The following is a 121,896-nucleotide window of genomic DNA, read 5'->3' on the forward strand; positions in this document are numbered from 1 at the left end:
ATCCCATCCTACTGTGTCAGGGTTGACAGTAAGTAAGCCCAAGCTCGAGCTTGAAATAAAGAGATCCTAGTGAGATTGCATCAGAGTTGGCTCCTGGGTGGTCTTTTCAGTCACAAGAATGAGGCATAACACTACATGCTTATTTTCCTAGCATTTGGAAGGCAGATGAAGAAAGATACCATTACTGGCTAAATGATGTAGGGGTAGGTAGAAGGAAAGGAAAAAATAAGACTTACATCTGACTTAGGGAACTCAAATATCCAATCAGAGAAAAGCATGGAGTGTACCTAAATGCAGGACTGCCAAGACTGCTTGGCCATGTATAAAGGGCAGCATGACACGGTTCCTTCCCCTGGAACAGAGGCAGCAGGGCATGTGCCTTCATGACTGTTGATTGTTGCTGTGAGCATAAGGCTTGTTTGTATGATAATGTACGTATTTTTATGTTTCTCCTTTGAGGAATGTCCTCTCCAAGACAAGGCTAATGACTCCACAATAATCAGAGATAACCCGAGAGTTTGGGAAGCAAGGGTGTGATTAATGTCTCAACAAAATGGTAAAATTGCTCCAGGACAGCAATTACGGCTGTCAGAAAGAACTCTGAAAACATGAGTTCAAAAACATATAATTTCTCAACTATGCAAAAGTATAAGGGTGCAATATGAATTATATGAGGGGCTTTACAGATCTTGAAAAAGACATAGGCAACTGCCCTATAAACTAGCTTGTCACATACTAAGGAATGAGATAAAGAGATTTAGGGAATAGTGATCATAGAGCAAGATCCCACCCAGCTAAGTCTTTTGTTTATACTTACAAAAGTCACTCAGATTCCTGAGCTCAAGGTCAGTCTGGGACAGATGGAGTTTAGGTCCAAGCCCAGGTATGATAGGAGTGGTAATTTTAGGGTTGGATTATCTTATTGTCTGTGCTAAAAAAAAGCAGGCAGATCTCTGAATTCTTTTGCAATGTTAATATATATATATATATATATATATATATATATGTGTGTGTGTGTGTGTGTGTGTGTGTGTGTGTGTGTGATTGCTGTCATTTTCCTAAGAGTCAAGGGGCTAAGGCCCTGGCATGGTGATCCATGGGATAGCTAAAAGAGAACCTGGGATAATGATTGAATTGATATGCAAGTAAAAGACTGGGTTTTTGATCTTCAAGAGATGAGCTATTCACAGAGTTTTTAGAATAGCAAGAAAAAAAAAAAGTTGTATCCAGGAGAATACAGAGAGAGAAATCTGGAAAGCTGTCTTGAACAGAACATAGGCCCTCAGCTTGAACCAACCATTTAACTTGGAGTTTGTTTCACTGCTTCTAAACACCCTTACGGAAGAACTCCTCTCTAAGCTGAGGCTAGTCCTTGGCATAGGACAGCTTCCTGTCATCTTTGCAATGACAAGGCAAGTCTAGGAGAAAGGGATTTATCTTAGCTTATGCTTTCAGGTAACAATGCTCACTGAAAAGGACAGGAGCTGAAGGCAAGAACTGAAGCAAAGACTATCGGTAACACTGCTTACTACCTGCCTAGCTTTTAATAGTTTGCAAAGCTTGTTTTTTCACATCATCCAGGATCACCTGCCCAAGGTATCACTGAGCAAAATAGTTTGAGTCCTACAACATCAGTGATTAATCAAGAAAATGCCCGACAAACCTTCTACATTTGACACTTCTTCTTTCTAAGAGACTCTAGTTTATGTCAAGTTGAGGAAAACTAACCAGTACATTTGACCTTTCCTCAATTTGACATACAAGTACTTAGATATTAAACTATGATGATTCCTTCACTGAGTCTCCTCAGGATTTTATGTTAATAATACAATATAAACATATTCAAAATTTAAAATTTCACAGTCTTTAAAAAATTCAAGCCTCTTTAAAATATTCAACATCTCCTTATAAGTCCAAAGTCCCTCAACTTTGTGAAATAAAGTAACTTTAAAATGAAGCTCCTCTAAGACGAAAGGATGAACCATCCAGAGACTACCCCACCTGGGGATCCATCCCATAATCAGCCTCCAAACCCAGACACTATTGCATATGCCAGAAAGATTTTGCTGAAGGGACCCTGTTATAGCTGTCTCATATGAGGCTATGCCAGTGCCTGGCAAATACAGAAGTGGATGCTCATAGTCATCTATAAGATGAAACACAGGGCCCCCAATGGAGAAGCTAGAGGAAGTACCCAAGGAGCTGAAGGGGTCTGCAATCCTATAGGTGGAACAACAATATAAACTAACCAGTACCCCCAGAGCTTGTATCTCTAGCTGCATATGTACCAGAAGATGGCCTAGTCAGCCATAGTTGGGAAGAAAGGCCCCTTGGTCTAGCAAACTTTATATGCTCCAGTACAGGGGAATGCCAGGGCCAAGAAGCAAGAGTGGGTGGGTAGGGGAGCAGGGTGGAGGGAGGATATAGGGAACTTTCGGGAAAGCATTTGAAATGTATATAAAGAAAATATCAAATAAAAAGTTAATTTAAAAACACACACACAAAAAAGGAATATGCCTGGGCCATGGGACTGTCACATTATTTCTAGTAATAAAGATATTTTAACATGAAAAAAATGAAGCTCCTGTAAAATAAAAAATAACTTAAATATTTTCATTCTCTAAGAGGAAAGAACCAGGGCATACTTATAATCAAATCAAATCAAAGGAAAACCAGTATACACCAATGGAAATTATATCCTGTAGCTCAATGTCTGGCATCTAGGACACACAGACAATCCTATGATATCCAAAGGATTTGAAAAACTTTGCTTCCCCAGATTTATCATATGTAGCACATACAGCTTGTCTCGTTGACTCAAGACAGCTCAGCTCTGTATTTGTCACAGCCCTTGTTAGTCCCATGATCCTGGCATCTCCAATATGCTGGAGACTCCACTGCAACTGAGGCTGCACCTTCACCAATGACCTCTCCTAACATCTTCAATTCTGCCAACAGTGCTAAGTCTCATCTGCTCTCTGTGACCCCTTCATGCCTCCAAAATCAATGCTGTGTGGGACTCTCTTACACATTGCCAAGCATGGTTTCCTGGTTGCTTTAGTTCCTGCTTGGACCATAGCTCCTGTGTGCTGACCCTGATGAAAAACACTTTAGCCAGTTGTTAGCACAATGATGCTGGTCTCTTATTAATCAGAGCTAATTTTCCAGCTCCAGCTAACCAGTATCCATTGTTCCAATAAAGCAAAAACACCTCAAGATTTTTTTTAATGCAAAATTTCATATGTGCAGCCCTGATAGGGCCTTTGCTCAGAAATGTCACAAACCAGGCCTCCATCATCTGCATTTCTTTCTCCATATTCTTTTTTGTTGTTGTTTGGTTTTTTGAGACAGGGTTTCTCTGTGTAGCCCTGGCTGTCCTGGAACTCACTCTGCAGAACAGGCTGGCCTCAAACTCAGAAATCCACCTGCTTTTGCCTCCCAAGTGCTAGGATTAAAGGTGTGTGCCACCACTGCCCAGCCTTTCTCCGTATTCTTATCTTCCAAGTTTCTATAAAAGCTCATTAAGTGTACAATACTCAACAGCCTTTTCTAGCTCAAAGCTTCAAAACCTTTGCACAGTTCTCTCCCAAAACCACAACACAGTCAGGTTCATCATGGTCCTGGTACTAATTCTGTCATCATCCTCTTCTGTTACTATGATGAAACACTAAGCAAAACCAATTTGGAAAAGAAAGTACTTGCTGAGTTTACAGATTACAGTCTATCTCTGAGGGAAGCCAGGGCAAGAACTGAAGTGAGACCAGAGAAGAATGCAGCTTCCTGGCTTGCTCTGCCTGCTTTCTATCTGCACCTAATACTACCATATGCCCAAGACAGCACAGCCCACAGCAAGATGGGTCTTTGCATATCAAGCATTAATCAAGAAAATGCTCCCACAGGTACTCCCACAGACCATTTTAGTACAGGCAATTCTTCAAGTGAGGTCCCCTCTTTCAAGATGACTTTAATTTATGTGGCAAACTGGCCAACACACATTATTGCACATGCCCACCATAGAATTGGTAACCTTGTCCTATCTGTGGCATGGCGGTAGGAGACCTGTGTTACTCTTACATTGATCTTCTGGTTTGGTTTGGTTTGGTTTTAAGCTGGCAATAAAGATAATAATGTGAAACCCCCAGCTTTCTGTGCTGGCCAGTTATATAGACAACTGAAGGTCAAGGGACAGTAGTAGCTCAATGAGTTGAACAACCTCTGCAACTCTGGCCCAGGGCTTCAAAACAGTCTTTGTGAACAGAATTCCTTCTTCCCCTTCTCACCCAACCCTTTGCATTTTAAATGACTCTTGTTTTTCTGCAATCAGAATATCTTTACCCTTAGTAAAATTGATATTAGATACAGTGCATTTGCTTTGCATAATTCCTTAATTTTGAAGAGGAAGTTTAGCATATTTGTTTCCCTCTCGGACCCCTCATGATTTCACTCTGTCAACAGTAATTGGCCCCAGCCTCTGGCAGGCTGCAAAGAACTGCTTGAAGACATTGGCCTTGATTAATTAAACTGTTTGCTGAGAGCAAATGGCAGAGTCCTCAATCACAATTTGTGCCTTTCAGCCACCTCTAGGGGAATCTCTGCTCTGAGTTTGCAAAACCTTACTCTGGAAAGCCATTCCTCCCTGGTAACATTTTACTTTATTGCAGGGTTTATTGTAGAAACATATCCATATTTTCCATTTGAACTGTTCTGAATCTACAGTTCACTGGCATTAAACACAATCATTGTACAGTGCAACCAGGCTGCTATTTATTTCCAGAATTTCTCCTCATTCCAGACAGAAACCATTGTACAATAACTCCATTTCCTGGCTTCCTTTCTTCTTGGCTCCTGGAAAGTGGGCTCTTGAATTTTAACCCTGTTTATTTGTTTGGAGATAGGTCTTATTATGTATCAAAGGCTGGTGACGTAGTGAGACAACCATCCTGCCTCGATTCCACAGCTCTGGGATTTTAGTCATGAGTCGCAATGCCAGCATATCAAATTGAATGGTAGTTTTCACAGTCTGACTAGTGAGGCAGATAAGGGGAGATCATATCATATCATATCATATCATTTTGTATCATATCATAACAATAGTGAACCAGGGAACGGTTCAAAATCTTCCTGACTTAGCTGAATTTAGAACTAGAATGGATTAGGGATGTAGCTCAGTTAGTGAAGCACTTGCCTAGCATGAACAAAGGCCTGGTTTTTGAGTTGCAGCTCCTTTTATTCTTCATGAATTTGCTACTTACAGATATATCATGTGAGCAAAATTACAGTAGTTCTTGTCCTTTCTTGTCTAGCCTCTTTCACTCAGCATGATGTCTTCAAGGTCATCCATATTATAATACATAATCATCTTACCTTGTTATTGTTCTCTTACTTGTGTGCTCTGTCTGCCCTTTCTCTATTGTGACTGAATATATATAGAAAGCAGTAATATTTTTAGCACAAAAACTTCCTAATTATACATTATTCAAAGCTTCAATTCTCTTTTAAAAGGCCTTGATTTATCCAAACATATGATTTCCCGATGATTTGCACTTGAAACTAGCATCAGCATGAACAATCCGCTTGGTCCTGAGAAAGTGATTTCCCCTTTCTTGGCAAAGATAATGATAATTCTTAGGAGTCCTAATATCCAGTGTTTTATATGACATGCATAGATGTCCCAGTCATATCCATTTATTCAGAAAGGTTGAAGTCATTTTATTTCCCTTCAGGGACCGTTTATGTGATGAAAGACTGTCCAGTTAGTTACAAGTATATTTAAATGATCTAAATGATTTAAGTCCTTGTTGAGAAACGCGTACTATTTACTCACCAGGAGCTGACAGGTGGGAAAAGGTAAGAGATGAGCTGCCATGCCCCAGGGACATTTCTCTGTATGGTATTCAGCTGCCTCGTCTTCTAGCTGAAGTTTCACATCTCGACAGCACCTGCTACACAACAAAATCTCAGCCACAATTCTCAGTGGGGAAACTCATAGAAACTGTTGGAAGGAAGAAGTAAAGATAAGAGAAAAGAGGAAGAAAGGGAAACCACAGAGAGGACACTGGGGAGTTATTTAATTCAAGCACAGATGTCCCAACTCACCTCCTGGTGGCCCTGGGAGCACATAGTTTTGTTATAACTGAGCCTTGTACCAGGAGGTACAGTTACTAGGAGGTACAGGTGGAAGAAAGACATGTAAGTAAAGCATTCCCCTTTCATCGGGTAGATCAGAGTCCAGTGGGGGACAGAGTCAGGATAGGTGATAAACAAAAGGACAGGTGTCCTTAAAATGCCGAGGTACCACAGAGGAGAGACAGCGAGCATTTTCTTAGAGCCAGGGAAACTTTCTGGTGAATGTGATAACAGCATTGACTGTTGAAAATTAAATAGAAGCTTTGCAGTTAGAGTAGACAAGCAGGATGGACCACAGTAGTTGGACAAATGCACTCAGGTACAGTTCAAATCTTTTGACATCATTTAAGCTTACAAATAGACTGGGCTGGGGATGTAACTCAGTTGTTGGAGTGCTTACTTAGCATGCACAAAGTCCTGAGTCTGACCTTCAGCACTACATAAACTGGACTTGTTGATGCATGCCTATAATTTCAGCACTTGGAGATGAAAGTAGATGGTCAGAAGTTCAAGATCACCCCAACTACATTGTGAGTTCAAGGGCAGCCTGGACTACAAGAGACCTGATCTCAACTAATAAAGAAAAAGTAGCCTGGAGATACTGTAAGTATGGTGGATAATTTCCATATCGTGTAAGAGGACCTGGATTCTATCCCTTAGGCCTAGGAGGAAGACTGGAGAGTTTGGTAGGGAGTTTCTATGAGGAGTGTTTTACCAGCTTCATTGTTCTGTCTACTCTTGAGAGTAGCTGTATGACAAGGGTAGGTTTTTCTCGTTTCCTGTGTAAGGTGTAAAGAGAGTAAAAGGGAAGAGAACTCACTTTCTCCAAGGTTATACAGAGGGAGGCCTGCATTAGACCCTATGGTGGTCTGAATGTAGGTAGCCTCATAGGCCATATGTTTGAATACTTGGCCCCCAGGTGGAGGAATTCTCTAGGAAGGATTAGGAGGTGTGGCCTTGTTGGAGGAGGTATGTCACTGGAAACAGGCTTTGGAGTTTCAAAACTCCATGCCATTCCCAGTTAGCTTCCTCTGCCTCATGCTTGTGGATGAAGATATGAACTCTCAGCTACTGTGCCTATGTCATGTGTGTCTTCCTGGTGCCATGCTTCCCACCATGATGGTTCTGAACTTAGCTCCCTGGAACCATTAGCTCCATAGTAAATTATTAGTTCCTACAATTTGCCTTGGTCATGGTGTTTTATCACAGTATCCTGTCTTAGAGTTTTATTGTTATGAAGAGACACCATGACCACAGCAACTGTTATAAAAGAAAACATTTCATTGGGGCTGGCTTACCGTTTCAAAGGTTCAGGGGAAACATGGCAGAGTGCACATAGGCATGGTGCTGGAGAAAGAGCTGAGAGTTCTACATCTTGATCTGAAGGCAGCAGAAGGAGACTGTGTTCTACACTGGGTGTAACTTGAACATATATGAGACCTCAAAGCCTGCCTCCACAGTGACACACTTCCTCCAACAAGACCATACCCCTTAACAGGGCCATTCCCTATGAGCCAAGCATTCAAACACATGAGTCTATAGGGCCATTACTATTTAAACCACCATAAAAAGTAACTAAGACAGACCCCAATCTTCTTACTCAGTCCAGATGTCCCTCCCACCCCCATGTTACAGCATCAGGAGCTCAAAATAATCTCTCTGCTGCTGTATCCCCAGGGAAAGCAACCCAGCTTCTCAGTAGACCACTAGTGCTAGGGGCAAAGGTTTTACAGAGGACTGCTACTAGAAGAGTACTCTACCAACTGAGCCACAGCCCCCATAGACTCATGGGTTTGAGATCAACTTTCAGCAGATTTGCAGATGTGTCCAAGTTGCTGGTTGGGGAACAATAGTTTGGTTAGAGGAAGGAACAGGTCTGTGTCCATTCTGTTATTAAATATAGTGTATCCACTTGTGCACACATACAAAATGGCACATGGGGTAAACAGAATTATGTGGCACCTGACAGAATGTTTTGAATCTTCTATCTGTTATCTGAATAAAATCTCTACATCGGATAAAAAGGCTGGTCACTCCGTAATGATCATCTACATCACTTAAAAATAAAACCAAAAACCACTCGATGACCTAGTTCAGCCTAAATTACTTTAGGGCTTCTCTACTGGCTGTGGGAGCCAAGGGCTGAGCTGCCTTTCTGCCAGCTGATGTGCACTGACATTGTTTGGTACCTCGGCTGTCCTCCACGCCAAGCGTGAGGACGTTCTGAACTGCCAAGGCCAGCTCTTCCTTATTGTGCTAATACATCATTTATTTGTAGCCACAGAACTACTTGTCTTGTCCTCAAATCTATTTTCCATTCAAACCTCAAGCCAGTTGATGCCACCAATGTATGCACATGATGGGCTGTGTCTTACTGCAGTAAAGAGATTAGTCCTGCTCTAACAATACTTTCCATTTGCAGAGCACTTAGGGATATGAAGCTATATTGTTTTGATGCAGGCTTTTTGGCTGCTTTATCTCATTGAACTCTGTAAGGACAAAGCACAGCCTCTAGTTCTGCATGGTAGAGGGAATCACCGCAGAGAAGGTTTGCTGGCAATTTCTTGTGAACTGTTTGCAGAGAGACTTACTAAAACACCCATCCAGTTCATGTGCAATTATACTGCTGGAAGCAAAGCTCTTCTAAAGAAATACTGTACCCCCACCTTTGGCTACCTGACTACCAAGTCAATGGTCCCCAAGAAACTGGAATTCCCCAGGAGTCTCAAACTGGGAGAAAGAAAGCTGAAGCTTGGAGTACCCAGAGGAAGAACTTGTCCCCAGGAAGAGATTCCACACCATTCTGACAACCCGTCAGGCCTCACAGCAGTCAGGCCTCACAGCAGGAGAAACTAGAGCTGATGGGCAAGGTCACGCCTTGATAGGGCTGCTATCTACGCACACCTTTTTCCCTTTAAACCTAAACCTCATGTCTGGACTCCAAAGATGGACTCGGGAGATCATTGAGTCATTTTGTCCCTCCTCCTACTATCAGTCATCTCCTTTCTCTGCGGCTTATTACTGTTTATCTCTTTACTAACTGGCTATTGAGGTTCAGTGGTTGCACCTAGCTTGTTAGGACTACAAGGGTGCAGGCTCTGACTCAATTCCATTAGCAGCAGAACTTAAAAGAAGGAACATTCGGATTCATTTGATTCTGTGTGTATCTGTGCTTTTATCCTGAGTGAGAATCCTTGGAAGACCCTCAGCTCTAACTGCTTAACTCCCTCCCAAAGCTCCCCCATATTGGAGACTCAGCAGCTTCTCATCTTAAGGTAGAGAGTCAGTTTGTAACTGCTAGATTCCTGTCAAGGAGAACCCATCATACCCCCAGAGCTGTCCAAGTGCTTACCACACTCACACACATAAAGCCCTGTTAGGAGTAGGACCATCCGTGGTAGACTGGTTTCTCTCACATCATCATTAATCAAGAAAATGCACCCCAGACATTTCCATAGGTTAATCTGATGGAAATGATGCCTCAGTTCAGGTTCCCTCTTTTCAGACAACCCCAGTTTGAGGTAAGTCTTACAAGTGAGTTGCATGCCGCCCAGGCTTGGCTAGAACTCACTATGTAGCCAAGGATTCCCTTAAAGTTTTAATCTTCCTACCTCTACCTTCCATATGCTGGGAATATAAGTGTGTGTCACCATAACCATCCATGATGGTGGAAATTAAATTAGGAAAAAACTAAAGGCCTTTGCCAACCACTGAGCCAGCTGTCCCTCAGCTTCCTTTGCCCTGCCATTTCGGATTCCCTGAAGCATTGCTCCACACTGCTTCCCTTGTTAAATCTATCAATAAGAAGATGAGCAAAGTGAAGCCAAACTGCACACAACGGCACTAGCAATCTACTTAGCCAGGCTTTTCTAGAAGGAGAAAGTCCATTTGACTAATGTTCTCAGACCTTGCTTATTCCCCATCTGTAACTGCCTCCTTTTTGCCAATCCCAAACATATCATTTATACATGCCCAGCATCCCTGGGTAATGGGTATGCTGTAAAAATAAATGGAGTAAATAAATTAGTTCCTAAGTGTCACAAATAAATACAGTGGAAATAGACATTTCTAAAGTCCCTTGATCTTGAGGGGGCGATGAAGATGAAAACGAATTGAGAAACGCACTTTTCACTTGAGGAAGAGTGAGGGCAGGGCAAACGTCACTACACATGAACACTTCAAGAAAGAGATCCCTGTCTGCATGGAGAACCAACGGGCTTTGTTATTTCTGAGGCTTTTTCTCCTTTCTGCATTTTTCTAGAGTATTCGTTCAGTCTGTATCTCTGGACCCTCTGTTGAGGTGTGAGTATGGGCCTTATCAACTGGAGTCGACAACAAATTAATGCTATATAAACAGTATAAACCCAAGCAGAGTGTGGGGGCATTATTTCTTAAGATATTATTGGGCTTACATCTGCATAAAAAAAGATGGGCCCCCTCACCTCCCCCCACACACACAAAAGGAGGTAATAGCTTTAATTCATAGCAATGCTATTTTTCCAGCCATGAGTTCATATACATTTTTTTAGTGTTGGGAGGGTCTTATCTATATCAGCTTGGATTTGAACTATCTGCACAGTTCTTTGAACTTCTAATCCTCCTGCCTTCACCTGGTAAGAGTTGAGACTACAGGCTGCGACACTTACCAGGATTATGTAGCACTGAGAATCAAACTCAGGGCTACAAGCATTCTACCAACTGACCTACATCTCCAGCCCAAGATCCACACCAACACCAATGAGGCTATAAATCTGGTGCTGTTATGGTGTAAAGAAGTTATAATTTTATACGGGTCATCTATGTGGATAAATTTTTGTCAACTTAACCCAAAATTTGGACATCTGGACACAAAGGGAACAACAACTGTAGAATAGTCTGTTAGATTTGGTCTGTAGGTAAGTTTATGTGGTTTTTATTTTCTTCATTAGTGATTGATGTGGAGGCCAAACCCACTGTGGGTGGTGCCAACCCTGGGTAGGTGGTCGTGATGTGCACAGAAAGGCAGGCTGAGGAAGCTGTGGAAAGCAAACCTGTAAGCAGCAATCCTCTGTGGCTCCCGACATGACTTCCATAATGGCGGATTATGAGGGGCACTTGTAAGTCAAACACTTTCTTCATCCAAGTTGGTTTGGTCAGAGCTGTATCACAGTAACAGAATGAGGACATCATCTGATAAAAGTGTGTATTTTTTAAAGTAAATACGAAAAAAATAACCCAGAGTTCAAAATGTGCTACACAGTTATTGCAAGCTATAGTTAAAGTACCTATATGAAGGTACTCTAGCCAGCCGAGAGCCTAGTATAGCTCTGGCAGGTCTTCCCCTTCTCCCCCATTCCCTCTTCCTTGCTAAAAAGCGTTAGATTACAGTCCTAAAGCTAGCCAAGGTCTATTCCCGTATTGGCCACTTCCTCCTGAGGCTGACAACCAAAATCCAGCAATCCAAAGCCTCCTTTGGCTCGTTAACATGCCCAATTAACATTCAACATTTCTTCCTAACATAGGGTTTCCCCTTCTACCTTTATAAGCTACCATTTGTCTGTGGACCACATCTGGCTTTCATTTCCCTCTCCTCTCTTGTTCCCATTCCTGTCATCCTCTTGTGCTGTCTCCTGTCTATGTTCCCTGTCCTCTGACTCTGGGACAAATTCATCTCCTTTGGGCTCAGAACTTGGTCTTAGGGCTCCTGAGCTGATACTTTTCCTTTCACTTTGTACCTAAATCATGTTTTGTTTTGTTTTGTTTTGTTTTGTTTTGTTTTGTTTTTCTTTTTAGGAGTCAAGAAGAATTTAAATACCACATTGTAATTTGTGTAAATTTTGTACATTTGGGTATATGAGGCATTTACTGAGTATTGACACTGTGTGGAAGACAGTGTTTAATCTGGCTTTTGATAAAGTTATAGAACTCAGTCTCACTCACTCCCTGAGCACCCCTGTAGTTTCCATCCCAGGCACCTGGTCACCCTAGTGTAGCTCCTTCTCTCATCCTTCTAAGCCTATCCTGAAACTGTGTATAATAGAGCAGACTGATAATGTATTCAGATTAGTGGACTATGGGGAAATACTTAACATCTGTAGGTGGTCAAAGCCAGGGGGCCCATGGGGGCTGTGGATCCTGGTATTCATTAATTCTTTCTAACAAGTAGAGTTGCCTAGCCAGTCAGCCTTGAACATGAATATTTTGAGCAAGAGGATATGACTTTATTGCAGGAAGACAGCTGTACAGGAACAGCTCATTAAAATGAGTTTGATGGGCAGGAAGGAGAACTCGAGCTATTCCCCACAGCAAAGCAAGAATCTAAGTGCAGAAAATGATGAGATATGCAGAGCTCAGGATCCTGACTACCCATGTACTCCAGAACTGTCAGCTTACGCAGAGCTTAAGGTGCCTGAATGATGTTAGTGACAAGACAGCTCCCAAACTCATTCACTCAGGAAGCATGCACAGGTGTGCAGGCTGGGCGTTTAGTACAAGCACACAGTGGGAATGATGCATCAGAAACAGAGCTCAGGAAGAAACAATACCACCTCTACCTCTCCCCTGGTACTGGCTCTGATTCGGGCTCCTGCAGGAAATTTTCCCTATCTGACCAGTGTTCATTGAGTCTACTGCTCAGAATTTATAAATCCAGTCTATCTTTTTATTTTAAACAAAACATCTTTCATTTATTTAACTAAAGTTTTTATTGCATTTATTTATTTATTTATTTATTTATTTATTATGTGTGCCATGATGCACATGTGAAGGGCAGAACTATGGGTATCCATTCTGCCTTTCTGCCATGTAGGTCTCAGGTCTTGAATGTTGGTCAACAGTCTTGGCAGCCAACATTTTACCTGCTGAGTGATCTTACCTGTCACCACCTTCTGTTGCATTTAATTATAAATCATTCTTAAAGTAGTAGCTGCTATAGTTTGATTATGAAATGTTTCTCATAGGCTCGTGTGTTGAAAACTTGGTCTGAGCTAGTAGCACTGGTTTAAACAGGACTTTAAGAGGTGGGGCCTATTGGAGGAAGGAGGCCAATGGGATTGTGCTTTTGAAGGTTAAACTCGTTCTCAGTCTCCACCTCACTTCCTGTCTACCATGAAGTATGCAGTCTTCTCCACACACCTCTATGCCATTGTATACGATAAGGGTTTTACCAACACAAGAACGTCTTGGCAGGCAGGAGCCAAGGAATACCACAAAGTCACACCGCCAAACAAACCTCACACAAACAAAAGTTTTACTTGGGAAAAACACAGAATGGTGGCTGTGTCTGACCAAGAACCTAGACAGCAGAGGGTTGGGTTGTGGAGTTTTATAGGATTTTTTTGGAGCATGCCCAGTGAGCTAGAATGAAACTAGAGCTGCCCAACATTGTTTCAATGTTAATGCTGAGTCATGGAAGGTGGGATGTCAGCAGCAGGGTGCTCTTCCCTTGGACCTTTCTATACTCTTTGGCCCCCTTTTTTATCACTGATAACTAATCAGGGGTTTGGAAAGAGGACAATGTTATTATTAAACCACTTCCTGCTGTATGAAGGCATTGAAGTCCACGGGCAAGCTTGACTGTCAACATCTGGGTACCATCAGGATTGGCAGGCCTCTGGTTCTATAGAAAGAAGCTGTAATAACAACTGATTAAATGTTTGGTTAGAATCTTTAAAATTTGTTGTTGAAAGAAATCTAGATAAGAAATTTATAAAGCAGGGTACTATTAGTAGGAAAAGAGGGGAAAGGGTTAAGAAAAGCAGTATCCAACTCCAGTGGCCAGGGACATGGAGCTGTTCCTTTCTTCTTTGGAGATCTGTCTGGAGTTGTTGGATCTTGTCTTTTACTGGACTAAATTAGTTGACAGAGAAGCAGCATTCCTCCCTGAAGAGCAGGCAAGGCTGTCCTTCTCTAATGTTAGCTCTTAGATAATTCTCACCAGTTTTCTCCAGTGGTTTACATAGAAACAAAACGTTTTCTTAAAGCCTCACAATTACTTCCCTCTCCTGCAAAGCAGGCTGAGTACCTTATCTTACTGTAGAACTATTTCAACTAATGACTCTATCTGTCAATAGATTTTCATCTATTTGGGTTTAACAAGTACCTTTCCCAGTATACCAATAGGTACTATAGGTTACCATTTTGTCCCCTAAGCCAGGGAGTTTCCTTTTGACCTAACACTCCAGCCTTTTGTTGATAAGGGGCAACATGCCTTTTCTGTAACTACTTTTTGATGAAATTAGGACACCTTCATCAGGGTCCAGGAAGGCTAGGAGAGGATTCAAGTAACAGGGCGTTGATCAAAAACTTCTGGTTCACTGATCCACCTGAAGAGACAAGGGGGCAGTCACATCAACTTTCAGCAAGTCCAGAGCTCTCAGCCATTTCAAGCAGTTTGTAGTCCACAGCTAATTCCTGGACGGCGTTTGTCACCCACATGGAAATCTGATGAAACAGATACAAACTAAGGACAGAAGTAATGTATAGAAACTTTAAAAAAAATCATACATTTGGAACTTTCAGATCCATAGTCCTAGAAGCTGGGGGAGGAGAGGAGGCCCCAGAGCAGTGGGGAGAGGTATCCTACCCCAGGAATAGGCAGCTGCGGAAACTTAGGCTGTGCTTATCTGGAGTCCATTTGGCCTGTGAGAGGTGGATCCAAGTCTTACAACTCCCTTGACTCCCTGAAGCTTGCATGAGATTTTGTTTACAAGAAGTTATAAACGTTTTATCTACATTGTAGAAAAAGTAGCTAACAAGTGTCACACCTTCAAGTCATAGCAAAAACTTTATGTTGAAAGCAGGAAGATTTTTTTTTTCTCTGTCCAGATAGCTGGACATATAGATTGGATAGAAGTATTAATAGCATGATGAGAAGTACCATTAAGTCTATATTTAAAAGACAACCAGAGGAAATTTACCATCTTGAGCTTCTGACTGATAAAAGTACTTAGTGTTTTATCAGGTTATTGGAATTCTAAGCACTTTCACCTATGCAGAAAACAATGGGGAAGACAAAACGAGAGCTTACAATTTTTTTTCATTTATTTAACAATTATCATTTAACTGACTGTTTTTGTCAGCAAGAGTTCTGTGTTTGTAACACAGCTTTCAGTTCAGTGCTTGAGAACTAATGTTTCCCATCATGCCAGTGTCATGTATTACTCCCATCATGCCAATGTCATGTATTATTCCCATCATGCCAATGTCATGTATTATTCCTAACCTCCGAAGAATGACAATCTTTTGATATTTTAAATGGCAATATTTCCAAGTTATAACCTGGTGCTTAACTGAAAGGCTGTTTTCACCCAATACACGTAGATTCAAGCTCTAATGAACAGGAATCGATCTCTCCATTCTCATTGTGTACAGAAGGACTTGGATCCTCCATATTCATCATGTACTAATTTAACTTCTGTATCTGATAAATAATACTTCAGGGAAAAAAAAAACTCTGAATCTTCAAAATAGATGGTAAAGAAATCGAAAACGTTTTTCATTCTCTTAGTCTGTTGTGCCTTTACAACATAATTTACATACCTTACAATACCAGCTTTCACATCCTCAGACACTTCCTTTAGATCCTCTGAACTTAAGTTTTCACATCCTCAGACCTTCATCACTGATCCTTAGTCCCTCAGAACATAGAGCTTTCACATTTTCCATCTAACCATTACGGGAGACATGACTGATTGTTACTGACAGCGGTCATTGCAAAGCATGGTCTTTAAATCCTGTTTTCTTAGTTTCCTCTCCTTTCTCTGTCATAGCCTGACTTGGGACAAAGATTTTGGAAGAAACCTTTAAATAAACATGACTGGATCTAGAGGAAAGGGAAATCATAACCCAATTCCAGAACCAGTTTTCCAATAAGGTGGAACAGCATAAAACAGCTTTAATATTATCTACACTCAAATGGCATTTGAATCCCTAATAAGCTGAATCCAGTGATCAGAAAACTCAGGTGTAAATTCTAAGCCCTAGCCATCAAAGCAGCCATGGCAAGAAGCATTAGCAGTTGTGCCTGGCACCTGACAACAGCTGGAAAAGCAAAAACAAAACCAATAAACACAGAACTCAGAAAGCCCACATGCTCAAGGGAAACCATTCAGAAACAAAACAGGGTGACCTCTATCATTCATTCATTCATTCATTCAACTGAGCCTGACCCATTTCTGGTTCCATTCCCATGTTTGGCACTAGACTTAGACACACCAGAAAACACAGAGCTATCTGCTCACACTAACAGACAGACAAACTTGCCAGACAACCAGAACTAAGCAGGTGAGCAACATCTTGCTTTTTCCCCAGAACAGGGTTCTGAAGTGAATGATGAGAGGGGGTGATGTCTGACAGCTAGAGGGAATCTGGGTATTCCATACTCAGGGATAAGTCTGGGAAGCCAGCAAGGGAAAGCTATTTCAGATGATGCAATTTGGAAGAGAAAGTGGAAGAGAATGGACAACATGCCTGAGATCAAGTGGATGGGGGAAGTGAAAACAATACTCACTCCTACTTTGGTTAGGAGATCTCTCCCCAACAAGGAGATGGAACAGGTTGGTACTACTAGAAAAGAGTGGTGTCTTAGTTCGGGTTTCCATTGATGTGAGGACACACCATGGCCAAGGAACTCTTATAAAGGACAACATTTAATTGGGATTGGCTTACAGGTTCGGTTCATTATAATCATGGCAGAAAACATGGCAGTGTCCAGACAGGCATGGCACAGGAGGAGCTGAGAGTTCTACATCATGTTCTGAAGGCAAGCAGGAAAAGACTGTCTTGCAAGCAACTAGGAGGAGGGTCTCAAAGTCCAGCCCCACAGTGACACACTTCCTCCACTAAGGCCACACCTGCAAATAGTATCACTCCCTATGGGCCAAGTGTATTCAGACCATCACAAGTAGGAAAAGGGATATCCCTAAAGATACAGCTAAATGGTGAGTTTGGTAAGATTAGAAAGGCTACATAAACTATCCTACACTAACAATAGGGAAATGAGGAGGGTGGGTCCCCAAAATTCCAGTTGTGACTCCAGTTGTCTACAGAGAAGGAGATGTGTTGCCCTGATACCATGATGACTAACTGGGGCTCCCTGTAGAAGTGGTCAGGCCAAGAGAGCCCAGGCCCCCATTAGTCACCCATGCCCAGACCTAAGAAGTCGGCTAGAGGGTGTTTTAAGACTTATGTCTCCATGCTGCAAGGGACATGAAGGCAGTCTCCAGTCCAATGTCCATTTTCATGGAACATGGGACATGGCACAAGATGACTTACAAGGGCTTGGGCAGGCCTAGGCCCAATGACCATCCTGACCACATTTGAAGCAGCAATCCAAAGTTTCTTGGGCTCTGAGAGGTAAAGCAGGCCACACAGTTACTCTGGACAGCTGATAGTCCTTAGCCAACATTAGTTTTTTTTTTTTTTTTTTTTTCAAGCTTTCTCATCTTTCCCGTTGTATACCTTGGAGGCCACAGCTAAAACTTCTGTCTGTGAATTCAGGCATTTAAGGTTAACCCTAACATCAGGAAAACTCAGGGAGAAGAGAGAAGTAGGCCATAAAAAGTTGTCTCCCATCTGAAGTCTTAGGATCCAGGCAGGTGTATTGTAGGAGGGCATTTATAAGGTGCTCCAGGACTAGGATACGTTTTTGCATTTGTCCTGGATTACCTCTTAGGTTTTTTTTCATAATTTACTGCTTTTTGGGAAGCCTAGGAGCCAAGTTATAAACTGATCTCTAGCTAAAATCTCCCCCTGGCATATTGTAGTTCCATTCAGGATCCCAGCTGGGGACTGCCTCAGCCCTGATCAGGTAGCAGCATTCATCTGGTGGATTTCATCTGCATGTACTCTAGTCTGGTTCCAAACTCACCAGCACTCCTCAGGGAGAAGGTTGTTGGTGAAAATCATATAAATGTCATGGAAGGTGAGGTTGTAAGATTGGGTGATATAATGGAATTCTTTAATAAAGGTGGAGGAATGAGCAGTATAAGTTCTTGTATGCTAGGGTCATCAGTGTGCACCACCAGGCCTAGTTGTTTCTTTATTTTGACACCTAAGCTGGATTTAAACTCTTGATCCTTCTGCCTCTGCCTCCAAAGTGCTGGAATTACTGCTATGATCACCATCCATACCTTGTAGAGAATATTTGAAAGTAAATACTGAAAGTATTGATTTCATCCCATGACATTTACATTTCTGTTTAAATGATCTTCTGTTTCTATTAAAAAGAAATTTTGAAAACTTGAAATTTGTGTGTTTTGACCAGGTTTGCAAGTCTCTTTATAAATTTGCCTGTCCTCTGAGCAGTAGTTCTTCAGGTCTGGCCCTCTGCTGAAAAGTGTCCTAAGGGTTGCCTATCAAACCCAAAACTTCTTCAATGCCTGGAAGAAATCAACTTATCAATAAATGCCTCCAGGCTCTGCCAACCCAAGTATTTTTAAACTGAAACCAATGGGTTTCATAGTTTACAGAAGTGAGAGATTGTGGCAATTCAGGATTTTAACAATTTGGTTCTTATGAACACTGAAATGTCTCTAATGCACAAGTCCAGATGCTAGTAGTTAAAATTTCTACAATGTGAGGCAAAGATGCTCATTATCAGTGCTGCTTGATTTGATCCTGTTATTTAATAGCTGTTCTTCTTTCATTAATAGGAATAGATTACTGTTGATTTTGCATCATCATTAACAACTTAGTTATTTTTTACCCCCATAGGTGTAGTAATAATTATTTTTAGGCAATAATTTTTCAAAACTAGACTTTGATATGTATGTAGTGCACTTGACTGAGTCCTCACACCCCTATTGCTGAAGCAGGTGTGTGCTTATTTCCCCCATAATTTTCTCCTGGGAGAACATTCCATTGCCAGTATGTGCAGTACATGGTTTTAATAGGCAAATTGCTTAAATATTATCAAGGTAAATCCAATGCAATCATCGTATTATTTCATGTCTACATTATATCTTAGTCTTAATTAAAAGAAAAAAAAAAGGCTGAAGAGATGGCTCAGTAGTTAAGAGCATTGGCTGCTCCACCAGAGGACCCAGTTTTCCAAAAACCATGTGATGTCTCTTTAGGTGTGTAGCCATCTTTAGGTCCAGTTCCAGGAGATCTATTGCTGTCCTCTGACCTCCAAGGGCAGCAGGCAGACATGTGCTATACATACATTCAGACAACGCTCTCATATAAGTCAATATGGGACTCAGGAGATGGGTTAAATTAAATGTTTGCCTGTCAAGTGTGAGGACCTGAATTTGGATCTTCCAAAACCCACTTAAAAAGCTTGGTATGGTGTTGCAGGATTTTCTGTTCAATCACATTAGATCAGTGGTAGGCCTGTGATTGGACAGGAAAAAGGAGGTGGAGCTAGGAGTTGGGGAGAGAAATAGAGAGGTAAGAGGAGAAGAAGGAGAAACCTATATGTAGGCAGCCGGACAGGAAGACGATCCTGATCCTGCGTGGTTTTAGACAGCCACGAGTAGCTAGGTTTTTCACAAGGTTAGAAAAATTGGGTTAAAGCTTTATCTTTATCAACTGGCTCAGAAATTATTGTATCTTGTAAATTGTGATCTTATTGTTATATAAATCTGATTGGATAATTAAGTTTTAAGAGTCATGTTTCTACCGGGTAATTAGGTGGGGTGTGTGGAACGTTGCGTAGTAGCTAGATAAACTCGAGGGTAGGGTTGGGGGGCACCAGAAAGATGGCTAGCAGGGGTGCCGAGTGAGTTGGCCCAGCCAAGGCCTTGGGGCCTCACAGGGCCTGAGAGTTGACAGGCCGGAGAGACCTCCAGAGAGAGATGGCCCTGTGGGAGCCCTGTGCTCCAGTTGGCAGGCGGCAGGAGCCTGGGAGCGTGGCCTGGCCCCGCTGAAGGTTGGCAGGTTCTTTTTTAACATTTCCTGCAACAGTGTGGTGGCACAAGCCTGTAATCAGAGATGGAGGATCCTTGGAGGCTATCAGGGCAAGAATTCTGTCCTATATGACAAAGTACCAGGTGAATGATGTAGACTAGAAGACGCCTAACGACAGGGTCCCAAGGTTGTCCTCTGACCTCCACACACATGCCATGCATATGTGCTCCTGGACCCAAATATGCATCCATGCCATATACAAACGTATGCACTCATACATAAAAATAATTAAGTTCCACACCCTTCTGGCTATGGCCCTCAGCCATTAGCACACAAGTAACTGGGCAGAGGCAAAACACTGCATCCTCCTTTGAGAGATTCACTGGGGCTTTAGCGTACTGCGGTGGTTGTCATGATGGGTATAATCATTAGTAATCAATTTATGGTGCTGGAAATCAAATCCAGGGTTTATATTCTACCACTGAGCCATATCTTTAGCATCTTAGGATGAGTCCTTTCTTAGGTCAACTTGTCTAAGAAATGATAGCCAAATGCTTGGCTAAATATTGGCTTGGAATGTTATCATAAAGGTTATTTGATGTGGTTCACATTTATATTAGGTAACTGAGTGAAAGAGATAGGCATTGTTGTGTGGATAGAACTTACCTAATCCACCTTAATTTTTTTTTTTTAAAGCTGACCTCCCAGGAGGAAAAGGCCATTCTGCCAGCACTGCCTTTGAACTGAGCTGCAACACCATGTCTGTCCCTGGGCTCTAGCCTGCTAAGGTCCCTGGAGATTTTGAGCTTCCCAACCTCCACTTTTTGAGCTGCAAACCCCTAAAATCTCTTTCTAGCTCTGTCTATCACTCTCCCTTTCCTGTCTCTGATTGTCTCTTATTCTCCACACACTTACATCCAATTGTTCCTTGAGAAAACCTTAACTAATACACAAACCAAAGGCTCTGAAAGGGTTTAGAATGAAAACATTAAAAACCTGTTTAACCCAGTGTTTTGCCAGTTTGCTCAACTCTAAACCTTTCTTCCACAGTGCATATATCATCATGGTACATGCATGATGTGCATGTCTGCTGACTGAACTTTCGATGGTTCTCTATAGTTTGTATCAGCAGTATTGAACTCTGCTTTATTTCAGAAACAATAGCACAAGTGTTGGAACAAAGGATTGCCCATATTCTTTTCTTTTACACAAGGCATACAAGAAAACAAGTACTTGTCTGAGTACAGTGGATGAAATGTGCACTGTGAGCCGCTGCATGCATGGATACCACGCAGGAGAAAACAGCAACTACCTGTGAAGTAGACCCATGGCTTACTTCTGTAAAATGTCCATTACGGGCGATTTGGCCTGTTTGCGTTGCTATAATAAACTACTACACACTTGGTGGCTTGTAAGCAGAATTTATTTCTCTCAGCTCTGGAAGTTGAGAAGCCCAAGACCAAGGGACCAGAAGATCTGGTGTGTGTAGGGAAACACATCTGGGTTCATTAATGGTGCCTTGTAGTTTCTTCCACATGGCAGAATAAAGCAAGGTAGCACTCTTCCCCCTCTCTCCCTTTCCTTACCCTCTCCCTTCCCTCCCTTCTGTTTCCTTCCCTCCCTCTCCCTTCCCTTCTCCCTTGGCTTTTGGTTTCAAAGATCCAATCCCTCATGGCAGGAGGGTGTGGTTGGGCAGAAAAGTGTGAGAGAAAGAAAGGAAAATACGGGAGCTTCTGGCTCTTTCCTCCCTCCTGTTTTACCCCATCCTGGCTCACAGTGTGGTCTGCTGTTGCCCTTATTCAGAGCTTGTCTTCACCTTTGGATAATCCTTTCTGGAAAGCAAAGTGGGTCTCTTTATAAGGGAATTAATCCCATGTACCATGGTCTGGGTCTTATGAACTAATCACCTCTCTCAAAGAATTTGAATAAATGAATTTAGGGCAGCCACAATGTTAATACCATGGTCATAGATAGCAAGGGACAGAGTAGGTATGTGGAATGTCACCTTTCATAGTATAATGAGCACAAGACAATGCACAAGAGGCAGGAGCCTAACATGGTGCATCCATATCTCCTTTCTCTTGTATTTTCTTTTCTCCAGAAGCTGTGACTCTAGAAATTCATTTGTGGCCATATTTTCTACCAAAACAGGCAAGCCTACTATCATTCTTGAAAAAATAATGCACCCAGATGCCCTGTGCTATGGTATCATTTATTGGAATCTATGCTTATATTTCCAACAATACTATAAGTTCTTTGTGTGCATCCAGGTTTAGGATACAATGTTTCAGAAGGTAGCCCTGCCTTACTGTGTGTTCCAAGGTAAAGAAAGCCAGAAAACTGAGGAAGAAAGGCAGGCAGATTTTCTGACACTCTCCTATCCAGCACAGAGCAGGATTCCCTAACCTTTCCATGCCTAAAGTAGGCAGTGAACCCTGAGGAGGTAAGCTTGGCCCTCTTCATTCTGCCCGGAAGACGGTCATGTGATAGGTGTCCTGCCTGTGCCCTATGAGGAAAAATATCCATGTAGGGAGACTCCAAGAGGATTTTGGACTAACAGAAATCGCTGTGTCCCTACAGTTTATTACCCCCAGGTCTTCACGTTCATGTGTCCTCAACCATTCCTCCACAGGAATTTTATACAACACATGTGAGTGCACATGTGTGTGTGGGGGGGTGTGTCTGTGTGTGTCTGTGTGTGTTTGCTTAACTGCTGGGGCACAAATCCAGAGACTGGCACATGTTGATTGCATATTCTACCACTGGGCCCCATGCTCAGCCCACAGTGGTCCTCTATGCAGCTTCCTGTGCCAGGTAACAGCAGTGTTCAAGCATATCTGCTATACTATCCCCATCAGTTTCTCTCTTGTTATAGGAGTCAAAGCTTTGACCTTTTCTCTGGGGATGAAATTAACAATTTCTCTCTCTCAGTAGAGAGAGATTATTTCTATCCTGAACAAAACAGATCCACACACCCCTGGACCCTAGTGGCAGTAAGAACTCTGAAGAAAAAGGATTGCTCTAACTGTGCTCATGATTTGGATAATCTTCTTAGACAAAAGTGTTTTCCTTTACTATGGTTATCACTAAAGAGCTCTACCCCATTAAACTTATAAAAATTAGTGCTAAGAGCCTATGAAATATTCACGAGTATGTATATACCTATATATGCACACACATACAATTATACGCACTACACTCATGGCACATATATGCACACATACACAGAATATGCATACCATAAACATACACACAGGCATATATCACATACACATCCATACACATGTACAGACAGTCACACACCACACACATACCCATCACCACCACACACATACACATACATGAACACAACATGGCATACATAGCACAAACATGCACACTTTCAGACAGGCACTCTTTCAACTACAAATGATAGAAGCGAGTAATCACTCACAATAGTGTGGAAAGAGAGGTGGTGGTGGTGGGGGAACAGTCAATTTGGGGAGAGAAGCTGAATCCAATTATAGCTGGACTGTTTTCTGGGTCAAGTAGAATTTGCACAAAAGTTTTCAAACCTATAAAAAGAAAGGCAGAGGCTCAGACTTAATCCTGGAGCTGGCTGCTTCCCTCACCTGGACATGCACAGCTTAGCACTGCTCTGCATGCACCAAAGAGGGGCTTCCCCTCACCTGACCCTATGTAACCTAGCACTGAACTACTTCCCCTTGTCTAACCATGCACAGCCTCACCACTCTACGATGTGCACCAAAGATGGGCTTCTCCTCCAGTGATCAACACTGAACCCAGGAGCATAAAAAACTGATGCCCTGCAGCTAGGCTTGCTTTCATTTTTGGAAACTCTTTTCCTAGGATTCAGTGTGTGTGCTGTGTGTTCTGTGTGTGCAATGGGTGTGTGTGTGCTGTGTGGGTTGGGTATATGTGCTGTGTCTGTGCTGCGTGTATGTGTTGTTTGTGTGCACTGTGTGTTGTGTGTATGCTGTTTACTGTGTGTGTGTGCATACAGTGTTCGCTATGTATGTGTACTGTGTGTGTATTGTGTGTGCTATGTGTGCTAAATGTGTTGTGTGCTTGTGCTGCGTGGGTCCTGTGTGCACTCTGTGTATGCGTGCATACTGTGTGTGTGTGTGTGTGTCCTGTGTATGCTTCCTCTCTCTCTCTCTCTCTCTCTCTCTCTGTGTGTGTGTGTGTGTGTGTGTGTGTGTGTGTGTGTGTACTGTGTGGCACTGAATGTGAACCTGGAGATACTCACTTCTCTAGACCTTGAATACACATACTTCTTCCTTTGTAGAGACAGACTAGAATGGTAAAGACCCTGGAACTGACAACCTCCTTCTTCTTCCAGCCATGTGTCATTTGCACTTTTGACGTCTCAGTGGCTGAGATTACTGGCATCAAATTCTCACAAGGTTGAGCACATTAACACGATGGAGAAGGATCATGAGACTTCTCCCCTCCCCAAAGATAAAACATTAGATTGAGTATTTTTTGATGGAGCTTCCCTTGCTCACAGGTAATCCTAATTAAACCACAAGCTCACCAAGTCAGACTAGTGAGGAATTGTTTCTTTGGTCTTTTGTTGCTCTCTTTGTCTGGAATTAATAGCAAAAGACTGCCGAATACACAACATAGAAAATGTAAACCAGCCAACAGTGTCACCTGAAAAGATGGTATATGGCTGTATCCCGAGGAAAAGGGTACCTAGAGGGCTTTGGATCAACCCCCCTGCTCCACCCAATCTCCATCACTCTACAAACAAGAATATCATCTTTATCCAGCACAGGCATGGGGAGCCAAACCCAGGAAGAGTCAAGGAATTCATTTACACAACCTTCTGCTCTTTTGTGGTTGAGTTTTCTGGCTGATGGCAAAGTCAAGTCTTAACCCATAATACGGGCAAGGGGATGGCTGCCCAACTCCCACACTGACCATTGAAAAGTCATGCCAGGGTTTGTAAGAGAAGCAAAATAAGAGTCACACTTTCAAAAATCTAGACTTCCTAATGCAGAGCTTAATGTTGGAAACAAAACACATTATCGAATTACTGTCACATATGAGGATGACTTTTAAAGCTGCCAGGCACAAAGCATGCTCATACTGGTATCCACGCAGATCAGATCATTGATAACAGCCTAATTAGGGGGAGACTGTGTACTAAACATGTGATCAGAGATGGGAATCCAGGACGCTGTCCAACAAGAAGTGTTCTGCAAGCACTGCTTGGGTCAACAAAAGCATTCATCTGAAGACAGGCTTTCAAAAATGGAGCCAAGAGGCAAAGTCAGGGTCTTCAGGATGACACCCTGTATATGGTCCAGTGTGGCTCCTACCGGAGGCCCAGCATATTGTCATTTCTGAGCAGTAAGGACTAAAGTCACCATAAGCTGTGAGAAATGCAAGCTGCAGAAGGAGCCCCGAGCTGTCTCACTACAAACCCATTCTCGGGCATCTCAAAAGTCATTTGAATGTCACCTTTATTTAAAATTCTTGATTTAGGAGCGCTTTATAGTTTTAATACCTGTCTACTAAAATTTTCCAAGATAATAAAAGTCCCAGTCAAGATTTTCTTTCGTAGGGAAAAAAAAAATGCATGAGTCTACTTGAAATCATTTTGAATTTTAATCATAGCAAATGTGTTTTAACAGTAGTCGTAAAATGAACATTACCACATATACAAAGGACAAGACACCAGTTTAGCATACAAAAATACCATGTATTAAAATCAGGTTCATTGGAAAAACTTGGGACTGGCTAAGACACCATCTATAACAGAGAGAGCAAGCAGGAAGGCTTTTAAGACATTCCGATTAATAAACAGCAGCTTGATATCCCCTATGAAGTCAGTATTTGGCAACATTTGGACAAGAATTTCTACACTGCCCGGCAGCTCATTTATCTGTAGGGCAATTTGGCCCTTTCAAAGAAAAGCTTCCCCAAAGAAACTGTCTCCATTATTATAAATGAAACAAGTCAGGAACTAGAATTAACAGCCTCAGAACAGCACTAATCTCACCATCTGATTGCAATGTGTTATACAAGACCAGAAAGCCCACACATGGGTCTTTAAGAATGGAAGGGAACATGGTGGTGGTTACATATGTCCTCTATTGGGAGTTTGTGGCCAACTTCCCCAGACTGCTGGCAATTTCCATACCTATAACCATCAAGTGAGGTCATACATACAAGTGGTGAGATATATAAATATAATAATGGCAGCAGCAAGAACATAAGCACAACATTATTGAACTATTTTTTTTGCAGTAGTCGTACCCAAGTCACAGCTCACTAATTGAACTAGAACTTTTTCATAGCAAAGAGAGGAGCAAGGTACACTTATATGTACTCCATGGCCAACTCCATAAGCAGGCTCTGGTATTTTCTACAGCCTTGATAACCCAAAAGCATCTGAAAGGATGACAGGAAAGATGAGAACTCCTTGGGAATCTCCTCATGAGCCAAGCACCTTCCATTTGTGTCTTCAACTTAAGCAGGTGATCCCTGGTAGAATGGTCGAGATCCCAGGTTATCTTCAGTTGGCTTCTACCATGGCTGACATACAGTGTAAAGTCTTTTTTTTTTTTTTTGAACCCATAATCCCATTTCACTTTCCTTTCTTTTAAAAATAGTTTCTCCTTCTCTGGGCATGTCTGTCTATCTATTCAGAGCCCAGGGTTTTGTCTGTACCATTCCCTCAGGTGAGGCTCCTTGGCAATGGGATGGCTAAGTCCACCTAGCCAACAGCCACTGCCTTCTCTTACTGTTCAAACAGAGATAACATAGGTATCAACTTGTTCCCTGAAGGACATCTGTCACATCTGTTTCTCTTTTCTTTCTACTTCACATTTCCTTGCCACCAATATATCCAACCACTGACTACTGTGTTCTCAAAAAGCAAATGCTGAGTTAAAGAGTGACCAGTCCCTTTGAAAAGCTCCTGTTAGAGTAACACAGTAACTCATTGGGCAGGAATATTACAGGAGACTGTCTTGTGGGCTACAGCTCTCCATCTAGGGAGGCATTGAGATCAGTGATCTGGGAAACAGGGAAAGATCCAGGATGTAACAAACATCCTGTAAGGAACGAAGAGAAAGGCCCACTGTTGGAGCTCTCAGGAGGACCCTCAGTGCTTTGTTCTAATAGCTGATTGTCCCTAATAACACAATGTGAATAGTATATTTTAAAAACCCTTTTTAGATTAAACTCCAGATAAATGAGATAAGCATTTTCAAGCACCACTACAGTGTGGGATGCACAAGTGGGGATACCCCAGGCAGTGAACAGAGAAAAATCAAAAGACATTGGCTGGAACAAGCAAGACAAGAGAAGTGCTCAGAGAAATTGATTCAGAATGGAGTATCTCAGAGATAGTAGTTTACAATCTTGAAACATAACAAGGACCAAAAGAGGAGAGAGAGAGAGAGAGAGAGAGAGAGAGAGAGAAAGAAAGGAGGGAGGGAGGGAGGAAAAGAGGGAGGGAGGGAGGGAGGGAGGGAGGGAGGGAGGGAGGGAGGGAGGGAGGGAGGGAAAGAGAAAGGTTATTTAGAATTCTGAAATCAAATGCCCTGCCTGCTCAGTGTATGGGTGATCAATGGTTTTTCAATGACATCACGTAGGAGTACCCACCTCTTTATAAATGGAGAAGTCTTAAGAGTTTAAGACATTCCCCAAAGTAGTTGGTTTGACATGGCATATGGAGCTCATAACAGCTGTTTAAAAATTAATATATAAATTCAGCATTTTGTGATCCATGGATGAGAAAATCATGCTGATGCTTTCTACTTTATGTTAACTCCGATTACAGGGAGAGAGAGAGAGAGAGAGAGAGAGAGAGAGTTAGTTGTAGCAAGTCATTTCTATCAGGAAAAATGGCTTGAATTTCCACTTAGTTTTCAAGAGTTTCAGGTTGAAAAAGATCCAGCAACTATCTCTTTCAAATAGATACCATGGGTAAATTCTCTTGGAGATCTCACTCTTGCCTGGAATTTCTGTCAGTATGAGAATGACTTTTCAGGTGAAGTCTTCCTGATTATGGTGAAAATGTCAAGAAGTAATTTCTCCATCTAGGTCCAGAGTATGAGTTGGCCAACTTCTGGTGTGGTTCCGGAATGTTACCTAGTCCATAACACCATTCTTCTAAGGAGAGAGGAGCTTTGTTGCTGTCTGGGCGTATCACCCATAGTATATGAATCACTGTCGGCCTCCTAACTTAGAAAAGTCTTCAGAAAACACCATTTGGCCAACAAGTTGAAGACCAGCCCCAAAGAGAGTGCTCCCTATTGAAGGGCTGCAGAATTGGAAACTCAGCCCAATTCTGTTCCATCAAAGCAAGCACAGTTGGCTTCCACTACACTGGGGCGGGGAGCAATGAAGAGGAAGGCTAGGAAATTCTGACATGGTACAGATTTTCAAAGGAAGGGACAGGAGATCTTTAAATCAAAATCTAAGCAGGGAAGGGTGCCAGACTATCGGCTACAGTCTGAGTTTTATACGGAATGTATCTTGAGCTGGACTCTCCACTCCCCTTTACTAACAGAAGAGTAACTCTACAGAACAGCCATAATAACCTTTCAGTTTCTAAAGCCCATTGAGGAACGCTTTCCTTTTTTTTTTTTTCCTTAACTATTAAAAATGTAAAAAGTGCCTTTGTGCAAAGTTTCAAACCTTTTAATGATAACTAAATTTAAAAAGAGACACTCAACAATGTCACATCTCACTCTAAAAGTGGTACCTTGTTCCAGCCTGGCACCCACATATGCCCACACCAAATACATGACAAACTGACTGACTTCAAGGGCAAATAGAAACACTGTAAACACCGCAATGCATGCTTGATTGTGGATTTCCCACTCACTGATGCAGTGATTCGGTTGGGAAAGAGCTCAAAAGTGAACTGGGATTTCATCAGACTCTTATTTATTAGATTTTCTGTAACATTGACTCTTTTTTTTTTTTTTGGCCACAAGACCCTACACACACTTTCACAGCACAGGTCATGCATGGCTTGCAAGTCAAAAATTTTACAGCTACTGTCTAGCTATGAGCTTTGGACAATAGATTTACATGCAGCTAATGGTCCCAGAAAAGGGGCTTAATAAAGTTCTCTTTAAGCTTCACTGCTCATTCCTTGGTTTAAAGTCTCTAAGCAATAACCCCAAAGGGCAATGGATGAGATTTTATTACTACCCCTCCCCTTTGGAGCCCATAAGCGTCTTTAAGTTAGAAAGGAATTTCTTTTGGCAAACTGTTACTAGTCAACTTCCTGATGTCATTATGGCCAATGTGATCACAAGCCATATGGGAATATTTAATTTTAAATTTCTTAAAATTAAATAACATTTAAAAGTCATTTCTTCAGCCATCCCCACCTAATTGCTTAACAGCCATGTGGCTAGTGGCCACTCTACTAAACAACACTGAACAAATACAGAACAATTTCCATCAATCCCAAAAGTTCTATCAAACAGGACTGACTTAGAAAATTCCAAGAGCTGAACTAGCATACAGCTGAAACTCCAATGGATCCACTCTGTGAGTAATGCAGAGGGTGAAATTTAATTCTGTTTCAAAAAAAAAAAAAGCCTCAGACCTTCCTGATAATAAGGTGTGACTGAAATTCAGAACTAATTTGCCTTTATCATTACAATTTATGTCCCAGGTCATTATACAAAATTTTTCTAAAGACGACATATGAAGTGCCATACTTGGCTCTACTTAACACGGTAAGCATTCTCTTGCTTATATCAAGATCATTAATAAAGAAGAAATTCATGCTTCTTATAGGTTACTATTTACACAACACTCATCGTCCTGGACATGTGGGGGGCAGGATCCTGGTTTATGTTTTACACTTCTAAATATTCGAATCACATGGTTTGAAAGTTTTCTTTTAATACCTTCATTCATTCCTAAATCAACCCCCCCCCTTTTCTTTCCCAAAAAGAAGCTATCTAAAAAGAAATTAATATCTGAAGCAACCCTCAAAGCAATAGCTGACACAGGGCCTTCCCAGACTCTGTAAACAATCATAGCCTGAGAGGGAAAGTGGTGTGCCTCGGGAGGAATAACACGGCACAGCAGGACACGGGTCTTGTCTTCTTGCTATAGAATTACAACCTGCACACTACTGCTCTCTACATACCCCAATGAGCTCATCTGCAAGATGAAGCCACTAGAGCCTCCTTTCAGCTGCAACTGCTGTCCCTGCCACTGGCATGTGATTCTAAGCCCTGGCTGCTTGCCCCACATGAGATAGATAAAGTTTTAGTGTTGTGGGTAAATTCCAGAATAAACTGAAACATCAAGTATATAGAAGTTGGCAGGCCTCCTTGCCCCCTCCTCTAACACACAACCACACACACACACACACACACACACACACACACACACACACACACACCCTAATAAGCACATATGCAAACCATAGGCAGAATCCATTTCAACCGTTTTAAATAATGTCTCTTAGACCAAGCACACATAAAAAAGCTTTGACTTGGGTTATTACTGTCAGGTTGTAAGGTCAAGAGTCTACCAGGGAGCAGATTGATTTTGCTTAATTACAGCTCTAACATGAACTTTTTAGGAGTTCTGTGGACAATTTTACTATACAGCTTTGCAAGAAAAACCACAGGACACCATATCAACACACATGTTAGTATCTATAAATAGCCTCCTAAACAACTAGAACATTTTCACACACTGTACTATAGGATCACTCATTTTCTACTGTACAGGAAGGTATGCTGATATCTCTCACAAATGAATTTAAATATGGCCTGGCTTAAAATTGCAAGAGTAACATCCATTGGAAACATAACATCCTTTACGCAACATTTTTGTCTATGTGTGTTTTCTCCTCCGAGAGAAATAGAAAGTGGGTCAGACATGCATTAGAGCAGCCTGAGAGTTTGAGAAATTGATGCTAACCCAACAGTATATTATGTTACATAATAGAGGATAGTATTCAGCTAATGATACCTAAATTATTAATACCAAATAAATCCTAGATTATTCGTTGTATAATGCCCAATAGCTTACACGATAAAATGGTATTTTAACCTAATTTCTAGTTTGAGCCCTCAGATACATTTTTTTCCTAAAGGTCTTATAAATTTGAAAGATTTTAAAAACCAGAGCTCATAATTTGATGTTGAATTTTCATGTCAATTGTTATCGTTGTACTCTAGATGTTATTCCTCTGTTTTATTTCACTGCAAAGTCATCACTTTAGCACACGTCTGTTGTGCAGCTTGAAGATGAAGGCCAGCAGGCCAATCATGCTTCCATGTTCCAGGGCTGCTTCTGACCTTGCTTAGATCCTGTGCCACTCTTTCCTTTCCTTTGCCTTTCCCACCCTTTCCACCATTTCAGGGATTCAACAGAACAGCAGGGAGGAACACAGCTGAGTGGAGTCCTTGACAAACATCACTCATTCCACAAACAGAGTTCAAAGAGGACTATAGCGCTGGCAACTCTTTCAGAATACACACAGCCAGACTAGGGACTGCTTCTTTTATGCTAACAGATCTTTCTTCATAAATTCACATTTAAAAATAGTTGAGCAATCATGAGAAACTGGTTCACTTACATGGTGAGCATTTTTGTTCACCGTACTACTTTTGGCAGTAGAAACATTTGAAATACAAAACATTTTCTTGAAAGTTCCAACAAGATGAAATTGAATTCTAAGCAGGTTAACTCTTACAGGAAAATCTTTCAAAGAAAAGATCATCAAGGACTGTCTATTACAATGCCCATCTAGGTATGCCATTGATTAGCAACATTTGTGACTTTGACACAAAGCCCTCCAAACTGAGGGAAAATGACGAGTTCTTCTGATGCTCTGTCTGAGCCTTTACTGACATGGGATCACTATACACAGCAAAGTGCAAGTGGATGTTGGAGGTGATGTGGGGGAAAGATCCAGGCACCGGCCAGGAGGCTGGTGTTGTAGACACTTGGCTTATGCACGCCCACAAAGTCTTACTCCCAGGATTCTTCAGGAAAAACTCAAAAACCTGAGATAAATTGAATTACACACACAAAATACACACAGAGATTCACAATATTTACACTTTAAATTCTTATCTTGTGAGATGGCTTGAGAAAGATTGGCATATAGGTTTCTTAGGGAATTAGACATTGCCTATATATTTCCCTGTCCATCACTTGCCTGTTGGGCTTCCAGCTTAACAAGCACAGAGCAAGCTTAAATCACAGATGAAGAGAAATGAAGGAACTTGGCAAAGCACAACACACTGAAGACATGTGTGCAAATATTTTCTTCAAACAGCCAAAAGGTCTGTTTTGATTATTTTGATTTGGGTGCCATTCAAAATGTATAAAAAGTTTATGAAGACCAGGGTTCAGTCACACACACATACACACACACACACACACACAGACACACACGCACGCACGCACACACACGTGAGCATACACACACAAACATGCACACACAGGAGCCAGCTCTGGGTCTTCACTGTTTTTGTTTTTTAAACATGGATTTGAGGTTTAATTCTACTTGTGTACACAGCATCTGTTTTAACCTACCGTCTACCGTATTTAGAGAGCTATTGCACCCACATGTACATTTTCATGTCTAAGTAGAAAAGTCTAACTTGAGACCATGATTTAGGAAAATCATAAATTACAGCCCATTGGATACACAATTATGAGGAAGCATGCAAACATCTTCATAGTTGTCACCATCTTGAAACTGTTCTCCTGGGATCTTGCTGAGACCTCACCCTCTGCACTTGTCTTTAGGTGAATCAAGTGACAATTGCAGGCCAGCGCTTGCACCAAATGTGCAGTGTCACCCCCATCTCATCACAGGGATCCCATCACCAACACCTGCTCACCCCCTAAGTTGGCACCCACAAGAGGCATCCCTGTGAAAGACTTCAACCACAGGATATCACAGTGAAGCGCTTAGAGATGCAGGACATGTTGTGTAGCACAATGCCCAGGAGGAAGACCAAAACACAGGCCACCAGGATGACAGTGCACACGCCAGACCATGTGGAGCTCTTCACCACGCCCCTTCTGTCAGGCTCCTCCTCCACAGCCTCCGGGGGAGCTCCACCCTGCAGGGGCTGCTGTTCTGCAGGGATGGTCACCACGGTGAGAGACTTCTGCTGGCTCCCTGGCAGCAGGCGGCAGCCCATGTCTCCCGGCAGGAGTGTACGCTCCTTAGAGATGGGCAGGGGCAGCATGTAGCACCCATTGCTTGGAAGTTTGATGAAGACTGGGGTATGCTCGGAAGTGTGTGGTATGGCAATGACTGCCAAGACCTCTGGGTCATCGGGCAGTTGTGATACAGAGAAGCCCGGGGGCAATTTGGTGATGCCACGGCACCAGGGGCACCTTACGTCCTTCTGGCTGGTCCTCATCTGCTGGAGGCACACCGAGCAGCAGGTGTGCTTGCAATCCAACAACTTGGGCCTTCGTCGGGGGCTGTAATAATTAAAACAGATCTGACATTCCAACAGGGAATCCTGGGAGAGTGTCTCCATCGCGGACCAAGAGTCAAAGGGCAGGACCAACAGGAAGCTGGAGAAGCCGGTTCTCAAATGTCACCACTCTGGATCCCTCTTCTCAAGCTCACAGGGCATCGAGCATTCACAAATGTGCTAATTTCTGGGGGAGAAAAAAATAATGCAGATGAAACTAATTAATCCATTTTAAAAGTTACAATATGGATTAGTTAAAACATATCATGACTCAAAAGTCTTGTTCCTGGGTCAAACACAAGAAAAAAAAATCCTACTGGTAAGACCATAGGTTTCCTGTAACGCCCAGCAGGAAACCACATACCATGTCTTGCCTTTACTTACCTCCCTGTAAGACTTCACAGCTAGATACAGGGAACTTGATAGAGCAGGTGCTTGTGTAAGAATTGCTTCCTTGTTTTATGACCACTCCTTTCTTTCATTGTGTCTTTAAGCTTTGTTATTTTGCAATGGCAGATAATACTACCGTGAATTTGCGAGGCACAATGTGATGTTTCAATACATGGTCACACTGTGTAACGAGTAAATCCCCATAATTAACACATCCCATCACCTCCACATTTATTGTTTCTTTTCTTTTTTTCCCCCAATGTTGGTGTATGCCTATGTATGTGCATGTGTGTATGTACATGTACGTGTACATGTACATGTAGGCCCAAGGCTACTGTCAGTTTTTCTCAGTTTCTCTCCAAACCATTTCATTGAGGCAGGGACTCTTCCATTGAAAACATGGCGTGCTCATCGGCCAGCCTAGCCAGCTTAGTTACCTGTCCCCTGTCTTTGCTCTCTGAGTGCTAGGTTTAAAGGAGGTAACCACAACTGGATGTTAGGGATGCAAACTCTGCTCCTCACGGCAGGAAGTTTATCTGTCAGTCTCATTTCTTTCTACATACGTGGATTTCCCAAAGGAAGGGGTTTCACTGTGACATTTCTAGGCAGGCAAACAGCGTGACTGAAATAACCCCACAGGCAGAAGCTCACAAGGTCCATCTTTTTATCTCTTCCTCCAAACACCTTTTGTAAGACAATTCTTATCAAATCATCTTAAAAGTGGCCAAAAGAACAAGAGACACCCACAACAAAAGCAGGGTAGGAGAGGGTCTGGAAGTACTGCAGGCCAACTCCACAGAAGAAACTCAGTCTGGTCTCTCATTTCATGATTACTTAGGCTTGCCTGCCTAAAGGTTAAACTTGGTGAGATTTTCAGTAGTAATGGGGAATGAACCCAGGGCTACACACATGCTAGAAAGGTGCTGTACAGCGAGTCCCAGATCCTAGCTCCTAAAAGCAAAAACCTCACTGATCACAATTATTAGTGAAGAACTAACAGGAAGACTGTATATTATATAGAGTATAAGTGTGCAGCCCTCCCTAGTATCAGGGGAGATACCTATTGAAATTGAAATGAGGTTCGAGGGCTGCCCTTTCTGCTCCCCAGGTTTTCAAGGAAGACTGCCCAGGTCTGCTTCCAGTCCGAAAGCAGCCATATTCTGCTTCTTTGCATGGAGTCATGACTCTGGAAAGAACTGTTTGCCGGAAAGTTTTATATTTCTAATATAATTTCCTTTGGGAAATAAAAAAGTCACCCTCTTAGATATATACGTTGTTAAAATAAAATTTTAGAATGCATGAAAAAGAACCTACTTTGCAGAAAGAGATGCCTGGGGTGCAAACGTGGTATGGAGGCCTGGCAACCTCAGTTCAGATGGCAGAACCCATGAAAAGTCCCCAAAGCTGCTGCTGGCACCCCACATCTGTAATACCAGCATTCTAAAGTATAGTGAGACCAGAGGCAGCGACATCACTGGCCAGAAACATGAGGCCAGCTAGCACACAGCACAGTAGTGAAAACAAGAGAGACCAAGACAGGAGAAGCCTCGTGAAGGTTATGCATAATAGACATACAGTACAAAAATTAATCACTGATAAAGTCAATTAGAAGAGAAACATACTTGTGCTTTAAAAGCACCTATTTTGACATGTTACTAAAATTAAAATTAACAATACAACATTCCAAAAGTCCATATCAGAACCAACAACATCTCTAGTCATAGGGATCTATCATGTATCAAGGTGAATCTGAGTCCAGCACTGTGCAAATATACATATATGTTTGAGCACATCCCTTCATGTGCGTTCACATGCATGTGGGAGTCACAGGAAACCCCCAGGGTCATTCTTCAGTCACCTCCCACTTTTTGTTTTGAGACTCCGTCTCTTATCGGCCTGGAATTTCACCAACAGTCTAGACATGGCTGGCTAGTGAACCCTCCTACCTTCACCGCCCATGGGCCAGTCACTAGGATTACAAGTGCATGTCACTGTGCCTGGGGTTTTAGATCTATCTTTGTAGCTAAGACATGGTGTCTGTCTACAGAGAGTCCCAAATTAGAGCTGGGAGCTGTAACTACATAAGCTTTGTTACACCGTGTCAGAAAAGCTGGAGGAGTCAAGGATGTCTAGGGAAAAATCTGACCTCTAGAGAGTTCAGATGCATGCAGAGTAAGAGACTAGGCAGGCTGTTGTCAGGTTAGGAAAACAGCATGAGCGAAGAAAATGACAGCATCCATGACCTAGTGATTCCTCCACCTCCCACATTAGAGAGCTTGATCTAGCACTGGGGTGACTACAGCTTTACCCTTCTCTTATGCTCGGTATTTGGCATAGTCACCTTCGAAGGAAAGAAACTCCAGTACAGCACTAGATGTTTCCCTAGCATGTGGTGAGTCCCCGATTCAATGCCTAGGATCATCAACAGATAAATTAAGGGCTGAGGAAATAGTGCAGTGAGAGAGTGAAGTCCCAGGTTATCTCCAGTATAGCAAAGACAAAATAAATAAAGTATTTCTCATAACACCTATGCTCTGAGCTCTCTTCCAGGTCCAGGAGAGCAGACTCCCCAGGGAAGGAAGACAGTATAGGCAATGGACTGAGGACTGTGGCCAGCAGCACGTGCCAGGCATGGGGCTTTACAGCAGCCAATAGAAAAACAACAATTTTAAGAGTAAGACTGATCCGTCTGGGTCAGATGAGGAAGACGTGTGAATAGACTGTTAGGTTAGACAGAGAGGAGCCATGGCTTCAGTAAACAAGGTATCTATGCAATGTGCTAAGAGGTTTTTAATGGACATTGACACAACAAAGCACACCCCTCCTCTGAAAAGGAATAAGGGGTAGTTTATTCTGGAATAAGTTTGAGTGACCATAGCCTGGGAACACAGATTTAGGTTACCCCAAATTCCATTATTTCAGTGTGGAAAGAGTTTTACAGTTTCATGGAACAAAGAAATGGAGGCAAGTTTAAAATATATTGAGGGACACATCAGAGAAGTGGGTACAGCAGACCGACCACTCCTTTGCTCTAACCCACAAGCTAAGAATGTCACAAATGGCATCTTAGACCCATAGAAAAGCTCCCCTTATCTTGCTGTAACTGCTTCTCTATCATTAGATAGTCACAGGATGTTAGTTCTGACACAGAGGTGGGAAAGGAATGGTTGTTTCAGGGCTGCAACTAACTTAAGGTGAGGTTATTAGTCTCTGGATGACCTGTAACGTTCCAACTCTCCACAACACTATAGTTCTAATTTGTTAATCAGATTTTGCAGCGCTTTCTTTCCATTCCTCCCCACCCCCCTCATCCTTGTGAATCACCCCTCTCCCCCCAAAAAATAAAACGCAAGTCCAATTTGTGTTACCCATATTCATGGAAGCCTAGTCAAAGTCTCAGTGGCCACCATCCCCTTAAAGAGAACTGAGTTCTTACTTGAATAGAGTAGGGTCAGGCAATAAATGGCAATGAAGAGATCACAGCATGAAGAAGTCAAAGCAAGGCCTTAAAAGGGAGCTGGGAGAAACAGAGGTGACATACAAGGAGTTTGCTTAGGATATAGTCCATAGCAAGTTCCAGGAAGGTATTTAAACCACAGTGAGCAAGTCAATTAATTCGTTACACAAGAGAATCAAGGATGGATATGGGAATGTGAGCCACGGATTCAAAAAAGAGGAAAGTGGGTGCATTGCTCCACAATGGAGAGATCAAGTCCTGGAGAGGTAGCCACTGCTTTGAGGATAGGCTTCCTTCTGCTCTCCCTATGCCTCGCCCTCTAAGAGAAGCCACACCTAAATTATTATGATGCCAACTGCTGAAGAATCTGTAAATTTATAAAAACCCATAACATGGTGAGCTTCAAATTACATCAGAGCAGGTCATTGTTCTTATTCTCTATCAACTGTTACAGAATGTGTCAATTGCTGTGAGGTTGAATTTGCAGAGAAGGGATGTTTGTTCAAGAAACTACAGGAACAAGCCCCAGGAGGCCAGATTTACAGAAGCACAAACAAAATGCCCCTAGAAGGAAGACCCTGGGGTCTTCTTGTCTTCTTGGTCCTTGTCTCCTTTTTTTTTTTCCTCTCTGTAAAAAGATGCTTTCAGTGTCTGAGCTACCCATGAAGCTTTGGAGACAGCACCCTTGCCATCTTCTCAATTGGTGCCTGCCACCGATTAAACTTGCAACTTTCCTTCCCAGAGTTTTGTGTGATGAGCACTGGCTTCTGACTGGTGAGCAGCTCTATGTGAATCCACTAACACTCCTTCTGTGTACCTGGCATAATTACTTAATTTGTCTAAAAGAAAGCAAAACCAAAACTCCTCATCATGTGTTTATGAATCACACTCTTGGCTACTTTTAGTGTCAAACTCACTGACATAGAGCAAAGCCATAGCATGACCCATGGATGTGAATGCACACATGGGGAAAAGAGATAGCATGACCCATAGATGTGAATGTATATAGAGAAGGAGAGTCTACTTTGAACTATGGTAGCAGGAAAAAAAATCACAGGAAACTATTAAAATGATAGATTGCTGAAATTTATGAAATTTCTTAACAACAATACCCAAGATAACATCATCACTGTAAACACAGTTGGAGACAAATGTTTCATGGTACCAAACCAAATATGTCAATGTACTGATAATCTTCCCTCCATATAATTTACCTTGTAAGTAATGGCTTGGAGTACAGTATAATGAGAGCAAAGCAAGATGGAATCACTCTGGTTTTCTTATCCCTGTCTTTGTCACCTCTGAGAACAACAGGAGGGCAAGTCACTTAACCTCTCTGAGCCTATGTGACCTCATCAGCCCAGTGGAGATGGTGGAGCCTGGGCGAAGGTCAAGTGAGTTTACCTCTCTGCTCAGTGCTTTGCAGTTGGGATTTGCCCAGGAAAAGTACCCACAGGCACTTCCTGGTTATCAGAGAGATACCATTTGCACAGCATGCCAGAATAGATGCAAATCTTCTTCCTGGCACTGCTCCAAGGCCTGCAGCACCATCATTTTTCAATAAAGCCAACATGCAACCTGATTCACGAAATCATGCTCGGAGAAATGTTCACTTAACTTTAATGTTAAGTTCCCTTAAAATTAGAGTCTGCTACACAATTTCCAACTCCACCCAAGTTCCACCGAAGCAGAGTGGAAACACGCTCTTATTTTTGATGGGACACATCTTAAAGCCTTTTTCTAACTTCCAGGCAGCTTTGTTCCATACTCAGCCCGGCTGTATGGTATTACAGTTTGTTTTCTGGAACATGATTAGTAATGATGGTGATTAGTTAGGTGGAAAGAAGAAAAACCATCTGAGGCTATGGCCTGAAGCTAATGATGAATCACTCTTCTCTTCTCTTTCATCAGGAAGTCAAGAGAAGCAAGGCACCGATAGAGAAGGGGGAATAAGAGCTCTGTCCACTGAGGCTGGAGAAGAAGTTCAAAGCTCTTGTCAAGTATGTTATACAAACACGCACACCAGCAATTGCCCTGGGAATTTGAGTTTGGCATTGCCTTCCTTGAGAGCAGGATGGGCTACTCAAATAAAATACTCATGAAATTTTAAAGGGACTGAGAACTTCAGTAAAATGCACAAGAACAAGTATAGGCTAGAATATATTGGACCAATTTGTTAAGTGTCACTGCAATTTATTTTTTCAAAGAACCTAAAGTAAAGATCGAAGAGAAAAACAGATCACACAATAAGGAAAAGTGGCCAAGGAAACAGCTTTCAAAACAAAACTTATTTTCAAGCATGTTTTCATAAAACAGAACTTGGTTATATGTACAATATCTTTTGTACACTATGCAGATTAACTAAGGTCTGTGAGGGGTATTATTACATCTCTAGAGACCTTTGGTATCAGGGATCTGGAACTATTTCATATTACTTTGAGATCTGTACATCTTTATAAACATGCAGGTGTGGTGATATACTTGAATAAATGTAGTGGGAGGTGAAATAACAAAAGTCTGTTTGACGTTTTACAGTTCTAATAGCTTTGTACAAGTCCAGGCACATGAACCTGTACATGAATATAAGTAGATGCTGATGAACTAGACAATCCAAGTTGGCTCACTCCCTTCACAGGTAGGCATCCTCAGCTTTGGTGCTAACCAGGAAGCCTCTGGAGAACCACAGCATGAAGTGGTTATATCCACTTGATCTTAACTGGCCACTTTGATGTTCTACAGAAAGACCTAAATTTAATGGTTGCATTAAAAGAAGTCTCAATGATTGAACTTTGCACTACATTGCTTCTCTCTTTTTTTTTCTGCTGAAATGGCTTGTCTTTCTGATGCTTGAGTGAGATATTTGAAATGAGATTAGGCAAAAAAAACCAAAAAATTCATTGTTTTATCTGATAATTCAGCTGGCCAGACTACTTACTTGTTGTAGTGTGTCATAACAAATGTACCCAATTAATGGCCAGAAAGGAAATGGCCTGGTAACAGGCAAGTCCATGGCTTCTAGCTTTCTTGCAGCAGGGAACAATCCTTCCAGGACATGGGGTTCTTCATGCATTAACAGTTTACTTGGGGGAACAACAGCCACAGCTTTGATGCAGTGAGGCAGTGGATACTGCATCTTGACATAGTTCAATTGAGGATCCACTGCATAAGTTCCAATCTTTGTACAAGGATTCTGAGTTCTTTTACTTCGAGAAGCCAAAGGTCTAGAGTAAAGCTACCTCTTTAGTTAGTAAAGTCTTAGATGATGGAGAAAAATGGGGAGGGAGATGCTGACAGTGCTGGTGGTTGACAGGGTGGCAGAAGTAGGAAGGGTGGGGCAGAATTTCAGTGGTTAAACAGGAAGAAAAGTAACAGAATACCTATGACGTTCACTGCCCCCAGCGACCTCTCACTAGGTGAGCCCCACCTCCTGAAGCTTACTCACCACATAGTCACTGTCCTAGCCACAGCCTAGTTGTCCTACATGCCTGCATATGCCATGGAGCCAAGGGCATGCTATGGCTTGGAGCCCTGTAGTAGTACATGACAATCCTTTCACTGAGAAACCTAACCTACCAAGCAGCCATGGCTGCCAGAGAGGATGTTTGTTCAAGATGTGATATACATGATATAAGGAACAGTATAAAAAATTTGCTTGAGAGATGGTTCAACTCTTTTTTTTTGGGGGGGGGGGTGTTTGAGACAGCCAGGACTACACAGAGAAACCCTGTCAAAAAAAAAAAAACAAAAACAAAAACAAAAAACAAAAAAACAAACAAACAAACAACAAAAAAACAAAAAAATTGCTAATTTTGTAAATTAGGAAAAGAAAAATACACCAGACCTAGCCACAGCTGTTACTACATGCTAACAAAGTGTACTATAACCAAGACACTTACCCATTAAAGCCACATTCAATATTACACAAATCATGACGATCACTGATTTTGTTTGAATATCCAACCAACAATCAATACCATTTGCAACAGGAGATAAGGGTCTTAGATATAATTCTACTCGTAAACAGCAAGTTACCTTGAGCAAAATGCATCTGGACTAAACGGTGCCTTAAAGGACTTTTTAGTAAAAGCACTGTATGGCATGCTGCTAGGTTTCCTACAGCTTGGCACTCCGCCAGAGTGCTTGATCAGTTGATGCCGTGTATACTCAACAATAAAACGGTAATTCAAGTAGATTGTGTTGGTGAACTTAATATATATTATATGAGATGATGAAGAGCATTTAAACTATTTATGGTAGCCTACACTTGAAGTCTCTACACTTTTGATCTGGGATGCCTCAGTAGCTCACGTTTTATAGTGTTCTTTCCCATTGGTACCACCAGTGTGCTGGACTGTGGAGCCTTTAGGAAGTGAGGCTTGGCTCTCAGAAGGTCATGGGGCAGGCTTCTGTCTGCTTTCTGGTCTGCTATGAGGATCCTATGCAAAATGCACAACACTGTAAACTTCGCCGTGCCATCCCTAGTAGACATGGGCTGAGAGCTCATTAAACTAGAGCCCTAGCAAACCTTCCCTCCCTTGAGTCATTTGTATCAGGTACTGTGGTCCCAGCCACAGCAGGGCAACTGATGCAGACATTAATTACTCTCTTTGTGCCCATTCAAGGAATGCATCCAGCTAGAGCTAACACTCTTGCAGAAACACCACCACGGTTCCCAGAAACGATAACCTTTTAATATTTGGTCAGTGCCCTTCCAGGATCAAGTAAGACAACCCTGTCATCCCAACTAACCCAAGAAACCCAAATCTACTTCGAAAAAAAAGAAGCTGCATGGCCACAGGGCTTCTGCAAGAGGCCAAGGTTACATGTGCCATCCCCCATCACTCTGCTTGGTCTTTATTCATCCATCACTCCCCACTGTCTTTATTTGCTCTATATCCCAGTAACAGCCAAGAAAAAGTTGCTGATGGTCATAAAGTAGAGAACAGCTATAAAAGACTGTCAGGGGAGCCCAGGATCCCCAGAGGGAAGAAATGATAAAAGATGCTGGTCCCAGAATGAGTGAAAAAGAATTTGCTCCATCAACTTGCCTGGCTGCCAGAATGTGAGCAGGAGGAGTATGGCAAATCAATAAAGTCAACGAGATGGTAAACAAAGAGGCTAAGTCTTACCACAGGTTTACACACCAATTAGACAAGGCAGTTCACACAATTATTCCAATGTTTATTGAGAACCATATGCCAAGCATCTTTCAGGGTACTAGGGACAGCATAGCAAATGGCAAACAAGTATCCCTGCCCTTTTGGAGCCTAGATTCTGAAGAGCTGTGTCAAGAGCACAGGACAGAGAGGAGCAGGCAGAAAGGAGATTTTTCCCACTATCATATGCATATAACTAACCATAAAGGGAGTCAGCAAGGACTACTGATGGATTCTTGCTTCCCACTGGAAACAGAGAGAAGACTGGACCTTAAGGCTCTACTGTGAAGAGCAGATTAGAAGGATGGACACTGGAGTTCTTTGTATTTAGTTAAGCATTATCCTGGGGAGCAGATGTAAGACTTTAGGGATGTATCAAGGCAGATAGTGAAGATACCCAAAGCCAAGCCTTGCTCATTGCTGGGGACCAAGGCTGTGATGATCTAATAGACACTTACCATGCATGAGTTGATGGGGCTCAGCTCCAAAGACGCCATTCAAGCTCCCAGAAACCAAATGCTTCCCTAGTTAGGGACCTCAATACCCCTTATTTTTCATGTGTAGGCCATCCAGAACCTTTGAAGATCCCCAAACTCCTATGCAAATATATACTTTCTGTGGTGCTAGGATAGAAATCTAGGAACCTTTGCATGCTAGACTACCACTGTGTATAACACTGTGAACACGCCCACCCCACAGTACTGATTTTTGCTGTATTGACATTGAGATGGGGTCTTACTCTATAGTCCAGGGATGGCCTTGAGTTCTCTCTTGTTCTGTCTCTTACGTTCTGGGATTGCAGGAAGTGCACAGTGAGGTCCTGCCATTCCTCATTGTTTTTATCCAACCTCAAATTCAAAGAGAGAGAGAACAAGATCTGAAAGCATAACTAAGGCTTTAGGTGCTGTCTCATTACCTCAAAGAAATAGTGGCTTTACAATGGCATCCTTGGTACTAAGTTCTGATTTTTCAGTAGGTTCTAGATATATGGAATGATTGTCAGTTTAACAGTATGTATTCAGGATGTAAAGGCCATCGTGATAAGGAGTAGACTGGCATACACCCTCAAGTTGAGTACAATGATCCTTCAAGTTGAGTGTGTATGGGGGTCAACAGATGAAAATTAAGCCTTCTTAGAGCACCCCTCATCTGGCTAAAAGTAAAAGCCTCTGAGAAATCCTGCCATGAATTCCCACTCTAGGGCAGGTCTATCCCAGGACAGATAAGAGTAGCTATGAATCCCTTATGTTGAGATCCAAGACCCCGACCACCACTGTCACACTCTAACCTCCCATCCATGCTCCTAGAAACCCATTTGTCTTTCCTAAGATTCCTCAGTTGTCTCTCCCACTGCTCCCTATTGTCTTTTTCCCTACTCAACTCAGCATCAGATCCATCATCCCAGCCAACCCTTCCAGTTACTCCTCCATCAATCAGCACAAGTCGCATGCTAAACAAATATTTGTCTCTTGTAATCTGCTTTCTATCAGTTTAATTCACAGGCCCCAGGCACTGCTCCTAAGATAGGATAGAAAAACTTTTCACCTCACCAACAGTTCCAATACAACTGTGCTTTCAAAACCCAGGCACTGTGGCACTGAGCGCTGAGTGTCATTGGTCCCTAGCGGTCTAGCCCCCTGTCATGATTTTCAGTATGTTTGGCCAAGGGAGTGGCACTATTAGAAGGTATGGCCTTGTTGGAGTAGATGTGTCACTGTAGGCATGGGTGACTCTCATCCTAGCTGCCTGGAAGCCAGCATTCTATTAGCAGCCTTCAGAAAAAGGTGTAAAACTCTCAACTCCTCCTGCACCATGCCTTCCTGAATGTTGCCATGTTCCCACCTTGATGATAATGGACTGAACCACTGAACCTGTAAATCAGCCCCAATTAAATGTTGTCTTTTCTAAGACTTGCATTGGTCATGGTGTCTGTTCACAACAGTAAAACCCTAACTAAGATACCCCTGGTTCTCTACATTCAGCTTATAACTGGAGACACCTATCCCCAACTAGCTTAACAGGTAATCTGTGAGGCAAGTTACAGAATGCAAAGAATTTAAATAGTAGTTTAATATTCCACTTTCGAACTAAGAAGGTTCAGGGATACAACATCACTGCTTTACAGGTGCAACAAATAAAGTGATTCAACAGAGCAGAAAATTCAGGCTAGAGCAAAGAGCATTCACAATGGCTGACCCACTGTTATCCTTAGGGATTGATACCTGTAGTTAGACAAGAGGGAGGTGAGGAGGGAACTGGATCACATGATAACTACTGCTGAGAAGTCTGATAGCAGACCACCTGTCTGGCTGAGGATTCTGGAATGCCTGCTTACCTCTCACTCCAAGTCCTAAGGTAGAAGGTGAGGAAACTCATGGTGAAATTCTTGTTCTACCTGAGGAAGGAGGACTACTGGAGTGAGCCCCAGAGTCTAGACGGCCAGAGAGCAAGCTTGTGCTTTTAATGTCAGGGCAGTGAACAAGTGTTCTAGGAGAATGGGGAAATGAATAGGACCAAGTCACATATCTGTTCTTTCTGGGCTGCTGAATGACTTCTGGATACACACTGGGAGATAGTCTTGCCTATCTAATCCATTCCACAGCTCTCCTCCATACTCTGACATCCAACATACTATTTTGGGGGAGTGGTGGAGAGGAGACAGGTCTTACTATGCAGTCTAAGCTGGACTTGAACTTACAATCATTAGCCTGCCTCAGCCTCCTGATGACTGGTACATCAAGTGTAAGCTATGAACCACCCCTGGTTAGCCAGCATGCTGCTTTACCAAATGTCTAGGTCTCTCTCTCTCTCTCTGTCTCTCTCTCTCTCTCCCTCTTAATCTAAGTACAGTGTACTTCAGACACACCGGAGGAGAGCATCAGATCTCATTACAGATGGTTGTGAGCCACCATGTGGTTGATGGGATTTGAACTCAGGACAGTCAGAACTCTTAACCACTAAGCCATCTCTCCAGCCCCATCTAGGTGTCTCTTGATCAAGGTAAGTTAACACCTACAGTTACCCATCATACCCAACATCCCAATACTAAGAAATACCTTAGTGAAAATTGGTCCAGACTATTAAACCATATGGGCAGGAATATGGGGCTCATAATAACTGCACATGAAAGGAAGTTCTTCATTTAGTGGAACTTCACAAAGACATAACGATAAATTGCTCTTGATATAGACAAAAATCCTTCATTCATTTGGACAGTTGTAGCAGCCATAGGCAGCGGAGTGGATACAGATGCAGTCTCCTTAGTCTCTGTGTATTATTATTATAGAGGAGATTACACCATCTCAGCCATCATCATCCTGTTCCCTCTCACCTTTTTGTATCCATCTCCTATTGGTCTCATCTTCCTTGAAAACCCCCACTAATGCAGGAAGATATTAAACAAATGTTCAAACCCATCAAACATTCCTAGACGTATAATTCATGGCAAACAGAGGCTCACCGGAGTCAAGTATCCTAAGGCTAGTAGGAGAAGCATGGAGCGAAAGCTCCGAGTTACAAAACAAACAAGCCCCGCTTGTTTGTGAAGACACTTTTACTTATACACATTTACACATGCACGTGCATGTATATGCACATACACACTCATGTACTCATATACACACATGCGTATGTACGAGTGCACGTGTGTACACACCACACACACACTACACACACACACACACACACACACACACACACACACACACACACACACTTTTAAACTCCTTTACACTAACTCAAGCAACATTCAATGGCAAAGCTGGAAAGAATGGAAACTTACACGCCTGGTGGGGTTCAGACACGCTTTTAAATAAGTGAACTTGAAGCCATTCAGAACGCTCTTCTCTCTGAGCAGAGTGTCGCTGCAGTCTTCCAACCTACCTCAGCACTCATGATTCATAGCTTGAGTTAAGACCCCAATAGGAGTTGCAAAGAATCCCTGAAGGCATTGGCACTAAAATTAAGCACCTCCAGGAGTCAGCTGTCAGTTTGCTCATTACTTTCTCTTACTTCCAGCTGCAGTAACTCAATGAGGGTTGATTTCCCATTTAGGCAAAGTAAGAAGGGAAGGAAAAAAAAAATACAAACCCCAAGAGTAGATATTGAACAGTGGTGCAAAGCAATGCTATCCATCATTAACTGGCTTTCTCACCTAACAATAAACTCAAAAGATTTCTTCTGTTTTCTTAAACATATTTTAAAAATCCAAACTTGAAACAAAGTTAATTAACAATAAGACACACATATCTAAAGTGTGTGGTCGGTGGTTCTGACAAATGCCTCACCCTGTAACGACTATGCCCCTGAGATATTTCCACCACAAACTTCCCTGTGCCTCATCAGGTTTACCATCCACCTGCCCTCACCCCCACCTCTTGCAGCTTCTGCCCTGTCTTCTATTTTTGCAATTGTGGATTTGAAACTCATCTACAATTTCCCTTAGGAAGTTGATTTGACAATATCCTGAGTGTACTTTTTTGCTTTTTTATGACATATCCCCCGACGTAGCCCTAACTGGCTTTTAACTCAAGGTTCCCTAGTCTGTATCTCCACTCCAAATACACATTTATTTTATTTTTAAAACTATATTGTTTATTTATTTTGTGTGGATGTGTCTCTGTATATAGGTACATATGTTCTACAGCATGTATATGTAGGTCAGGAAATAATTTTTAGGAGTTAGTTTTCTTCTTTTACCATGTGTGTCCCCAAAATCAGTCTCGGGCCACTAGGCTTGGCAGCCACTAGGCTTGGTACCTTTACCCACTGAGGCATCTTGGCAGTGCCTGTGTATATTTGTATATAGCCTAGCATGATGTTTTTGGATATAAACTATTTGCTCGACTTCATACTCATACTTCATACAGAAGACCACAGGGTAGCATTCATTCAAACATTCTTAAATATAAGACACTATTTCTCAATCCTGGGGCTCTAGAGAAAAAAAGATGTTTTTTTTTTTTTTTTTTTTTTCCCCCTGCTCAGGCAGTGAGGGATATTAGGCAGTGATGTCAGGCAGGGGATGCTAGAGAAGTAGTGTGGAGATTTGGAAGAAGGGTGATTTGGGTCTATCTGGGGAAACAAAGACTTTCAAGCAAAGGAACCACTTCATGTTTCCTCCAGAATAAGGATTCAGTTTGTGTACAGTACCCACAGCGAGGCAGTCAGTGAGAGACTTTTAGGGGAAGGTAAGAGATCTGCTGGTGCAAAGACAGACATTGCGCCCTGGGTTTTCAAGCTGTCTACTAACATGTCTTTAACTTCTGTATGATAATTAGGCATCTATTAGGGAATGATCCCTATAACATTGCTCTCTGTATGTGGAATTAAGAGTCCATCAAGGGAATCATTATACAGTCAATAAACAGATATTTTCATAATAAGCCTTTTTAGAAAATATAAACAGCAATAAAGGAAAAGACCGAGTCATGACTATTTTGAGTCTTTAAAGCTTAAGCCTTGAGTGTGCTGCTTCCTCCCATCTCTCAGGAGCTGAAGGAAAGTGGCTGCAAGGCTCTCCTGGGGGGTCATTCTCAGATTTCCAAAGACAACTGACTCCAACCAGAGCCAGCTGTGATCTGGAAAACTCCATTGCTTCTATGCACGGGCTATGGTTACAGCAGGAACAAGGAGAAGCACTAGAATCCAGTGTCTTCCCTTGGCTGTGTGTTTAATCTGAGCACTTTGAACGGACTCATCTTTATACATGAATGAAGCTTGCCCGCCTGGAAGATGATGCAGAGTTAGCGTTTGTTGCTCAGATGACACCAGTGTGACTATGCACGCCTGAGGGTCCCTCCTTCTCAGATCTTAACAGTAATAATACTCAACATTCTAGGAGGCAAAAAACAAATGTGAGCCTACAGTCACTCTGTGTGGGGGTGTGGAAGGTAAGGGGGTGGGCATGTGTATCCCTGTGTTTATACGCATGTATGTGTAGTGTGCATATGTATATTTGTATCTATATGTGTGTATGTGTATTTGTATGTATGCATCTCTTTCTCTCTCTCTCTCTCTCTCTCTCTCTCTCTGTGTGTGTGTGTGTGTGTGTGTGTGTGTGTGTGTGTGTGTGTGTTCTCCTTTTCACCATATGGCTCCCAGGATTAAGGTCATCAGGCTTGGTGTCAAGCACTGTTGCTCAGGGAATCATCTCACTCATTGCCTCAATATTGTAAATTGAGTCTATGTGAGGGATATATGGGTCTCATAGTCTACAGCTATCTTCATTGTACAGAAAGGCCACATCAAATCCAAGTCATTCTCTTGAAATTAAGACACAGTCCTTCCTAAGCCTTGAACTGGCTTTGTTACAGACTCACTACACGTCAAGCACCTGAACCACTGGCAAGAGTTTACCCATTTCTACCCACCCAGCCATCCGTTTGGTCAGGGCCAGTTTTGTTCATGAGTATTTTGCATTTTTACATCAGATGGTTTGAACTGTGATTCACAGTGTGTGGATATTTCTGATTTGGTTTTTAAAATGTTGGTACATACATGCCACTTATCTCAAAGTATTTAAACAACAAAATGTATATTTAAAAAACAAACTTTACTGTAAAGAGCTGCAGATTCATTTTATACTATAGAATATTTATTTGTGCTGGGTTAGCAGGTTTAAAATGATTGACAGAACTTATTTGGTGAAAACTGACTTCTAGCCAGGCAAAATCATTTCGCCAATAGCATACATATTCTAGTTAGATAATTCTATATGCCCTACCAATAATTTATAGTGGGCTTCATTTCAGATTTCATTTCCCTTGCCAAAACAAAAATACAAAACCAACAAAAAAAAAAGGCCCAACAGTACATTTATCTTTGTTAATTAGTCAAAATGTACTTAGGAGTATATGAAAGGGTCTCATTTAGCAGATAGATGTTTTATAAATGAAAAATAATTAAAAGAAAGTTTGGAGATGGCTTAGTGGGTAAAGTGCTTGCTGGCAAGCAGGAAGACCTGTGTTACCATGGTGCCCTCATACAAATCCAGGTGCAAGGACTTGAGCCTGTCACCCCAGCTCAGAAAGGCAGAGACAAGCAGATACTGGGGACTTACTTTGCAGCCGGTCTGGGAGTCGTGAGCTCCAGGATCAGGAGAGACTTGGTCTCAAAACATTGAGATAAGGTTGAGAAAAACTGAAGACCTCTGGTTTCTGTGCACTGGCACGCTAACCCCACCCATACCCCTACCATTCCCACATGAATACACCACACATACACATAGAAAGGGGGTAGGTAGACCAGAGAGACAGGAGAGAGTCTTTTAGGTTAATTCATAGCATCAGTGGGATTTTAGGAGCTCTTCTATGTGTCTTATGCCTGGCCAGACATAAGAATGTGTTTTCAGTCACCACTAGCAATTTGGTGACAGTATATCTGGTTTCTCAGTATACTACAATGTGACATTCTTATCGACAGAGATCCCAAGGTAGCTGTATCAGTCAACTTCTGTTTCATGGGCACCTAGAACACTATGGTACATCTGTATGCACCACCCAAGACACTTTATAGCAGAACATGAGGGTACTCTGCTAAGCATGACCTATGTCATCTGTCTCTGCTTCTTCAGTTTGGGTCCAAGACAACCAGCCACTTCTCGTTCAGTTCATATGCTCACACATTGAGCCAAGACAACTATCTCTCCTTTGTTGGTATTTTGTCAGAGGCAATGAGAGCATGCTTCCCTTTGCTTTTGATTCAAAGGCTTCTATGAAAATCCATCAGCTTTTGCCAACACAAATGGTCTCCTTACAGTAATGTGTACTCTGACAGCCTTCCCAGAGATGTAGCCATAATAGGAGGTAAAACAACAAATGCAGATTTAAATGAAAACGGATTTCTCATAAACCATTAGCTTATGCAGGTCACAAGAATCAGATTAAATTGCTTTATTGAGAATGCTAGTGTATTTCAGAAAATAATTCCCTAATGCTCTCAAGTTATTGAGTAACTTAAAATAAAACAAGGTCAAATTGAACCTACATGTGAAGAAGGGGGGAGGGAAAAGGCATGTGAGCAATGGGAGTGTGCCATGGTCGCACACCCCCAGCGCCAGGCTCCAAGGGCAGTTCCCACTTCCTCCAGGAGCTCCTGCCCTTGAAAGGACCATCGGCATCAGCAGCGCTTCTGCTTCTCCACTCGGAGGATATCGGTGAGAACACGCAGGGCCATGCTCACACAGACACAGTTCCCTCTGCAGCTGCTTGTACAGCTCACACAGCCTAGCCTGGCTTCCGACTCTGAGCCTGGTCTTCATCAGCTGCTGAGAAAACAGTCTAACAGGGCCGTGCATTTAAAAAACATCATCTACACCTGAACCTAAAATGTAACAAGCACATAAAGAGGTAAGAACAACTTGAGGCAGGGTTTTTTTCTGTCTATAGATCTGGAATGAATCCAAGTAACCTTTCTAAATTATCACTGCTCTCAGAGTCTAAGGGCCGTCTGTGTGGGAACAATTCTAGAATATAGCATCAAACACACTGGGAATGCCAACTCCCTTATTTCTAAACATTGTTGGCAGAGCCCACTATTCCACGGACCAGCAAACTGTCACTCATTGAATCAAACTCCATATTAACTCTTTTCACGTTGCTGGAATCTAAGGAAGAAAAGGTTTGGCTTGTGGTCTGTCACAGTGAGTGAGTCATGGAGGCGGCAGCAGGATGAGGGGCCGCCGGTTACACAGTGGATGCAATCAGGAGTGAGAGAATAATCAATGCCTGTACCAACTTAGCTTTTTCCTCTTCATTAAGCCAGGACCTCAGCCCTTAGACTGGTAGCACCATATTCAGGAGGGGTAATCTCAATCAACTCAACCTAGAAACCCCTTCACAGACAATCACTTTGTGTGCATGTGGATGTTAGTGCAGGGGTACGTACACTCGCGTTCTGGCACAATGGAGACCAGCTGTAAATGTCAGGTACTGTTTCTCAAAAGCTGCCCACCGTGTGGTTTCCATCTCATGGAGGGTGGTATACATGTGTGTGGATGTGTGCACACATGGACATGTGCGCATGTACATGCCTAAGATTCATATAAAGAATCATTCTCAATTATTCTTCCAACTTATTCAAGGACGTGGGGTTTCGTAATCAAACTCGGAGCTCCCCGTTGTGGTTAGTCTCAACAGCCAGCTTGCTTGGAATCCTGTGGCTATGTCTCCCAGGGCTGAAATTTCAGGTGGCTCCTCTTATGACAATCCGTTGGTTTCTGGCACACCCAGTCTAGCCCTCATAACTGTGATGCAAGCACCTGAAGCACTAAGCTGTCTCCCCAGCCCCCACCTTAAGTTGTGGGAGAGGGTCTATCACTAGTACCTAAGGCTCACTAAGTGAGCTAGGCTAGATGGCCAGTGAACTGCAGTAACCTGCCAGGCACTGGGATTATCTGGCAGCACTGAGATTACAAGCACACACACCAGCTTCTGGTTTTGGATTCTGGTCATCTAAATCATGTCCTCATGCTTTTGTGGATAGCTATCCATCCACAAAATATTTTGTGGGTTAAGCTATCTCTCAGCCCAGGCAGACATTTCTCAATAAGAACTGTGGGTTGGAGGTCCTTGCTGAGTTAGTGGTGACTTTTTCAGATGTGGCACTGCTCTGTCTATATGTAGGAGAATGTCCTCACTCTCAGGATGCCCTGTCTATATGTAGGAGAATACCCTCTCTCTTGGGATGCAGGCTGGACGCATACAGCAATAAAAGCATCCTGACATGCATAAATGTGGCAGAAAATACCACTGATGATTTTGTACCGCACCTTCTACTTTACTTCAGATCTGGAGGTTTTGTTTTTTTTTTCAAAATAAAAAGTTAATTTTACTACACACTTGCCCACATTCCTACATACCAAAATTCTTCTCGAAGATCTCTGTACCACCTGTGAGTTATTCCCTACTTCAAAAACTCTAGAAGTCAGGAAGCCTTGGTGTGAGGTTAGAAACCCTCTTTACTTCTAGAAAACTGCAGTAGCCCTTTACATAGGTATGTGAAGATCTACAGACACAAAGGCTCCTGGTTCATTTTACATTCTTCAGAGTCCAGCAGGCTTGGCAGGGAGGCACACAAATCCCTGAAGACCAAAATCTCACTTCTATGTCTGTCTGAGGCTCCTATACCTCCTCAAACCCTGTCTGTTCACCTCTGTGCTGTTCTTAAAAGAAACACATAGTTCTTGACTTAGAGGCTACACAGTTGGGGATACTCCTTCTCTCATTCCTCAGCCCTTCATCTGCTCCCATAAAAATGCTCCCATGTCTCCTTAAGACTTGCCCATTCACATCTCTCCACCCCCACACTGATTCCTCCAGAGCAGGAAACACATGGTCTCCAACTCTGGAAACTATAGCATCTAAGTGCTTGGTAGCCATTCAGATCTCAGATGAACCAGATTCATAGGAAACACGAGTGAATGTGTAATTCAACCTCAGGCTCAGCTCATGGCTTTTAGGACCACAGCAGCAACCACAAATGACTCTAAAGATCAGATGCAAAACCACAGAGCAGGGACACCTGAATCTACCTTCTCGTCTTAGACTGAATCAGTCCAGTTCTCAGGAGCATTTGCAAACCTACCTCAAAACACCAACAGTAAATGAAGCAGACCACAGTGTGGTTTAAACCACATTTCTGCAGCACACTTCAAGATACTTCTAATGGCCCTGATACCACAGAGCATCCCTAGATAGCCACAGACTGTCCCCAGAGAGCACTTACATTTGCGAGTTGGACCAAACAGGAGTTCTATTTCCAGAGATAGCACTGGGATATGGCAAAGAAAGCCTCGTTGATTAACACGGCCACTACAAGGGTCACTCAGGTCCAGTACCCACCTCTCCATCAGACCTGCCAAGGCCTTACCCAACCTCCTCTTAGACCTCAGTTCTCAAACTTCTATTTGCTGCCTTGTCCTGCAGATTGACACTTCTTCCTCCTAAATTGACTACTCTGCCATCTGTTCCAACATCCGCATCTCTACTGGAATCTACCTTCCCAGCTGAAGACATTAGAAACACCAATTCTCTCTCATACTCTTACCACTTCTGCAATCCCAGTTGATCTCTGACATCATCTCCCCCTTCCATAAACATAACAGTTTCTCACTGGCCCCCACTTCATTGAAAAAAAATAAATACTCCCCTTCCCCCTTCCTTGGACCATTAGTTTAGTGGGACACTAAAAACTGAGGTCCAAACAGCTCTGCATATATATGCCAAGTTCTTCTACATAACTATGGTGCAATCATTAGAATCAAGAAATGGACCTTGATGTTTACCCACTTGCATTCTGACCTTCTGAGACAGGGTGATGACAGTCTAAGGTCACCTATAGTATTTCTTTGGTCCTCAACCTAGAGCACTTCCCTGGTCTTCTCTTGTCTTTTATAATCTTGCATGAAAACTTAGCTTATGCTATCTCACAGAATATTGCTTAATTTAGTGATGCTCAGGAGAGAACTCTGATTCTGTTGTTATGCTGTAGATGTTACAGAAGTGTCTCCACGTCCCCATCAGGTGAAACTGAGTGACTGTGTTATATTTCCTCTGGTCACCCACGACCCTCTGATCTCTTCCTCATCACTTTGTATTGCATCAGTACATTTTGGAGTAATGCCTTGGGCTGTGTAAATTTCTTCATACTTAGCACACTTTACTTCACTGGCTTTACACTCTCTACAGCTTCTTGACTAAACTAATGAAGATAATGGTGGTTAAAACAGATGATTTTTTTAATCCCACTGTCTGTTTTACATTGACCACTGGCATTCTCCTTTACTCTGTCTTTCTAGTCATAGATTACAAAGGTTCTCACATCAATCAATGAGTTCTAATCTCTACCTGTTGGATGTTTTGATTCTGCAATAGTGAAAAGATTAGCTGATAGAAAAACTGCACAGCTAGCTTCTATGCCCTTTGACACATGCCAGCCATCCTTTGAGCATTTCCTGATTTGGTGATACCAAAAGATATTTCAGGCTTATCTTGTAATTCCTCTGCCACTGGCCCAGATCCAGCCATTTCTCTAAGATGACAAATGTAATTTAGAAACCAAGACTTGAATAATAGGTCCCCATGGTTGAGTGTCTGTTCCCAGATCTGTTAGTAGACACATGGCACTACATTTAGTGGCAATACATTAGCCCACAAGGCTTGTAAAAGATCAGGTAGGTACTCAGTCCTGGATGCTTGCTGTCCTCCCAAATGTGTCAGCATAAGTCTCATTCCAGACAGTGATGCTCTTTGGAGAAGGGACATGGGGCTGAGCCCTCATGAATGGGATTGGTGTCTTTATTTAAAGAGGGAGGAATTACAGAGACAGTTCAGTTGGTGAGCCATGAGAACAAAAAGACTCAAGTTCAATCTTTAGCAACCCCATAAAAATCAAGATGTACCTCAAACCCAGAAGTAGTGGTACAAACTGGACTTGACATCTTTCGGTTTTTTTGTTTGTTTGTTTGTTTGTTTGTTTGTTTGTTTAAAGATGACACAAAAATGGGGGGCAGTAGACAGAAAGGGGAATCTGAGAACCATTAAGAGGACAAGCAGAAGAATTGAGTATGATCAAAATACATTGTATGAAATTGTCAAATAGGGGACAGGATCCTTCTGGTTTCCATCTACGCCTGGAGTTGATCCTGTGCCACAGTTCTCCTTACCCAAATACTGCCAGGAGACAACAGGTCTCCCAGGAGTGCTAGCAAGCCTGTGAGCACAGCTAAGACCACCACTTCTGCTCAGAGGGACCTGTCTGGAGCCATCAGGTCACAGGAACCAAGGAATAGCCTGGGATAAGATCCTTCCAGTTTCTGTCTGCACCCTGGGGCTGACCCTGTGCCACAGCTGTACATACCCAAATTCCTCCCAGAGAGAACTGGTCTCCCAGGAGTTCTGACCCACAGGCTTGCAGGACAGACAAGTCATAGTCAAATAAAGCAAGAAAAGTGAACACCAGAGACAAACAGATAATGAGAGGCAAGGGCAAGTACATAAGCAAGAGAAACCAAGGCTACTTGGCATCATCAGAATCCAGTTCTCCCACCACAGACACACCAGAAAAGCAAGACTCTGATTTAAAATCACATCTCATGATGATGACAAAGGACTTTAAGGAGGACATAAATACAGAAGAATGCAGGTAAACATTTTGAAGACCTTAAAGAGGAAACACAAAATTTCCTTAAGGAATCACAGGAAAATACAATTAATCAGGTGAAAGGATTGGTTATCCAAGATCTAAAAATGGAAATAGAAACAATAAAGAAATCACAAAGGGAGACAACCCTGGAGATAGAAAACCTGGGAAAGAGACCAGGAGACATAGATGCAAGCATCACCAACAGAATAAAAGAGATAGAAGAGAGAATCTCGGGGACAGAAGATACCATAGAAAACATTAACAAACCAGTAAAAGAAAATGCAAAATGCAAAAAGATCCTAACTCAAAACATTCAGGTAATCCAGGACACAATGGGAAGACTAAACCTAAGGATGATAGGTGTAGGAGAGAGTGCAGATTCCCGACTTGAAGGGCCAGTAAATGTCTTCAACAAAATTATGAAGAAAACTTCCCTAACCTAAAGAAATAGATGCCCATAAACATACAAGAGACCTACAGAACTCCAAATAGAAAGAAACTCCTCCTGTCACATAATAGTCAAAACACCAAATGCACAAAACAAAGAAAGAATATTAAAAGCAATAAGGGAAGAAGGTCAAGTAACATATAAAGGCAGATCTATGAGAATTAAACCAGGCTTCTCGCTAGAGACTATGAAAGCTAGAAGATCCTGGACAGATGTTATACAGACTCCAAGAGAACACAAATGGCAGACCAGGCTACTATACCTAGCAAAACTCTCAATTTCCATAGACAGAGAAAACAGGATACTCCATGACAAAAGCAAATTTATACAGTATCTTTTCACAAATCCAGCCATACAAAGGATAATAAATGAAAAACAACAGCACAAGCAGGAAAACTGCACCCTAGACAAAAAAAAAAAAAAAAAAGTAGACTTCTTTCAACAAACCCAAAAGAAGACAGCCACACAAACATAAAAATAACATCAAAAATAATAGGAGGCAACACTCACTATTCCTCAGTATCTCCTAACATCAATGGACTCAATTCTCCAATAAAAGGATATAGGGTAACACACTGGATACATAAACAAGACCCAACATTTTGCTGCATACAGGAGACGAACCTCAGTGTCAAAGAAAGGCACTACCTCAGAGTAAAGTGTTGGAAAACAATTTTGCAAGCAAATGGTCCAAAAAAAACCATGCTGAAATAGCCATTCTAATATCAAATAAAAGCAACTCTCAACCAAAAGTTATAAACAAGGATAAGGAAGAATATTTTATATTCATCAAAGGAAAAATCTATCAAAAAGAACTCTTAATTCTGAATATCTACGCTCCAAATGCAAGGACACCCACATTCATAAAAGAAACTCTACTAAAGCTCAAAGCACACAATGCACCTCAAACAATAATAGTGGAAGACTTGAATACCCCATTCTCATCAATGGACAGATCATGGAAACAAAAACTAAACAGAGACATATTTAAACTAATAGAAGTTATGGACGAATGGACTTAACAGCTATCCATAAAACATTTCATCCTAAAACAAAAGCATATACCTTCATCTCAGCACCTCATGGTGCCTTCTCCAAAACTGACCATATAATCAGTCACAAAACAGGCCTCAACAGATACAAAACGATTGAAATAATCCCATGCATCCTATCAGATCATCATGGTCTAAGGCTGGTCTTCAATACCAACAAAAACAACAGAAAGCCTACATACACATGAAAGCAGAACCATACCCTACTCAATAACTTGGTCAAGGAAGAAATAAAGAAATTAAAGACTTTAGAATTTAATAAAAGTGATGGCACAATATACCCAAATTTATGTAACACAATGAAAGCAATGCTAAGAGGAAAACTCAGCTCTGAGTGCCTCCGAAAAGAAAATGGAGAGAGCATACACTACCAGCTTAACAGCATACCTGAAAGCTCTAGAAAAGAAGAAGCAAATACACCCAAGAAGATAGATGGCAGGAAATAATCAAACTCAAGGCTGAAATCAACCAAGTAGAAACAAAAAGAATCAGCAAAACCAGGAGCTGGTTCTTTGAGAAAATCAACAAGATAGATAAACCCTTAGCCAGACTAACCAGAGGGCACAGAAACAATATCCAAATTAAGAAAATCAGAAATGAAAATGGAGATATAACAACAGAAACTGAGGAAATTAAAAAAAAATCATCAGATTCTACTACAAAAGCCTATATTCAACAAAACTGGAAAACCTGGATGAAATTGACAATTTTCTAGACAGATAACCAAATACCAAAATTAATTCAGGATCAGATAAACCATTTAAACAGTACTATAACCCCTAAAGAAGTAGAAGCAGTCATTAAAAGTCTCCCAACCAAAAGAAGCCCAGGAGCAGATAGTTTTAGTGCAGAATTCTATCAGATCTTCGAAGAAGTCCTAATACCAATACTCTTCAAACTATTCCACATGATAGAAACAGAAGGAACACTACCCAACTCGTTCTATGAAGCCACAGTTATGCTGAGTATTCTCCCTTGGAGATGGAATGGTTCCTGTCTAATCAGGAACTTTTCACAATTTTCTTTTACAGAGGACTTCATAAGAGATTTTTTTCTACCTCTATCATGTTTAATGTTCCAAATAGATTTTAAAAACTTATTGAGTGCATACTACTTTTAGCTTCAGAAGATATCATGTATATTTAAGAGGCATTTAACTATTATAAATTATTTTGATGACTTAAAAATGTCAATACTGAGTTGTATATTTTAAAATAAATTTTATTAGTTTAATATATATGTGTATGTGTGTGTGTGTGTGTGTGTGTGTGTGTGTGTATACACACACTAAAAATAAAAAAAAAGAAATTGTTAAATAAGTGATAAAATATTTTAAGGCAGGGGTGTGGCCATGTGCATTCCTAATACTCCCTCTGAGTTAGCAGAGGGAAGTGGGGCTTCCCAGCCAAGAGAAGGCCCTGCCTCAAAATACCAAGTGGATAGCTCCTCAGGAGCAACATCTGAGCTTAACTTCTGGCCTCCACATGCACAAATACATGCATCTGCTTACACACACACACACACAGTGTATGGTATTTATAAATCACCCAGTGTATGGCATTTTGTTATGGCAACCCCAAAACACCATCTAAAGACCTACTTTCCCTAAAGCAAGCAAGCCTCGTCATCAGTAAAGGCTACAAACTTGTTACCTTTCTTCACAACGCCAAGTAGCTGTAGCTACCAAGCAGAGATGGGAAAATAGTGTCAAGTCCTCAGAGACTCTCATCCTCTTGCACATGTTCATGCCCTGGTGGGCAAGCTCCTAGTTCTATCTGATTGGGATGTCTTGTCAACAGCCATATCACCCTGAACATGCCTGACCTTCCTCAACCGCGCTATTTTTATTGCATTTTGCTTAATTTCTGATTTGTGGTTTCATAGGCAGCCTTCAGGAATGTCTGGCTTCCCAAAGGCAGCTCCACCCCTCATAGCATTCTAATTCAGTCCCTAGAACCCAGCAGGAGCCAACTTGGTCCACAGGAGGATCCTCCCATTGAATAGTAGCAACCAAAAAAGTTCCCATTGTTAACAGTATCAGTCCTTATCTGACTGTCAGGTAGTTGTACCTGTAGCAAAGGAGCAAGAGTGTCTGGGGGTTTCCAGGACCTTCCATCCAAAGCTCTACCCTCCTACACTGATGCTGTGTTTCTCTCCTTCCTCTGCACCCTTTGCTAACAGTACCATGGGCTTCCAGACTTTATGCTGCTGCCCAGCTTTTGTCTCCAGAAGCATCTGTTAGTCTGGGTATCAGAGAAGTGCATATCTACTGCATGAGCTGGTGTGGGGAGATTAAGACCCCACTGGATAAGCAGAACAATGTATGGAAAGTACAGTCAGAAGTCAGGCTGTGACCATTCAGATCTTCTGTCTTTTAGAGATTCCGACTTGGTTTCCGGTATAATAGGTGTTTAATAATACTTTCTATGATTTCTATTGACTATGCATCACAAGTTCCCACAAAAGCTTAACATTCAGGGCATTACAGTTTTCATTTCTCAAAGGAGAGAAAGGCATTCTACATGATATGACACTAGCTAGCCCCAAGGAACCAATATCCATGAAGCAATCTCTTGTCCATTAATAATAGTTACAAAATGACACAGTCCACAAATCTATGCTGCATTTAAGGATAATAAGTAAACATCCATACCAAGTCTGACCGCCTCTGAGGGGGAGTGAGGTCCTCAGGAGAGAGCTTTTAGGTGACTCAAGGATCCCTCTAACCTAGTGATTCTTAATTTGGGCGGGGGGTCATAAGCTTGCTGAGAAAGTGATGGGGGTGACAGGCTCCTCTTCCTCCAAAGAGGCTGAAGCAAGAACAAACCACACATTTGTGCACAGAGCTAGGCATCCATCTCCTGGGGGTTGCTCACTGAGCCTCTCTGAGCCATGAGTGAAAAATGGCCCCTGACAGTGTTTCCTCTGCTTTCAGGGCCCAGTGAGTCCTCTGTGCTGATCTGTGAACAGCAATGTCAGGAACACAGGAACTAATTTCTCATACAAAGATAGATATGAATACTTTAAGCTTTGTGGGTCTGTCTCTGTAACAATTACTCAACTCTGCCATTGTAGTGGAAAGCAGCCATAGACAACATGTAGGCAAATGGACAGGACTATGTTCCCATAAAACTTTATTTACAAAAACAAAGGTATAGGCTGGAGGGATGACTCAGTGAGTAATGTACCTGCCACACAAACATGAAGACCTGAATTCCATGCTCAGAACACAGGTGAAAGAGAACCTGGTGTGTATTTATAAATCCACCACTGGAGAGACAGAGACATGTGGATTCCTGGGGCAGTCTGGGCAACTGACTAAACTCAATCTATAAGCACCAAATGAGAGAGATTCTCTCTTAAAAACAAGGTAGATGATACCTAAAGTATGACAGTAGAGGTCTCCTGGCCTACACACACACACACACACACACACACACACACACACACACATGAGAGAGAGAGAGAGAGAGAGAGAGAGACAGAGACAGAGACAGAGAGACAGAGAGACAGAGAGAGACAGAGAGAGACAGAGAGAGAGAGAGACAGAGAGAGACAGCGAGAGACAGAGACACAGAGAGACAGAAACAGAAACAGAGACAGAGCCCTCCCAAGGCAGCATAGGGAGAATAGGACTAAAAACTTGGTCTCTTGCCCAGAATGTGTGAGGTTTTAGTTTAATTCTTAGCACTGGAAAATAAAAGAAGCCTAATACAAGAAACAGAGTAGAAAACCCCCACAAGATCCCAACCTCAGTCCAGTCTGTGTTTAGTTCTGCCAGAAGTGTATCACATTCATTTGTTATTCTCTGAATCAGCAATAACACTTAGGACAGGCTTTCCTCCTAAACAATTTGCTGTGAACAACCCATTGTTCCCTTTCTGAGCCAACACAATGAGGGGAGAATAATTCCACTTTATCAATATTTCCTGAAAGGCCCTTTGCCCCTCCTTTTCTAACTCCTGGTGCTGTTCTATTAATTGACAGCTGACCCCAAACCAGATGACAAAATGAAGCACATTCTACATTCTTCATGCTCCCAGGGGCCCTTCTCTCTGGCAGAGGCTGCTGTCATTGTTTGAACAGACCTGGCAGCTGTCACAGGAGCCCATTGCCATAGGGGTTGTGTTTCCCTGGAGTCTAGAACCCACAGGAGGTGCTATCTGTTTTTTCCCTTCCTGTGTGGCAAAAGGCCAGATGTTCAACCATGAAGTGCCCCTCACCTGTCTCTTTCTACTTACACCACAGCCTGGACTCTGCATAACGGGAGTGGGTTAAACATGTTTCCTTCCAGAGGCCCACATCTGGAGCACAGGCCTAGTCAAGTACTAGCCAATCTGCTCTGAAAGAATTGCAGAAAGCTGGGATGCTGAGACATCTAGGAAAAAAATGTTTTCAATTCACATGCAGTCTGTATCAAAGTCAGCTCTTACACACAAACACGAACATGTGCTGGAACACATGCATGTGTGTGTGCAAGTTGGCAAGCATGTATGGACACACACGCACAAGCTAACATACACACAGGCATACACCACACATGCAAGAAAGAGGTAACTTTAACTTAGGCCTGTGGTTTACCACAGAACCAGCTGCTTTAGAAAATCATGCCACAGTTTATCAAAAAAAATTTAATATAGAATTACCACATTATTTAGAACTTTCACTGTGGGGGCATAGCCAAAAAAAAAAAAAAAAACCCAAAGCAAGACCTTGAAGATATAAATACATATTATAGCATATTATTTCTAACAGATAAAAATAAGAAAAATCAAAGCATCACAGACAAATGAACAGATAAGTGAAATGTGGGAATGCCCATACGAGGAGTGCTACTCAGCCTTAAAAAGGAAGGCAATCCTCACTCCTGCTACAGTATAGATGTAACTTGAGGTCAGTACCCTGAGTAAGCCAGTCACAGAAGCACAAGAATCATGTGTATTTGGTCTGAAGGAAAGTAATCCATATAGTCAAAGGGGCATGGCTTGATAGCACAATGCCCTCCTGCTAGTGTCAAGAACTGAAAGGTGGCTTAAGGAGGGGGGCTTTAGTAATTAAGAAGTACAAAAGAAATTCTACAAAATGAAAATCAAAAGTTCTGAAAATTGTGTCAGTGGATATTTTAACATCAATGAACCCATACTTGTAAAATGATTAAAAGCTGGGGCTGGAGAGGTAGCTCAGTTGGTAAAGTATTTGTTGCATAAACATGAAGACCTGAGTCCAGGGCTTACATAGAAATCTAGCTGCTGCAGTACATGTATAATCATAGCACTGGGTAGGCAGGCACAGACAGGTCCCTTAGATTGCTCTTTAGCTAGTTGGTAGGCTTCAGGCTCAGTGATAGATTGTCTCAAAAACTGTTAGGTGCAAAGTGATTGAAAGACATGCTCAATGTTGACTTCCGGCCTCTTTACACACAAATGTGAACACATGGTGGCACACATGCACACCACAGCAACATTCACACAGGTATATGCCACACATGCAGAAAATAGGTGAGTATAAAGCAAAAACACTGAAATGAAAGTATTATATATATATATATATATATATATATATACACACACACATATATATATGTATATTTATGTATTATATATATGTATATGTATGTGTGTATATATATATATATATACATATATACATATATATATACACACACATATTCCAGTGCAAGTAAAAGGAAGATACATTGCAAGGCAATGGCAGCCACTCTCCACCACAAAGGGGAGTCCTTCAATACACCAGGCTAGGGAAGAAACCCATACCTAGCCTGTTGCTAATTATTGTTAGTGTTGTACTGAGGTTGTAAAATACTCAAAGGACCATTTTTCAACTAAGGGGTAAAATTCCAAACAGGTCAAGGAATCATTCACTTCATGTCACCTACAAAACAACCTAACAGCAGCATGGATGCCCAGGTCATGTGGTCTAAGTCCTCTGTCTCCAGTGAGGGCAATAAAACTTTATTTCTCAAGGGAGTTTGTAAAGTGCAATTAACCTAGTTTTGAAAGGCCCTGATGACCTTCAGATATTCTCATAGCCTTAGAAAAAACAATGCCTACTTACCTACTCATTCTGGTGGTTAACAATTTATATAGAGAAAATGACACAAGGTTCAGACACCTTGAGGCCTTTCCAGCAGCAAGGAGGCTGGGCTATAGCGACTTTCATGCTCATGTGTAGAGATGACGGCCTGGAGAGTGCTGTATGAGCAGGGAAACACTATCAATCTCACTTGAAGTCATCTCTCAAAACAGCAGACCTGTCACTCAGCCAGTCAGCTGACTACCATTCATACTGATTCAGCCACAAAAAGACAAAGCGAACAATAAAAACACTCAAACTCTCTTCCAATAAGATGCTGAAGTTTTTTAACTTATACTCAAAAAGCTTGTTTCCTCCATGGCAGGTTCTGAAGGTTTCTCTACCATTGCAAGTGCCTTAAGACACAGCTGGGTTTATGATAAATCAATCTGCTGTCAGAATAAGAGTATAATAGCTTTCTATGCTTTACCACACCAGCAAACCCATTCTTCTGGGGACTCCTAGAATGGCAGGCAGTACTGTCCCTTGAAGAATCTGACCATGAGCCCATTTCAAAGTTTAGTCAATGCACATTGCTATATTCTCAATGTGCATCCTAAAACGCACATGTTGTGACCTGATCCCTAATACGAAGGAGGGGATGAGGTCAAAAGGGTGGAACAAGGGACCCTGTTCATCTCCCCCCCCCCCTCATGGTGCAAGGACACATCTAGAAGTCACCGACTGCGAAGCAGGCTGTGGGCTCTCAGCAGACACAAATCTCCCTTGAACATGAGCTCTTTCCTTCCAAAATTGTGAGGAATGCATCCGAGTTGTTTCTAAGCCAACCTGTGGTATTCTGTTACCATAGCCTAATTCTCATCGCTAAAAGGTTCTTTCTTGTCCTTGTCTATTTTCTAAGTTTTAAAAGTTACCCCTTCTCACATGGACAGACTATCTGATATGGTATCACATAATGAAAATCAAAGGTATAGAAGCTAGTTATTACCAAATAGTAAGATACTTTCTCACAGCGGCTTATGTAGCCTCTAATTCAGACCCCTTGCTGCCTTGTGCCTCTGTTCATGTGTACTTTGGACCTCTGCTCCTGCAATGAGGACCTTACTTCCCCTCCCATTGAGCAGAGAAAGAGAGCCACTAGATTTCCAGAGGTAACTTCAAGACATCAGAGTGCCCTTACTTCCTTCTCCCAGGTAGTTCTTTACACAATGGTGGCTCCATCGAGGCTGTTGTCATCGCCTTCAGTACTAGGCATGCATAGTTGGTGTGCTTGTGAAAGCAGCTCCAGGCACAGGGATAACGATGCTAGCACCTCTTCTTCAAGGTAAGAAAGCTATGACATAAAATGCATTCTAGAAGCTCTGAACTGCCCAAAAGGAGATCGCCCAACCAAGTCAAGGCTCTTGGAATTTCACAGGTTTGAACTGGAATCTTCTATACATGTAACAAGGATGTACTGAGGTAGAGCACTCACCTACAGAACCAGAAGCTCTGGGTTCAATCCACCAGTACCACCTACACTGGGATGGTAAAAACACACAGGGCTCTAATGCAACCTTTACCACTCCAGAGGTAGAAACTGGAGGGTCCAGCTTCAAGTATATCCTTCTCCTCACCCAGCTTAGGTTACATTAGACTCTGTTTCAGAACACCCAAAGAGAATTGAAGCCTCCTGCCTACTTCAAATGATGTTCTGAGGTTGAGGGGTCAGAGGACAGCACAGCATCTAGATCAGCATACATGGACACTCTCACACACCTACTTGTGCAGTTTCTTTGCTGGGAGCAACTGTGGTAATGGCAGAAAGAAAAGGAGAAGCAAAGAGAAATGGATTGGGAATATATGTGTGGCATAATGTTTACTCAGCATGCATGAAGTCCTGGGCATGATCTCCACATAAGCTAGGGGAGGTGACCTATGCCTGTAAGCCTACCAACTTAGCAGGTAAAGGCAGGGGCATTAGAAGTCCAAGATCATCCTCAGCTACATGCCGTTAGAGGCTATCTTGGACAATGTAAGACACTGTCCTTTAAAAAGAGGGGGGGAAACGAACTAGGTAACAAATCAAATAAAACAGAAAGAAGCAAAGGATGACTATCAAGGGTTCCATGTGTAACTGCACTGACTGCACATGCCTGACCACATAGTTCCTGATTCTCATGGTGGAAGATGAGAATAGACTTCTCAAATTGTCCTCTGACCTATACACAAGTTCTCTCTGTGTCTGTGTCTGTGTCTGTGTCTGTGTCTGTGTCTGTGTCTGTGTCTGTGTCTGTGTCTGTGTCTGTGTCTGTGTCTGTGTCTGTGTCTGTGTCTGTGTCTGTGTCTGTGTCTGTGTCTGTGTCTGTCTGTGTCTGTGTCTGTGTCTGTGTCTGTCTGTCTGTCTGTCTGTCTGTCTCTCTCTCTCTCTCTCTCTCTCTCTCTCTCTCTCTCTCACACACACACACACACACACATAATTAAAAAGAATTTATCATTAAAGGGAAAAAATGGAATCAGGGACAAAGCCCAGTGGTCTAGCACTTCCTCATGTTGCCATAGGCTATGGTGTGAGACTCTAGCACAACAATAAAAATACATACATGCATGCATGCATAAGAGCAAGACTGGACTTATAAAAGGGCAGTAAAAGGTCAACACACAGAAAAAAGACAAATTGCTAAACAAACCTTTTCTACTTGCCAGGTCTGCTCTTGTCCACAACTTTGTCTTCGTTGCATAATACCAGAATACTTGGAACACTGGGTGGTGCGTGTGTGTGTGTGTGTGTGTGTGTGTGTGTTTGTGTGTGTGTGTGTGTTTGATGCTGAGCAGTATAGTTGCACCCAGAGCTGGAACAAGTGGTGGAAATCCCTATTGGTCCAGTGATAAACTTGGAATCTGTTAATTATACAGCAATGGCTTTGAATCAATGGGAAATATGAATGCTTATTTAGTCCTGAGGTGAATTCTCAAAATCATCACCATAACTATAATATAAACATTTATCTTTCTTAACACATGCTTCAGATAGAGCATCACACCAAGAGTAACACGATTTTTAACTTGCAATTGCTGTTCAAACAGGAGGGGTGGTTACATATTTGGGATTGCCACTAAGGTCTTTCAAGGATGTCTCAAAGTTGATGTGTCTGAAGCAGAATTCTTGGTTATCTGTCTCCCCAAAACCTGCTCATCTCATAGAGCCCCTGTTAAGCTAGTGGCAGTCCTGTCCTTCCAGTGACTCAAACTGACACTATCACATTTCTTTTCTTCTTCTTAACTTTTGTAGTACTGAGAATTAAGTCTAGGATTTCCTCCGTACTAAGAAGGTACTCCGTAACTGAGCTCCGACAACTTTCATTCTGATCAGAGAAGTTTCCTTCTCTCATCGGCTCACCCACAGGCTTGACCTTAAATACACTTGCTATCCTTCTTCTCTCTATGCCACTGACTAAGGCTCTCTTGTGAGTTATTACGCTACCTGGGAATTTTGACAGCTGCCCAGCATGGATCTTGTTCCTCTTCATGTATCTGTCACCACAGTACTGGTGTCACAACCCATGTCAGAGGTCCACCAACCCTTCAGTGCTCGCTCCTTTCATAAAAAATATATACCACAGTTCCTGTGGTATACACCCACCTCCCCACGCCTCCCTGCTTGCCTCCCACAGCTCCCCTTACTCCAGCCCTGCTCTTTGGCCTGCCAACTCCAGAGCAGCCTCCACACCCATGTACTCTGCCAGGCCCCTGGTCCATGCCGACACATCTTCCCTCATCATCTCCTTTAGTTCTATGCACCAAAGGCACTGTCTTTTTGAAGATTCCCTTGAGCCCTGTAGTGGTTTAAATGAGCCACCATCAGCTCATATATTTTAATGCTTTGTCCCTAGTTAGTGGAACTGTTTGGGGAAAATTAGGAGGTGTGGCCTTGTTGGAGGAGGTATGTTACTAGAGGTGGGCTTTTAATTTTCAAAAGCTCAAATCAGACCTAGTCTGTCTCTGCCTGAGACTTGTGGATCAGATGTGAGCTCTCAGCTATGTCTCTAGCACCATGTCTGACCACTGCCACTCTCTCTGTAATAATGAACTAACCCTCTGAAGCTATAGTGAAGCTCCCAGTTAAATGCATTTTCTACACATTGCCTTGGTCATAATTTCTCCTCACAGCAGTAGAACAGTAACTAACACAAGGCCATTTTAATAATGGGAACATTGCCAAGCATCCCTTGTCCATCGTCTTTGTTTGCTATTTAAAAAAGTAACTAGACACACATCTGCCAAGTCCTATGCCCCTTCCTATTCCTAACTGCCAAGCACCATCCCTCCTCTGTTCATGATCAGATCCACATGTGCTTTGCTCCTGCTGTGACCCCACCTGGAGCTGTGCTCTGCACTCAGTACATACACAGACTAAAAGTTACCTCTGGGCTCCTCTCCCATTAACTAAGTATTAGTGAATCTTGTGAGGGGCAGGAAGAGCTGGCTCTCACAAGCTCTGTTCATCCACAATTTTCTAACCATTAAGAATTGCCCCATATGTCTGAATTGCTCCATATCCTAAGAGAAGAGCTCTTGGCTTATGTATCAAATACAGTGAAAGAGAAGGAACTGGGTGTGGCCTGACCTTGTGCTTAATATTATGAAGTCTTTGGTTCGATCGTCTACAGCAGAAGGGAAAATCAGTCAGCATTCCTGGACTACCAATCTCCCCATTTAACAACCTTAGAAGACAACTGAAAAAGAGTGATCAAAGTCCATGGATTACATGCACAGACTTTGGCGGAGATGACCAGGTATAGCTAACCAGATCCAGATTAGCCACAATGGAAGCCCCTTCCAACATCAGAGATGAAGGAACAAGACAAGCACTGCCAGCAGATCTAGTGGTAGGTAGTAAGGCTTCCTTTTCCAAAGAGCTACTGACTAAATGGAGAGTGGGTGGGGGCAGAGAAAGCATTAGAAGTAGGGGAAGCAGGTCTCCTAGTTTTGCAGTTCTCAGCCTTTACACTCCTGCAAAAGACCAAAACCAACCTGAACTCACTTCACAGGGCAGAGATGGGCAGAGCACAGCATCAGCACTGGGTGCAGGCTGAGAGGCTGGTTTCAACCTCTACAGTATACATAAGGGAGGGTGGAGAGGGGTGGAGCACAGCGCCAGCAGCACCCATACAAGGATAATGTTTCTTCCTGTGATGTCACAGCACCTGATCTGAAACAGGCAGGAGGCAGCCATGCTTCTACAAGTTTCTAAGCATTAATAATTGCTCCATACATTATTCCTCCTATTTCAAATCTTTTCTAGATCACTTCATGCTAATTGCATGGTATTGCCTGCTAATATCATGCAAATGCTGGGTAAGCCAGTCATGAGAAGATGGGTTGAATTTGTAGATGAGGAACTTGCAGATACACCAACTATTGAAACTCTTTTGGAAGTTGGATTTTTCTGGTTGCCTCTCTATTAAAACCAAGGTTGAGTTCTATACTACACAGCCTGTTTCCTTTATAGGAAATCTTCATTTTGCTTCCTTAAGGATTCCTTGGGCCCATTATTATACTTCATAAGAAGTAAATTTTAGTCCACAATGGGCCCCCTTCCTTGTTGCAGTGTTGCCTGTGCCCTGGACAGCTCTTCACCCTACCCTACCTACTCTTGGGGGTTGGGGTGAATTGGCACATAGTCAACGACACAGACTCCAAGAGCAGGTGACAAACACTGCAGCAAGCTCATCTGAGCACTGCTGCACGCTCCTTTAATACCCTCCACCCACACCCCCATTGGTTCCAAGAAAGTATCTATTCTAAACAGCAGTTCCTGATTGGCTGGCATTATTTGCACCAGCAATCCTTGCTCTCTTAGGCAGTCCTCAATTAGGTCCACCTGTAGGAATGCTGGTGTCACAGGCAGTCCTCAATTAGGTGCTCTAGCAGGAGATGCTTTTGTAGCTGCACAGTACCCAGCATTTACATAGAGGCAGACCCACTGTTCCTGGTACATATCTACCCTTTTGTTTTTAGATTTTGACAGCCTAGTGGGAGCCAGGGTGCCATTGCCTCAACATTGTTGACCCCCAACTTGAAGGATTCCCAGTATACTGGACTGTACCTGTCTTAGATTGTCCTGTCTTGCAGGATCTTACCCATCATTGACTACCAGCCCTCAAAGAGATATCACTCAGGAGACATGTCACACAGGGGGAGATAAGGAACAGCCTACACGATGATCTCATGAATCTCTGCCATCAAGGATTTGATCACTTCCTTGTGGGGAGGGAGTATAATCAGGATTTTCAAGAGCAATCAGCACCTGGAGGGTCGCCTTATGGAATGCTGCCTGGAAATATGCTGTGCGAGACACTTTAAAAAATAATTATTACTATGACAATTCCTCCCATCATAGCATATGTGGCTATCCAAGAGGGGTCCAACAGCCTCTTAAGATTGTCCCATTAAAGATACGGCCACCCATTAGGAGAGTAAGAAGGTGTAAATCAAGACAATTAAAGGGGCCACATAAATCCCAATTGTTCAAATCAGAATCTAATGGGATTCCTGTTAACATAGGGAGTAATAGTGGAAGCATCGTGTGAGGTAAACCTCCATATACCAAGTGTGAGGTAAAATGATAATATAGGGTAGTCCCTGGTGAATTTTACACCTCTCTATCACATAGCCCTATCTGCTTTTATATGATTGAGGAGGCATACATGACAAAACGTGGCGACAGCTTTTGCTACAAATGTATTCGAGTATGAATGACAATAATAGATGCCGAGTATAATTATATTGTAGGCAATACTGACCATCTCTATCCTAATTTCTTGGTGAATTAGCTCATTCTCAAACAGAAGCAAGGATTTGAGGAAAAGAGGTTTGAATTGGACCACTCAGTGAGTAGCACCAATAGGCACAGGTGGCAAATTTTCAAGATTTGCTTGGAACTGATCAAGATAACCTTGATTAGGCCAATGTCAAACTCATGTTGGAATTACTAGTACAGGCTAGCAATGCTACTAAGGGATAGGAAGTCCAATGAAAGAGGCATGTGAGGAACTCTTGGAAATCGTTAGGCAGGGGTGGACGTGATATGCTTGGAGGATCCTTTGAGGATTTGCAATCAGGAAGAAGAATGTGAGTGAAGTTCCATGCCTACCGTGGTGCCATAAGTTAGATTACCATGAAAGTCCCCCTAAATCATGCCAGGGGTAAGCTGTGTGTTTTTTCAGTGGTTTTAAGTGAAATTGGTGAATGAACACAAGTTCTCGGAGTACCTTCAAAGTCCTTACTCCACATCCTTAAAATATTTCTCCTGCAGGTCTTAAGTTACAGGGTCAGCACACAGCACACTGTCTAATCCTTATAACAGCTGTGGGAGGGTCATCTTATCTGCGTATTTTACAGATAAATAAAGCACCCTCAGACACTGAGGTTCATAGTCAAGCTTTAAGCTGAAACAATAGAAATCAGACAGAACTACTAGATCCACTTAGTGTGACCTTTATAAAATCAAGCCTAGAAGTTTCTACCTAAACCCAAATAGTTAAATGACCATTAAGAAATCACATAACACCAGAGCAGGTGTCCCAATTTGTCCCCTACCTCAGAATCCGATACAATCAGGATCTCTGTCTATTCTTGTGCATGAAGATATGAGCTCCTTCTATAGGGCATCATCTTTCCAGTCATGACCCAAACTCCTACTGAAACTCTCACAGCAGATCTGCCTGATATCTTAAAAGTGTAAAAAAAAAAGTTTTTATCTGTAACGTCTTCCCTGTGACATGTGAAAAGCAGATAGTGTCATCTATTGTCAAAGGCACTGAGTCTCTAGCACTCTGTACATGGGTGTGACTACTCAGGGTAGCTAGTGCTCTGTACCCCTGGCTAGAATTCACTGTAGCTCCTAAACTGATCACTGAGAGATGAGTCCGAGTCCTCCAGAGGGCTTTTCCCCTAACCTCAAAAGACCATCCTGAAGGTCAGCCTCCAAGAGAACTGTTCTAACCTCCTCGGCAGCTCCTCTGCAGTGGGCCAGACTTAGTAGAGCCACCTCAATCTGGATCTCTGGTACTTGCTTCTGCTTCACTTGAGTAGCTCTGATGGAACTATGTGGGTTGCAGGTTGGATGTCAGGACACTCTCTCTGTCTGTCTGTCTGTCTGTCTGTCTGTCTGTGTGCATTTGTGAGAGAAAGTATGGTTTCCTCTGTGTGTGAGAGAGAGAATGTGTGTTAAGTTACACATATATGTGCAGGCCAGAAGACAGCATGGGCTGTTATTCCTCAGGTGTCATCGACCTTGTTTTTTGAAAGACTCTCTTGTAAGCCCAGAACTTACAAAATAGACTAGGCTGGCTGGCCAGTGAGCTGCACCCAGAGCAAGCGATTTCAAGTATGCTCAACCATTGCCCATGGCTCCAATTGTTTTTTGTTTTTTGTTTTTTTTTTTTTAACTTAGTTGCTGGGATAGAACTCAGGTCCTTGTCCTTGCAAAGCAGGTACTTTATGGACTGAGATATTGCCCCAAACTAGGCACCCACAGCTACAGTAAGATACACACCCACTGCTTCCTCTCCAGGTGCTAAGGACCATGAATCACTTCACAACTATAAAATTATTAAATAGCATTGGTTTAAAATTCACAGACACAGTCTGCTCAATGCACAATTGAAAAGCCTTTAACTCTGGTCTGCTGGTTCTTCCTAACCTAACCACCCAACCTGCAGCTCCAGGTTAGTACAAAGCACTACTCATTAAAGTAGTAATATCTAGTCAGCATGTTGTAGCCTATAAACTTAGAAGATACAATGTCTCATTTAACCGTGGTAAGAACTGTAAAAACGCATCCATTCTTGCTGTTGCAGTGACACATTTCAATAAACTTCAAAGCTTAAAACAACACTAATTACCTTACAGGTCCGGAGGCCAAATATATGTCATTTGCCCCAGTCCCTTTAAGACTCAGGAGGATTTAGCTATTGTTCCTCTTTTAGCTTCTCTACCAGACGCTCAAAGGCCCTTCCTCATGGCTCTCATCTCTTGCCTCTAGTCATCCCCTCTCCCAGTATGAGTTCTGACTATACATACCTCTTAGGAGATTCTTGCGACTGCATTGGGCCTACCCAATACCCAGGACAAACTCGTCATTTCTAGCAACCTAGCTTAACCACTTTTGTGAAGTCTTGTGCCATGTAACCTTCTGGATGAAGATAACGGCATCTTTGGGGCTGCTGTGCACTCTGCTAAAGGCAGGCCTTGCCTCTGTTCACACTGTACCCTCCTATCTCGCTCAAAGGCCCTGTGCTGGTTATTCTGACACATTACAGACTTGCCTGGGATGAGAGTCTCGATAAGAGATTTTGTAGATCAGGTTGGCCCACAGGCATGTCTGAGAGAAAGTTTTCTTGTGTAATTTGTTGCAGAAAGACCCACCCTAAACTGAGTGGCACCATTGACTGGGATTTAGTGCTGAAATGTGTAAGTAAGACTGGGGAAAATGAGCCAGGAGGCAGAAATGCATTTACTCCCCTGCATTCTTGACTGTGGGCATGGCTAGCTGCTTCAAGTTTCTGCCTTGGCCTTTCTCAAAATGAAGGAGTGAAACCTAGAATGGAAAACCAAATAAACTCTTCTTCCCTGAAAGCTGCTTTTGTCCAGGTATTTTATCCCAGCAACAAGACAGGAAGACAGGATACTGCCTCTCAACTGAGGACAGTCATACTCAAAGCCACATGGCATATACACAGATCCTATATCCAAAGCAGGGACAACCCTGACCCTCATCTCACAACTTCAAGACAGACACACTTGATTACTGTAGCTCAAATGGCCGTCCGATGGTAAGGTGATGTTTGTGATACTTTCTCCCAGGCTTTTACCATCCTGTTAACAAGAAGTGTTTTCACTCTGATTCAGTTATCATCTCTGCCATTGCATACTCAAGGTAAACTAGGTACTATGCACCTCCCTTCCCCAGCAGGATCCTTTGGTCCAACAGAACCAACAAGCCCCATTGGGGCAGCATGCTATTATACACAGTATATCAAAGCCATTTAAACTTGGTCACCTGGAGAAAGTCCCTATGGTCGGTGGGAAGCTTTCTGATTTGAGAGAAACATACACCTTCACAGCAAAAGGCTCAAGGAAAAAATTCTGATGGGTCACATCCACTCCCTCTGTGTTGAACACAATCACTTCAGAATCATGGGAAACCACGGTGTTAGTGACTTCCCATGGCTTGTTTCTCTCTTCCTTACAACTAAGAGAATCACAGAGGGCTGGGGAAGTACCTGACAGTACCATTCTCAACTCCACCCCTTCCTTTACTCCTGCATCAGAATCCAGTGACGAATTGGAGCCACTTTAACAATGGAAGAAAGTAAGCAAAGCCAAGCAAATCTCACTGCCAAGCCTTTGTCTGTGTCCAATCTGATGTGAAATAGTCGGGGATCAACGCTGCATTGGAATGCAACTGGCATCAGAGCAGCAAGCTACATGATCTCCCCAGACTACAGAGAGCCCATTGGCTCTGTCTGGGAAACTGGAAAACAGCATCAAAAAGTCAAAAAGGAAGAACTCAAGTGAGCAGGCAAGCTAAGTGAGCTAACAGTGATGGGAGGAGTGGGGCACTATTAGAAAGAACTGCCTAGCTTATGGGCCTGGAAAAGGCTAGCTCCTGAACCTGAGCCGCCACCCTCTAGGGTGAAGCCTGAAGGTGCAATGAAGCTCCCAGACACCCCTTCCTCAGAACCCCTCCCCAAACCCATGCCTGGTCCTTGGCACAAAGCCAGTTCATGAGTCTTACATCTTGCCCCAGCCCCTTCCTGTTCTCCCTAAGACAAAATTGTTCTTCACCACAGGGTTCTACCACCATGAAGTAGTGCCCAACCACACAGGACAAGCTTAAAGGGGTTTAAGCTGTTTCCATCAGTTATTTTGGTTATAGGGACAAAAAGTGATACTATTTCTTGCAGCTGGAAACAGGGATGTTTAGCCTGAATGGATGTTCTCTTCCTGGTTTCATGGCCTTGCGCAGACTGCAGAGCCACCTTGATACCCTCCATGAGAACCTGGAGAGTTAGCCACAGCACACGCAAAGTAAATTCAGAGAGCTGCCAAATCCTCCTGTGACAAATGTGCCCGCTTAAGTGAAAGAACCCAGGGTGAAGTGACAGGAAAATGGAGAACTTGCCATAAAAGCCATCTTCAAATAGCCATAATTATCACAATAGCATCACCTAAGCATTATTTACAAACACCCCTATGCCTGGTCCTCCCTCTCTAATCGTTCTCTTTTAGAAGCACAGCATTTTCTCAGGACAATGCTTTCAATTAATTAAGTAATAAAACAAGGGGAAACGGGCATTTTTTTTCAGAGCCCTGGGTGAATGAAAACAGATACAGGCAGCAAAGAGAAAGCCATCTCTGCTACCCCTATGTGTGCACACCTACAGACATCATGCCCCAGCTTTCATACCCTGCCATGATTACCCTCAACACTGTAAAAGAAACATAGCATAGAGACTGTTTCATTTTTTAGCTTTTAAAACTAAGACCTCAAGCCAGGATTGGTGGCACTCACTTTTAATATCACCATCGGTGGGCAGCCTTGGCTACAGCGTAAATTTAAGGGCAGCCTAAGGCATAGGATACTTTGTCTCAAAAACTAATCTAAAACTGAGATTATGACGGTTTTATAAGCTTTCACTGTTGACTTGACACAAGCTAGAATCTCCTGGGAAAAGATTCTTCCTTCAGTGAAGTATTGTCTATATTAGATTGGCTGCAGACCTGACTGTGGGAACTGTTCAATCCAGTTGTGAATGGTATTTCACTGGCTGGGGGTAGGGTCGGGAGGAATCCTTGAACTCTATAAAAGTGGGGCACTCAAGATGAGCACAAGCAAACAAGTGAGCATATATTTCTCTGTGCTCTGCCCTGGCTGTAGGTGTGACTTGACCAGTGTTGTAAGGTCCTGCTTCTGTAACTCGCTTGTCATGATGACCTAAAACCTGGAATTGTGAGCTGAAAAACACACTCTTTAAACCTTAAGCATTTTTGTTCAGGGTGTTTTATCAACGTAATAGAAATGAAACTAGAACCACAAGTTATGGGCATAAAATGACATATCCAAGGTCACCTCTTCTAGCTGGGATTTTCAATGCTGCCTCCTCAAAAGTTTGACTTCTTGGATCCATGTGACTTTATTTTCATGGTAGAAGTAAAACAACTTTTATATTAAAAGCTGTCAGGTTTCTCTAAACCCTTAGGGCCTCTGAACATTCTGGCTTGAATCCTGGAAAACAAAGCAAATTTCCAATAGCCATACATACTAAATAAATAAATAAGTAAATAAATAAATAAATGGCATTTTAGTCATAAAGCGATAAGCAGCAACAGTAGCAGGATGGAGAACACTCCCCACAGCCCAGAGTTGCTGCAATGCTTCCTCTGAAATGACTTTGAAATGGCCAACCCTTCTACTTCATGGTCCTCTCGGGGTCATTAGGGGCATAAAAGTAGCAAAGAATCTTGTACTGCAGCGTTGTGTCCTCCACAGTTTGGCCAGCCATTCCAAGCATGACTGTTGCCCTGTTCACTCTGCTTTCAGGTGACAGCCTGTTAAAGACCCTTCCTCATCAAAAGTCATTTGAAGTGGTTGTCATGGAGGTGTCTAAACATTGACCTAAAAAGTGTTTCCCAAGACACACATTTATGCTGGATTGGTGAATCAGCATACATTAAAACAAAAGCAGCAGAAAGCACATCACCCCATGCTGCGGGAGTGGGTCAAGTTCACCTTGATTTGGGGTCTGTGTCATTCTTAAGTCTATTAATATGAACAAAGCCAGTTAACTCTCAAAACCAGGGGGTTAGAAAGACATGAGCTGATCCAGCCTGAAATGTAACCACGATTCCCTCTTCAAGCCTCAACCACCATTTCCAAGAGCAGCCTCCACCCTAACAAAGGTATCTATGCAGTTCTGGAACACTGTGATTCCATCTGGGGCCCGCCCACATACAGAGCAGCTGTGACCTCCTGTCCACGCCTCTTGAACACAGGGGACTTTTGTTGACACTTTAGCTCTCTCTATCTGATGCTGACTAGAGTTTTGTCAGCCCCTCTTCCCCCAAGCCACCCAGACCTGTCTCCTTTGTATTCATGCACACTAGGATGTGGACTCTGTCCTGAGATCTAGCCTCCTTAGGAAATATTCTTCCATGCCATCTCCCTAGACTTCTCATAGCAACGCATGCCTCTGAAGCTTGTTCGCATCCCCATCTCCTGTAGGCTAATATCTAGTTGGGCAAGCCTTCAGGACTCCTTCCAAGGCCTGGTTGCTCTCTGAATCAAGACCGCAATGGGCCCTCTGCACTGGAGACTTGTTCTTAATTAGTCCCTCAGTCCCAGCCTATATCTCTTAGTCCTGTGGGGATGAAGTTAGAGTGGCTGCCCTCATGATCACCTCTACTGTTTCCATGAGACCTGCCAGAGGCTTGCATAGGCACCCAATTAATTGCCTAGCAGATGTCATGACTCAGCAAAATTCCTGGTTTTTTGGTTTGGTTTGGTTTTTGGTTTTTGATTTTTGGTTTGTTTGGTTTTTTGGTTTTTTTGTTAGTTTGTTTGTTTGTTTTTCTTTTTCTTTTTCACAGAGAGGAGAGAACTGGGATCCATTTTAATAAGAAATATATATGTTAAGTTTATTTGGCAAGACAAGAGCAAAGCCAGGATGAACCCTGGGGTCTCCTGGGTTGTCCCTGCTGTGTGAATCACACCTGGAGAAACTCCACTTTCTTATGCACTGGGTGAAGTCAACTGCTGACTACCAGAGAGCAGAAGAAGCATTTTCTAACCCCCAGAGGGCCCCCTGGGGAGTCTCACAGCACAATCCCATATTACAGGCAAGTATGGGCAGCTCCCTCAGGTACCTACCCGTCACAGTAGCAGACATGTGCTTGCTCTACCTTGCAGAATGGAACAGAGAAGGGATCTGTTCAAATTCCCACCTCGGTGCTTCTGATAAAACCAATTGTTTCAAACAAACCAGGAAGGGCTTCAGTTCTCCCCAGTGGTCCCATCTGAGCTTCTTGGCTGCAAGCTCAGCTGGCTTCCGTGAAATCAGCAATGGAGTATGAGAAGAGACTTGAACAAATGCAAACTCTAAGTTGCCTCAAAAGGCTTCAGGATTTTCATATACCACATTCCCAGGGCACCATGACATAGTTATTAAAAACAACTAACAGCTCAGCTCAAAGCTTTGGGAAGAGTTGGGGTTCCATACCATCCAGGCTGCCATGTGCTCTCTTGAGATCAAACCATGGGAAGAGGTTGAGTACTTCCAAAGATATACTGGAACTCTAAAGTCCCTAGAAACTCAGAATGTGGGCTCATTCAGTAGGGTCACTAAAGGTATGATTAATTAAAATGACGTCATATAAAATAGGGCTAGCTCTTCGTCCAGCTCCAGGGGTACCCTTATCAATAGAAAGAACATAGCTGAGAGGTGGTCACATGATAGTAGAGACAGCTAGCAATGGAGTATATCCAGCCTGTGGAACATCAGGATTGCTACCAATGTGGGAAGCCAGCGTCAAGAAGGGATTCTTCTCTGTGGCTTGGGGAGGATCATGGCCTTGGACTTCCAGCTTCTAGTACATGAGATCCTGAGTTTTCGCTCATTTATGGGGTGTGATTGGTAGATGCCTAGGACGTTAAATGTAACTGAGAAATCACACAAACATCCCAGTTTGGAAACAGTATCAAACAAAGTCAAGGTTCTCTGTTCCTCTAAAATCTTCTAAATCAGGCTCGATACAGGGTCAGGCAACACAGCAGCAGTAGGAACTGATATGTCTTTCTCCCTCTGTATACATAGTATCCTTCCTCCTGACTCTTGTTTTTTCTCTCTGCCACCATTATGGCCTTATCTCTATGTTATGCATTACAACCCCAGGCCTCCCAGGTGTGGGAGTTCAAGGTCAGCCATATAGACCCTGGAAAAGAAAGAAGGGAGGAAGGAGAAAGGGGTGTGAGAAGAAGAGGGAAGGGAGATAAATGTGAGAAGAAGGGAGGGAGAGTGGAAGGGAGAGGGGGGAAGTCAGTTGTTGGTAGAAATCTTGGCTTTTTCAGTTATCAGGTACCCTTGATGTAGATACCATGCATAGATGCTCCTAGAGACTTTTTACCTTAAGTATTTGAGAGTGCTGAGAATGGACCTTTGATACCCAAGGTCAGCTGAGGATAAGATGAATCCAGCACTCGAGAGGCAGAGGCAGGTGGATTTCTGAGTTTGAGGCCAGCCTAGTCTACAAAGTGAGTTCCAGGACAGCCAGAGCTATACAGAGGAAACCCTGTCTCGAAAAACAAAACAAAACAAAACAAAAAACAAAACAAAACAAAAGAATCCTTTCTGAAGCAATGTTTATAAAGATTTTGGGGACAAGGGGCAGAGTCCGAGGCCACTGGCTGCCCTGAACAGAGCAGGACCACAAGGGCTGGAGAGGCTGGAAATAATAAAAAGCTTAGTCAGAGAAACTTCTCCTTGAGATGAATGGGGAAGGATGCCTGCTCAGGTGCTAAGAATAAGAGAGGCTTGAGGGCTCCAACCTGATCAGGACATTTATACAGCTCCCATGTAAGACTCAGGAATCATACTGGAAGAGGGGGCAGGAAGGATGGAAGAGCCAGAAGATAAAGAGAAAGGCAATGTCATGACCTCACAGAGCTGGGGTTGCCTGCAATAGGCCTACAACAAATTGGACCTATCAACAGTCAACCACAGATCAAGGAAGAGCCCATGGGGCCCTAGCCTTCTCTGATAAACTGATGGGATACTGGTGGATTCTGAGGGAGGAGCAGTCATTGTTTTGGGCTGTCTACCCACTGAGGAACTCATCAGGTGCCAGTGAATAGTTCTAAATCCATGTTATACCATGATCATGCCAGTTCTTCAGCATCTTGGACACTGATAGGGTGTCTGGCGGTGCAATTCAAATGTGAAAGTTAAGACCCACAAAGCTGTCCCCACTGTAGATGCTGGTTAAAGGTTTTACCCCCCCCCAACCCCCCCTTCTGACTGAAGGTTCCTAGAACTCTTTTTGCTATTTCAGTAGTTTTCTTGACAGTGGCCCATAAAGCTCAAGGAAGCACTATTACTACTATATTATTATAAAGGATCAATACAGAGTAGTCAAATGGAGGAAACACAGGACAAAGGCATGCAGGTGAGGGACACCTAGGACCTTATCCACTCTGGGCATCACCCTCAACAACTGTGACACATTCACCAACTGGAAGCTCTTCAATGAGCCCAACTGTGACATTCAGAGAAATTCCTTTTATGGGTGAATGAATATGCATTGGTCACTGACCCAATTTTCAGTTCTTCTCGTTTTCCCATCAAGTCCGGAATGAAGCTGAGACTTCCTAAGTTTATACAGTATGGTGCTTCCTCTGATGATCCACTCTATACTAAGGCTACTTGAGAGTCCACCAAAGGCAACCTCACTGACCAAAAGCTCAGATGAATAGAGAGGAGTGATTCAAGGCTCTTCTCTCACTCTATATTGTAAGACAAAGGCCAGGCTTCTCAGCAGCATCCTCTCAGAGACTGTGGAGATGTCTTTCTCAGTCAATTTTGGATCCTCAAAGCCCATATGACCCCAGTGCTAGGGAGGAAGAGACAGCCAGACCTCTGGGGATCATGGCCATCTGGCTTAACCTACTCGGTAAATCTCAGGCCTGTAAAAAACACTGTCTCCAAAAACAACGTTGGTGGTACATGAAGAATGACCCCGGAGGTTGACCCCTGGCCCTACATGCATCCACATGAATGCTCACCCATGCACACACACATACATTCTCTCCCTCTCACCTCCCTCCCTCCTTCCCTTCTCCCATACATTGATCAGAAAATCACAAAGATTTAGAAATTTTTGTGACAGGAATTGGAAGACTAAGACCAGACATACATGTCTTGTCACAATATCATCAACCCCTCGGTCCTACAGCTAAGTTTGCAGCACACATACCCCATGACGACCATTAATCATAATGGGAACTACGACCATTTTCCACATTGTGTCAGCTTGAAAATATTAAACACCGCTGGAAAAAATGTTAAGGTTTCTTTTTCCAGATTTAAATGTCTACTTATTTCAAAATGAATTAGTCGTGCTCCAGGTTTTGTAATGTTTAATTCATTAATGATAACTCCAGCTCGAGAATTGGAAGAAAATGGCTTCGAGGATAAAATTAAATGCAAAATTCTAAGCAGTGGCTCATGGCTGTTCTATCTAAATTACTAATCCGTGTGACGAACCTGGTTGGCAGGGGAAAGAAAAGCTGCTCACCCCCAACCCCATTGCCTCTATACACTTTGTTCAATTGCTTTGCAAACAGCCTAAGTTCTCCATAATCCCCTGCCAGCAGCTCCCATTCCCTTGTGGAATTTAGTGCTTAGCCTTTATTGCTAGAAAGACATTCACTATGGGTTAACTTGCTTGTCCTTCAAGAAAAGAGTTTTTGTAAACCATATAGTTTACACACAGCACCTAATGGAGTTTTAAGACCAAGGCAAAATTGCCATGTTATCTGTCCCAGTCTCCAAAAAAACCTACATAAAGCCTTCCTAAAACTCTAGAAAAATAGCAATTTCCTCTTAATTGGCAGGGAAGGTGGGCCAACTGGGGTTCAATTACATATCCCTCCATTTGATCAAGGGGCACTACCATAGTCATGTTTCCAAAACCCTATTGATACCTCTGAAATGTCACCAAGCCACCTAATACTTCCCAGTTCTGTTCTCATGCCACCACCAGTGTACACAGCCTAGGCAGGAGCAGAAGGACAGCAGTGAGAGTGACCACAGACCCCCCTCCTCCTCAGAGCGCAGGGACCCACCACCCAGAAAGCTCCTCACGAAAGCTATGCATAGCAGGTTCCTGACTGCAAGCTCTTCCCAACTGCAGCCACCCTGTCTATGGCTGCAGGCAGAGCCAGACAGGCCTCAGGGAGTGCTATTCCAGTGCTTTATATACAAGGCCTCTTTAAAAAACAAAATATCTGTCTGTGGCACAGAGCAAGCAAGTGCAAAGTCCGGATTCCTGTCCACACTTCCGCTCACTTCCCTGTGCTCGTACCCTCGGATGCCTCATCATGCTTTCTAACTAACACTGGAGCTCAGAGTCATCATTAAAAATGGAAAACGTTGCTCCCAGATCACCGACAACTGACCTGACACAGCTATCCTGTGGATGCAAATTCTGAGAAACTCTACTGTGGTACAAATAAAGACACACATTTCAAACTATAGGTCAACTCCACTATGATGTCAATTTAGCCTTATGCTAATACACTACCAAAGGATCAATTTCGTTCACCCTTTTAGGACTTAACCTGTCCTAAACCACTTGGACACAGTGGCAGGTGGCAAGATTGGCACACAAGGAAGGCATTTCTTCCAGGAGAAGCCAGTTTTTCGGCCTTCTTCAGTACTTCTTCTTTCCTCCTGGTTTAGTCAAAGTTTCAAGAGCAGCTTCACTTGTCCAGGATTGGCTCAGAGAACAGGACCCATTAGTGAGGTTCGGCCCAATTGCCTCTCAGCTGACCCCACTGGGACTCATTACACTGGACCTCTAGGCAGCCCACCAGGGCTACTACATCTAGTAGGCAGAGGGTTGCAAAGGAACTGCGAAGTCCTAAGTGAAGGCAAAGTTCTATAAGCACAGCAAACATGTTGAAGAAGCCAGTGCACAGGAGAGCCAGCAACAACAACAGGGTGGCAAAGGCAACTTCATGATGGGGCCCACCGGAGCCACACGCTTCACAGGTGCCAGCAGTGCACTGGTTACACCTGAGCTCTCAGGAGCCCCGCTCCGGGTCCTAAACTGAGGTTACCTTGTAGGAATGCAAGGTTTTTTTATAGAAAATTGAGGTGTAGGAGAAGATGCAACACTCTGGCATCTTACAGGTGATCTTGGGTATTCTACAAACTTTCCAACTTTCTTTTTCAGTAAGATGAACTGAAGTCAAAACCAGTCTTTACCATATCTTGTGCATACAGATGGTCTATGCATGTATACAAGTATATGCATGTATGTGTGCATGTATGCTATATGGTAAGTATGCTGTGTGTGCAGAGATATGTAGCTGCATGTGAGGCCAGGAGTTGATATTCAGCATCCTCCTAGCTGCTTACCACTTTTTCTTTTTTGACACACAATCTCTCCCTGAACCTGGACTTCATCAATGGGCTAGACTGACAGGCCAGTGCGTCTCTAAGCCCCTCTAGTCTCTGCTTCCCCAGCACTAGAATTACACATGCATGCCCCATGGCCAGGTTTTTAAGTGGATGCTGAGCACCCCAGTTCAGGTCCTCATGCACGCATAGCAAGCACTTTACTACTGAGTCACTTTCTTCAGTGACCACAAAATCCTAAGTGGTCACATAGCAATTAGGTAGAGCCCAAAGGTGCCAGGAGCCACCTTCTAGCCATACTTGGAAAGAACCTGAGTGCCACTGGTCTCCAGTAAAGATCCATTTGGGGGTGAGGGTGTTACAAAAAAATAACTTCTACCTCTGAACAAACATGCCCCAGGAACACCATCCTCTCACTTGACCAGACCCTCCCACTGGGAGCAACTAAATGTGGAATGCCTAGGACTCAAGAGTCCCACTTCCAGTAATGTATAGACTAATCTGCATTATTCTTCTTCATGCTCATACCTTCACTGGAAGGTGTGGAAGCTTAGCATCAAGAACTCTCAAGTGCATGCACTCGTTCATGCACATGCACCCATATGTGCACACATCCCCCTCCACATCAGAAAGCATCAGCCTCAGGAGCTCAGACAAGTCACCGAAGCACCAAATACCTGTTTGCAAGCATCCATTGACTCGGCACAAGGGCCTGAAGACAAAGGGTTCACAGGTTAGTAGGCTTTGGGCAGGATACCACAAGAGAATAGGGCAATTAGAACTGACTAAAAGTGCTTGTGTTTTCTTTTTTTGTTTTAATGGTATTGCTATTCATGGGTGTGTGTGTGTGTGTGTGTGTGTGTGTGTGTGTGTGTGTGTGTGTGTGCCTGTTTGCCTGCATGTTTACCACATGTACACAGTATCTGCAAAGACCAGAGGAGGGCATTGGATCTCCTGGTTCCAGGCATTTGTGAGTTGCCATCCAGGTTCTGGGAGCCAAACTCTGCTCTCTGTGAGGGCAGCCAGTGCTCTGAGCACTGAGCCATCTCTCAAGTCCCACTTAGGTTCATTCACTAAGCTCAATCCGTGGAGGAAAAGTTGAGCAAGTCTTCCATGTCACCACCACAGATCTTACAATGCCTAGGAAGGTATTCCATGTCTTCCAAACATCACTGTCTTGGAAAGAAATCATTTGAAAGCACAGAAATATTATTTGCTCCATCCACATTTGTCATCAATATTCTGCTCTTGTGGCGATGAAGGTACTGATGTGGGTGTGTGGCATGGATACTTCAGTAGCCAGATTCTGCTATGGCTGTGATGTGGTCCTCACTTGAAAGGGGAGCAGGTTTATTGCCCATGGCATCTGAAGACAGAGGTTTAGCATTGTCAATATACACAGGCACAGTGTGAGACATTTCATGTCTTATCTCCCACATTTTCTTATTTATTTCCTTAATTTATTCATTTATTCATTAAACTCTAAGCTTTGGCTTGCTTGAGTTTTCTTCCAACCCAGGAAAAAAAAAATAAGGGGTGGGAAACCAAACGTGTCTCCTCACTCCCCTGATGTCTTTACCTTATGAAAAAACTTCAAATCCTTTTAATTCCTTGAAACCCATCCTAGCTCACACTCTCTCCCCTCTTTAGGTTTTGCTGCAAGCCATGTTTTTCCTCACTTGGTGCGAAGATATGAAGATAGGGATCTCTTTTAAAGTTAGCCAAGAAAGAGATTGAGCCCACACCCTATTTTCTTACCACACACTGTACACCTCACTTCAAACTCAACAAAAATGGAGCTGGCTATGGCTCAGGCAAAACTTCCCAGGGGGACAGAGCAGGGACACCCAATGGCTGAGCTTTGACCTTTTGGGGTGTTCTTGTTTCCTTCTGAGGCTCCTCTGCCTTTTCATGACACACCCCAACCCTTAACCAAGTCACAGTTTGCACATAGTATAGCCCATCTGTAGAAATATGACAATATCACAGAAGTGAAGATTTCCCTTCACATGGGGATCATGGACAGAAAACTAAAAGGAAACTGAGCTGGGAATTGATGCTTGCCATTGGTCCTTCTACCATAATCATCATTACATTTCCCTGGCCCTGCCTCCACCTCCTGTCTTGGACTATCACTCTGAGAACTAAATCGCACAGCCCAGGCACCTTGAAAACACTCCACAACTCCACTATAAGTGCTAGCCACACCTTGGGCTCACAGGTTGGCTCTGCCAGCCTCATCAAGGCTGAGTAGCTCGCCAGGCCCACAGGGTTGATGAGAGGCAGAGAAAGCATTCAGCCTATCAAGACCATAATCCATGTTATCTTTTCTACAACACAATGAATAAGTATTGTATGTATATGTGTGTACAGGTAGAGGTCAGAGGTCAGCCTCAGGTGTTCCCTGACTAGTTTTTGAGACAAGATCTCTCATTGGGAGCTTGAGTATTTATTCAGCCTGGGAGACTAGTAAGGTACCCTGGTCCACCTGTCTCTACCTCCCCGATGCTGAGATTACTGGTCATGCCATCATGAATTCATCTGGATTCTGGGGATCTAACTGAAATCATGATAAAAGCTCATGGTGCCAGCCCCCAACCTGCAAGGCAGAGATCTGCCTGGTGACCCATGATGCTGACCCATCAGATGCTCAGACTGGATTACTGAACCATTAACAGAATGTCTTATTCTCTGAGAAACAATTCAAAGTTCACCTCGCCTGCAGAGTACTTGATCTACCAAGTTAGCCCTTCCTGTCTCGGGCTTTCTCAACTATTGTAAATGGCGAAAATGCGTTTAGGAAGTACAGACAACCTAACTTCTTAACATGTTCTCAGCAAGAGTCAGACTTTTTGTAAAGAAGATCACAGAAAGGGTTCTGAGTCTAGAAGAAAAGCTGATGACTGACATCACACCTTGGTCAATGCAGACTCTCCAGAGACCAACAATATTTGAACAAAATTCAGTATCAGAGCGAAGGTGCTCAGTGATGTTTAATAAAAAGATAAAAAGAGAACTCTGAGTTAAGCCTGACCAATCCAAATTTTAATCTCTCAAACATTCATGAAAGCCTGCCTCCCCTTCATATCTCACAAATACATAATTGAGCGTGCTTCCTTCCCGGCTCGCCCTGTATCCAGAAGGGTTTGCTACTCCACTGAAGCGGACTTCCCTGTAAATAACCTCATCACTGGTACTTCCACAATTATGTCGTTGATGTAATTACTGCCATCATGACTCCAGCAGCTATTTGTTGTGCTATAATTTCCAGATGAATTTCTGGTGTAGAAACAAAATAGCCACAGCAAGATAATTAATTACAACTTTATTTATCTATTATTACTAGATCAAAGACTGGCTGGAATAGAAATCCTCAGATTTCTGAGGATTCATTTTTAATGCATCCCTGTAGTGGATAAACAATTAGTAAAGATTACGGCTAGTTTTCATTGTTTTTCAGAGCATTTCATTTCATTGGCTCTTCTCAACAACTACTATAAACTTCGTATGTATATGTGACTGTGCGTGTGTGTGCACATATGTGTGCACATAGACAGGCCAGAGATCAGCATGGATATCTTCCTCTAAACTCTACTCACTGAACGTGGAGCTCACTGACAATTGGCTATTTGCCCAATAGGCCCCCAAGACCCTCTGGTCTTTTCCTCCCTGGTGCTAGGATTACAGGTGTGTGCTGCCACACCCAACATTGTAGGTGGATGCTGGGTTCCACACTCAAATCCTCATGTTTGCACAGCAACTTCCTTAACCCCTCTACTACAAACACTGCACCATCATAATTAATTACAGATATTCCACTGGGGCTGCTCCTTATGTAATTCAGGACTTCCTTCCAGCCTTGGTTTTCCTACTTTCTAGAACAATCAGAGCAATTGCTGTGCCTTCTCCCTGCTCCTCTCAATAGAGGTGGTTAACGGAGACCTTTGACTGGTCGAAGTCCATAGAATAAATGAGTATGGAGTGCTCAGCCCTAAACGGTCTGTACACACTCCTCCTCACCAGACTCAGGAATCTTTACAGAGGAGGGGACAGAAAGAATGCAAGAGCCAGAGGTGGTGGATAACGCCAAGGAAATGCACACTACAGGGCAGTTGAGTAAGATCCATGCAAGCTCAAGCCAGACAAAATCCCAATACAGGGATGTGAAGACTCAGAGGTGGGCATGAAATCCCATTCCTGGCTCAGGAGCTATCAGCATCTGATAACTTCTGAAACGGGGAAAGTCGGTTTTCTTTTCTTTCCCTTCCTTTTTTTCCCCCCATCCCACCCCTGTAACATCTCAGAGTTTTATTTGGTGTTTAATTTTTCCTTTTTATTTATTCTCTCATATATTACATTCCAATGTAAGTTTCCCCTCTCTCCTCTTCTCCTAATTGCTCTTCCAAGCTATCCTCTTCACCATATCTACCTTTTCCTCTGTTTCCCTGCAGAAAAGAACAGACTTCCCAGAGATAACAACCCACCAAGACACAGCAAGTTACAGTAAGATGAGGCACATCCCCTCATATCATGAAACTAAGCTTTTTTTAGTTGTCTGGTAGGTCAACCATGTTCCAGGACAAACCCCACTCTAAAGAATAGATAACACAAATGGGAATAGATAGGGACAGGATAAAGAAGAAAATCCAAAGTTGGGTGGGTATGGGAAGGACGGTGGGGAGAATGGACATGGAAGGAGTTGGGCTAGGGAGTAAGTTAGCTTTGACCAAAGTGCATTATATAGAATCTCAATTAATGAAAATACTTAAAAATATATAACCTATTTATAAATTACTATGACAACCCAAGTGGAAAATACTTAGAGGGCTTCATCAAATGCTTAGGATTTAGTGCTTGCTAGTTACTTTTTAACTTTTAAAGGTACAAATACTAAAGTCATTTACAGTTTAAATTTTTATTCAAAACTTGCAATCTCTGCATTTAAAACATTGTTGGGACTACCACTTCCATTCGCACTGTGTGTGTGTGCGTGCATGTGTGCTACAGGACACATGCATGGACATGTGCATGTTTGGGAAGGCTACAGGTCTTGACAACCTGAGGTGTCAGTTCTCAGAACTCCATCCACCATATTTTGAGACAGGGTCTCTCTCGGCTGGAAACTCACAGATTCAGCTAGAATAGCTGGCCTTGAGCCCCAGCTACTTATCTCTGCCTTCACATGTTGGGGTTCTAAGTGAGTGCCACTTTACCTATCTTTTTGCATAGATGTTGGGGATGGGACTCAGAGCTTCATGTTCACATTGTGAGTACTTTATTGACTGGTCTGTCTCCCCAGACCATCATTTGCTCCTTTTACAGTCTACACAGTAAGGTTTAATTATACAAAAGTTAGTTTTAAGGGAGCAATTCACTGAGGACCAACTTAGCATCCTTAAAGCCCCGAGTTCCCTTTCTGTAACACACACACACACACACACACACACACACACACACACACACACACACAATATCCACAAACCAATATCTTTTAGGTAGTAAACACATTTAACTAAGCCAATGGTAATAACCAACCCATTATACCTCTAACTATATATCCAGCTGGAATCTATAATAGTATATATAAAAATAAAGTAATTTCTTGGTAATATAGCCCTAAATCAACCAGCACCACAGCAGACACAGTATCTAAAGAAATGTGAAGGAATGATACAAAAATAAAATAAAAAGCATGGTATTACTCTAGTCCTTAAGGAGATTTGAAACTAGGTAGAAATACAGCATTCCATGCTTTTTAACAGTAAAGCACCAGTTATGGCCAGGAATGTGCAGATGTATCAGCCAGGCTCAGCCTTCAAAGAACCCACATCTGTCATCGCCTAGTCAACAGCGAGGTGTGCACAGGGCAACACTAAAGCCTGCAGTGTGGTGGAGGCAGCTGAAGCTCAAGAGGAATTCTGAGGTAGCCTCTGAAGGGAGAACTGAAGGAAGAGATAGGATTTTCATGAGGTAGACAATGAAGAGCAAAGGGTTCCTAAGGCACCGATAGCTCAGGCATTGTCTGGGGCCTGGAGAGTTAACCAGTTTGTGTGGAAAGGGTCCTTCCACCAGATTCCCTATGCTCCAAGCAGGCTTCCACAGGAACTAATCTTACGCACAGTCCAGAAAATATTTTAAGAAGTTTAAATCCAGAAGTCATAATCAGTTTGGAAGCAACAAATATAAACTAAGCTATCCTATAACTTTAACATAACATCATTCATTTTAGTGCACATAAATATGCTCTTCTAAAAAGAAAAAAAAAAAAAACAAAGAACAAAGCAACAAAACAACAAACATTTTTTCCTTTGTTCCTGTCAGCATTTTGACCTTTGACCCGTGTCCTTCTAAGGACAACTTTCCAGGGATACTTTCTCACTGTGGGCAATGTGGTGCAGCCTAAGTCATGTGGCCACTGGGAGGTGGGATCCCATAAGTCCAGCTGACCTCTTTATTCAATGTGTTTCCAAGGTCAGCACTGATTTCTCTAAATCTGGTCCTCAACTGGAATTTGTCAACATCATTCATTCAGTAACTCTGACTGAAAAAACTCCATTCAACCGCTTCATACCATTGGGCCATACTCCAAAACCCTATGAGTTTCACCTGAGGCCTGGGGCACTCATGCACCCTTCTAGCACTTGTTGTCCCCTCCTGAGCTCAGGCTGTCACTGTTTTCTGTGAGCCTCAACTATCCTCATCTTTGTCCCTCTGCTTCAGTTCATGTGGAATGCTATTGGATTCATCATTTGAAAACAGCTTCATGCTTACTTCTTCCTCCTGATGTCAAACATGTCTTCTTGCCAAATAACTATGGAGCTCCTGTCCCCAACTGTCCCCCTCGTTTCTCATACATCACTACTTCATCATCCCTGCTCCAGTCATTTGAACCATTTGCTGTCCAGTGGGTAAGACACATGCTCTCCTACCTCCTACACAAGAAGCATCAGCCATGTTAGGAAACTACCCAAAACCACACAAATGAAGCAGCAATACCAAGAACACCTTACTCACCACACACAGGTATTGGTTAAAGAGATGAGGTTACAGATCTCTGGACAGATCAAGGAGGCTGAGGCAGCATTCTGCAACAGCAACATGTACTAACAACTCCACAGCTAATGTCTTTGGGTTTTAGTACCAACTTTGTGACCATGGGAGACCCATTTAACCTCTATACCCAACTTTCCTCATCTGTATATCAGAGCTCCTAACACAACCTTCTGCCTATCCCTTATAGGACTGTTGTGAAGGTTAGACACATACAAAACACAGAGCATTACATGTAGCTGGAACCACTGATGTTAACTATTTTTACTTTACTGTTGTGGAAATGTTTTCCATGGATAAATATAGGCATTTGGTAGGTTAGATGTCTAGCAAGCATTGTTACTAGAAAGAGACTTCACTGTCTTGTTGTCAAGTCTGATTGTACTCTGTAGCCTGCCAAAGATTGTGACAGATGGGGAAGGTGAAATTCACTGGAGTGGCCTCTGGAGAATGGACTGAATCCTGTGCAACAGAGCAGTCACATGAGGCTCTGAGTCAAACAAACAGAAAGCTTTCAGCAACCAAAAGGCTGCTACACAAATAACCATTGTCTCCTATAAACAGTCCATTGTTGTCATCCAGATGGGCAGCCAAGGAAACCATTTGAATTACATATTTTGGCCAATAATTCTATATAAAGACAAGCACAAATAATTGCTATAAAAAATCTAGCAACTGTACAGTGAGTTTAGTCTGATAAGCAAGCTTCTGGGTCCATATTTTTTAATCCATATCATTTAGCTGGACTTAGTATAGAAGAGTCTGTTTCAAAGATGCTCATATGATACAATGATTCATTTATTAATGGTGTGGTTAACAGCTGTTACTGCAGGGCATCAACATCTGTCATCCTCTTTCCCCCAAAATGGTAAGATACATTAAATGCACACTGCCACAACTGTCTCAACTTGATCTCAAGCTACAGGCTTATATACACAGGGCAAGACCAAGACAGTTAGTAAACTTGATGTTTTATTACTTTTTTACTCAAAGTCTATACAGCTCAATACTTGTTATTCTCATATCGAAATGATTACCGTGGTAGGAATAACAAACTCATTTTATAATCTTAACATTAGACAGAACACAGAAACTGTAAGAATTATAGCAAGAAGGCTGGGGTTACTAAAACTCTGATCTATGATGGCTGGAATCCCTACTTCCCTTCATACCTGAAACGCTGGTCCAGATGCTTCAGCTAGGTCCATTCATCCCAAGTGTCAGGGAAGGTTAGTCAAGGTGGCTGAAGGACAATCAATGCAAGTACCCCCATCTCAGTAGCCTTGAGTAAGCATGGTTTATCTCTTCCCAGCATTGCATTCTAAGCAGCTAAGTATTAGGGGTTCTGTTCCACATGGTCATTTGGGGACTCAAGTTTCTCCCATCTGTCATCCATCATATGTTAGGGATTCAAAGACCTCCTTAGATCCTCAACAACTGATCAATAAGTTCAAGGGAGAGTGGTTATAAGAACACTCCCTCTCTGAGCTTTGACTCATATCAGTATTTGTCCCATGGTGACAAACAATTGCCATATTCTATGTAGATGCAAAAAGGGAGTCCATTACAGAGCTTGTCAGCTGGGAGTAATTTTATCTCCTAATGTCTAGGGATTTCTCAGATTGTTACACAATGGCACCTAGTCGGTAGAATGGGGGGCATTACCAAGCATCTCACAGCTATTGGGTGTCCTCACAACAAAGAAGTATCCAATCCTACTGTTAAAATGCTGACTTCAGTGAGCGTCTCAGCAGTGTCTGCTGCAGTCACACACACGCCCACACCCAAGTTCATCATCACTAATCAATCCCCGCAAACCCACATCCTAGTTGCTCATTCGTCTGCTTGCTCAGGCAGCTGAACTCCTTACCGTGCCAAGGTCCCAATAGTCTCAGAAGTCACACTGGAGCAGGAGTGACACACTGGAGCAGGAGTGACACCTTACACAGAGGTCCAAGTGGAAAGAAGGTGACTGCCTGCAGAGTTGGGAGGATACCTGTAGCTGGGTGGAATGGGGACTAAGCTCCCAGGAAGTACATCCTGCAGCTTTTCCTCAGCACACAAGGAAGCTTTATGAATCAAGGAACACAGATGGCAAAAGACAAGGCATGCTGCTTCCTCGTATGGGGCAGCAATCAGAGAAGAGGGTGGTAAAAAATGCTTTTCTGTTCAAATGTGAGGTTTTGGTGCTGCACTCAACAAAGGCCCCAGCATCTGAGTGAATAGTTGACACAACATCAAACACTGACTTCAGAAAGTGGCCTTTGTAGAAACAGCTCACACCACCAGACGTCACAAAAAACTACCCAGCACAGTCAATGTTCAACTAATAGTGAAACCACTATTAATCTCTTGAAAGAATTATCACCAACTGTTTCAAAGATGGCCCTTTAATCAACAGCAGAGAGATGATTCAGGCCAACAGGAAATCCAAACCATATACATTAGTTCCCAAAGACAGGCTCATGTGGAGCTCTGACTCTTTTACCAAACTGTGTGGTATCTTTTAATGAATTTCACTTTCTAATCCCTCATCCCACTTCTGAGTATGGCACACACCGGTATGGCTTAGAGGATAGGTGAGTGCTGTGGAGACAGCTCAGGTGATAAAGTATTTTCCTCACAAGCAACAAGAACTAGAGTTGAATCTCCAGAATGGTCAATAAAAAGCCAGGTATGGTATACACTGAAAGTCCCAATGCTGGGGACCTAGCAATAAGGTAGTTAGGTCCCTGAACCTTGCTAACTGGCCAAGCCACTGTCTCAAAACAAAACTCACAAGAAGCATAAAAGAAAGATGGATGCCATCTGAAAAGCAACACTTGATTATCCTTTGATGTCCACACATACTCACACATACACACATATACCTGCACATGCACACACAAAGGAGGACAGATACAGCATATCACTCAGGGTCATAGCCTGCTCTGGCATAAATCTTGCCTGTGCCAAGTCACTTGACTTTCCAAGTTCTAGCCTCCCAGACGAAGTTCAGGTACTTTAAACTTAACATGCCTGGAGTGCAGGATAGACACAATCTGTCACACTTGTGTTGTAGTTACCCACCTTCATTGTCTCTTGGTCTTTAGGAAATAAATTTTATAACTCTACATGTTCAGGAAGAAAAATATGATAGCCTACCATGTCATTTGGTGGATGTTATCAGTGAGCAACTTCAGTGTGCTTTGAGCAAGTTACTTGTAATACAAAGCCGAAATCACCACATAAACAACAGGTTTTTCTGACTTTACAATTAAAACTGAACTTTAAAAATACAGTATTTCTGCCGGGCGTGGTGGCACACACCTTTAATCTCAGCACTCGGGAGGCAGAGGCAGGCAGATTTCTGAGTTCAAGGCTAGCCTGGTCTACAAAGTGAGTTCCAGAACAGCCGGGGCTATACAGAAAAACCCTGTCTTGAAAAAAAACAAACAAACAAACAAACAAACAAAAAGCAGTATTTCTATGAATATCTTCACTGCCATCTTGGCTTTTCTTATTCTTCCTCTCTGCCATGATTGTCTGCCTGTCTGTGCTAAGTCTGGAGGACAAAGTCTATTTAACTTCTAAGCACTATAGATAATACTGAACACCACCAGTTACTTAGCATGAAAACCCTCATAAAAAGAAGAAATTTGTTTCTTTCCAAGTCAGAATCTCAAGGGGAAAATAAAAGAGGAAAGAGGACAACGCTTCCCAGAGAGAGAAGGAAGGATTCTAGATGGCAAGCAGGCAACTGCTTATAAGATTGGGGTCTAAATGAAGCCACGTTGGCCTTCAGGAAAGTGGGTAACAGAACCTTGTGGTTTGACTCCATACAGAATCAAAGAAAAGCCAAAGCAAGCTCCACTGGCTAACTCAGACGAGGCGTGGCCATGAGGGAATGCCATTCTATAGGGTTCAATAAAGAAGCTTTGGAACCTCCAAGGGCAGGCTTTACAATCAGGTGAAACGGGTGAAACTGGATCTGAAACCAACTTAGTATTTTTTTCCTTCTTAGTGAAGACATTTTCTGAGCCAAAATAACAAACACCTTGTAGGACAGTGTGACTGCCTTAGGACATAATTCCCAAATACCTTAGTTACTACTTTATTACAAAACTTGGGGGTAGATGAGCAGTTAATTTTAATAGACCTGGCTCTACTGTTGAAAAAAAAAACATTTTTACATTAGAAAGGCTATTTACTAAACACACTCTGTTCACCCAAGACTCCCCTTGCACTGGCAAGCTCTTTGCCTTTTACTTCAAAGGGGTAACAGAAAATGAAGAAATCCACTTCCTCGACACACAGTGAACATGGCGTCTGAAGGGGCAAGATGATTACGTGGGGAAAAAAATGGTGTCCCGGCCTTACAATTACCTCCCATGATGCACTTGTGAGTGTTACAGAAAAGACAAAAGGCAATCTGTTGCACACTCTGCTTGCAACCACATCGTAGACGTGAATGAACAACTATTCTTCCCAAGAAGAAAGTGAGCATGGAGGTTATCATCGGAGGCATCAGGTATATACTAGGAGAATCTGTGGGACTAAAGGTTTTAGCAGTTTCCTCCCAAGAGATACTAGATTGTGGAGCTAGGCCTGGTTCACTTCCTTTCCCCCAGGTGCCATAGTAGATGAATCACGATATCCCTCTGGAATCCTTGGGAAGAAAGTACTAGGTCTTGTATACACAGCATCTGCAGACCAGCCCACACTTCTGTCATGTTTATAACATTGGGTATGTTCCAGAAACATCTAAGCATCAAACAAAAGACAAGGCAATTCGATTGTCTGATGGGGCTGTGTGATGATTTCCCTAAGAAGAAAAAGCAAGAACACAGTCTCCTATAGAAATGTATCCCAGATGCCACTGCAGCAAGACAGCAGAGTACATCTAGATACAAACCTTCGAATTACCAAACACTCAGAGTGGCCTGGATCAACACTGACAGCAACTGATCAGCAAACACAGCCTGACCTGGACCTCAGGTTTAAGAGGATCTACCAGTTCCCTGTGTGGCCCTTTAAGTGTTTTCTAAAGAATGGATTGATTTCAACAAGTCTTCACTGAGTGCCTCCTATGTTCCTAGCCTTGGACAACAACCTGGACCAACTCAGCAGGAGCCAACGTTAAGAGCTATTTCTGAAACCGCTCGTTAGAGTTGTATTTCTAGTGTATATTTATATATTTATTATACTGCCTGGTTTCTTTGTCTTCATTAAAGAGTGTTTTCTTTAAAACAAAACAGTACTGGCAAGAAAAAAAAAATCCATTCTAAAATGCAGATTCCTAAGCAAGGCAGCTAACACATTCAGACCACCTTTTCTGCTTCTTAGCCTTCCCTACTTCTCCTTCCTCATGCCTGAGCTTGTTAAGTGCCGCACAGTGTCTGCTACAGGATGGCAAACAACAATCATAATACAAAGCAAGACTTCTATATAGACAGGTGATTTGTCTCAGTTTTCTTGTGACTGTTTAGCTTAAACTGGAGTTTCACCACCTAGGTGTTCCTCTGTAATGGACAAACTTGGGGTAAACTCTCTATACAAGAAACCTGGCCCCAGGAAAGGGGCAGACTAATAAAGTTACCGTGAAAGTGAAGGTACTGTACAAAGCAACTCTTGGGCCCTGCCTTTGGCTACCAGACCACCAACACAGTGGTCCCAAGACACTGCAATTTCCCTAAGATTCTCATATGACACCTGGGTACAGAACTTGTCTCCCAGGAAGAGATTTCACACAGTGCTGACAACCTGTCAGAGCCCATAGCAGAAGAGGCGTGTGATGGGTCAGTGATCAACAGGACCACACCTTGACTGGACTGCCTGATTGTTCACACCTCTGTCCTCTATCTGAACCTAAATCTCATGACAGCACCCTGAGGACAGACTGGACCTGTCTGTCTGTTCCTCTTCCCAAAGTGCCCACAGTGAATAAAATCCCTTTTCTCTGCTTTTCACTGTTGCTTGTCTCTTTTTGTAAAAATTGGTTTATTCATTTCATATGTGTATGGGTGGTTGCCTGTATGTATGTATGTATGTATGTATGTATGTATGTATGTATGTATGTACATATGCCAAAGTGCCTGGTGTTTATGGAAATCAGAAGCACTGAATCCCCTGGAACAGTAGCAGATGGTTATGAGCTGCTATGTAGGCACTGGGGACCAAAGTTGGGTCCTTTGTAAGAGCAGCAAGTGCTCTTAATGGCTGAGCCATCTCTCCGGCCTTGGTTGCTCATCTGTTTAACTGATTTCTTATGGATGATAAAAGAGCCAGCTAGGGCTGCAAGCCCAAGCCCTACTCTAGCATCTCTAACAAGAACATTCTGGGGTGTCCTTCACTTCGATTGGCAGGTGGGAAGGGTACTGTCAGAGAAAGGAGCCAGTGTCCTAAGCCAGCTTGGGCAGCTCCTAGTTCCCTCATCCTCTTTGGGAGCTTGTTGTTTCCAGCTGCTTCTAGCTGGCTCCAGCTTCCGCCTGAGAAGCAGTTCTTTTGTAACTACAAACCACTTAAGAAAGACCATGAACATGCTCTGATATTTCAAGCCTAAGGTGTCACTGACAATGAAGTGCAAAGGGATTCCTTTAAAAAGCATAGCAACTATTGTTATTTAGGGGTGGTTATTGCCCTGGCTAGCTCACCTACTGGTTAGACCAGGCTTGTCCACTGGTAGGTGGCAGATGCTGAATAAAATCAGAGAGAACAGTAGCTGCCATTTATTCGGTGCTTACTGCATGCATGGCATGTTACACAATCTCTCAATATTCTCTCTGTGTGTTTTATTTTCACAGTAACTCATGAAGGTTGATTCTCATTTTTAAGATGAAGAAATCGATGCTCAATCAGACCTTAGTCATTCAAGGTCAAACTCAATGTCACCATACTTTTAAAATTCTATGTTTCAAACTACTCCACTGAAATAGGACCATGGTAGAAATCAAGAATTGGGAGAAGAGTGTTAGACACGTTTCTTCTATTCTCTTCCACTTTACCTTTGTCTTTGTAAAAATACTATGAGCTAAGAATATTCATGAAACTGTAACAAGATAAAGAACTTTATTAGAATACTTTCAGGTGAAGAACACACTCCCAATACTTGAATAAATGTAATTATTTATCCAATATGTGGCTGATCCACTGGTGCTCAATGTTTCAAATGCTACTTATATTTCACTAAAGGGATCCTACCTTGGGGGTTCTGAAGTGCCAGTATCACAGGGCAGGAGTTGATAGAGGCCACTCAGTCCATGTAAGGCTGGCCCTACCCAGGAAGATAAGCCATCTGCCGCTCAACTAAGCAAGCAGCAACCGTCTTGCAACAAAGGCCAAATCCTCCAAAGCACACAGATTTCTCTATATGCTCCTAACTAGTGTGTGTGTTTGTCTGGTTGGTTTGATCGTATTGCTTTTGTTGTAGTTTCTTGTGATGGTGATTATTACTTTAACAGTTTCTTGTAATGCAGGCTACTCACTAGGTAACTGAGGCTGACATTGAACTACCTCCCTTGGTTCAATGGCCAAATCATAAATTATTTAAATAAATTTGGCAAAGTGGTACACACCTATCACCCCAGCAGTTGGAAGGTAGAGAAGAATGGGAGTCTAAGGTCACCTTTAGCTATATATGAAGTTTGGGGCCAATGTGGACTCTTGGAGACCTTATTTCATGAAAAAAAAAGAAAAGGAAAGAGAGTGAGAAAGAGAAGAAGAGAGAAAAAGGAGAGGGGGAAAGGAAGAAGGGAGGGAGGAGGAGGAGAGAGAGGAAGGGAGGAGGGGAGGGAGGGAGAGGTAAGAGGGGAGAGAGGAGGAAAGAGAAGGGAGGGAGGAGGTGAGGGAGGAGGAAAAAATAAACAAGTACTTAGATTAAAGGCAAGCACCACCTTGTCTAGCTTTTCAACCATTTTTAATCTCACACTATTAACCTGAAAGAAACCAATTTGCAACTGCCTCAACTGCCAAAGACCATCACATCACAGGCTGGCTTTGAGACATTCGCGTCAGCACCATTCTCTATCCTTCAAACTGAGTGTGGTTTTGTATGAAGGTATTCCTGCCCAGCTTCTCCCAGCAGTTGAACACATCTCCCTCCACAGTAATACCACTCTCTGCAATGACCAAGCATGTGAATGAGTATTCTAGAAGCCAAAGAAGTCAGGTGACACAAAGTTAATTCGGAGAGGAGACGAGGTGCTCAGCCATGGTCCGAGGTGCTCAGTCTATCAAGTATAGTTACCCTTCATCTGTGAGATGGGAAATCCTGGTGTTGCTTGCAATGTGTCACCAAGGAGAATATTGATTGATTGGTTAGTTGATTGACTGAATTTGTAGGTAATGGAAACACAGAAGTTGAAAATTCCAATTTTCTAAGATGTCCCACAATGGGGATTTTCCCCTTTCAATCTTATTAGTATACTCAGGGAAGTCTACTAATCAAATTTAATTCAATATTTAATCATTATTAGTATAATGAAAAGAATCTTTTAAAAACAAACCTTTAGAACGCAGAACTAAAGTGTCTGTAATTCATTCATTGTGGTAGGTCAAAGTCAGTTCCTATGTTGTCAAGATTCACCAACAATAAAGTATTTATTGATCACTCTCTGTGTACAAACACCGTGGTACACACCAAGTAGAGTCAGACTCATCCAGCCTTTTGAAGAAAACTACCCTGTAGATATAAGTTGCTGTGGCCCCTTGGAGGGAAGTACACCTCAGCTTCCCTATCTCACTGGTGGGCAGGCCCCGGAAGGGCAACGGCTGAAGCATCTCATGCACGGGGGTTTTGGGCAGATGAGGCTTATGATTGATCAAAGACATCCCAGGACATCTCTTCAAAGCACCTCCCTTTATGTTTATTAGCTTTGATAAGTTTTTATGACATAGCAATTAAACAGAAAGGCACATCCTGAGCGATGAAGCAAGTGCTCTGTGTAAAATGAATGAATGGAGGGCTGACAGAACAAATGAATGGGAATGAATGAGGAGACTGAGGGAAATGAAATAGCAGAAGCAAGTTTCCCAGAGAACTCTGAGATAATGAAGGATCACTAAGGGATAAAGTGACCCAATTAAACGTTGAGTTGAAAGCTGAAGTGAGCCCTTAGCAATAGGATGGAAAATAGGAAGGGAAGGATACTGAGGCCACGCAATGTACAAGAACTAGGAAAGGGGCAACAAAGACCCCTTGGAAAAACGATAAACTAGCCACCCCAGCTACTGTAGAGTTTTAAAATCAAGCAAAAATGTCAAGATTAGAGGGGCTAGAAGATAGCACACTGGGTAAAATGTTTACAACATAAGCATGAGAACCTGAATCTGAACCCCTAAGCTCATGCAGAAAAGCATGGGGTACATGCCTATCACCCCAAGTTGAAGGAGGCAGAGAAAGGTAGATACAGACCAGGGACTTGCTAGACACCCATCTCAGCCTACTCAGAGAACCCAGGCCAGCAGCAGACCTCATCTGAGAAAAATGAAGTGGGTGGTGCCTGAGGTGGAGCAACACACAAGCTGCCCTCTGACTTCCAATAAATGTGCACACATAGGCACACACATGACACACAAGTGAGCAGAAGATGAAGATTGGAAAGGAATTTGGGGGTCAAGCAGGGAAAACTAAAGAAGAGTCAGAAATACAAGCTCCCTCCTACAAGAAAACTGGAGTCACTTAAAAGCATCAAAGAACTGACAGGTCATTAAAATGGCCTCTTCTATGGGAGAGTAGGGACAGGAAAGTCAGGAGGCCAAGGCTAAGGCTGAGGCTAAGTGTACCTTGCTGGGAGATATGAGGATTTTCACCAAGGATGGAGAGGACCAGAACGGAAGAGCTACTTGTGAAGTTCTCCATGTCATCAAGGCTTAGCAAAGCTGTTACCCAAATCTCACCAGCCCTGCAGGCCCACAGTCAATGTGATTACCCACATTTGGGAACAGGTAAGCTGCCAGGGGCATTTCCTTATAGCCGTGTATGAGACAGCAAGGACTCAACCCAGGACTGGTGTCTGTAGACTGCAAGTCTTAGCTGCTTCCCACAAGACCTCCTGTGACATACCCCTTCCTTGCATGAGGTCTGGAAACCTATGTGAAGTCAGCACAGGTTTCATCACACCCCACTGCCTGCATTGGGTTTTATTTATGCCCGAGTCAAGAATCTAAGCAGTAAAAAAGGTTTCTTTTCAGAATCAGCCCCTTCACTCTCAGCAACTCACAGCAGCACTCCACCGCAACTCTACAAAGAAGCACTGCTGTGTCTCAGTGGCTGTATCTACCAGGAAATCGTGGTTCTCAAAAGCTAGGAAATGCAGGTCATCTGTATGCTACTTGAAGCTTTTCTTCAAATCTGACAGTAATACCTATAATCAGAGACAGAAAAATCCTAAAACATATGTGAAGTGTGAGAGCCGATTCTTAGGACCTCCTTTCTTCTCACGTCTGTGCCTTTGTGACAGGGGTGCCAGGAGCACTCACTTCTGCCACAAGTGTTCTTCACCTGAATTACTGACTTTGAAAGGGCATTGAGAGGTCACATAGAATAATTATGTTTAAAGCCCAAATGTCCTTTAACATGAGTCACATGGGGCGTTTTTCTCTTTCTCACGCAGACTGTTTGCCCTTGGATCCAACCTGGATGAGTATCCTTGGCAGCTCACTCTATGTCTCCTAGCCTCAGACCTCCCACCTGTTTAGTCAAGTGAAGCTGGATGAGAAGGGTGGCCTCCACATCATTAGGCTAAGTCCCTGTGACTTCAGAGGCTAACTCAGTTTACTGTGTCACTTCTATATACAAGAGCCATCTTTGACAAAAGCGATACTATTTCATTACATTCTACACATCCTTCAAGTACATATCAAATCTTAAAAATTCTAATGTATGCACACAGTTATCTCAAAGTGGACAATGATGTTCAAGTGGCCAGCTTGTCCCAAAGCAACTGTCTGTTTGCAAGCAGCCAGGCCTTTGTAAGGTTTGGTCCACAGCACCCAGCTCTTTGTATGCAAAGCATGACAAGGCAGGATTTAAAACTTAGCACCATCATAGACTACATGGAATTTAATGGAAACATGAATGCACTGGAACACTCTGATGTCCTGTGAATCCACTGACCTGAAAAAGTCTCTCGGCCAAATTGCTTTTCCTAAACATCAAAATAAAAGGAGGATGCTAAGTCTGTCCGTACCGTTCTCCTCTGCTGTGTTTTCCTGAGGTTCTTGTTATAGCAGGTCACCTTCTGGGTGACTTCAGGCCTACCTGCCACTCCTTCCTCTCCTGGGCAGTTCCAAAGAAAATCAGGAAGTCTTAGACAAGAAGCAGATGGTAAGGGAGAAAAAGTCTGCAAAGGACACTTCTGTTACATAATGCTGGGCATTCGACCTGCTAGCATCAGCCTCGGAGGTAACTACTAACTTATCCCTGCAGAGTAAACCAGCACCCCAGATACTCATAAAGAACATTTCTTCAGTATTTCTTTGATAATGGACATATAATCATATGAGTAAATATACTAACATTTTAGTAAGTAACAGATGGGAGGAAAACTGCATTTCACATACTGTGTATATGCAGCATAGGTGTGCATGGTGTGCATGATATGAATTCACCTTTCTGTATGTACATGTGTGCATGTATGTGCATGTCATAATACACACGTGGAGGTCAGAAGACCTAGGTGTTATCCATTTGTTTGAGAGAGCAATTCTTTGTCATTCTCTGCTGCATACACCAAGCAAGCTAGCTGGCACATAAGCCTCCAGAGATTCTTGTCTCTCTTATCATTTGTTGTTAGAAAACTGGGAACACAGATGTGTGCTCCTACATCCAGCTTTACTTGGTCCTTGGGAATTAATGGCAGGTCCCCATGCTTGCACGGCAAGCGCTTTACTCACTGAGCCATCTCCCCAATGCATTCAGCAGATTCTTTAAGATATTTATCCTTGATTTACTCAAAAACTGCTCATGGAACAGCAAATACCTTCCACCCCTTGAGCCAGGCCCCGTGGGACAAGAGACTTGTGTCACCAGTATAATTCAGCTGTTCCCAGCTCTTCCCATTTCCATGCAAGGAAGGTCATAGAGCTTATTTGGGACCAGAACAATGTGACATGCTTCTGGGCTGGATTATGGGGTAGACTGAGTGATACCTGAGCCACTTTCTTGAGAGCAGTGATTCCATAAGACCAAGTTTGAGCAAGCCTCTATCAGTTTAGGGCCTGAGCAACTACAGCGAGCCTGGCCTTTCTATTCTGCAAGCCCAGGAAAGAAATGGTCGGGCACTGGTATGTTGAATATTCCTCACTACAGCAAAATCAATAACACCTCAGTACTTTAAAATGAGTGAGAAGAAACCTACAAAAGTCTACCTGTCCCCATCTGCTTTCTAAATCAGGTGACACAGGAATGTAGACATTATTTTGAACTTGATGCACAGCTGACTGCTGAACAAGAAGGTCCAGGTAGAATAGTCATAAAGAAATGAAAAGAAAATGGCCTCCCTACATTGGTGGAGCCTCAGCAGCCATGGAAATCCAACTGAAGAGTTCAATGTCTGTAAAGAAAAGGCTACTTCTGACCCAGCCCAGACATTTGGGGAATTCAGAACATTCTAGAGAAAACGACAATCAAGCAGAGGTTGTGTGAGCCTCCTCAGACGTGCAGGCCTTCTCAGTCACTTCCAAGTAAGACCTGCATTTCTTTGTCTCCCTATAATCTCTTTGAGGGTGATTCATGACCGTTGTCTCTATCCATCACTTACCCCTTGGCACCTTGCACAGAATCCGTATTTCTGTTAAGTACACAAAAGCGTCTGCAGGGTGAACAAGTAAACACTGGACTCAAAGGTCAGCTATGCCAGCCTAGAGCTAAGCCCACCTCCCGAGACCCCAGGAAGAAGATGATGTAAAGAAGATGACCCCAGGGAGCTGATGTAAATCAACATTTCATTATGAGTTATCACAGCACATGATGAAAAATTACAATAAAATCTAATACTACACTATAGCTATCTTTGTTCTTGGACATGCAATTACATGTGCAGGCAGCTATTTTTCTATGTGGAAAATTGTGTGTGAGGGTTTTTTTTTTTCCTATTAAAAAGCCACACCCTTGATTCTATTGCATTATTACATTCCCTATTATTCCATCACGTGGTTTTTCTTCTTGCTGTAATCCAGGACACACCCAGAATTACTGCTGACAGAAAAATCACCTGTCAACATACCTTCATCCTAACACCATGTTGGTAATCTTGTCTCTGCAAAGCAGTAGCCTTTGTTTTAGCTAGAACAAAATGACTGCCCCACTTCTAATGGTTTTCCAAGCTTTCAGTAGAAGGGTCAACGTTGGTGTCACTCCTGGTTTTAAAGCCACCTTTAGAAGCAAAACTATCCTAGAACAGAATGACAAACATCTTAAGCTCTTTAATTAGTTTTAGAGGGATTTTCGAGAAAAACTGTAAAGAGCATCCACTCTGGTCCTTGATGCTGTTATACTGCAAAAGAGGTCTCAGGAGCCAATGGTCCTCAACAATCTGACCTCCCTATAAGGAAAGCCTGGATCTAGCCCATGCTCCAGCCCATGGGATGCTAAAAGCTCTGGATTCTAGGAAGGCATGCCAGTGCTGAAATGTGTGTCCTGGTACATCTGAAGGTGAGTTTTCAATGAATTCTATCATGATAGGCCAGAGTTTTAGGGAAAGAACCAAAATCTAAAGGAAAAAAATGGAGAAAGAGAGGATAATGATTTGTGTCTATATAAAGGGAAACATAACTAAAGCTCTGTCTCTTCTATGTTCGTTCTGCTCCTACCCAGCAGCCCTCTCTGCTACCTGCCAGTAATTTAGCATCAGCCTGCCCTGATACTTTGGCAATGAAAAGATGGGAGAGAAACAGTCCTTCTTCCTCAGAAGGCCACTGCATGTGACCAATGCCCGAACTGAGCACTGGTCAAATATCTTATGAGCTTTATGATTATTAACTTTCCCACAATATCTTTAATTAGAAGACATCTCCACTTTACACAAAACACTGTCTTATCCAAACCCATATTTATGTACAACTGTCTGTGTACTGACAGCATCAAAATTCACACCATCCAGTGGAACTAATACAGGTCCAATATAAGTGGCTCCCAGTGACCTCTCCAAAAGGAAAGGATGAAGTCATTTGCAATGTTGGTGGAACAAGACATTCGAGTGAAGTCCCAAAGGTAGGACAGACTTTTTTTGCTTGCTTGGGTGGCCCCTACTCCCTCACAAATACAAATGCTGTGAAAGCAGAAACACCCAGGCAGCCCTGTGTCAGCGCTGTGGGCCCAAATGACCCAGAGACACCCAGGCAGTTACCCAGATCATTGGGGTTACCTGAATCTGTCACGCGTCCCTTTCACCCCCTTCTGCGTGTTGACATCAAGTGGAAACAGTAAGCGTTTGGGAGACAAGAGGCTGACAAGCAGGAAGCGCGATTGAGACCCAGCTTTGTTCAGCCTGCAGTGAAATACATGCAGTAATAGTTAGATACTCCCAGCACAGACAGAAATCCAAGCACCCTCCGAGACCACTGGAACACGAGTAGGCGTCCCGAGAGGATGAGAATGGGGGGTAGAAGACTGGTAAAACAGGGAAGGGTCATTAAGGCTCTCCTGGATAAATAATCACCTCCTGGCTCCTCTGCAGTCTACGCCCCCCCTGCCGCGCCCCCAAGTTATCCCGCGGTAAAGCGGCTACCATCAACCGTAATGCCTCAGAAATATAGGAGTCAGGATGGAGAATACCATCATCTTTTTAAGGCAAAATGCTAGCAAAATACACGAGTTAAGCCCACACAGCTAGCAATGCGGGGCATGTAGTCGCCTGCCCAGACAAACACACACACACACACACACACACACACACACACACAATCAGGGATGCATCTGAGAGTATCCTTTCGTTGCCTGGCCACCACCTCAAGTCACTGTCTCTGTTTTGTCAATTACCCTACTGTTTCCAAATCTATGCAGCACTCCCCCACCACACCCCCACGGTAGGCGGGATCCCAAACCAACACTGTGGAGAAGCTCCCCACAAGTCCTGCCGGCTTTGTCCTGCTGCTGTCCTTCCAGAAGCAAGCGCCCCAGGCCCGTGGGTCCGCACAAAAGACCCCCAGAATCTGGCCCTCCATTCGGCCCCCTTTTCCAATAATGGCTTGGGGGCAACTTCTAGCTAGGAATCGGGAGTAGGAAGGCAGGACAGGACTGGAGGGGACGACCCAGGGCTTGAGAATGCTGGGGGGGGGGGGGGGGCACGGCAGGGATGTGCGCGCACCTCAAGGGCGCGTGCGGCGCGTGCATGAGGCGAGCTCCCGGGACCAGAGCTCCAGGGGGCATCCCAGGACTCCGAGGAACCAGAGTCAGCTGCCATGACCCCATCGCGCTCCCAACTCAAAGCAAAGCCCGAGGAAAACCCAACTCCCGGGACCACCTCCTCGAGAGACGCCTCTCCAGCTCCGCACTCCTTTAACCAAACAAACCACCCCAATCATAGTCCAGGAAGAACCTCCAGTTATATCTCAGGCTACCGTTGCCCTTTCCCGCTTTCTCCTAGGCACAGCCTTCCACGCGAGTCCCCTCTGCACCCGGGACCTGGGAGCACACTGAACAGGAAAACAAACCGAAACTCACTGACCTCTCTCAGCAGCAGGCTCGGCTCTGTTACGCCGCCGGCGGCTGCAGCAACGTCGGAAGCATCCCGGGGGTCCGCACTGCCCGCTGCGCTCTGCTAGACGAGCGCTGAGGGCCGGCTGCTGCCTGCTCCTCCCGCCGCAGGTTGCGGGGCAGCGCGGGCAGAGTGGCGGCAGCGCCTCCCGCAGCCCAGCCCTGCTCGTCTCTCCTTTGGCTTCAGGCGGCGCCCTCCACCTGCCCGGCTGTCCTCCGCCTCCACGATCGGACACCCGCCGCCAGGCACCGGACACTGAGCGGAAGCTTTTGGTGTCACCCCCAGAGACCCAAGCACTGAAGGGAGCGGGAGGCTGAGTGAGCTCTGCTCCGCGGACCGCCCCTCCCCGGCGGCTCCACCCCCTCCCGCACTCCACCCGGCAGCTTGGCCGGCACGTCCGACTGTCTGTCTGTCGGTCGGTCCCCAGTGGCCAACCTCTTGGTGTGGGTGGGGAAGCAGGGACGCGCCCTCTACCCACCGTAGACCAGCGAGCACCTGGACCGAGCACGGAAGGAGGACCTGAACGGTATCAGGTGTGACCTAGAGGCCGAGCACCACAGGCTAGAACGACTGGGACTGGCCAAGGTGGTGACCCAGCTGCGGCTCTGGACTCAAGACCACAGGGGAGAGGGAGGAGTCTAGGCTATTGCCTTTCCCCTGGGTTCTTTTTGGCTGCCCCTGAAAGTTCACTAACCCAACAAGGGCAGGAACCTGTCAGCATGGAACGGGATATGCTCCCAAAGAGCCCCACAGGGACACCTCACACCTCAACCTCCTGTGTAAAGGAAGCTCACAGGAGAGGTGAACAGGAAGGAGCCTAGAGGGTCTACTAAGTTTACCCTATTGCCCACCTTAAAACCCAACTTCAGGCTCAGAGGTAAAGTGCTTGCTTGCCTAGGGTGCATGAATCTGGATTTATCCTCTGTACTCCTAAACAGAAACAAAGCCCTTACCTTTGGGATATGCTTTTAATGTCATGTAACCCCAGGAGAATCTAAAGATAAGGTCTCTTCCTGCTTTTTCACTTAACATATAGTGGAGAAAAGGGGAGATAGGTGTCCCCTGCTGGTCTGGGGCACCATGCCTGAGTTCTGGGGCCTTTTGGGATCCATTCTATTAAGAAACTGAAAACTGACCTGAGTTATGTCTCCTCATCTCTGTGGTTCAGCTAAAGGAGCTCTGTTAATGCACAGAGCAAATGGCTTCTTCTAGACTTCAGGTACTGGGCTCCCTTCATGGGTCCTATGTTCCTTCTTACACAGCAGTGGTTCTCAACCTTCCTAATACCGTGACCCTTTAACACAGTTGCTCATGTTATGGTGACCCCCCCAGCCATAAAATTGTTTTTGTTGCTAACTTCATATAGCAACATTAGCTACTGTTACAAATCAGAATGCAACTATCTGTGTTTTCCAATGGTCTTTTGTGACCCCTGAAGGGGTTGTGACCCACAGGTTGAGAACTGCTGTTGTTCCAGAAGTCCTGAGACCCATGATGGCTCTGTATGAGCTAATGAATCCGTGTTGGCAGCTGGTCCTACTTGCTTTGTCCCACGTGTACAACTTGTGAATTGGTGTTCCAATCAGGCTATTAACACATCGGGAGGCGGGGGCGCGGGGGGGGGGGCGGGGGGGGGACCTGCATCCGGGAGACCCACAAAGCTTGCAGTCTCTGGATCCCAGTAGGAGCTCTGCTTCCTCCAGTCACCAGGCAGACTCTTGCTCCATTGTTCCCTTATCACCTCTACAGCACCCACAGAGGCTCTGCATGCATGTCTTAGGAACCTAAGGTTACTTTGCAAGAATATCTTTAACTTCACCATCAATGTGGGGGTGGGATTAGCCCAGTGGAGGTTGTACAGACCTCCTGCAGAGGCAGAAGGATCTCTGTAAGTTCGAGGCCAGCTTGATCTACAGAGCAAGTTCTAGACAATCAGGGCTACATAGAAAAACCCTGTCTCAAAAAAATAATTTTTTTTAATAAAAAAATTAAAAAGGCCTTTTGGAGGCAGAGTCTCATACATGTAGCCTAGGCTAAGCTGGAATTTATCAGGCAGCACAGACCATTCTGGTACTCCTCCTGCCTCATTTTCCTAAGAACTGGAATTCCTAGTTTTTAGTTATATTTTATTTAGGGAGAGGGGTGCACACCGGTGACAGTATAGGTATGGAGGACAGGTTGCACTTTCAAGACTCCGTTCTCCCCTTCCCCATGAGACTGCACTCAGATCATCAATCTAGGATCAGGCAATCTAGGACAGGCATCTTATTCACTGAGCCATGTTGTGGACTCTGGAAAAAAATAATAATGAGAAACTAGGCAAGGTATTAACAACTCAGATGTTGGTCAGGGACTTGAAATAAAGAAGGTGATTCATAACACCCCAACATTTTACCAGCAGAGCTTAGCCCAGAAATATTATTATGCATGAGTGCCTCTCAAGATTGCTTTTAGGAAAGCAATTTCAGGATTCAGTAATTATTCTAAAATGTTTCAAACTGCCCCCCCCCAGTTGCTTTCTAGACAATTCTTTGAAGTGAGAAATGCAAGAATTCAGCATGTAGAAGGTTAACACCTCCAACTCTATTCATTTCCACTGGCTGGGATTTTAATTCACAGAGCATCATGGGTGTTCTGCCTTCTGTCCAGTCTTGTAAAGCTGTCACACAGAGAAGGTTAATTAACTGGGGCAGGCTGCAATGGGGCAGTTCCTAAGACACACTGGAGGTCAGAATCTGGACAGGTAGCTACGGTCTAAGTCAGGGCAAGAACCGGCAGAACGTGTTGTAACAAATTCATCTGTGGGGCACCCAGGAGCAGAGCAGCTAGGACCAGTCTGAGTTTCGAAGTACAAGCTGGCAAAGTCCTGCCAGAGAAGCTGCTGTTGTTCTTACAACCCACTGTGCATGTGTGTGAAAGAGAAGCAAGTGAGCACCTGAGGTCTGGAAGAGCCAGGTTAAAGACAGGTGCACAGACCTGCAGACAAGATAAAGATACCAATGCTGGATCTAGGGAGCTTCTTGGTTGGTGAAATGCTCCCTGTGCAGATATAAGGACCTGTGTTTCATTGCCCAAAATGCACAAGAAAAGGCCAGTGTGGCTGTGTGCCCTTCGGATCCTATGTAATTGTAGCACTATGGAGATGGAGGCAGGCAGGTCTCTGGGGTTAGCTGGGGACCCAGGCTATCTGAATCAGTGAGCTCCTTCACTCAGCCAATGAAGAGACACAGTTTTATAAATCAGCTTGGATGGCACCTGAGGAACAACACTTGAGGTTAACCTTTGGCCTCAGCACATATATGTGCACATGGTCCAAATATTGATGCCTTCAAAAAGCCAATAGTCATTAAATATGGACCGTGTTTCAAGAGGGTTAGGATGCAGGGTGGGGTGGGAAACCACTCGTCTAAGTTCCTGCAGTTACAGAACTCACTTTCCAGTTAAAATTTCTTTTCATAATAAAAGGAATTACATGTGAGACCATGAAAGAAATGAGAGGGGAAAGGACGATGAAGGGTGTGTGTGTGTGTGTGTGTGTGTGTGTGTGTGTGTGTGTGTGTGGTGTGTATGTTGAGGGAAACCTTAGGCCAGAGAAGTCTCACTCACAGGGAGCTTTTGGAACTAAGATTTCAATACCATGATGAACCATACAATGCCAAGGGAAAGTGGAAGAACCATTCTGAGTATCAGCAGGAGGAGAGAGAAGGTGTGCACTTGGCAATGGATCAGGCCAGTCAGCCCTACAACACTGAAGGATGCTGCATCGCCTAAGTTTGGTAAAGGGCAGAACTAAATTCTTAGCTTTGTACCTGTAGCGTGGAGTAGAGATGCTCCACAAGTGTTTATTGAGCAGAGCACGACATCTCTGGGAACCTAGGGTGGAGCTAAGATCAATTAGATGGCCAGGCAAAGCTTCTATCAGGATGACACCTGCATAGAAGAATGTGATGCAGATGTAGAACATAGATCACTTTGTGATCTCCTTCCTGGTCTTTGAGGGCAAGGATCATCTCTCAACTTGTACCATCAGCAACTTATCCAACAAGGAGGGACAGGGATAGGAAGGAGTCAAGGAAGAAGAAAGAGGAAGGAGGATGAGGAACTAGACCAGCCCTGTCCTGTGCTCTCACGCTTGCACGCCCAAATACCTGCATGCCCAAATGCAACCCAATGCTGAGGGAGAACTGACTGGGGCTTTGCAAGCTGCCCTTGTCAAAGTAAGGTCTTTCTTCCTCTGCTTTTGCCTGGCATCCTCAATCCTAAAAAGAGAGTAAGATGTCAACTGCCAAATCATCTCTCCCCAGAGCAAGTGTGAACTTTAGAAAACATTGGGATGTGTGACATCCTCCTCATCCGTTAATTGGTGTGAAACACGAATGTTGCTCTGATGTTTTGTACATCGGGGATTACACCCAGAGCGCCATGCATGCCGTGCAGGCAGTATGCCGCTAAGCTACACACCAAACCTGCTCTACTCTTTAGATAAGAGAGAAGTAATATGGTTTTAACTAGCTCCAAGAGGTCAAGGTCAACCATGAAAGAGAAAAAGGAAGCCACAGGTTCTAGATGACAGGACCTTCCCCTGTATGACAAAATTGCATAGCATGCTGCCTTCCTGATCTTGGTCCTACACTCATCCTTTCCTTCTATAAAAGTTCTTTGTACCTCTGAGTGTCCAAGGTGTGACTCTGAGGTAGCATAGTCCCATCTTCTCAGATGTCAGCCCTTGAAGAATATTGGTTTCCTTCCTGCCAGTATTGTCTCCTGAGTGATGGCTCACCTTTACCCACTGAGCCATCTCATCAGCCAGCCCAATCAATTTAATAAACAAGAAAGCATTCTGCACTTTAAACAAGTGTGTTTTAGAAACTGTCAGTTAAACTACAACCAAGTTGTTTAAAAACATCAATGTGGAAAGCTACATCTGGACAGCTTTCACTGTCAGCACAAAGGCAAAGAGGCATCCACAGCATGTTAGCCTCCTTCCCAATCAGTCTACCGTTCACATCTTTCTAATGTATCACTGGTTACCATAGAGAATACGTGCTCTAGAAAGTATCTAAGATTATTTATTCATAATGAATGTTAAATGGAATGTTCATTTCAAAACTGGTTATTTGGGCCACTATTAAAAGCCAGTTCTAACAGACCTACTATTCTGGCAAAAAGTTCTGAATGAAAGATTCTATCTTTGACTTATTTTCTTATCTCTGTAGACCCAGAGCTATCTAAGGACAATGTTATCTCATCTCAAAAAGAAAAGAAAAGAAAAGAAGAGAAGAGAAGAGAAGAGAAGAGAAGAGAAGAGAAGAGAAGAGAAAGAAAGAAAAGAAGAAGAAAAATAGCAAAGTATTTTGAGTACTTCAAAACATTTTCATGGAAACTACATCTAGGATTGCTTACCAAAGGCAGTTATGGGTTGAATTAAACATCTTTGATTTACACAAAACACAGTCTGACTATAAACAATCTGTATGGTCATTATGGCTTCCTGTCTGGATGTCTAAGTACTCTCGATAGCCCCTTCAGTAGCAGGAATCAGCTGTTTCCCTACTATGTTCATATGGAATGTATAGCTTCTCTCTCATCCCATTGTCTCTCAGTCCCATAATCTGTCAGAGCTTCCTTCTCTGCAGATGCCCCCACTTCTGCTCACCCACGTGGCAACTACTGCTTTCCTAATCTGTCCTTCCCATCGTCAGCCAGGTTGCTGGTGTTCACAATCTCTCGCCTTCATTTGTCCACCAATCCTACTTATGAAAGAACCAAGAGGATCTGTTATTGAACTTGGAGATCATAGCCTGCGCCCCAAGTCAGGTTCCCTGCCACCTGTCCTCATAAGCCAATTAAAAGAGCCAGATTAAAAGAGGAGGGCAGGAAAAGGAGATTTATTCAATGTGGTTCCATTGGGAAGAAAGACAAAGAGATCCAGAAATACCTAGGTGCATGCCAGATACAGCTTCCTGGTCCCGAGTGAGAGCAAAGCTTAACTAGAAGACCAAGGATATGGGCATCTAAGCAGTCCTGATCAAAATGTGGTCCCACCCACCACTGACCCACTTTTGCCAGGGTTTCAGTTTCATCCCCTAGTGCAGTCAGACAAGTTGTTACAGTTGTGTGAAATCTCTTTCCAGGAGAGGAGCTCCACCTCTGGCTGGCGCCTTTTCCTTCTCCCAGCATGAGATTCTTGGGAGGGTTTTCATGTCTTTGGTGCCTGCTGGTTCTGTAGTCTGATAGTCAGATTGGGATACAGAGTGTCCCTTTGGGATGTCTTCACTCCAAGCTGGTTACAGTTCCACTCCATTTTTCAAAACCCCAATTTCAATCTAGTAACTTGGTTAGTCCCAAAAGCTAACTAAATTCCCTGCAGGGCCCTGTCATCTATAGCCTGCACCTTGCCTAAATAGACCTGGCATCCTGTGCCTGCTCCAGGTCCAGAGCTGGCTTTAGCCAACTCCTTCTTATTACCTTCTCTGTCCTTAGCTTTACCTCAATCAAACCCAAGGGAATCAAAATGTCTGCACCAGGTCTAGCTGCACTAGTCAGAGTGCCCTCTAGTGGTGAGGAGGAAAAATGGTACCCATGATCAAGGTCCAGAGGTCAGGCAGGTCACCTCTGGGTGATGCCTACAGGACTCCTTCCACACTTTCTCACTTAATGTATTTCCTCTGCTATTAATGTCTTCCCTTCTCAGCAGGTGGAGAGTGTTGAAAGAGGAGACAGAGTTAAGACTAATAACTTGGTCTTAGCTATCTAAGTTATATAACTAGTGAATAACTAATATTAGTTAATAACAATTAACTTATAAACACTGGGTCTCAGCCCTTTCCCTTTTGTCTCTAGGAATCTTCAACACCATTTGGTGTGTTCACATCTGGTTTTGCTTATTGACTTGGTTTGGTTTGGTTTGGTTTTCTGAGTCAGGGTCTCATGTAGCACAGTGTCTTTTGTCCTGTCCTATTGTGAAAAGGCATCATGACCCAGGCATTTTATCACACATACACACAAACAAAAACAAAAACAAAAAAAAACCACATTTAATTGGAGGCTTGCTTACATTTGCAGAGGCTGAGTCCATGACTATCATGGAGGAAAGCAAGGTGACAGGAAGGCGTGGTGCTGTAGCAGTGGCTAAGAGCTTACATTTTGTTTACAAGCAGGAAGGAGAGGGAGAATAAGACTGGGCCTGTCATGAGCTTTTGAAACCTTGAAGCCCACACTTTGTGTCACAGTTCCTCCAACAAGGCCATACCGCCTAATCCATCCAAACAATTCACTAACTGGCAACCAGACATTCAAGCATATGAACCTATGGGAGCCGTTCTCATTTAAACCCAACAGTACCCAGGCTAGCTTCGAAATCAAAAGAGGAAAACATTCCTTCCATCTCTCAAGTGCTGAAATCGTAGGCATGTACTACCAAGTCTGCCTTTAATTTATTGTTTCTAAGAAGATGAGTAATTTTGTAAGCACAAGGAGACAAGAGAGCAACCCCAGTGAGGCATCCCACCTCAGTGAACCCCAAGGACTCCTCTTCTTCTGGTGAACATGTATTGGATTTGGAAGCAGATTGTGTTGCTCACCATTACCTGCCGCATCTCTGTATTTGCCAGAACCCAAGAGGCAAACGAGCATCCCTGCTTTACAGATGAGGCATCTGATGTTCAAGGATGCAGACAACCTCATTAATGCATTGTGATAGTGCACAGTGAACATGCAGTTGCCCCAACTTAGCAAATACGGAACAGGTCCCTTAGCAATCACACTGAGTGCAAGCAGTGCTCCTTGGTTGGGCTGATGTGCATCTCAGTCTCCTAGAAGCCATCCCTCTTTAGATGAAGGGTGACAGGTGACCACACTGTGGCTCCTTCTACCAAAGGGCTCCAAGATTTCTCATGAATTGACTGTCCCTTATCCATGCTCTCGGTGTTTCTTGGATTTATTGAGACAGGGTTTCTCTGTGTAGCACTGGCTATCTTGGAATTCACTCTGTACCCTAGGCTGGCTCGGCATGCCTCTCTTTACCAAGTGCTGGGATTAAAAGCAAGGACCACCACCACCACCTGGCCTCTTAGTGTTTCTTTCTCCCTGTCATTATGCAGCTTCCTAACTTCTATTGAGAGCTGAGCAAGACCCAACAAAGATAAGATAGTTGCAAGATTTTCAAGAACATTTCCAGGTCTGCCTGTCTTGAGTTTTTCTAACCAGATTAATTTTGTCTGCCTTGTAATGCTCTTTTTCTTTCGTCTGTCCTTACTGTGTGGTGCTTCACACTGTAGCTAGAAGCTTGTACCTCTACAGCATGGGAAGACCCCTAAAGACTGGAACTACATTACTCATCTCATCACCTACACACACTCCATGGCTTCATGCAGAATACAGTGCCATTGATCGGCATGCAGACTAAACTTATGTGTACAGAAAATGCCCCCATGGGAGATTTCTATTTGCCCTTCCAGGGTTACACTGCCTACAGCCCTAGGCAGAGGACTGTCTCTGAAAAGCTTCTTCTCAAATCTGTTACAACTCAGTTACAGCAGGTCAGCCAGAGTAGGATTTTGAGTTACTTCCAAATCCATTTACAATGAAAGGCTAGAGAAGGGAAAGAGTACGGGTATGGACAGAGTTGTGACTAACATGAGAATCCTCACTCTGGGCTTCATAGGGATATGCAGGGGTCCCAGTACCAATTCTTTTCCTACTCCTCTTTTATTACATTTATTTATTGAAGTATGGATCATGCGTACATGACAACATATGTGTGGAAGCCAAAGGACAACTTAGAGCAGTTGATTTTCTCCGGACATGTGGGACTCAGGATTGAACTCGAGTCACTAGGCTTAGTTACCCACTGAGACATCCTACCTGCCAACAGTATTCAATTCCCAACAAGGAATCCTTACTCTGCCTTTTGTGTTGGTTAGTGTATCTCAAAACTATGTGGATATGGGCATACTTAGAGACATAGACTAAATCGAATGAAATCATGGGATGAGTCCTGAATCAGACTGAATGATATTCACATGAGACAAGGAATACTGGACACAAATAATTAAGGAGAAAACATACTGTGGAGACATTGGGAGTGTACAGACCTCCGCAAGCCAATGAGAGAAACCTGAAACACAACCTTGTTTCACAGCCCCAGGACTCAACACTGCAGAACCCTTGATCCAGGCTTCTATCTCCAGAAATACGAGACATATTTGTTATATAAGCCACTCAGGCTGCAGCACTGATTAAGGCAGCCCTGGCAGACTCATCTACCTAGAACTCTTGTACAAGAAGAAAATTGGATCCCATAGCCCACGTTGATTAATTATGTCTGGACTATTAATTTCCTGTGCTTACCTACATGGGCACGCTAATGGCAGCAATGAAGAAATGATGCATTTACCCATTCAGGAGAAGGGTGAAACTTTCACTGTTTGTGTCAGCAATGAGATAATGCTCAGTGCAATAGTATAAATAAATGGCTGTACTGGGTGTTTTGTAACATTGTCTTATTCCACCCAGTCACCCAGCTGTGAGACACTGCTACCCTCACTTCACAGAGGTAGAAATTGAGGCTCAGAGGTATTTATGGGAATTTCCAAGGATACTAATCAGACGAAGGGCTCAGCAGGTGCCCACTGGCCATCAGTTTTCTTCTTCTGCTGCACAGCGATCACTGTGGAGCCTCCTAACCAATCTAGCAGTGGTGAATGGAACCATTTCTCTTGTCACTGGTTAGTATGAGAATGAAATTGTAATCCGGTGTGTGCAGTGGGAATTAAGTCAGATGGAAGGGTTCTTCACCCTTAAAAACGGCATCTACAAAGTGGTAACTCCTCTCCTGTTGCTAGATGTTACACAGTCCCCATGTGACATTGGAATGGTAACCACCACCACCTTGTGACAGGTGGGGAGTGGGGGGGGGGTGAACCAGAGCTGATGGCATTCATTTGCCCAAGCTGAGCAACCCAACAGTGCCCTTGCTCCTCTTCCTCACTAGAAAATCATTCCTTTATTGTTGAAGCACTTCTGTGTTGCTTTAGCTCCTTACAGGTAAAGTTATCTCCAGATGCTAATTCTACAAGTACACTTTGATTTCTCTAACATAAGAGGCATTTTTAGATAGGTTATGAAAAGCCAGTAGCTTCAACTTTACTGACCTGCAGAATTTCAACACCCAACAAATACATTTTTTGTTGTTTTCTTTAAAATGGGGTAAAATGCACATTGAACCTGTATTAATTACATCCGTAAAGTTGTTTGCCTATTACCACTACCAAACTTCAGAAGCAATTGGTTACTCTGTACTGTAACTCTGGGCCTATTAAACAGTAAGTCCCTGTTCTGCTTCCCCAGACCTTCGTGACCCTCACTCTACTGTGTGACTCTGGGAATTTAACTTCTGCTAAGCATATCATGCAAGCAGAGTCATATATTCTCATCCTTTTGTATCTGGCTCATTTCATTGGATCTAGTGATATCCAGAGTCATCCACCTTGAAACATAGGCCAGAATTTCCTTCCACTTTCAGGTCAAGAAGTAGAACAGTAATAGACTACTCTTTACTGTCCACTTGTCACTGAGGGACATTTGGGTATAGCCCATGTGTGGTGGTTTGAATGATAATGGCCCCATAGGCTCATATGTTTGAAAACTTATTCCTCAGTTAATGGAACTCTTTAGGGACAACCACAGTTAATGGAACTCTTTAGGGACAACCACAGTTAATGGAACTCTTTAGGGATGACCAGGAGGAGGTGTGCCCTACTGAAGTCCATGTCATTCCCAGTTAGCAAGCTCTCTCTCCCTCCCTTCCCCTTCTATTTCACTCTGCCTTGTGTTTATAGAATGAGATGTAAGCTCTAGGCTATTGCTCCAGCTCGATGCCTGCCTGCTGTCATCCTCCCCACCATGATGGTCATGAGTTCGCTTGCTAAAAATGTAAGCCCTAAGTAAATGCTTTCCTCTATAAGTTCCCTTGGCCTCTCTTTTTCATGAAGTCTGGCAATGTAGAGCTGCTCTTTGTCCATTTGTGTTTGTTCTCTAAAAAACTGGCTGTTTGAAACCATTTCTCCCTTCTGGTGTGTTGTTCACTGGCTTTTGCTTTTAGTTCTTCTTCCTATACTCTTGTGCTTCGTCTCTCAGCAGATAGTAATTTCTACGGATTTCCTCCCATTCTATGAAGTTCCTTTTGACTCTGTTGACAGTGTTCTTTGGCAATTGAATTACTTTCTCTATTACTTTTTTTTCTGTAAATTTCTGTGCATGCTTGTATGTCTGCCACACATATGTGGGTGCCTGTGGGGGTCAGAAGTGGCTGTGGGATCCTCTAGCGCTGGAGTCACAAATGGTTGACAGATGCCTGGTGTGAGTGCTAGGAACTGAATTCCAGTCTACATTCTTTACCTCTGAATCATCTTTCCAGTCTCAGCAATAACAGCTTTTTAAAGAATTTCCCAAAGTAAGTAAGCCATCAAGTCTTCCAAATACTCTAAAGTTTCTCTCTGAAGTTAGTTAGCCCACCAGAGCTGACTCCAAGGCCAGCTTGTGTTCTTCTCCTAAGTGCTTGCTCTCTGATCCACTCATCTCACATGTATTCAGCACATAGGTGAAGAGCTCCTCTCATAGCTCTGCAAGGCTAGGCTAAGCAGCTTTTCCAAATTGTTCATTGCCAGTGATTTAAGGAATATAAAAAAATAAAAACCAACCCAACAAAAACCAGCAGGTAGACCAGTGGAACAGAACCAAGGCCTCAGAAATAAATCTTCATACCTGTAGCCACCTAATTTTCAACAAAGTATCAAAAACATACATTGGGTGGGGAGAGCCTCTTCCTTCAACAGGGATGGGAAACCTGGATATCCATATGTAAGTGGGTGAAGCTAGAGCCCAAGCTTTCACACTACAGAAAAGTCCATTTAAAAAAAATCAAAGACCTTCAGGTAAGTCCTGAAACTCTGAGGAGGAGTGTAAATTAGGGGGCCACAATATGAAGGCTCCTCACAAAATAAACCAAAGTGCCATATGATCTAGTTATTTGACTGCTGAGTATATACCTGAAGGAATGTAAGTCACATGACCACAGAGAGACCTCCACCTCCATGTTTATTGCTGGCAGTTCTCAAAGAAAAGGGATGCAACCAGGCTAGATCTTGCAACAGATAAAGATGATGTGGTGTGTGTATGTGATGGGATTTTTCATTCATCTGTCTGCACAGATAAAATTGTGTCATTTGCAGGAAAATGTGTGGAATTAGGGATCACTGTGTGAAACAAGTTAAGCCAGATGCAGAAAGACAAATATCACGTTTTCTCTCATATAGAGAATCTAGATTTAAATATAAATATGTATAAGGTCTGAAAAGATATTTCAGTCAAGAAAGTGCTTGCTATACAAGCATGGGTGCCTGAGCTGAGTTGTATCCGCTGCTAAAAGAGAGAGAGAGAGAGAGAGAGAGAGAGAGAGAGAGAGAGAGAGAGAGAGAATGGGGATGGCACTACATGCTCATATTCCCAGTTCTGCAGAGGCAGAAAGTGACAGAACTGTGTGGCATGTAATCTGTAAGTTCTAGGCATATTTAAATACCTTCACTGAGAAAACAAAGTGAATGTCACCTAAAACCCAAGTTTGTTCGTTGTCCTCAACACTTACCCACATATACACATATACACACAGCACCTCCCACTACACACATATACCCCAAATTATATATATATATATATACATATATATATATACACATATATATACATATATATACATATATGTATATATAGACATGTACACACATATATATATATCAAAATTATTATATATATAAACATATACACAGACATGTACACACACATATATATATCAAAATTATTATATATATAAACATATACACAGACATGTACACACACACACATACACACACTCCACAAAACTTGGAGGGAGGCTATAAGGAAGGAGGAAGGCTTGGAAAGATAGGGTAATGGGAATAAAACATCACATTTTCCCTCATACATGGAATCTCGAGATACATATTATCACATATAACATAAAGGAGAATGGGGACTACTTGGAGAGAGGAAGAGACCTGGTAAAAGTATGGCAAAATGCAGAGGAGGGACATGGAGGCAAATGTAGACAAGTTATGTATGCATATATAAGTCACAATGAAATCTGTTATTATGTATACACAATGATTAATAAGAGCTTTTTAAAGATGAGTATTGAAGATGCCAGCCTAGACTATTATATCCAGCAAAGCTTTCAATCACCAGAGATGGAGAAAATAAGATAATCCATGATAAAGCCAAATTTAAATAAAAGCTATCTGCAAATCCATCCTTAAAGAAGGTGCTACAAAGATAACTCCAACCCATGAGGAGGTGGAAAGCACTTAAGAGCCAGAGCATATGGAGAACATGCCACTCTCCAGGAGGACACGTCCCCCTGAATCAGCTAAGCAAGGTGCATATGACCTCACAGACTGAAGCAGCAAGCACAGGGCCTCCAGGGTCTACACCAGGTCCTTTGCAGATATATTATAGCTTTTAGCTTAATATTTTTATAGAATCCCTGACTATGAGGATAATTGGGCTCTGATTCTTGGGCCTGCTCTTGGGACTCTTTCATTTTGTTTGGTTGAAGTCTAAGCTTCAATGTGATGTTTTATACTTTATCTTATTATATTTTATTTTGTCATGTCAGAAAAAAATGAACATTGATTAATCAGAGACCACAGCTGGCCAACATGCAGAGACTCTGGAGTGCTCAGCTCTAAATGGAGTAGCTTTATCACATCTCCTCTCTATGGCTCATGCCAGGACAGTACCACTGCACACATGCACTCACAGTGACTGCACGCACAGGCTCAAGCCACCCAAAATCCCAGCGTGGATGGGCAAGGGAGGGTCATAAAGTTCCACATCCAGCCAAGGAGCTTTTGGCAACTGATAGCTGCTGGGGGCTGGGAGTAGGGTTCAAGAGGGCCCTGACAGGCTATGCTACCTATGGTCCAGTAAATGCTCCCACACTCAGGCAGATGCATGCCGCACTAAATGGAATCAGTGCTTTGGAACACTTGAAGCTGGAAGAGAAAAGTAAGAGTAGGGGAGGAATTGAAGGGGGAGAGGATGAGGCAGACTTAAGAAACATGTGTAGGTTGGACTGAGCATGGCGTCCTCAATGGAGGAGATAGAGAAAGGACCCAAGAAGCTGAAGGGGTTTTCAGCCCCATGGGAGGAACAATATAAACCAACCAGTACCCCCAGAATTCCCAGGGATTAAACCATCATTCAAAGAGTACACATGGAGGGACCCATGGCTCCAACAACATTTATAGCAGAGGATAGCCTTGTCGGTCATCAATGGGAGCCCTTGGTTCTGTGAAGACTCAAAGTCCCCAGTGTAGGGAAATGCCAGGACCAGGAAGCAGGAGTGAGTGGGTTGGTGAGCAGAGGGAAAGGGAAGGGGATAGGGGGTTTTTGGAGGGGAAACCAGGAAAGAGGACAACATTTGAAATGTAAATAAAGAAAATATATAATTTTTTAAAAAAGAAAGAAACATGTACAGGTATGAAATTCTACAGCATAAAAACAGCCTTGTGACACTAGTTGCTGGATTCATAGTATGTGTGTTGCTCACAGTGTCACTAAAGACCAGTTTAGTGTGCTACCATTTATGAGTGTCTCATCATGGACACACAGCTCTCCTTCACCTGCTGATCATGGTATAATGGGCACCGTATACCTGGGCATCCTGGCTTCTCACCAGGGCTGCTAGAAAGCCTCAGCACACACTTGTGGACAATTTCAGGATGGCAGATTGGGCATTCTGATGTACTTCTAGTGCAGCAGGCTCAGTTCCAGACCATTTTAATTTTCCTATCTCCTATTTCCTTTGCCTCGCTGAAAATCAGTTTGTGCAGGTACGATAGAACAAGCCTGCAGTCTCATCCACTCAGGAGGCAAGGCAAGAGGGATCAAGAGTTTAAGACCAGCCTGGGCTAGGGAAAAAGGTCTTTTCTTAAGTAAATAAACTGAATCAACAAGTTACTTCTCTGTTTTGTTATATACACTCTTTTGTTCTGCCTTAAAGCCTTTTACAAAGCAATGAAACAATAATATAGAAATAACAAAATACCACTTTATATTATCCTTTTGGAGGACCCAATACAAAATGATATGTGGGATCTTGCCCAAAAGCTGTGTAAAAGTTGGCAACAACAGAATATTACAGCAACATTGGGTCTTTCTGGCTGTGGGCTGGTCTCACAGCCATGAATTATCTTGTCAACTCTAACCCTAAAAGAAGTTAGGAAAGTAGCATTCTGTCTTTTCATCTCTTCAGGACTTTCAAGAATGACAGAAACACTGCAAGTGCTGTAGCTATCTATATTAGAGCAGAAGCAGAGAGATATGACAATTAAAGCTGAATCGGGGAATTATTTCTCTCTAAAATAGGAAGTTTTGTTTGTTTATACTGTCTAGATAGTCGTTTTCTTGGTTCATCCTCTGGTTCATCTTTCTTAACATTTTTTGAGAACTTTATACAAATATATACTATATTTGTAACATTTCTGCCAACCCTCTCTCCTCTCCAACTCCTCCCATGTCCCCATCCCTTCTCAAATGTATGACCTTTCCTTTATTATTTTTGCACACACTTGCATGCACACACACACACACACACACACACACACACACACACACATGCACACACACAACACTTTAGTGTTGCTAATATTCATATATATTTAGGGCTGACCACTTGGGAGCTTGTCCCTGGAGAGGACTGATCCTCTGTGTCTTTGCAGCTTTTACATTGCTACTTTTCCCCCCGTTTTAGCATGATGCTCTTATGTGATAGGCACTCAACGTTCTTACTGACCAGTGGCATAGTGGGTGGATGCACACAGGTAGCTATGGTTCCATGTTAGACTGTCCCCTCTAAAACCCATGCTGAAAACTGGTCTCCAGTGTAGGAGTGTCAAGAAGCAGTCTTTAAACCTTTATAGATCCTCCTGTGGATTCCTGCCACTCTCACAGGACTGTGATTATCTTTCTAAACTGAGCGAGCACTTGGAGCCATGAGCTGAAGCAACGTTAAATCTTTATCTGATTTCAATTGCCAATCTGGGACTCTCTGGCCAGAATAAATCACTTTTCTTGGCCAACTCTTGGGTATTCTGCTATAGTAACATGTGGGACCATGAAAGGCAGTCTGTTTTCTGGTTGAGGAAGGTTTAAACCCCAGAGACCCCACAGATAACTCTGCAAGGGGTGGAAGGTCTGTTTACCATGTTCTCAGACACCATGCTCCTGACTGAGGCCTCAGATCCATAATTCTGTGGACATCAGCTACATAGGGCAAGGCCCCAAGTCCCTGGCATTCCATCTGGACTCCACCCCCACAGTTACCTGGCAACAGCTAGGTAGGCCTGGCCCAATATAAAAGGCTTGCCCCCTCCTCCCTCTCTTGCTCTTTCTCTCTTACTCTTGCCTCTCTCTCTTGCCCTCTTGCTCCCCCTCTCTCCACTTGGCCATGGCCAACCTCTATTTCCCTACTCTCTCCTCTCTCTGCCTTTCTACAATAAATGCCTTAAAACCATGTACTGTCTCTTCTCATTGGGATCCGCTGTGCTGGAGCAGTGGAGCAGGTCTTCCTCTAAAGAGTCGTGCATCTCATCTTCCCCAGAAAGCCTCTCTGCATTTTCAGCCATGGTCTCTATCTTCAAGGCAAGCAGCTGCCTGCCAGAAGAAGACAAGGGCTCTCCTCCCCTCATGAACCAGTGAGAGATCTCTCCTCCTGCCCTTTTCCCTTCAGCCCCAGGCTAGAGGCCAGCCTTGAACCTCCACTCCGTTCTCAGCTCCTCCACCACATTCAGGAGTCTGCAGTACCCAAGA

General features: G+C 43.2%; 1 protein-coding gene and 1 long non-coding RNA gene across 7 annotated transcripts; one reads left to right on the forward strand and one right to left on the reverse strand.

Annotated features, from left to right (window-relative positions):
- Positions 1-25,553: 25,553 nt before the first annotated feature.
- On the reverse strand, positions 25,554-105,628 carry Rnf152 (ring finger protein 152). Of its 4 annotated transcripts, none has more exons than NM_178779.4 (3): positions 104,980-105,347; positions 103,678-103,800; positions 25,554-33,591 (listed from the first exon to the last, which is right to left on the reverse strand). In NM_178779.4, exon 3 carries the CDS (start codon positions 33,465-33,467, stop codon positions 32,856-32,858), a length of 612 nt encoding a protein of 203 aa, NP_848894.1. In that variant the 5' UTR covers positions 33,468-33,591; positions 103,678-103,800; positions 104,980-105,347; the 3' UTR covers positions 25,554-32,855. The 4 variants fall into 4 exon arrangements, with proteins under 4 accessions (NP_848894.1, XP_006529762.1, XP_017176696.1 ...); XM_006529699.4 differs by lacking the exon at positions 104,980-105,347 and adding an exon at positions 104,361-104,443; XM_017321207.2 differs by lacking the exons at positions 103,678-103,800; positions 104,980-105,347 and adding an exon at positions 105,488-105,628.
- On the forward strand, positions 104,644-110,374 carry Gm17634 (predicted gene, 17634). 3 transcript variants are annotated; one of them, NR_151538.1, is made up of 2 exons: positions 104,644-105,886; positions 110,226-110,374. It is a non-coding gene; the product is annotated as a predicted gene, 17634 (long non-coding RNA). The 3 variants fall into 3 exon arrangements; NR_151539.1 differs by having other exon boundaries at positions 104,644-105,594; NR_151540.1 differs by having other exon boundaries at positions 104,644-105,542.
- Positions 110,375-121,896: the final 11,522 nt, after the last annotated feature.

The sequence above is a fragment of the Mus musculus genome, chromosome 1 (assembly GCF_000001635.26).
Source record: "Mus musculus strain C57BL/6J chromosome 1, GRCm38.p6 C57BL/6J".
NCBI lineage: Eukaryota > Metazoa > Chordata > Mammalia > Rodentia > Muridae > Mus > Mus musculus.

What these genes read in the sequence shown, in the direction of transcription:
- Rnf152 (XM_017321207.2), bottom strand. Translation starts at nt 33,467, where the DNA reads ATGGAGACACTCTCCCAGGATTCCCTGTTGGAATGTCAGATCTGTTTT.